General features: G+C 39.4%; 3 protein-coding genes and 2 pseudogenes across 4 annotated transcripts; 1 reads left to right on the top strand and 4 right to left on the bottom strand.

Annotated features, from left to right (window-relative positions):
* Window positions 1-15,947: 15,947 nt before the first annotated feature.
* On the bottom strand, window positions 15,948-64,255 carry LOC104210122 (protein SRG1-like; annotated as a pseudogene).
* Window positions 64,256-65,149: 894 nt separating this feature from the next.
* LOC104210105 (protein SRG1-like) lies at window positions 65,150-68,391 on the bottom strand (annotated as a pseudogene).
* Window positions 68,392-68,479: 88 nt separating this feature from the next.
* On the bottom strand, window positions 68,480-72,138 carry LOC104210113 (protein SRG1-like). Of its 2 annotated transcripts, XM_070167879.1 has the most exons (6): window positions 71,912-72,138; window positions 71,750-71,822; window positions 70,884-71,160; window positions 70,255-70,502; window positions 69,391-69,715; window positions 68,480-68,890 (listed from the first exon to the last, which is right to left on the bottom strand). In XM_070167879.1, exons 2-6 carry the CDS (start codon window positions 71,770-71,772, stop codon window positions 68,627-68,629), a joined length of 1,137 nt encoding a protein of 378 aa, XP_070023980.1. In that variant the 5' UTR covers window positions 71,773-71,822; window positions 71,912-72,138; the 3' UTR covers window positions 68,480-68,626. The 2 variants fall into 2 exon arrangements, with proteins under 2 accessions (XP_070023980.1, XP_009757227.1); XM_009758925.2 differs by lacking the exon at window positions 71,750-71,822.
* A 140-nt stretch (window positions 72,139-72,278) lies between these two features.
* On the bottom strand, window positions 72,279-78,772 carry LOC104210074 (transcription factor GTE12). The gene is made up of 11 exons (XM_009758881.2): window positions 78,465-78,772; window positions 76,513-77,438; window positions 76,315-76,378; window positions 76,131-76,232; window positions 75,985-76,037; window positions 75,833-75,893; window positions 75,659-75,742; window positions 75,441-75,559; window positions 75,288-75,354; window positions 72,949-73,070; window positions 72,279-72,714 (listed from the first exon to the last, which is right to left on the bottom strand). The coding sequence occupies exons 2-11, from the start codon at window positions 77,422-77,424 to the stop codon at window positions 72,481-72,483; spliced, it is 1,818 nt and encodes a 605-aa protein (XP_009757183.1). The 5' UTR covers window positions 77,425-77,438; window positions 78,465-78,772; the 3' UTR covers window positions 72,279-72,480.
* Window positions 78,773-110,802: 32,030 nt separating this feature from the next.
* On the top strand, window positions 110,803-112,950 carry LOC138884892 (uncharacterized). Its single transcript, XM_070165756.1, has 5 exons — window positions 110,803-111,051; window positions 111,136-111,206; window positions 111,406-111,628; window positions 111,926-112,173; window positions 112,872-112,950. The coding sequence occupies exons 1-5, from the start codon at window positions 110,803-110,805 to the stop codon at window positions 112,948-112,950; spliced, it is 870 nt and encodes a 289-aa protein (XP_070021857.1).
* Window positions 112,951-137,554: the final 24,604 nt, after the last annotated feature.

Below are 137,554 nucleotides of genomic sequence, written 5' to 3'. Positions count from 1 at the left end.
TTTAGATAAAACAAAATTTAAAAAAAATAGCCCGGAACAAAAAAAACCCCGTTAGACCCGACCCATTTAGCTCGGGACCATGTGGGCTTAGGACCACCGTGGGCCGGTTCCACACATTGGGACCGTTTGGCCCGGGACCGCCAAAGCCCGGCCCGCCTAAGCCCTGGCCCATTTGGCACGGCCCGTTTAGGCCCGGGCCCGAACCACAATACAGCCTTAGCCCATTTCTATAGTTGACAAAGAACTAGAAGTCATAGCTTTTTCTGAGTTTATGTACAGGGTTGACTTCAGAGATATTCCAAAAGTTAATTTTTACCGGCACTACTTGATACTATTGAGTCGCTCAACCCTGTCGATTTCTGTTTTGGGTTTTTGTTTCGTTTTGAGAATGGTAACAATATTATATTATATATGTGTAGCACTAAGGCTTGCTTGGCCATCTTTACAATTGACAAAAAACCAAAAGCTATAGCTTTCTCCTAACTCTTACTACAAGGATTCTCTAGATTATATAAATATATGAAATCAGAGATTTTCCAACGATAATTTTCGAATTAATATAATTGACACCCCATTGATGACTCGCTCAATTCTGTCGAGTTGTCGTCTAGGAAACTTGAATATATAAATGTTCAATGTCAACAAACTGCCAAAACCAGACTTATAAAATTCTTTAAGCTATAGATTCCAGTTAGCTTCTTTATCAATTCCCTAGCTAGTACCTAATCCATTTATTTATTAGTGTTTTTAATATTTTTTTTTTTTTTTTTTTTTTTTTGTCTTAGGTAATTACATTGCAGCCAGCACGCTACTCTATTTGATTCTCTACAATAATGACAAATTGAGGTCATGTACGTGATCCAAATTAAGTTTTTTTTTTATCTTATTTTTTTAGTTTTCAAAAAATTCCGAGGAATTATCCACTGCCTCGTTGCCATCTTCACAACTAGGGGCATTTGAAAATTAAAACAGTTAGATATTGAAAGTCGAACATACAGATGTTACGATGATACACTATAATTATGTATTTTAGTTAGTCGCTTATTACATTCTAATGTACTACACTTTAATTGAGTTTGAGCTTTAATCGCTAGTGTTTTGCAATAAATTGTGTATTTTATGCCTTGTAGGAGTGATTCCGAGCTATGTAGATATTATGGAATGAATTCAAGTGATTTGGAGCTTTAAAGTCTGAGTAAAAGCCCAAGGAATTAAGCTGAGATTGTGTTCGGGGATTAACAGATGATAGTTAAGAACGAAACGGAGAATCGAGCGAGCATACGGTGCATTGTCTAGTAAAATACACATAATTTTTCGCTTAGAACTCCTTTTGGCCTCCACAATATATCGTTGGAAAGCTATTTGAAAGGGCTACAACTTTCATGTTTTGCATTTTTCCGAATTCTCACTACTGCGGCGCATGTGGAAATTTTCTGCAGCCTGTCAGAATCAGCTCTCTGAACTTCCCCACAATCACACCGCGTAGCGCGTCGCCCCATGCGGCACGCCTGTGCAAATTTTACAGAGCCAGAGTCCTATTTCGTGCAGGAAAAGGTATTTCGTCTGGGCCCGACCCTATTTGGTATAAATACATGTAAAAACGCTATTTTGAGAAGGGGGACATACTTGTTGCGTTATTATTAAGGGGTATGAATGGAGAATAGAAGAGACACCTCTTGGATTGCACCTCTTCATATCACCCTTTCATTTTTTCTATAAATTTAGAGGCTTTGCCTCATTTTTCAGATAAGAAAATCTGAAAAATTTCTCATCTTTTGCTCATTGTTGCATTTTTTTTCCAAATAAACAAAGTGTCAAGTGTGATGTGCTTCGTTTGTTGAGTTCGCTAAAGTTCTGTAATTTTGATTGCAGTATTACAGAATAGTTTTTTCGTTCTATCCTGGGAGGAAGTAATCCATAACCTTGGGCAACAGTGAGGGGATTAAGTTCGTTAAGGACACATAAGCAACTTGCGGGTTCGGAAATTATTTTATGTTTTGTTTATTAAACTAACATTTTTTTCTTCTCTTATTTTCTGGTTTCGAACACAGATTACCAACAATACTTTTGACACAATTTAGACCTAAGGAGGCTAAGGAGACCGGAGATTCGACCTGGAGGCAAGAACACACTAGGAGTAAGGCGGAGAATTCTTCTACGAGTTTTTTACTTCCTTCTTCCTATTTTCATTATTGGTTATGAATTCTAGTATTGTAGTTTTGCATACTATTATGAATAGCTAGTTTGTTATCTAGGGTTTTGATGGAACCTATTGGATGATGAATTTCTTGTTATGTTAATATAGATTTGCTATAGTATTCTCTCTATTTGTTCAACTATATGCTTATTGCTGTTGGTTGAAGGGCCCTCAATTAACTGTTCCTATTTAGTATATATGTATTACTTGGGAGAGAGTGCATATTTAGGTAGTTGTTGAACAACATCACTCCTAACGTATATGAGGGATCAATACGAAGGGTTTAAAGGTGAGATTAGGGATAACGAAACCTTGGTGCGATCTAAGTGAGCTCTACTTAAGGCTAGCTAGCGTAATTCAGGAGAATATGTTCAGTATATTATTGTAATTACTCGGGAGAGAGTTACGACAGTCAGAGTGCTCATGATCGATAGAGAAAATTTAGGCAAATTTATAGAAAACGTGGCGGAAAGGATTCCGACAATAGTGGAAATCATAACTATAGACCACCTTAATCCTGTCTCCAATCATTATCCTTGTTAATTGATAGTTTTACTACTTTCTAGTATTTTTTAGTTAGTTAGATAAAAATAAATATTATAATCTTTATAATTAGGAAATTATTTGGACTTGTATTTCTTAGCGATATTGAACAACTGTAGTTAAGCCTTAGTTCTCTGTGTGATTCAACTCCGAACTTGTAAACCGAATTATATTTACAACGATCGCTTAATCCTTTTTATAGGGTATAATTGGGCGTGATCATGTTTACAACATGAAATTCAATTTCCTCATACATAGAGTCAGTCACTTAACTAAAGTACTCTAAAAGTAAGAAAAGAAGATTATTCCAAGTCTAAGCAGTCTATCTATTTACATGACACTGTTTCATTTTGGGACATCTCAAAATGTTTGACATTATACCCCTAGTAATTTTTTATACAACAAGTTTACAAGTATTCAGATTTATATACTATTCAATAATTAACATTACTGCAATCTTTTTCAATCAAACTAACTTCTCTCGACTATTGTTTTAATGTTTTCTTCCATCACGCCAATATAATACAACAGTTAAATTGACATTTTAAACCCTCATCAAGTTAAACACCGTCAAATATATATTTTTCTTCTTTATTACAATCATCAAACTGTGGGGTCCAGCCCCATGTTTTAAGGAAGATGTCTTCTTCCTTTTTTTGGTAAATTGTCCAAGTTTTGGAGATATGGCCAACCGACCAAATATCTTTTCACAGACTATTTTGTGCTTGCTTGAGTCATTGCTTACATTAGCGAGCCCATTTTTTCCGTACAAATAGGTGTAGACATGTGATTTTTGACCCTCCCCAAAATTTTACATATTTTAGTATGTAAATATTTAATTTAGGCCTAATATAGTTATTTCAACTCATTTTTACTCTTTTACTTTTATTTTATTACAAGAAAACAAAAATTACAAAAAATAGGTTCGTTAATGTTTTATAATCATTTTTTTAACCTTGAAAAAATACCAAAAAATAGTTTTTTTTAACGGTCAGTCTTATTTTAATAATTATTTTTTACTTAAGTAGGGCTAACTAATATTTTTAATAATATTTTTAGTTAATTAAATTAATTTTAAGCATAACTAGTCATAAAGGCCCAAGTTTCTAGCTCATTCCTTAAGCCCAATACCCAATACCCATTAAGCTAATCCTAGGGACCCTTCTAGACTTTTTTTGGAACAATAAATAAATAAAAAGACTCTAAGGACCTAAGAGCAACTAGAACAAAAATATACATTTAGACCTAAATCTATATAATAGGAGTAATGCCTAATGCTGGAGGGGACCAAAAATTAGAATCCGCCGCTGAACCTAGAGCTAGACCCCTAAAAATCAACCGCAAATCTCTTTCTTTTTTCAGAAAAACGGCAGTTTCATGCCCAAATTCCACTTTTTTCTGATTCTTAAACCATCTTTCCTTTTCCATTTGAAGACACACACATATACAGAAGGAGATTAAACAAAGGAAATGGAAGTTTAGCCATCAAATAGCTAAAAATAGCTTTAAACCCAGCTGACTACAAAATGAAAAACAGTCTTCCCCCTTTGATTTTTGGGTTCATCTCCTATCTCTCAAAATTCAACTCACACATATAAATACTACACTAGTCATAACAAAAGGGGAGGGCACATCGAGTTCTGGTGAAAGTTCGAGGTCGATAGTGCATGCCTTTCCGTCGAGGTCTCTATCGTGATTCCATCTTTGGAACAAATCATCAGTTAAAAAATCAAAAGTGAAAGTCTAATATTAAGGTTGTTTCCTTTCTCTGTTTATCAATTAGTATCTAGGTTCTACTTTGTTCTTGCTTCAAAATATTTTTCTTTGGACATGTCTCCTCTCACTTAAGTTTGCTTAAATTTTGTTTGCATTAATTTTGTGTCAGTTTTTTTTTTTTATCTTTCTTTTATAAAAAAAATGGCACAATTTAGTTTATTGTGTTAATACATTAGAGGGGCGTCTTTAATAAATATTAAGCAGTAGTAATTTGAGGCCAATTTTTGTCAAAATTAGTGATTTGAATTATGAACTTTTCATCTATGTTATTAATTTAAAATCATTTAAGAGATCCACATTGGAATTAGGATGTTAAATAGGTTAACTTTTTACAGGGATCGTGTGTAAATATTTCTGTACAATATTTTATTCCTTAATTGATATTTTATTGCTTTGTTTTTTTTGTAATTCCTTATTTTATGAGTTAAATTTATTTTAATTTATTTGACCAGAGTTGAATATTATCCTTTAGGCATAGAAACTGTAATATTTCTATTATATAGAAATGAGAAGTTGGTCGACCAGGGGTAAAATTGACATTTTACTCTATCATAAAAGTGCTTTAATGTAAATTGACATTTTACTCTATCATAAAAGTGCTTTAATGTAAATTGCTCACTGCAGTATTTTCCATTCCACATTGGTCTAGAATCATTTCTATTCACGGAGGAGTACTTTTCAATTTTCAGTTCTTCAAAATATTTACCTCTTCATTTTCTCATCAATCTCCTATAATTTCAGGTATGATTCTCTCCCAATGTTCTCTCTGTCTACTTTTTTTCTTTGATTTTTTCAGATCTCTGAATAGTTTCCTATTCGAGGCTTCAGGTTCGTCCAAGAAAAAGCCCTAACAGATTCAATTCACCCTTCCCGAACTACACACCATTTTTTATTTGATTTAGGCAATTTTTTAACTAATATATTGATATTCTTTATTATTTTGAGTTATGTGGACAATATATACATATACCGAGGCTTTGAATATTTTGGATCCCCGCTAATTTCAATCATTTTTATTTTTGAGAATTTTTTGCAAATTCAATTTTTCGGATTCCCAGATGCATATCTGTTTATACAGATTTTGCTCATTCTCATCCTAAAGTTTGCCCCTTTTGTTCCTCTCAAATACCGAATTGAATGTTGTTGCTTTGTATAATATTTTCTTGGTTGTTCTACTATGGTGCCATTATTCTGTCTCTAGAGAGAAGGAAAAATTAAAATGTTAGTTTAGCCTGAAAAGGCCTTTTATTGCTTTGATATGGTTTCCCTTTCTATTTTTTGTGGCATGGTTTATTCAATCTTTTAACTTTTCGTTTCTGCCTAAGAAGTTCTCTTATTCAGGAAGAAACTCAAGTAGATCAAAATGCATTTCAAAACACCTATTAATGAAAATTATACTATTTTTTGGAAATGATCCCATAGAGTAACATGTTGATCCTGCATCAAATTCAATAATCAAAGCGTTTCTTTAATTGTTGTTGGTGTTGTTGTTTCAGTAGCAGATAAATTCAGCCACTCCTACCTTTCTCACTTATTTCTTCTTTCATTAAACGGACTTGCACTCATACTTTCAGTTTGCTTTTTCATCAGACAAATTGATGATAATACGAAGGAAGAATAATTCTATGTTTCCACCATCTATTAGTTTCTTCCATTCCTTTTTTTTATTACTATTTCTCTCTGGGAATCATAAAAATGATCAAATAATTGAAAAAATTCATGCTAACAAAAGGTTTAGGCAGCGAGAATTATATAGACTGATGCCAATTGTCAAAAAGTCCTTTTAATGCAACTATGAACAAATAAAGCTGAATTAAAAGACATCGTCTGTGACAATGCAATTATTGCATAGTTGCAATAACACTCCGCATAGATGAGCATAATTAGCCGAAATAGTATGAGTCATTAGAATATCCTAATTCCTGGTTCAATTTGAACTAAAGGAACAAACAGTTAGGAAGTTCTCATGTATCAACCTTCAACATATTTATTATGCAGTTCCTCCTTACTATTGAGTAGAAAATTTGCTTTCAACACTTTTTACATGTCAAAGGATAATTTGTATCTGTGTAGGAGAACATTCACGTCTGATGGCTTTAAGCTAGCAAAGAATAATGTTAACATTCTATCTAATAACATCATCTTTTCATATCAAAATTTTGTTATTTTGGCTTTTGCTTAAATGTCATAATTGTTTTAAAAAAAAACGGATATTCATGAAATTGAACGTTGCACATAGATATCAATAGTAACTTGAAACAAGTTTATATATTGCATGAATTTTGTGCTTATTACTCATCTTTATTTCTTATATTGTAGTTGCGCACTAAAATACCTATCCTGCATTTTGATATTATAAATTCAGGAAAAAAGTTTATCAATATAAAGTGTTAAAAAGCTGCTTATGCATCTGCTAATGGACTGATGCATAAATGTTAACCCAATTAGATGTACCCCTTTAAGGGATTGGGTAATCTAGAATTCTTTACTTTAATCATCTGTCAATGCTATATATTAAATTACTATATGTTGTTGCACAATATACTCTCTAATTGATTTGGTGGCAAAAGCTCCCTTTATTAAAGTTTTGAAATTTTCTTAATTTTTTAAGATGAAATTAGTGGCTAGACCAAAGCAATTTAATATTTAATTCACAATTGATAGAGCTGGAGGGACAACAATAACTAGCACGTAAAATTGTTGTGACTACTCCAATCAATTCTACTGGATAGTTAGGTCACTTCAACCCCAACCCTCTTGTGATGATGATGTAACACATGATGTTGCCGTAGTAAGTAGTACTACCATTGTCTAGCAAGAAATAAACAATGAGATGTTACACATCAATATCATGTTTACAGTGATGTAGAAAATATTACATGAAAGATTGTAAAATTTGAGACATTGTACTAAAGGAATAGGCCACAAGAGGCTAACTTATGAGAACTTTTGCTATGCATTTATAATATAGAAGCTTATATCCTACACTATATATAAGACAATTGACCAGAATGGGTCATAAATTATATGCAATTACTTCATTGAAGAGGATGTTAGGAAGACATGAAAACTGAAGGCACATACTCTGCATATAATTGATTGTTGCTACTTGTATTTTTACATGTACCTGAAATATGTTCTTCTATGGGATATGATATCGAGTAATAGGATATCTGGCATAAGTTTCTTATTTATTTGGGACTTGAATATTGGTGTTCTTCTCACACTTTTATTATATATATACAGTGGCGGAGGCAGGATCTCCAGGGAGGGGGTTCAATTTTTTTTTTTTTTTGTAGTTAGTGGAAATTGAACCTATGACCTTATAAAAATTTTGAACCCCCTTGACCACTTAACTACACTTTTGGATTGTGTTAAGTGAGTTCAAAACTTAATATATAAAGGTAAAAAGCAGATTTTGCCTTATATATACAGTGTAATTTTTCGGCGAAGGGGGTTCGGGTGAACCCCCTTCCGCCCCCCTAAATCCGCCACTATATATATATATATCTTTTCTAGTCTGGGTTTACAAGAACGAAAATTTGGTGCAGCTTGCCACGGTTTGAAGCTCCAACTAGAATTCATGACATTTAACTTCTCAATGTATTGTTGGACCTTTTTTTCTTTCTATGTTTTCGTATTTCTTTATTTTAATTATTATGGACATAAATATGTGAAGTCGTCCACTAATTTCGCAAGTGAAGTATATGTATTGAATTAGTTCAAAGTACCCATGAGCATTATGTAATCCCTCTGAATTTATCTGCTAAGAGGATAAAAAAAATATTTGCAAACAGAACGGATTAGATTGGTTATTGTGGAGTAAAATTGTGAACTACATTGTTTTAACCCATCCCATTATTTTTTTAATAATTCTTTATAGTTATGAAATTTATTAATTTGGTTGTCGTTGGGTACGGGCTGCTCATATCTAGTGAAGAAGCAAAAGAAGAAGGGGCTAGGGGGTTCATTCAGTTAAATTGGGAAGAATTGGGTTTGTTGGTCTTTAGAAATAGTTGGAAATGAGTTTTCCTTCATGTGTTTGATCGTGGGGGGTGACATAAAAAATTAGATCTGGGCCAAATAATAAGCTAGTCCAAATATCGATATTGCTACAAGCTAGCCAGCCTTTCCATGAATTATTAACCTTATTTCCTCCATAATATTATTCATTTCCCATGACCCTCGCAAAGTTGAAGTGCGTAGTTGCTTTAGGCGCTTTATTTTAAAAAACTAATTTTCTAAACTCGGGTGCGCATTTATATGACCCAAATCCAAATCCCAACAATGTTAGATAAAATGTGTTGCGAAACTGCGGGTGCATTTATGTGACGTGGTTTGAAATGCGTTTTATGCGACGTTGAATCTTCCTAAAAATATTAAATAAAAGCGGTTATAAAGTTGAAATTGAACCATAGGCTAAAACATGTATTAAAATCAGATAATAAGTCGATTGTAACAGTTGAGCGACCGTGTTAGAACCACGGAACTCGGGAATGCCTAATACCTTCTCCCGGGTTAACAGAATTCCTTATCCGGATTTCTGTGTTCGCGGACTGTAATACAGAGTCGATCTTTTTCTCGATTCGGGATTTGAACCGGTGACTTGGGACACCATAAAATTAACCCAAGTGGCGACTCTGAATTTAATAAATAAATAATTCCGTTTCGATTGTCACTTTAAGTTAGAAAAAACTCTCTTATATCCTTTTAGGGGTGTAAGAAAAAGGAGGTGTGACAATAGGGATGCATATTTTCAGTTGTAGACACACCAACAAAGAGAGAAAAGATAGATAGAGAGAGAGAGAGAGAGCAAGTATTCCATAGACTATAAGAAAATAGTCTGTGAAGAAAAATAGAGTGTGAGAGATGTTGTAGTGAGGTGAAAAAAGTAAAAGAGTATTTTTTCTTTTGAGGGTGTAGTGGTCTTAGGAGTATTTGTACTCGTTACTACACAATGTAAAATTCTCGCTATAGTGACATCAATTGCTCTTCTTGGCCGTGGTTTTTTCCCTTATTCAGAAGGGTTTCCACATAAAATCTTGGTGTCATTATTGCTGCATTTTTACTCTTGTTGATTTAACCATAACTTAGTGTTTCGCGTTTATCACTAATACCGTGAATATTATTTTTTACGGGGCTTATTACCAATAAGTGGTATCAGAGCTAAGGTTCTGTCTAAATATGCTCTGTGGTTGCAGCACAATCTGAACTTCCACATAAGAAAAGAATTACTTTGGCCTCATAATAAATAGTATTTGTATTTGTGATAAATGATGGAAGCTAACACTAGTAGAATTGTTTCTTTGAATGACACAAATTGTGCCATTTGGAAGGGCAAAATGGAAGATTTGCTCTATGTCAAGAATTTTCATCAACCTGTCTTCACCACTATAAAGCCTGATAATAAATCAGATGAATAGTGGAATTTGTTACACAGGTAGGTTTGCGGCTTTATTAGACAATGAGTTGACGATAATGTTTTGAACCATATTTCTAGGAAAACACATGCTCGGACCCTATGGGAGCACCTTGAAAGTTTGTATGCTCGAAAAACTGGAAACAATAAGATGTTTCTGATAAAGAAGATGTTAGGTTTAAAATACCATGATGGTTCCGCGATGACAGATCATCTGAATAATTTTCAGGGGATTATGAACCAGTTATCTGCTATGGGCATTAAATTTGATGAAGAAATTCAAGGCATGTTTCTACTTGGTTCCCTACCAGATTCTTGGGAAATTCTTAGACTCCATTATCAAATTTTGCTCTGAATGATGTGATCTCTATGGATCTTGTCAAGAGTAGCTTTTTAAATGAAGAGATGAGAAGAAAATCTCAAGGTTCCTCCTCATCAAATGTCTTGGTGACTGACTCTAGGGGGAGAAGAAAGAATCGGGGTTCTTAAAATAGAGAACATAATAGAAGCAAATCCAGAAACAAACTTAAAGATATTGAGTGTTAATTGCGGAAATAAAGGGCACACAAAGAAGTTCTGCTGGATTTTGAAAAAGGAGAATAGAGACAATGAAGAACAGAAAGAAGATGGCAATCGTGTGGCCACCGTCACTACATAAGATCTTGTTATTGTCCTTGATGCGGATCTGATAAATATTGCTTGTGATGAGTCAAGCTGGGTTGTGGACAGTGGTGCCGCATCTCATGTGACATCAAGGAAGAAATTTTTCTCATCCTATACTCAGGGTGACTTTGGAACTCTGAGTATGGGTAATGAGACTGTATCTAGGGTGGCTGGTGTTGGAACGATTTGTTTGGAAACTAGTATTGGAACTAAACTAGTTTTAAACAATGTAAAACATGCACATGATGTTCGTTTGCACTTGATCTCTGTTGGTGTTTTGGATGATGAGGTATATGTCAGTACCAATGGTGCTGGAAAGTGGAAGCTCACTAAGGGTTCCATGATTGTGGCTCGTGGAGAAAAACGTCGTGGTCTATACTGGACTATGACCTCTACCTGTGTTGATATGGTGAATGCCGTTGAGAGCAATAACTCTTCAACGTTATGGCATAAGAGGCTTAGCCACATTAGCGAGAAAGGACTAAATGTTCTGGCCAAGAAGAAATTGTTGTCAAATTTTGAAAGTGCAAAATTAGAAAAATGTGAGCACTGCTTGGCTGGAAAACAAAAAAGAGTTTCTTTCCAGTCTCATCCTCCTTCAAGAAAGACAGAGTTGCTTGAGTTGGTGCATTCAGATTTATGTGGTCCAATGAAGACAAGAACTTTGGGTGGTGCACTTTATTTTGCTACCTTTATTGATGATTGTTCAAGGAAACTTTGGGTCTACATCTTGAAGACTAAAGACCAAGTGTTGGGTGTCTTTAAGCAGTTTCAGGCTTCAGTTGAAAGAGAAACTGGAAAGAAGCTGAAGTGTATTCGTACTGATAACGGTGGTGAATATTGTGGACCATTTGACAAATACTGCAAGCAACGGGTATCAGACACCAGAAGACTCCTCCTAAGATTCCTTGGCTTAATGGTCTAGCAGAAAGGATGAACAGGACCTTGATGGAAAGAGTAAGATGTTTGCTTTCTGAAGCAAAGTTGCCGAATTCCTTTTGTGGTGAGGCTTTGTTGACCACCGCACATGTTATTAATCTATCCCCTGCAGTTGCTTTGCAAAGTGATGTTCCAAACAGAGTTTGGTATGGCAAGGATGTTTCCTATGACCACTTGAAAGTGTTTGGTTGCAAAGCTTTTGCACATGTGCCCAAAGATGAGAGGTCAAAATTAAATGCTAAGACAAGGCAATGCATCTTCATTGGTTATGGCCTTGATGAGTTTGGTTACAAGCTATATGATCCAATTGAGAGGAAGGTCGTAAGAAGCCGTGATGTTATCTTCATGGAGGATCAAACCATTGAAGATATTAACAAAGCGAAGAAGATAAAATATCCAAGTTCTGAAGGTTTAGTTAATCTTGATCAAGTTCCTCATACAAATGCGGATGATATTGGTTGGCCCAATGATGATGGTGATGCCCAGAACCATATTCCAGATCAGCATATTGATGGTGATGGTGATAACAATGCTAATGCTGATGAGGTAAATGCTCATACTCACGAAGCTGTGGACGAGTTAGATATTCCACTCAGGAGGTCTTCTAGACCTCGTACTCCTTCCTCCCGTTATTCACCCAATGAGTATGTATTACTCACTGATGGAGGAGAACCTGAATATTATGCGAAGGCCATAGAATATGAGCACAAGGATCAATCGATTGAAGCCATGCAAGATGAGATTAAATCTCTGCATGAGAACCATACTTATGAGTTGGTGAAATTACCTAAGGGCATGAGAGCTTTGAAGAACACGTAGGTGTTCAAAGTTAAAGCTGAAGAACATAGTTTGAAGCCCAGATACAAAGCTAGATTTGTTGTCAAGGGATTTGGTCAAAGGAAATGTATTGACTTTGACGAAATATTTTCTCATGTTGTGAAAATATCCTCCATTCGGATAGTTCTTGATTTGACTGCCAGTCTTGATTTGGAGATTAAGCAGATGGATGTGAAGACTGCTTTTCTTCACGGTGACTTAAATGAGGAGATTTATATAGAACAACCTGAAGGCTTCAAGGCAAAAGGTAAAGAAAATCTTGTATGCAAACTTAAGAAGAGTCTATATGGATTGAAGCAAGCTCCCAAACAATGGTACAAGAAGTTTGAGTTTGTTATGGGGGAGCAAGGCTACAAGAAGACTTATTCAGATTACTGTGTATTTGTACAAAGATTTTCTGATGATGATTTTATCATCCTCTTGCTATATGTGGATGATATGTTGATTGTAGGCAGGAATGCTTCTAAGATTGACGAGTTGAAGAAACAGTTGAATAAGTCTTTTGCAATGAAAGACTTGGGTTATGCTAAGCAGATTTTGGGCATGAAAATTACTCGTTCGAGAAACGAAAGAAAGTTTTACTTGTCACAGGAGAAGTACATAGAACTTGTACTGGAGCGCTTCAATATGAAAAGTGCTAAATTGGTTCGCACGCCCCTTCCTAGTCATCTAAAGTTGAGCAAGAAGATGTGTCCAACAACAACGGAGGAAAAAGAAAGAATGACTAAGATTCCTTATTCTTCTGCCGTCGGAAGTTTGATGTATGCAATGGTATGCACTCGACCAGATATTGCTCATGCAGTCGGTGTTGTTAGCAGATTTCTCAAAAATCCAGGAAAAGAGCATTGGGAAGCTGTAAAGTGGATACTCAGGTATCTAAGAGGAAGCTCACATGATTACTTATGTTTTGGAGGATCAAATCCAATTTTGAAGGGTTATACAGATTCTGATATGGCAGGTGACCTTGATAACAAAAAATCCACTACTGGATATTTGTTTACTTTTTCAGGTGGAGCTATATCATGGCAGTCGAAGTTGCAAAAGTGTGCCGCACTATCTACAACTGAAGCGGAGTATATTGCGACTACTGAAGCTGGCAAAGAGATGATATGGCTCAAGAGATTTCTTCAAGAACTTGGATTGCGACAGATGGAGTATGTTGTCTATTGCGACAATCAGAGTGCAATAGACCTGAGCAAAAACTCCATGTACCATGCGAGAACAAAACACATCAACGTCTTATATCATTGGATTCGTGAGCAGGTGGAGAACGAATCTTTACAGTTCAAAAAGATTCACACAACTGAAAATCCTGCGGATATCTAACCAAGATAGTACCGAGGGACAAGTTCGAGCTTTGCAAAGAGCTTGTCGGCATGCGCTCAAACTAGAATCTCTGGTGTTACCTCCTTCAAGCAAATGGGACTGGAGGGGGAGATTTGTGGGGTCCAGCCCCATGTTTTAAGGAAGATGTCTTCTTCCTTTTTTGGTAAATTGTCAAAGTTTTGGAGATATGGCCAACCGACCAAATATCTTTCCATATACTATTTTGTGCTTGCTTGAGTCACTACTTACATCAGCGAGCCCATTTTTTCCCTAAAAATGGGATGCATATTTTCAGTTGTAGACACACCAACAAAGAGATAAAAGAGAGAGAGCAATGTATTCCATAGACTATAAGAAAATAGTCTGTGAAGAAAAATAGAGTGTGAGAGATATTGTAGTGAGGTGAAAAAAGCAAAAGAGTATTTTTTTTCTTTTGAGGGTGTAGTGGTCTTAGGAGTATTTGTACTCGTTACTACACAGTGTAAAATTCTCGCTATAGTGATATCAGTTGCTCTTCTTGACCGCGATTTTTTTCCTTATTTAGAAGGATTTCCACGTAAAATCTTGGTGTCATTATTGCTGCATTTTTACTCTTGTTGATTTAACCATAACTTAGTGTTTCGCGTTTATCACTAATACCGTAAATATTATTTTTTACGGGGCTTATTCCCAACACAAACAGTGGAACTCCAAATTACAATAGCAAGAGTAACTTGTAAGAATATCCCACACGATATAGGTAAGGTAATAACCAACTAGAGCATCAAATGCTACCTTGGATTCGTAATTTCTTTATTCTCTCGTCCCTACCTTTCTGAAATCAAGTTATGATTTTCCTTCAAGTTTTCGTTCAAAAAAGTCCTTAATATATTTTTTCACAGGAACTCTTCGGAAAATTGCAGGCTTATTTGGTCTAACAAGGCTGTGTGCAGGTCCCAAGTTGGAGTTATATGATGTCTCAACAGATAGCGCCTCACTTCGTTTGAATTTACAATTGCTCTGTGCTCAATGCTCCTATAAACACCATTGCTCACTATCTGCCGAGTCAAATAACACATTTACAAAAAATTATAACTTGCGCCGCAAAACTGTAATTGTCATTACGGTACCATCCTTTGAAAAATCAGTTACTCAAGAAGGAAATTCTGATTTACCTCCATCATGTCGCCAATATTCACAATCAACGCATTTGGAAGGGGTATTAATTATTATTATGGGCATCCAGATTCAGTCTTTTCGGACTTGGAGACCTTCAGTTTCATTCCATGCTTTTTTTCTTCATCAATATCCTAATTCCAATGCCATTTATTCATATATTTTTTTTGGTCGAAATGGAGGTCACATACGTGATCCAAAGTGAAAAAAGAAGAACAATTTATAGTTTTCAAATATTTCCGAGGAATTGTCCGCAGCCACGTGCTATCTTCACAATTAGGGCTTTCGCATTTCACACATGTGTATATAAGTATATTATATACATATAATATATTTTATATACTTTTTGGCTAGCGAATGTAATTAGTTTTAACTGACCGGCCAATTTTATATTTTGGCAAAAAAATACATAGACGGAAAATGATAAAAGGAATAGGATAGGAAGAAAACTATAAATTCAAGGTGGAAATGTCTAATAGGATATAAGGTGGAGATGTCTAATAGGATGCAAGGTGGAGTTAAATAGAAAAAACAGTAAATGAAACAATAGGTTTATAAAATAATAAGTAAAGGCGTAACAAGAAAGAGAGATAATATAACGATTTCACCATACTATATCGATTGTCACATAAAATTGATTTTTTCATTATTACCTAACAATGGATTTACAAATACAGTACAATAAAAAATAAATACAATTAAAACAACCATTATTTTTTAAAATACTAGTTCGACAATATAGAAATATACAATACAATACAATACAGTATAATCAGAGGCGGAACTGGGATTTTAACCTTATGTTCTGGATTTAGTATACAACTTTAAAGTGTTAGTTAATGGGTTCTAAATTTAATATCTCTACATATTTGATGAATTTTAAACACCAAATACATTGTTTGAGCAAAAGCTACTTGATTCAGCAGAACCCGTAATTCAGCTTGTGCTTCCGCCCCTAAGTATAATATAGTTTAATACAATACAATACAATACAAGGGGTAACAACCATCAAAACAAGCTGGAAGTGTAATTTATTAAAAAGTTCATGTGCTATTGATAAGCTAATAAACCAAGTAGAATATCAAATGCGACCTAGGATTCGTCATCCTTCGTCTCTAACCTCATGCAATCAATGAACAATTTTCCATCAAGTTTTCGTGCAAAAAATTCCTGCAAAAATTTATCCACACGAACACTTCGGAATTTTGTAGGATTATGTGGTCCAATGAGGCTGTGTGCAGGACCTAACTTAGAGTCGAGGTTAAAGATATTGAATGTTGCAAGAGTTAGTCTCTCTTTGTTTGAGTTTACAACTGCTCTGTGCTCAATGCTCCTATAAACACCATTGCTCACTATCTGCCAAATCAATTTACACATTTACCTTAATTAAACACTTTCAAGAAAATTTAGAAGTTTGAATATCTCAAGTAAGACTTAACGTATAACAAGGAAGCCCTTATTTACCTCCATCAAAGCATTTGAGAGGGGTTTTATAGGAACCCAAATACCGTCTTTTCGAACTTGGAGACCTTCAGTATCATTAAGCTGGAGAAGGATGGTGAGGGCATCAGAATCAGAATGAGGACTTAAGTCAATGGTTTTGTCTGGCTCGGGGCAAGGAGGATAATAATCCATCTGTGAACAGATCTTTCATTTCCTTTTCATCCATCTTTAAAGCCTTTGCCAATTGATATAGGATACTTATTGTTAGGCTCTTGATTTCTTGGCAGTGTGCTTTCATGGTGTCCCTAAAGTATCCAGTCATATCATACAAACATTAAATGAGGAACAGAGAGATCAAGGAACAAGTTAATTAGAACCTACATCTAAGCTTAAGGTACATATATATAGTTGAGAACTAATACAATCAGATATATATTTAGATTCAGATATCTATCTTAATATTAATACAACATCTTAATTTAGATGTGTATTCAGATTCAAACGTCTTAGCCATAACAAAAACAAATGGGGTCTTACTATATAGCGGCTAGCTGTTTATAAAATTTTATTTCCAAAAGATCTTAAATGGTTAGTGCAGAAGCAAAATACAACTGGCAAAATAGTATGTATACCTTGTGTAATTCTTTCATGTTGTATTTTTCTTTTGGTTTCGTAATCTCTTGTAACTCTCTTTTGTTTTATAACTTAGAATTTTGTGCGACTTATTAGAGAGAGAGAGAAAGAGAGAGAAGTACCTACGTGAGAGAGGGAGCTTTGGGAATAAGTGAGGTTTTCTCAAATGGGTTGGGAGAGTGGTCATGTAAAACATATCTGCCCAGTCTAACTTTTGCTCTTCAGAAAAAACAAAGTTTTGTCCATATCCTTCAACATCCCTTTCTACTTGCTCAAACTTCTTCTTCTCTTCCAATGGTAGATTGAAAAATGCTCGGATTTCTGACTTCACTTCCTCCACCAATGATGGACTCACCCCATGATTCACCAACTGAAACAATTATTAAAAAGATTGTTAAATTTTATTGTAAAATAAATATATTCTTTGGGTGGTGGTTGTTGATGACTAATAAGTCATCACTAACAAGGGTGGACATGCAGTTGAAGTTACGAATTTGGCAGAATTTAATAGATTTAGCTCAAATCTTTTATTTATATAAATAAATCTACTTAATATGTATAAATAATTTATCCTGATAACCAAACAAGATTATGATGTTGGTTTCTGGTATCTTCTTACTTGCTGTATTTGTAAATAATAATTTTGGAGAAAAGAACATTAGCGTATAAACGTAAATATAAATGAAACAGTAATTAATTCGAGCCCATTAAATTCACAGTGTTTCCTTAAGGAATTTAATCCCCTCCTAGTACCCAAGGTTATGGATTATTTCCTCCCAGGATAGAACGAAATACAAACTGGTGTAGCGGTACTTCAAACCCCAGTGTTTCAGCGAACACAAAGTTCGGCAGCAAATCACACTTACGGTTGCTTTGTTTGTAGTTTAAAACAATGCACAACAAAGGAGGAGAACTCAAAGTCGAATGGAAATTCTGAGAGGAAGGAATGCAATTTATAGACGATGTTGAGTTCTTACTGAAGAGGATATCAACGATAGCCAAACTCTCAAATTCGTTTCTGCCAGTGCCTTCTCCTAACAGCTCTTATTCCGTTTTTCAGTTTTGTGTTTGTGTTCTGTGTCTTTGCTCTTGTGAGCACGTGATTTTTTCCCTATATGTATTACTCTCATAAGTTCAAACAAAATAATTTTTTTTATTGTTTGCAATTTTGTGGAATTTTGTGGCATTTTCTGTCAATTGTTTGCATTTATTTGTGCATGTTTACTTTATTTAATTAATGAAAAATACCAAAAAAATAAATATGTTGGATTTGCATTAAAGATTTAATTCTACATTTTAGGATTAATCAACAAATTAGTTGTTTTATAAAAAAGGGAAAATCGTAAAAATAGTTTATTTTTGCATTTTTAATTTTAATTGTTGAACTTTGGTAGTTTTCCTTTTATTTGGTTTTTAATTAATTGTGTTAATTGTTAATTAGAGTTAATTAATTTAATGTGATAGCATAATGTGATTAGGAATTAATTTAGGTTTACTTTTCTTAGTTTTAAATTAAAAGAAATTAGAAAAAAATGAAAAAAGAGAAACAAAGAGTGTAAAGACAGATTTGGGCCGAATTTAAGTAGATTACCCAGGCCCAAGTCATTCTCCCCCATGTCCATCCAAATTGGCCCAGACCCGCTCCCAATTACCCGGTCCACCCCCTTACAATCCAAACGACCCCGTTTTGTGTTGAGCAGATCTCAACCGTTAACTTTCCTTGATCCAACGGTCGCGAAGTGGGGGGGGGGTCGATAGTATTTATATGTCCGAACCTCTAACCCCCCATCCCAATCGTCTCTCTCACACCCCCCTCTCTTCAAAGACTAGAACCCTAATCCGCCGCCACCATTCCCCCACCGCCTTAGGGTATTGGCGCCTTCTCCAATCCCTCCCAAAATTACACCCTATAACCACCTCACTCCCCTCATCTCAAATCCCCATTCAGTTTCTTTCAAATAGCTCCAAAACCTTCTGAATCTTAAATCTAGGGTTCGAGTTCTAGAGGTCAAAGTCAGGGTCATCCATGCAAGGTCATCCCTCTAGTTCCCCCAAGTGTTCCAAACCTGGTTCGTCTCAGAATGATGTTCTTCGTGTGTTCTTGACAAAGAACAGACGATTTATACCATTTCGAGACTAAATCAGAATTGCCCGGTGTTTTCAAGTTTAAATCGGTAAGTTTGTTCTTTTTTTCTTCGCTTTTTGTTTGTCTTTCTGCCCCGCCTTTGCTTTTTCTTCTTGCTCTAGCATGCTTTGAGTGAAATCAATGTCGAGTTTAGTTTCCCCTTTAGGGATAGTTTGTTCCGTGTGTGTTTGCGTATTTGTTCCCATTTCTCCAGTTCTTCTTTTCAATCTTAGCCAATGTCCTTTGTTTTCTTCTTGATTTTAAGTTAATTTTTTTTCCTGATAAATAGTTTAGGATTAGATTGTTAATAAATTGGTAAATTAGTGTTACTTTCAATTTGGTATTTTAGCTTAAGGAAAAAATCATCATTTGTTAGTTTAGTTCTGAGTTTGAAATCACACAAATTTTTCCTTTGTTTGCTTATCTTTACTTTGATTGGGTTTTGAAAGTTTAGAGGCCCAAAGAAGAAGGGTTAGCCCAATTGGCAGGCCAGGGTTTGGGTCCTGGGTCAACTTGACCCGGGTTGGTTTTAGGGGTAAATAACAGGGTTGTTAAGGGTAATTTAGGAAATTGGGGTAAGGAATCTTTTGTAACTGCTTGGGAAGCTTCTAGGAAGCAGGGTTGGGGGCTATTTTGAAATTCTAATAATTAAGATAGGGGTATCTGAGCTAGAATGAGAATTGAAAAAGATTTTAGGTGCAAAATTGAACCATTAGGGCTGCCCAAAATGCCTGGCCTATAAAGGCACTCTACCTTGATATTCAAGGCAGACCTGAAAGGATTAGAGAAGGAAAATTCTGCAAAACTGAAACAACTGAAAACTTTGGGAAACACGCTGATTTCTCTGCATTCCTTTATGGGAAATTGTTCAAAATTCTGAGTGATTTGAAATTCTGACCCTCTTCATTAGTTTAAATCTTTTGAAAACTCTAATTCTGTACTTGGGTTAAAGATGGTTTGATTTTGGGGTTTCGAAAGTGGGGTTTGAGCTGGTTTTATGTGTAGTAATATCTAGTTTGCTGGTTCAATTCAAATTCCTTGGTTTTGGCCGATTTCAAACACTGTTTCGTTGTTGTCCTGCTGTTTATTGCCTACTAATTTCTGCACTTCTCTTGTTTTCCCTTTCATTTCCAGGTATTTTTCAGCACTATGGATGTCACTTGAGTGTAATTTGAAGTGTGGATCTGGAAAAGTTGATGAAATTTGAGGCTATTTGTTATTGAGCTTCATTTCTCCTGCTTTCAATCATATGCATAACATGTAACACTTAGTTTTTTTCTAGAAAGATTTTGATTAGTATATCTATCAATGAATAGAATATAATTGAAATATGGAATATGTTAGTTTTTAAGTGTTGTTCTTTTATGTTTTTTCATCAAACTATGTAGTCAATATTGGACTTCTTTGCCTTGTTTGCTCATCTCTATCCTTGCCTCTTGAATCTGGTTTGTACTAGTGGATGAATTATAAGTTTAGCTTCTTTGGTTTACACGAGCTAGAATCGAAATATTTCCAGTCAAGTTGTAGGTGTTGAATCTGTGCTAGTTCAGCTAAAATCAGTGGTTCGTTTGGTGTAGATTTCTGATTTTTAGCTTTGCCCAGTAAAGACTGAAATATGACCTCCTGTTAGTAGTATAGAGTAGTAGATGTCTTTCGTTTTCTGTCACCTTAAGGTTATGCACGTTGTTGGTTAAAGTTGTGATGGTATTAGATGCTGGATAACAAGAATGAGTTGATGCTTAGATTGTGTCTCTTGCATAAAAGTAAAGTGATGATAGATGTATTCTGGTGTTTGTTTAAAGGACAATCATTAATTGTTTTGATTTTCTTAAAGCAATATGATTGGTAAATTCGAATTCGAATGCATTGGCCTTGTGCATTGTGGGGAACTCGATACTGAGTCTTTCACTCAGAAATATTGAGGTTCTGAATTTGGGCTCATTCCTGGGTCCAAGCTTGACAACCTCCTTCGAATGAGACTTAGGTTACTTCCTTCTCGTAGGGCCAATTATTCTAGCCCAAGGCTCCTTTGCGTTATTTCTTAATCATCATGCCATTTGCTCGTCCTTTCTCACATTGGTCTGTTAGTTAAAGTTGGTCCATATTTTTAGTCCAAAAGTAGTGGTAATTTTTGCCCTTAGTCAATTAGATTTCACCAATTAAATCATGAGGTGCGCCATGCCAAACAAAATCTTGAAATGCATGGCATCTCGCTTAATTGATATTTTAATCCTTAGAAATTGAGGCGTGCCATTTAGTTGAATTCTTCATGGCCCTCGCACATTTTAAAGTGCATAGTTGCTTTAGGCGTGCTATTTGAATAATTTACCTTCCTAAACTCGAGTGCATATTTATGTGACCCAAATCCAAATCTCAACAATGTTAGATAAAATGTGTTGCGGACTGCGGGTGCATTTATGTGACGTGGTTCACAACGCATTTTATGTGATGTTGAATCTTCCTAAAAATATTAAATAAAAGCAGTTTCAAAGTTAAAATTGTACCCTAGGCTAAAACATGTATTAAAATCAGATAATAGGTCAATTATAACAGTTGAGTGACCGTGCTAGAACCACGGAATCCGGGAATGCCTAACACCTTCTCCCGGGTTGAATGAATTCCTTACCCGGATTTCTGTGTTCGCGGACTGTAATATTGTGTCAATCCTTTTCCTCGATTCGAGATTTGAACCGGTGACTTGGGACACCATAAATTATCCCAAGTGGCGACTCTGAATTTTAAATAAAGTAATCCAGTTTCGATTGTCACTTAAATTGGAAAAATTCCCTTATACACTCTTTTTCGGGGGGTGTAGTGAAAAAGGAGGTGTGACAGCTCCGGCGACTCTGCTGGGGATCGAACTCAGAATCTCTGGTTCAGGGTTCAAGAATTCGAGCTTAGATGAATTATGGTATTTGGCTTTATTTATTATCTGATTTTATTACATGTTGGATCTAATGTGCTAAATGTTGCTTTTTACCGCTTTGATATTATCTGAACTGTATATATAAACTGCTAAGAAACCCCTCTATTCTCTCTCCCGAGGAGTGCACACTGGTCGTGACTTCTTTCTGTTAGTGTCATGTCCCAAATAGAATGAGGTTCGGACAAGTTGCAAAGCCAAATGATCTTTTGGTTACTGGTACGCAGCCCCCCTCCCCTGGTTCGAGTTGTCCGCTCGGGTAAGCCTGGTCTAGAACAATACACCCAGGTTTTAAACCTAGAATAACTCAGCCTCATGCTGGATCCCTAGTAGGAACGCTTATCTGCGTCATGTGCATTTGACTTTGGAGACTCAACACAGGGGTTGGGTCTGTCTAAGACAGGTGTACCCGAAATGAAAAGACCATCATGATGCATCCTACTTGCTGCTTGTGCATTCATTTGCTTCGGGTTGCATGTTGACCGGCTTATAGGGAAAAGGTTGAGAGAAGGAAAGTCAATGTGAGGGCTAAGAGAGATAATTGCTTGTTTTTGAAAAACCGATGTGCCAAAATATACTGAAACTCTTTCGGAATTTTGAAAAAAAAACTTTTGTTTTTTTTTTTGAAAAAAAAAAAAGAAAAAGGTTGGTTTTCGTTTTAAATTGCCCGAACTACGCCAGTTTGATTCCCACCGGATGTGGGATATGTAGGCAACCCCCATCGGGTCCAACTTCCTTTTTACAAAAATAGCCCAAAAGGCATCAAAATTTTCTTACTTTGTTGGAAATAAGTAAGGTGAAGTCATTCTTGTCGAAAATAGCCGAATGTCCCCAAAAGGATGCCAAAAGGCTATTTTTGCAAGAACATCCACCTTTGGCCTCTTTTTTGACATTTTGGCCGGTTAGCAAGCACAACCTTAAAATCTTCTCCCCGAAAGTGCTGAAAGGCCGTATTTGCAAATCCGGGTTTTATTTTGAAATGAAAATTTGAAAAGAAAAGAGAGAAAAATAGTGTTAACTTTGTTTTTGAGTCAAATGAGTCTTGATTTTGCTTAATCACCCTAATAAATATGCAGAATGAGCACGAGTCAAAGTTTGCCAGTAACAATCATGAACAAGATCCCTTTGGAGTTGCATATGTGGTGGGAGGATCTTGGTAAATCAGAGCAAGATAAGGTCAATCTACATTTGGGAGGCCTCGCCGGGTTGTTGAAGATAAGGCCTAGAGGAGACATCATAAAGGCGTTGGTTACGTTTTGGGACCCAACTCATAACATCTTGCATTTCTCGGATTTTGAACTCACACCCACCTTGGAAGAGATTGCATGTTATATGGGAAGTACTGAAGGTCTGAGGCATAAGTATCTGATCGCTCCAAGTGCCGTTAACTCTCACAAATTCATGGATTTGTTAAAAATAAGCAAGGGAGTCCTGTACTCCGAGTTGGAGGTTGGTTTTTCCACTCTACGTTTTATATACCAGAGGTACGGACATATAAGAGGGTTCAAAAACCCAGAAAGTGGGGTTTGTAGCAAAGGGAACCGAGCGAAATGGGATGAGCATAGACGTTTCGCTTTTATGGTAGCTTTCTTAGGCCTCGTGGTGTTTCCCCGAAAAGATAGGAATATCGATCTGCGGGTGGCTGAAGTCGTCAAAGTCTTGATTACCAACGCCAAGAGCACCCTTGCCCCTATGATAGTATCTGAGATATACCGAGCTCTCACATCTTATAAACCTGGGGCAGATTTCTTCGAGGGATGCAATTTGCTACTACAAATATGGATGATCGAACACCTGTGTCACCGCCCTTAGTATATGAGTTATAGGTCCGCAGAGAAAAGTTGCATTGAAGAGTTCGACACAAGGATTTCAGGATTCAAGTTACCAGAGGGGTTTGGAGATTGGGTATCCCGCCTTCGCTCCATCACTGCGGGGCAAATAGAATGGACACTGGGTTGGCTTCCTGTTGAAGAAATTGTGTATATGCCCGCCATCGGTCCTTACTTCCTCCTAATGGGTCTTCGAGGCATTCAACCTTATGCTCCATACTGGGTGATGAGACAGTTGGGAAGGTGTCAGGTGATGCACCCAGATGAAGATCTTAGTATTTATGCGGTCGAGGTTAGCTCTGACGGCCAATTTCATGAAGAAACAGTTCGTTCTATTTGGAACGAGTGCCAATATTTGACAGCTAATACTTGAGTGCGTGACCTATCTAGAGGCGAGGTCTCACCCGCCTATCTTTCCTGGTATAGAAAGAAGAACGCCACAAGGGTTGAACCTGAAAGACCAGCCAAAAAGCCTCACATTCAGGAATTCGTTGAGGCGTCGCAAGAACAGTGGGCTTGGTTGGCCAAGGAGAATGAGTACAGGGCCACCATAGGAAAACTGGAAAATCAAGTCAGGGATCTCCAAATCGAGAATGGTTTGCAAGCCGCGGCAGATGAAGGTGAAAAGAAAAACTAGCCAAAGAAAATGAGGCCCTTCGAGCCCAGATTCGAGAAATGAAAACAACAACTGAAAATTCCGCCAGAAGTGCAAAGGATGAGAAACTTATAAAAAACCTTAGGCAGAAGGTGGATGAGTATGGTTTTGATTTGAACAAAGCAGAGGGTGAACTAGTCAGGGCTTGAACAAAATTGGCTAAGAATGCGGAAGAACGACCGCGCTTGGTTAAACAGTTAAAAGAGAAATATGACAATGAGATTGTGGGGTTGAAGAAAAGGGTTACCATCTTTGAGAACAAAATGATCAAACAAGCAAAAGACTTTAAGGCAGAAAGGGAACACTGTTACACAGCGATGGCACAGTTAGAAAGAGATTTGCAACAACTTCAAGAACAGAATCATGTAGCCGAACAAACTTTGGAAGCCAGGGCCCAGCAGATTGGGCGTTTGTTGCAAGAAAAGGGTGTCATAAGAGATAGAATCAGAAGGATCGCCGACTACATCGCGATGAAATGTAGTAGTTGTGAGGATATGACTAGATCCATGTTCTTCGCCACCGCGATGACCTTTGTTCGCCAGATAATGGAAGATCTCTACCACCTCCAAGGGGATTTAGCGCGTAGGCCCGTGGCGAGACCGAATGATGTCCCGCGGGCCCGAGGAGCAGTTGAAACGTTGATGTATTCGTGATTTTCATTGAAGTCTGTTAGTCTGTTTTCGAGTCTGTATTTTTATTTTTCTGTTTGAGTCTGTATTTTCAGCTTTTCATCAAAGTCTGTTAGTGTCTTTTTGAGTCTGTTAGATTTTTGAGTCGTTGTAATCAAAGCATTTGCTTTTTATGAAAATTTGGAAAATCCCAAAATATTTTATTTTTACATTTATTTCTCAGAACTACGCTTGGTCTGATTCATGCGGGGTCATGATACATAGGCAATCTCTGTAGGATTCGACCATAACCAAAAGAAAGAAAAAAAGAGTGATAAAAAAGATGAGGAGAAGAAAAAGAGAGGAAAAATAAGAGCGAAAAGAAAAGGAAGAGAGAAAATAAGAAACCGTGAGAAGGAAACAATGACAAAACAAGAGAGGGAAATGAGAGAATAAAACAAAGGGAAATCAAGCAAAGGAAGGCAAGAATGAAAAAGAGAAGAAAAAAAATCAAAAAGAAAAGAAAAAAAGAGAGAGAAAAGAGAAGTTGCAAATGGAAATAAGGAAAAGCAGGGATGACGCAAGCAACTAATCAAATGCATAATAGAAACGGTTAACTGCTTAGGTGCATTCACTCCTCAAATGTGTGGTTGCCTATCTGTTAAAACCCTAATTCTATGGCACGTGATTTTTGCCTCGCATGAATTACTCCAACAGAATCTCCAAAATTAGGAATTTTCTTTTATTATTTTGTTTTTAGGAATTAATTGCTCAATTTTCGTGTTTGTTTATATTTTGTGTGCATAATTAATTTTATTTAAATCATGAAAAATAGCAAAAATTATCACGCACTGCATTTAGGATTTAATTTTATATTTTTCAGATTAATTAGTAAATTAGTTTGTTTTATAAGATATGAAAATCACAAAAATAGTTCATTTTGCATTTTAACTCTTTAATTTTGAATTTTACAGTTTTTCTTTAAATTTAGAATTTAATTAATTATTGTAAATATTATGATGAGTGATTAATCTAATTGGGTAGGTTAATTTGGTTTTAAAAATTAATTTAGGTTTTATTTTAATTTGAAAAGAAAAAGGATTTGAAATTGAAAAAGAAAAATAAAATAATTTGAATAAGAAGTCTTTTTGGGCCATTTTTATTTAAAATTTCCCAGGCCCAAACGATTATGCCTCATTACCTGTCCAGAACCGGCCCAAACCCGCGTCTCAACCCGATCTGGTCACCCCTTCATCCGAAACGACTTCGTTTATTACCCTTTGATCACAGCTGTTGGATCTCCTTAATCCAACGGTCCGGAACTGGGGAGTCAATAATATATATATGTCCAAACGTTACCCAACCCCCAGGCTTCGTCTCCCCCAACCCCTTCTCTTAGAGACCAGACCTGAACCCTAGTAGCCGCCCTTGAAATCCCACCGCTACTGGTGGCGGTGCCACCACCAACCACCCTGAAATTAACACCTCATGATCTCCTCCACCTCCACATCCCAAATCCCCAAACAACTCCTTTCAAATCCTTCTAGAACTCCTTGAATTTCAGATCAAAGATCGAAACCCTAGCGCTGCCCTTGTTCTCTCCGGTGGCGGCGCCACCTCTGTTCAACCCCAAACTAACATCGGATAACCTCCGGGGCTCCCTCACTCCAAATCCCCATGTGTTTTTCTTCGAATCACTCTATCTTTCGTCGAATCTTGAATCGAAGTTTGAAGTTTTAAAAGCCCAAAATCAGAATTTCTTGAATCTGTGGCATGCATGACCTTAGGCTCCCGAATTTTCGAGTTTTCAAGGGTTAATTTGACATAAAGCAGTGTTGGTCATTTGTTCTTAGCAAAGAACAAGTGATTAACACTGGTTGTGTTAAATCGAGATATCCAGTATTGGTTTCAAGTTTAGTTGGTAAGTTTTCGTTATTTTTCTGTCCACTTTTGTTATTTCACCTCTTATTCCTCTTCTTTTCTTCTACTTTTCTTTAAATAGACTAAAAATTAGTCAAGGTTTGAACCTAGATTTTCCCTTCTCGATTGATTCATGCTCGTATTTGTTCCATTTGCTTTCTCAGTTTTCCTTTCAAATTTTTGAATGCTGTTTTCTGATTTTTGTTTAGATTATTCACTCGCCATGATTATGTGTTATTTATGACATTTAAGTTTTCTGATTTTTCTAGTCGTATAATTAGTTTAATCAGATGTTTTTATTTCTAACTCATTGTTTAGTTTAAAAGGAAATCAGTCATTTAGTTTAGATTTTGGTTTTGAAATCATTTAATTGGTTTCTTCTGCTTCTCATGAATTACCAAATGGATTTCTGATTGGTTTTGGGCCTTGGGGTCATTTCTGACCCATTTTAAAGAAAGCCCGTTCGTCGTGGTTTGAGTCTTGGGTTAGACTTGACCCATGTGGTATGTTGAAGTAATTGGAAGGAGTTTAAAGGGTAGTTTAGGATTTTAGTTAAGGGGAATCTTGTTGAAACTGCCTGAGAAGCTTCCTAGAAGCTGCATGATATACTTACTTGACCAACAAGTCAGTAAATGAAGGACTAAGCAGCAAAAAGGAAAATTAAAAAAGGACTAAAATGAAAAAATTGAACCCTTAAGGTTGCCCTAGTAACTTGCCTATAAAGGCATAGTTACTTGGGGTTCCATGGAGATTTTTTTTAGATTGGGAAGAGAGGAAAAATTTCAGAAAACAAAGACGGCTAGAATTTCAGTAAATAACTACTGTTTCATTGCAATCTTTCCGTGATTTTCCAAGCATTCCATTTCTGAAAAGATTTGCTGGTTGATCTGGTGTTAAAAATGGAGTGAAATTGTTTGTTTAAAGTTTGGTTTTCGAAGTTGCTTTGGTTTTGGTTTGAGTGAGGCTGTTTCTATTGCTTCCATACTCCTTTCGGTTTAAGCTGATTCTGCTATACTGCTGCTGCCTGTTGATATCTCATTCTTTTGTGGCTTTGTTTGTTAAACATCAGGTACACACTCTTGAAACTCACAATGTGATGTTCAAATTGGAGACTTGGAAATGGAAAATGGAATTCTTGATGTTTGAATATTAGACTGTTAGTTTCTAGTTAGTTTTATTTCTGTTTCTCTGTATTTTGCTCTTCTTTAGTGATATATGTTCAGTTGAGGGTTTTGATCTGATTCTGTTGAAATAATAATGGTTCTGAACATGCTAGACACCATGTTAGAGTGTGTAAAGTGATTCAGTATTTAGATCATACTTTTCATTATGTAAATTAAGTGACAAGAGATTGTGTCAAATGCTATTTTGCTGGGTTAGTATTCCTTTTCTTCATGAAGTAGTTCTGGACACGAGCTTTTAGTAATATTTGAAGCATTTTGTGTGTGTGGGTCACAGGGTAGTGATGATATCTGGTAATATCTGTTGTTTGTCAACTGTTGTCGTTTTGCACTAGCCTGGGTTCGATATTGAGACTGAGGTTCTCATGCTTTATTATTCAGATGTGTTGATATCTTTAAGCTTTGAAGATGTGAATTCTTTTGCTGGGAAAAGTTGTTTGTCGTTAGTGCTTGGGCCCCTTTTTTAGGCCCAATTATTCTTACATCTGTCCATCAAACATTCCCTGCATAAACATGCTTGGCTAGTAGGTGTTGGGACTGGCGATATAATTTCAATTAGGCAAGTTGTGGTAATTAGTTAAGGTTTGGGAATAATTGTTAGTTTAATCTTACTTTGCTTTAATCTAAATTAATTAACGATGGCGGGTGATTTGAACAACAAATGTTTAGTAGCAAGAATGGTTTATTTGTGATATTCAGTTACTAATTGTGTGATTTCTTAAAAAGCTCAAATTGTAAATTGGGAAGCAAATGACTGCCGTTCTGCTGTGAGGGGATTCGAAATGGAATCGGTTTATTTCTCCAAATTTGGGCTTCCAATGAGCCCAATGTGATTCTGGCATATGAAAATATTAAATCAGAGTGGCCTTGCACGCTGCAGGCTGTTGGGCTTCATGCTCAATCCAGACGTCCCCTCAATCTTCAGTCCTTCCTTCTTGTTTAAACAACATTCTTGGTTAGTTTAAGTGATAGTAAAAGCCTAGTTCCATTAATGTTAAGATAATCAAACTTCTCTGACTAAGGGAGGTGAGCCATATTAGATAACACAAATAGCTTTTGGCCCTCCGAAATTTAGTTTGAATTCTCTTTTAAAAATCGAAATGGAGGTGCGCCGCACCAAATAAAATCTCAAATGCGTGGCCCTCATTTAACTATTTCTTTAAAATCCTTAGAATTCGAGGCGTGCCATTTAGCAAATTTCTATGGCCCTCGCAAAGTTAAAAATGCATAGTTGCTTTAGGCGCGTTATTTTAATAACATTACCGTCCTAAACTCGGGTGTGCATTTCATGTGACCCAAATCCAAATCTCAACAATGTTGAATAAGTTGTTTTTCGGATTGCGGGTGCATTTCATGTGGCGTGATCCAAAGACATGTTTTAAATGATGTTAAATCTTCTTTAAAATAATTAAAAGCAGTTAATAATTTCTAAAAATTGTACCATAGGTTAAAACATGTACTAAAATCAGATAATAAGCCAATTATGATAGTTTAAGCGACCGTGCTAGAACCACAGAATCCGGGGGTGCCTAACACCTTCCCTCGGATTAACAGAATTCCTTATTCAGAATTTCTGGTTTGCAGACTTCAAAAGGAAAGTCGAAATCTTCCTCGATTTGGGATTTAAAATAAACCGGTGACTTGGGACACTAGAAAATAAACCATCCCAAGTGGCGACTCTGAACAAAAATGAATAATTAATCTCATTTCGAATAATGTCACTTAAATTGAAAAAACTCCCTTGTACTACCTTCGGGTAGTGTAAAAGGAGGTGTGACGGCTCTGGTGACTCCCTGGGGATCGAACCCAGAATCTCTGGTTCAGTGTTCAAGAATTCAAGCTTAGAATAGCTGTTATGATTGGCTTTATCTATTATCTGATTTTCCTACATGTTTGAGCCTAACGTGCTAATTGCTTTTACCGCTTTAATATTTTGTGAACTGTATATAAACTGCTACGAAACCATTTCTTCTCTCTGAGTCTTCTAAATCATGGAGAAGGGTGCACTTCGTGTGGCTTCTCTTCTTTCTAGAGTCTTTTCCCATTTTAGAATGAGGTTCGGATAAGTTGCTAAGCCGGTGAAGCTTCTGTATTCCCGGTACGCTGCCCCCCTCAGCTCGAGTTGTCCGCTCGGGTAAGCCAGGTCTAGAACAATAAACCCAAGTTCTAAACCTAGTATAACAAAGCCTCATACCGGATCCCTAGTAGGAACGTTTGTTTGCATCACGTGCATTTGACCTTGGAGACTCAATACAGGGGTTGGGTCTGTCTAGGACAGGTGTACCCGAAATGAAAAGACCATCCTGATGCATCTTACTTGCTACTTGTGCATTTATTTACTTCGGATTTGCATGTTGACCGTCTTATGAATAATAGGAGAAAAGTTAGGAAAAAGAAACTCAATTACTTGTTTTGAGAAATCAGTGTCCAAAAAATACTAAAACTCTGCCACAATTTTGAAAAAAAAAGAGAAAAAGAAAAGAAAGTTTTATCTTTAGAATTAGTTGGTTTATTTTCGTCCGATCTCCCCGAACTACGCCAGTTTGATTTTTACCGGATGTGGGATATGTAGGCAACCCTCACCGGGTCCAATTTCCCTTTTTGCAAAAATAGCCCAAAAACAACAAAATTTTATTTTTTGTCACAATAAGCAGGGTGATGCTGTTCTTGCTTAAAATAAGTCGAATGTCCTCAAAAAAGGGCGCCGGAAGGCTGTTTTTGCAAGAATAGCCCCTTTTATTCATTTTTGTACGGTTAGCAGGTACAACCTTAAAATCTTCTTCTCCGAAGTGTTGAAAGGCCGTATCTGCAAAATTGGGTTTCATTTTCAAAGTAAAATTTTTTAAAAAAAATGGTATCACTTTTGGGTCAAAATGAGTTACTAAAACACCTTAATAAATGTGCAGGATGAGCGCAAATGAAATTGAACCCTTCACAGTCCTTAAAGAGATCCCCTTACAGTTCCACATGTGGTGGAATGATCTAGGAAAGGGCAGTAGAGAAAGAGTGGTAAGAGTTCTGGGAGACCTCGTCGGACTATTGAACACCAAGCCAAGGTTGGACATAATTGAAGCTTTAATACCTTTTTGGGACCCAACTTGCAATGTGTTCCGCTTCTCTGACTTTGAGCTCACACCTACATTGGAGGAAGTTGCAGGTTATGCGGGCCTTAATGGAAACTTTAGAAGTCGATATCCATTGGCACCAAGACCGGTATCCCCCCACAGATTTTTGGATTTGCTGAGTATTAGTCGGGATATTCGGGATGGAAACTTATCTGAAGGGTATTGCACGCTCCAGTTCTTGTATCATCGATATGGTAACCCCCGGGGTTTTGAAGAGCTGAACACTGGTCTAACCCATGCTGGAAATAAAGACAAATGGGAGGCAAGGCGGGGTTTAGCTTTTATGGTAGCCTTCTTGGGTGTTGTAGTTTGTCCGCGAAAAGATGGTAATATAGAGATAGGTCTCGTGGGAATGATCGATGTTGCAATCAAGAAATCCAAAAGAACTGTGGTTCCTCTAATCTTATCTGAAATCTACCGAGCCTTAACTATCTGTCGGGAAGGAGGAAAGTTCTTCCAAGGTTGCAATCTGTTACTACAATTATGGATGCAAGAACATCTCTGTCACCGGGTTGGGTATATGAATTACGGTTTGACCGGTCTAAGCTGCATTGAAGAATTTGAAAGCCCAGTGGAAGGTATTGAATTCCCCGAGGGTACTGAAGCTTGGATTGCACATTTGAGATCCTTGACTGAAGTTAAAATTAAGTGGGTATTCGGATGGCTTCCTGCCACCGAAGTAGTGTACATGTCAGCTGAAGTGTGTTATCTCCTCTTGATGGGCATCCGGAGCATCCAGCCTTATGATCTACGCAGGGTTTTGTGCCAATTAGGAAGATTTCAAACCGTCCCCAATGATGAAGATTTGAGTAAACATGTCATTGAATTGGGCCCAAAAGCCGCATTTCCAGAAGGGAAAATTCGCCAAGTGTGGAATGAATGTAGATTTCTTGAACTTAAGACCATGGTGTGAAATCTAGCTAGAGGTGAAGTGAACCCTAAGTACATTGTCTGGTTCAGCAAAAGATTCCAGATTCCTTAAAGGCCCGCAAAAGACCCCATATCCAACAGTTCACCAATAGGGCACAGGTGCAATGGGACTGGTTGACCAAAGAAAACGAGTACAGGGCCAAAATAAGCCAGTTGGAAAGGCGAGTCATGGAGCTTCAGTTTGAAAATGGTGTTCAAGCCGCCACAGACGAGGGAGAAAAAAATTTGACTCAGGAAAATGAGGCCCTCAAAGCTCAGATCCGGAAGATGAAAATAGCTGCTAGAAACTCGGAAAGAAGTCGGGCTGATGAAAGACTTATAAGCGGTCTGAAAAAGAAAGTCCTTGAGTGTCAAGAAGACTTGGAAAAGTCTGAATCCAGTCTAGCGAAAATCTGGGCACAATGGACAAAGAAGGGAGAAGAGCGGGCACGGGTTGTGCAACAAATGAAGAGGAACTATGAAGGGACCATCACTAGCCTAAGAAGAAAGGTAACCACTCTCAAGAATGAGGCAGCCAAACAGGCTAAAGATTTCAAAGCTAATAGGGAATACTGTTATGATTTGATGGCTCAAATGGAGGAAGGAATGCAACAGTTGCAAGATCAACACCTTCATGACTCTCAAGTGTTAGAAGCCCAGAATCAGCAGATAGGGTGGTTGCTTCAGGAAAAAGGCAGAATTAGAGAAAGGATAAGAACCATCGCTGAATACATTACCATGAAATGCCAAGCGTGCGAGGACATGACTCGTACCACCTTTTTCGCTGCAGTGATGACTTTTGTCCGCCAAGTTATGAGTGATTTGGAGCGACTGCAAGGGGATCTCGCATTTAGGCCCGCGGCGAGACCGAATGATGTCTCGCAAGCACCAGGAGCATTAATGTATTCTTGATTTTACTGGAGTCTGTATCTTTCTTTTCTGTTGAAGTCTGTTAGTTTATTTTCGATTCTGTATTTTTCTTTTTGTCAGAGTCTGTTAAGTCAGTTCATGAGTTTGTATTGTCATCATGTTTTTGGAGTCTGTTGTTTTCCTTTTTGAGTCTTTTAGCTTTAAATCATTGTAATCCAAAATATTTCCTTTTTATGAAGAATTGAAAATTCAAAAATATTCTATTATTTTTTTTTTACATTTTTATCGCCCCTTGAACTACGTAATGATCTGATTCATGTGGCGTCGTGATACGTAGGCAATCCTCATCGGATTCGGTCATGATTTTGTTAATAACTCCAATGAGATAGGGTGCGAAAAGAAAAATCCGAAAGAAAAACCCAAAAAAAAGAAAAGAGGAAAAAGCAAAGGAAAAGAGAAAAGAAAGCGAGGAAAGAGATGAAAAGAGAGAGAGTGGAATTGGAAAGAAAAAAATAAAAAATAAAATATAATAAGTAAAGTTGGGATGAAGCATGCAACCGTTGCAAAATATGTTATATAGGTGCATCACACCCCAACATGTGATTACCTATCTGTTATTTGTTTCAAACTAACCGTTTGCTGCTGTTATTTTGAGTCCAGATTTTTATAGAACGGTGGTTGGTTTTTGTGGTAACCTGGATTCACACCCATACTTTACTAGGTCAAAGGGGAGCATCGGAATGTCTTCTAAAATGACTCTTCCAACAATTCCCATCACGGATGATAGCCCAATCTCGGCCATCCCGACCTTAGAATCGGCAGTTGCCGAAGAAAACAGAATCCTGCGTCTTCGGGTTATGGAGATGTGGTACGCTTGGGCAAATGGAAGAGAACTGCCAAGCACCATCCCGGGATTCCCCGAACTCTTTCCTAGAGCAAGCGGTACCTCCACTATACAGATCAGTCACTCAAATACCCCACTAGGACACCCAACTATTTCAGCTCATTTTGTGGGAACACCTTTTGAGGTTCGCCCCTAGGTATCAATGTCCGGTGCAGCTTCGAATATCTTCACTGCTTCCCCATGCTCGGCCACGGCACAACCTACACTACCTAGGCCAGTTTTGACCCCTCAGCTTTCACCTTCCAAACACCCACCTTCCAAATGGAACCTCCTCCGTTTCCCACTTATATTTACTCTCAGCCGCCCCAATTTGAGTTCACTCCAGTGCAAGAAAAGACCGCAAAAACTCCTGAGCAAGAAGAGATTGTGAGGAAGATGAGAAGTATGGAACAGAGTCTCAAAAGCATACAAGGCTGAGTGGACAGAAAAGTGTATCCTATGCCGACTTGTGCATGTTTCCCCATGTGCACCTACCATTGGGATTCAAAACCCCAAAATTTGAGAAGTACGACGGGCACAGTGATCCTATTGCTCATCTCAAGAAATATTGCAATCAATTGCGAGGGGCCGGTGGAAAGGAAGAACTGCTCATGAAAGTCTGGTTGGCATCGCTTCTAGGTGGTATATGGACCAGGATATATCCCGCTGGCACATCTGGGATGATCTTGCTAGAGACTTCGTCAGGCAGTTCCAGTACAACATTGATATCGCTCCAGATAGGAACTCGTTTAACGAACTTGAAAAAGAAATCCTCGGTAAGCTTCCGGGAGTACGCAGTTAAATGGCGATAGCAGGCATCTAGGGTAAAACCTCCGATGGATGAGGTCGAAATGGTCACAATTTTCTTACAAGCTTAGGAAGCTGACTACTTCCAAAATATGATGTCCGCCATGGGTAAACCGTTCGCTGAAGCCATCAAGATTGGCGAAATGGTTGAAAACGGGTCGAATTCTAAGCCAATCCGCTATCAGAGCTACTTCCCAATCCATTCATGTGGGTCCGTAGGAATAGCAAAAGGCAATAAAAAGGAAGAAACATCCATGGCAGCGTCAGGTACAAGAAAACACCGTACTCCCTGATCCCTTCTCCCAGAAAGGACCCCGCAACACTATTACCCCCACCAAGACATGGCCTATGCTCCTCATCCATACACGGTCATGAATGCTCAACATTATGTTCGTCTACATCAACAAGCCAACCATAACCAAGCTCCATTTCCTAGAAACCAGCCTCCTAACCAAAACCACTACAACCCCCGTCCTCCACAAAATAATTTTCCCCCTTGTGAACCACCTAGAAGGCCAAATTTCACACCAATCGGCGAATCCTACTCCAGTATGTTTCCAAAGCTTGTACAAATGGGTCTGCTACAGCCGGTTCCTCAAACCAGGCAAAACCCAGCATCACCCGCTTACAGAGTCGGTACCCGATGTGCCTATCACTCAGGGGCAGAAGGGCATGACACATATGACTGTTGGACTCTGAAGAGAGTCGTAGAAAACTAGATAGAACAAAGAAAGATAGTGCTAAGGGATGAAGATATTCCCAATGTGACTAACAACCTGCTGCCGGCCCACAACAACGGGCCGGTTTTCGGAGTGATTTGTGAGGACAAGGAATTTGACCCGGCATTGAAGGCCATCATTGCCATTGATGATGTAGAAAATAAACCAAAAGCTGCCCCGAAGCAAGACAAAGGGGAGAAAAAGAACAAAACCACCCCTCCAAAATCAGAGAAGAAAGTTGAAGTGGGGATTGGGGCAACACCTCCCAAAGATGGTGTTCTCTATGTCCCTCGGGGTCGCAAAGAAAAACAGATGACTTTGAGTGCTTCTAGGAGATTCGAGCTGAACAAGGCAGCCCAAATGTATGTGCCCAGGGGAGCCTATGTGATGCGGGGGCCAATTAATCCACCAAGGCTAAGTGAGCCCATGGTTATTGGACGCGCACCACAGAGGCCCATGACAAATCCTACCGCTGTGCCCTGGAACTACAACAAAACGGTGGTGACCTATGAGGGCAAAGTAATATCAGGAGAAGTTCAAGAAAATAACCCCGTTGAAAAGTATTCTAACTTGGAAAAGGTGAACAATGGCACTCGAAAGCGCTTTCCATCTAAGAAGCCCGTGAGTGCCGAAGAAGCGGAGATTTTCTTTCAAAAGATGAAAATGGCGGATTATGAGGTGATCGACCAGCTTCAAAAATTTCCCGAACAAGTCTCCTTGTTGGCTTTGCTAATGAACTCCACCGAACATCAGAAGGTATTGGTCAAGACCCTTAACGAAGCATATGTTCCTATTGAGACTTCTGTAGAGCAGTTGGAGAGGATGGCAGAAAGGTTTTTCGCAATTAACCAGATTTCCTTCAGCAAAAATGACTTGCCCCCAGAAGGGGCCGCGCATAACAAAGCCCTACACCTGACACTCAAATGCGAAGGGTACTATGTGAAAAGGGTTATGTTGGACGGAGGCTCTGGGGTAGATATCTGCCCACTCTCAACTCTACAGCGCATGGAAATTAGGACCGAAAGAATTCGACCCAACAATGTCTGTGTATGGGCTTTTGATGGTATAAAAAGGGACACAATTGGAGAGATCGATCTGAGTCTGACCATTGGCCCAGTAGATTTTGAAGTAACCTTCCAGGTTTTGGACATGGACACATCCTACAATTTTCTCTTGGGAAGGTCATGGATTCATGCAGCGGGGGTTATACCCTCTACCCTCCATCAGATGGTAAAATTTAAGCATGAAGATCAAGATATTGTGGTCCACGAGGAAGACGAGCAATCAATTTATCGGGACCCATCAGTCCCATGTCTTGAAGCGAGAGAGGGGAGTGAGCACACAATTTATCAGGCCTTTGAAATTGTGGTTGCAGACCAGTACGAAGAGGGAAACCCTTGCCCTCAACCCTTTCTTTCTAATGCATCCATCATGGTGGCCAAAGAAATGATCAGACATGGCTTCGAACCGGGGAAGGGGCTCAAGAAATAATTGCAAGGAATAACTGAACCTATCACCCTAACCGCCAGTGAAAAATTCTTTGGGATAGGCTTCTGACCCACTCCAGCTGATGTAAAATGGGCAAATGATAGAAAAAATGATGGGTGGGTCTTGCCTCAGCCGGTGCCGCATTTGTACAGAACATTTGTCAAGCCAAAATACCATGAGGAAGAAGAATATGAGGTCTTCACGGCCGCAGAGATTGAAGAGATCTGTGGGGCGATGAGGAAGATACTGTATGAAGCCCACATGGTTCAACCAGGGGAAGGCTCAAGCACCGTTGAGGTGCTGTATATGGGACCTAACGCTAAGCTACAGAATTGGAAGGCTACGTCATTCCCGATCAGGCGGGAGTCCCGGTAGACCTGTCCTGCCACCTTTTCTGCATCACAAGTTATTTCAGGGTGTAACTCGGATGTTTCCTTTAGCTTCTTGTCTTTTAATTTTCCAATGTAAACCTTGTTATCTTCAAATTCCAAGAAATGAAATCAATATTTCATCGTTCATCTTTCTTTATTCTTTCTGATTTTGTCATTTTTCTCTTTTCTTTCAGTTCTAATAATGCGGCTTTAAATAACATGACATGATTGCGGACTTCATGCCCAGATCCAAACATGCTATCTAATTGCGAAATAATGAACCAAGAGCCAGAATACGATGAAGAGGAGGCTTTTAGGGAAATAAATCGAGAATTGGAACAATTTGAGAATAAACCTAAGCTGAACTTAAATGATACTGAACCGGTTAATTTGGGTAGTTCTGAAGAAATCAGGGAAACCAAGATAAGCATTTTCACAGATGGAAAAACTCGAGAAGCATTAATCCAACTCCTATTTGAGTTCAAAGATGTGTTTGCTTGGTCATATGACGACATGCCAGGGCTGAGTGTTGATTTGGTGGTTCACAAATTGCCAACATACCCCGATTGTTCCCCAGTCCAGCAAAAGCAAAGGAAGTTCAAAACTGATATCAGTGATAAGATCAAAGAAGAGGTCACAAAGCAGTTGAAAGCGGGGGTGATCCGAGTGGTCCGGTACACCACATGGTTAACTAATGTAGTCCCAGTGCCAAAGAAAGACGGGAAGAGCCGAGAATGTGTGGATTATAGAGATTTAAACAAGGCAAGTCCCAAAGATAACTTCCCTTTGCCGAACATCCACATCCTTGTTGATAACTGCGCCAAGCATGAGATACAGTCCTTTGTGGATTGTTACGCAAGATATCACCAAGTGTTGATGGATGAAGAAGATGCAGAGAAGACAGCTTTTACTACATCTTGGGGTACATACTATTACAGGGTCATGCCATTTGGTCTCAAGAATGCCGGGGCAACCTATATGAGGGTCATGACAACCATTTTTCACGATATGATGCACCAAGAGATAGAGGTGTATATGGACGATGTAATCATCAAATCCAAAACCCAGGACGACCACGTTCGGGACTTGAGAAAATTTTTTGAGCGGCTGCACAAATATGATTTGAAGTTGAACCCAGCCAAATGTGCATTCGGGGTACCATCCGGAAAACTCTTGGGATTCATCGTCAGTCGGAGGGGCATCGAGTTAGACCCAACAAAGATAAAGTCTATTCGAGATTTGCCTCCTCCGAAAATCAAGAAGGATGTTATGAGTCTGTTGGGTAGATTGAACTACATCAGCCGATTCGTTGCCCAGCTGACATCCACATATGAACCCATATTAAAATTGCTGAAGAAAGACGCAACAGTGAAGTGGACAAATGAATGTCAAGGAGTTTTTGATAAAATCAAGGAATATCTGTCGAATCCGCCAGTCTTGGTCCCACCTGAGCCAGAGAGGCCCTTGTTCTTGTACCTGACAATCTTGGAAAATTCTTTCGGCTGTGTCCTAGGGAAACACGATGTGACCGGAAAGAGAGAGCAGGCTATTTACTATCTGAGCAAGAAATTCACCAGTTATGAAGCCAAATAAACTTTGTTGGAAAGGACCTGCTGCGCTTTGACTTGGGTCTCTCAGAAGCTAAGGCATTATTTTCAAGCCTACACCACTTAGCTCATAACCAGGTTGGATCCTTTAAAATACATATTTTAGAAGCCGATGCCCACTGGGAGGCTAGCAAAGTGGCAGATCCTGCTTACAGAATTCGACATAGTATATGTCACTCGCACGACAATGAAAGCCCAGGCGTTAGCAGATCATTTGGCTGAAAATACGGTCGATGATGAATACCAACCTTTGAATACTTACTTCCCAGATGAAGAGGTAAACTCAGTTGAGGCAATATCTGAAGACATCAATGCTTGGAAAATGTTCTTCGATGGAGCGGTAAACACAAAAGGTGTTGGAATTGGGGCAATCTTGATTTCACCCACTGATCAGCATTACCCGCCACAGCTAGGCTTCGGTTTTTCTGCACAAACAACACTACCGAATACGAAGCTTGCATTATGGGTATGAACATGGCAATCGACCAAGATGTCGAAGAACTGTTAATCATGGGAGACTCAGATTTGATTATCCGACAAGCTCAGGGAGAATGGGAAACCCGAGACGTCAAGCTTATTCCTTACAGGCAACATGTGGAAGAACTTGGCAAACGATTCAAGTCAATAGACTTCAGGTACATTCCTCGCTGCCACAATGAACTAGCTGACGCACTTGCCACTTTAGCCTCAATGCTACCATACCCAGGCAATGCCCATATTGATCTCTTGGAAATCCAAATCCGAGAAAAGCATGGTTATTGTAATACAGTCGAAATAGCACCAAATACCCAACCAAGGTATCATGACATCAAACGGTTTTTGAAAACACAAGAATACCCCGAACAAGCCAGTGGAGACCAGAAGAGAACTATTAGGCGGCACGCGAGTGGTTTCTTTTTAAGTGGTGATGTCTTGTACAAGAGAACTCCGGACCTTAACTTGTTAAGATGTGTTGACGCAGAAGAGGCTGGAAGAATCATGCATGAGGCACACGTGGGAGTATGCGGACCCCACATGAATGGGTATGTTTTAGCAAAGAAAATCCTTCGAGCGGGCTATTACTGGATAACCATGGAAAAGGACTGTTTCAGCTTTGTCCGAAAGTGTCATCAGTGTCAAGTGCACGGTGATTTGATTCATGCACCACCCACAGAATTGCATCCCATGCCAGCACCTTGGCCATTTGTTCCTTGGGGTATGGACGTCATTGGGCCAATCGAGCCGAAAGCCTCAAATAGGCACAAATTCATACTAGTTTCCATTGACTACTTCACGAAATGGGTTGAAGCCATCACTCTTAAATTCGTCACTAAGAAAGTTGTGGTAGATTTCGTGCACTCCAATCTTATCTGCCATTTTGGCATTCTTGCAACTCTTACCACCAATAATGATGTCAACTTGAATAGTCATTTGATGGGAGAGATATGTGAACAATTCAAGATAACGCACCGGAACTCTACTCCTTATCGGCCCAAAGCCAATGGTCGTCGAAGCAGCAAACAAAAACATCAAAAAGACTTTGAGAAAGATGATTCAAAGTTCCAGGCAGTGGCATGAAAAAGTTACCGTTTGCATGGTTGGGATATCGCACTACTGTGCGCACATCAATTGGAGCCACCCCGTATCTTTTAGTTTATGGCACTGAAGCCGTAATACCCATGGAGGTTGAAATCCCCTCTCTCCGGATCATCGTTGAAGCTGAAATTGAAGATAGTGAGTGGGTTAAAACCCGGCTGGAACAGTTAACCTTGATCGATGAAAAGCGAATGGTCACAGTCTGCCACGGGCAATTGTACCAATAAAGAATGGCCCGTGCCTACAACAAGAAAGTGCGGCCTAGAAATTTCGAAGGAGGGCAACTTGTTTTAAGGCACATCCTTCCCCATCACCAGGAAGCGAAAGGAAAATTTGCTCCTAATTGGAAAGGCCCATACATCATCAGAAATATATTGCCAAAAGGGGCATTTTATCTGGGCGATATCGAAGGGAATGATCCCGAAGCAGCTATAAATGCGGATGCAGTCAAAAGGTATTATGTTTAGCTTTTCTGCAGTGACAACTTTGTCCGATTGAGATGACGAGGGCTTTCATTATCGCTACCCAAACACTCCCCACCCTTTGCAAACCCATTTGAGCCGGTTACTCTTCTTTGATTACCCTCTTGGGAACCGTAAAGTGTTAAAAAAAAGGGCAAGCAAAAAGCAAAAGCAAAAGCAAAAACAACAAAACAAATGTTTCCCTGAAATACGTTTGACTTGATTCCGAAAGGATACGTAGGCAGCCTCTCCCTGGGGTTCATTCACACCAAAACAAAGATCCAATTTTCCCCAAAAGTGAAACTGGGGCAGATGTTATAATAGTTTGGCAATGAGCCTACCTGAACGGTTCCAAAGTTGTAATTTCATCCAGATTCTTTTTACCCAAACCTTGTTCAAGTCCTTATGATCAATCAACAAAGGCGTCGGAATTAGAAAACATAACTATTTGGATCCAATGCAATCAAACGAGAGAAATAAAATGAGAGAGTCTTATTGATGAAAACCACACGGGCACCATGAGGCGATGGTAAGCAGAGAAATGAAAAATGAGAGAGTCTTGTTAGTGAAAACTTGTAAAGAGCACTATAAAGCGACGATAAGAAGAGAAATGAGAGAGGTCGATTGGCAAAAACCCGCAAAGGGCGCCGTTGATCAAAAAGAAGAAATCCCTCACCACCATTGGTATTGAAAGAGTCCTGGAAAGGTTTCTCTGTTTAAAAACATGGGTCGCAATGGGTATGTGAGAAGTTGGATAGTTGTGCGGATCGGACATCCAGTCCAAGAAGCATGTCATGTCTATTGAAGTCTGCATGCACCCCAGATAAGTCCATCCTTCCTCCCCGAAATGGACACTTCTCTCTAAATTCATTTTCTTGCCTTTTGCTTACTTTTCCTTGAATCCCTTTCGGTCTAACTCTGTTTCCGAAACTAATACAAAGAAAAGGTGGCAAGATTGGCTTTACAGGGTCCTGCTTAACAGAAGCTAAAGAAAAGTACCCAGCCTCAACGGGTGCATCAAGTTGATCCCGACTGGCCATGATAGCTGATGCTTTGAAATCAAATTTATTGAAAAGGAAAAGAAAGCCAAAGGCAAAAGCCCAAAGGCGGAATAAAGTGAAAGGGTCGAATCCCCATGTGGGTAAGCCATCATGAAATCTTAAACGCTGAGTCCCTCAGTTTGAAAGATAGATCAATCTTCAGAAAACCACTAAGCAGCAGAGGTTCTCAACAAAGGTTCGGGCCGAGATCGAGTGATTGAGACAATCAAGGCCACAAAACCAACCACCGTTTCAAACTAATAATTGTTCTTTGTTTAAATTTGAAACATGTGCAACCCAAGGAAACCGTGCAAAAGCAGGTGCAGCCAAAAGAAAAGCTGCACAAAAGCTAGAAATAGCTTCGCAGAAACAATCAATCCAAAAGGGAAGTTTTCCTCCAAAAATTTTTCCTGCATTTTATTGAAATAAAAGAAATGAAAGGGAAAATGAAAAAAAAAGAGAGAAGGAAAGAAGAAAATCTAAACAAAATGATAGTTTAGAATCCCTAATCTCAACCTTTTACGACTTTTGCCAACATTAGGGCTCCAATCCCTGAGTTGAGCTTTTTTAGACATAGGGCCTCTATTCCCTAGTCGCCTTTTGCCAACATTAGGGCTCGAATCCCTAAGTTGAGTTTTTTAGACATAGGGCCTCCATTCCCTAGTTGCCTTTTGCCAATATTAGGGCTCCAATCCCCGAGTTGAGCCTGTTTAGACATAGGGCCTCCATTCCCTAGTCGCCTTTTGCCAACATTAGGGCTCCAATCCCTGAGTTGAGCTTTTTAGACATAGGGCCTCCATTCCCTAGTTGTCGTTTGCCAACATTAGGGCTCCAATCCCTGAGTTGAGCTTTTTAGACACAGGGCCTCCATTCCCTAGTCGCCTTTTTGGCAACGTTAGGGCTCCAATCCCTGAGTTGAGCTTTTTCGACATAGGACATCCATTCCCTAGTCGCCTTTTTGCAAACATTAGGGCTCCAATCCCTGAGTTGAGCCTTTTAGACAAAGGGCCTCCATTCCCTAGTCGCCTTTTGCCAACATTAGGGCTCCAATCCCTGAGTTGAGCCTTTTAGACATAGGACCTCTATTCCTTAGTCGCCTTTTGCCAACATTAGCGCTCAAATCCCTGAGTTGAGCCTGTTTAGACATAGGGGCTCCATTCCCCAGTCGCCTTTCGCCAACATTAGGGCTCCAATCCCTGAGTTGAGCTTTTTAGACATAGGGCCTCCATTCCTTAGTCGCTTTTTTGCCAACATTAGGGCTCCAATCCCTAAGTTGAGCCTTTTAGACATAGGGCCTCCATTCCCTAGTCGCCTTTTGCCAACATTAGGGCTCCAATCCCTGAGTTGAGCCTTTTAGACATATGGCCTACATTCCCTAGTCGCCTTTTGCCAACATTAGGGCTCCAATCCCTGAGTTGAGCCTGTTTAGACATAGGGCCTCCATTCCTTAGTCGCCTTTTGCCAACATTAGGGCTCCAATCCCTGAGTTAAGCCTATTTAGACATAGAGCCTCCATTCCCCAGTCGCCTTTTGCCAACATTAGGGCTTCAATCCCTGAGTTGAGCTTTTTAGACACAGGGCCTCCATTCCCTAGTCGCCTTTTGCCAACATTAGGTCTCCAATCCCTGAGTTGAGCTTTTTAGACACAGGGCCTTTTCGCCAACATTAGGTCTCCAATCCCTGAGTTGAGCTTTTTAGACATAGGGCCTCCATTCCGTAGTCGCCTTTTTGCCAACATTAGGGCTCCAATCCCTGAGTTGAGCCTTTTAGACATAGGGCCTTCATTCCCTAGTCGCCTTTTGCCAACATTAGGGCTCCAATCTCTGAGTTGAGCCTTTTTAGACATAGGGCCTCCATTCCCTAGTCGCCTTTTGCCAACATTAGGGCTCCAATCCCCGAGTTGAGCCTTTTTAGACATAGGGCCGCCATTCCCTAGTCGCCTTTTGCCAACATTAGGGCTCCAATATCTGAGTTGAGCCTCAATCTCTGAGTTGAGCATTTTTAGACATAGGGCCTCCCTTCCCTAGTCGCCTTTTGCCAACATTGGGGCTCCAATCCCTGAGTTTAGCCTTTTTAGACATAGGGCCTCCATTCCCTAGTCGTCTTTTGCCAACATTAGGGCTCCAATCCCTGAGTTGAGCCTTTTAGACATAGGGCCTCCATTCCCTAGTCGCCTTTTCGCCAACATTTGAGCCCTAATCCCTGAGTTGGCATTTTAGATATAGGGCTCCATCCCCTGAATAGTTTAGATTTTGTTGCAAATAACTCATGAAATTTTCCTAGTGAAAACTGGGGCAGAAATATTTCGTTCGTTTGTTTGTTTTTGGCGTCTGAGCAGGTTGTACCTCGAGACACAGGGTTCGAGATGACCGAAAGAATGAGTCTCAATTCAGCATAAAGAAAGAAGAAAAAGAACAAAAAAGGGGTGAATTCAAAAGGCTGAAGCGGAGGAAGATGCGGACTGCTCAAGAAATAATTGAAGTCACAAGATTTGCCTGTCCCACCTTGATCCAATGCTGAAGAAAGAATCAGCACCTACAACTTGCGAGCATCAAGATTCAGATCGGGGTCCACAGCAAAATTAGCTAAGACTCAAGATCAAGTTTTAAGAGATTTATAGATAGGAATTTTGTAACTCGTAGCTGATAGGCCTAACTAGATTAGCTTTAGATTCCTTTTCGGTGTAATAAGGAGGTCATCAAGCAGTAGCAGCAGCAGCAACAGTGAAATCACAGCTTCCTGGTAGGCCCAGCTACCGAAATTTCCAAAACTACACTCACTTGATTCCTTTATAGCTAAGGATATGTAGGCAACCTTGAAGCAAGGTTCGGACAGACTCTTTCCAAAAAATGCTTCTCATGGAGGGCAAACGGGCAAAAATCCCTCACAATTGCTCATTTTATATTTGCCCGAAAACACTTCGTGTCTCCGAGCAAAGAGGGGCAGCTGTGAGCACGTGATTTTTGCCTCGCATGAATTACTCCTACAGAATCTCCAAAATTAGGAATTTTCTTTTATTATTTGGTTTTTAGGAATTAATTGCTCAATTTTCGTGTTTGTTTACATTTTGTGTGCATAATTAATTTTATTTAAATCATGAAAAATAGCAAAAAATATCACGCACTGCATTTAGGATTTAATTTTATATTTTTTAGATTAATTAGTAAATTAGTTTGTTTTATAAGATATGAAAATCACAAAAATAGTTCATTTTGCATTTTAACTCTTTAATTTTGAATTTTAATTGTGTAGGTTAATTTGGTTTTAAAAATTAATTTAGGTATTATTTTAATTTGAAAAGAAAAAGGATTTGAAATTGAAAAAGAAAAAGAAAAGAATTTGAATAAGAAGTCTATTTGGGCCATTTTTATTTAAAATTTCCCAGGCCCAAACGATTATGCCTCATTACCCGTCCAGAACCGGCCCAAACCCGCGTCTCAACCCGGTCCGGTCACCCTTCATTCGAAACGACGTCGTTTGATTACCCTTTGATCACGGCCGTTGGATCTCCTTAATCCAACGGTCCAGAACTGAGGAGTCAATAATATATATATATATATATATATGTCCAAACGTTACCCAACCCCCAGGCTTCGTCTCCCCCAACCCTTTCTCTCAGAGACCAGACCTGAACCCTAGTAGCCGACCTTGAAGTCCCACCGCTACTGGTGGCGGCGCCACCACCAACCACCCTGAAATTAACACCCCACGATCTCCTCCACCTCCACATCCCAAATCCCCAAACAACTCCTCTCAAATCCTTCTAGAACTCCTCAAATTTTAGATCAAAGATCGAAACCCTAGCGTCGTCCTTGTTCTCTCCGGTGGCGGCGCCACCTCTGTTCAACCCCAAACTAACACCGGAGAACCTCCGGGGCTCCCTCACTCTAAATCCCCATGTGTTTTTCTTCGAATAACCCTATCTTTCGTCAAATCTTGAATCGAAGTTTGAAGTTTTAAAAGCCCAAAATCAGAATTTCTTGAATCTGTGGCATGCATGACCTTAGGCTCCCGAATTTTCGAGTTTTCAAGGGTTAATTTGACATAAAGCAGTGTTGGTCATTTGTTCTTGGCAAAGAACAAGTGATTAACACTGGTTGTGTTAAATCGAGATATCCAGTGTTGGTTTCAAGTTTAGTTGGCAAGTTTTCTTTATTTTTCTGTCCACTTTTGTTATTTCACCTCTTATTCCTCTTCTTTTCTTTTACTTTTCTTTAAATAGACTGGAAATTAGTCAAGGTTTGAACCTAGATTTTCCCTTCTCGATTGGTTCATGCTCGTATTTGTTCCGTTTGCTTTCTCAATTTTTTCTTTCAAATTTTTGAATGTTGTTTTCTGATTTTTGTTTAGATTATTCACTCGCCATGCTTATTTGTTATTTATGACATTTAAGTTTTCTGATTTTTCTAGTCGTATAATTAGTTTAATCAGATGTTGTTATTTCTAACTCATTGTTTAGTTTAAAAGGAAATCAGTCATTTAGTTTAGATTTTTGTTTTGAAATCATTTATGGTTTCTTCTGCTTCTCATGAATTACCAAATGGATTTCTGATTGGTTTTGGGCCTTGGGGTCATTTATGACCCATTTTAAAGAAAGCCCGTTCGTCGTGGTTTGAGTCTTGGGTCAGACTTGACCCATGTGGTATGCTGAAGTAATTGGAAGGAGTTTAAAGGGTAGTTTAGGATTTTAGTTAAGGGGAATCTTGTTGAAACTACCTGAGAAGCTTCCCAAAAGTTGCATGATATACTTACTTGACCAACAAGTCAGTAAATGAAGGACTAAGCAGCAAAAAGGAAAATTAGAAAAGGACTAAAATGAAAAAACTGAACCCTTAAGGCTGCCCTAGTAACTTGCCTATAAAGGCATAGTTACTTGGGGTCCCATGGAGATTTTTTTAGATTGGGAAGAGAGGAAAAATTTCAGAAAACAAAGATGGATAGAATTTCAGTAAATAACTACTATTTCACTGCAATCTTTCCGTGATTTTCCAAGCATTCCATTTCTGAAAAGATTTGCTGGTTGATCTTGTGTTAAAAATGGAGTGAAATTGTTTGTTTAAAGTTTGGTTTTCGAAGTTTCTTTGGTTTTGGTTCGAGTGAGGTTGTTTCTATTGCTTCCATACTCCTTTTGGTTTAAGCTGATTCTGCTAATTCTGCTATACTGCTGCTGCCTGTTGATATCTCATTCTTTTGTGGCTTTGTTTGTTCAACATCAGGTACACACTCCTGAAACTCACAATGTGATGTTCAAATTGGAGACTTGGAAATGGAAAATGGAATTCTTGATGTTTGAATATTAGACTGTTAGTTTCTAGTTAGTTTTATTTCTGTTTCTCTGTATTTTGCTCTTCTTTAGTGATATGTGTTCAGTTGAGGGTTTTGATCTGATTCTGTTGAAGTAAGAATGGTTCTGAACATGCTAGACACCATGTTAGAGTGTGTAAAGTGATTCAGTACTTAGACCATACTTTTCATTATGTAAATTAAGTGACAAGAGATTGTGTCAAATGCTATTTTGCTTGGTTAGTATTCCTTTTCTTCATGAAATAGTTCTGGACACGAGCTTTTAGTAATATTTGAAGCATTTTGTGTGTGTGGGTCACAGGGTAGTGATGATATCTAGTAATATCTGTTGTTTGTCAACTGTTGTCATTTTGCACTAGCCCGGGTTCGATATTGAGACTGAGGTTCTCATGCTTTATTATTCAGATGTGTTGATATCTTTAAGCTTTGAAGATGTGAATTCTTTTACTGGGAAAAGTTGTTTGTCGTTAGTGCTTGGGCCCCTTTTTTAGGCCCAATTATTCTTACATTTGTCCATCAAACATTCCCTGCATAAACATGCTTGGCTAGTAGGTGCTAGGACTAGCGATATAATTTCAATTAGGCAAGTTGTGGTAATTAGTTAAGGTTTGGGAATAATTGTTAGTTTAATCTTACTTTGCTTTAATCTAAATTAATTAACGATGGCGGGTGATTTGAACAACAAATGTATAGTAGCAAGAATGGTTTATTTGTGATATTCAGTTACTAATTGTGTGATTTCTTAAAAAGCTCAAATTGTAAATTGGGAAGCAAATGATTATCGTTCTGCTGTGAGGGGATTCAATGGAATCAGTTTATTTCTCCAAATTTGGGCTTTCAATGAGCCCAATGTGATTCTGGCGTATGAAAATATTAAATCAGAGTGGCCTTGCACGCTGCAGGCTGTTGGGCTTCATGCTCAATCCAGACGTCCCCTCAATCTTCAGTCATTCCTTCTTATTTAAACAACATTCTTAGTTAGTTTAAGTGATAGTAAAAGCCTAGTTCCATTAATGTTAAGATAATCAAACTTCTCCGACTAAGGGAGGTGAGCCATATTAGATAACACAAATAGCTTTTGGCCCTCCGAAATTTAGTTTGAATTCTCTTTTAAAAATCGAAATGGAGGTGCGCCATGCCAAATAAAATCTCAAATGCATGGCCCTCATTTAACTATTTCTTTAAAATCCTTAGAATTTGAGGCGTGCCATTTAGCAAATTTATGGCCCTCGCAAAGTTAAAAATGCGTAGTTGCTTTAGGCGCGTTATTTTAATAACATTACCTTCCTAAACTCGGGTGTGTATTTCATGTGACCCAAATCCAAATCTCAACAACGTTGAGTAAGATGTGTTTCGGATTGCGGGTACATTTCATGTGGCGTGATCCAAAGGCATGTTTTAAACGATATTAAATCTTCTTTAAAATAATTAAAAGTGGTTAATAATTTCTAAAAATTGTACCATAGGTTAAAACATGTACTAAAATCAGATAATAGGCCAATTATGATAGTTTAAGCGACCGTTCTAGAACCACGGAATCCAGGGGTGCCTAACACCTTCCCTCGGATTAACAGAATTCCTTATTCAGAATTTCTGGTTCGCAGACTTCAAAAGGAAAGTCGAAATCTTCCTCGATTTGGGATTTAAAATAAACCGGTGACTTGGGACACCAGAAAATAAACCATCCCAAGTGTTGACTTTGAACAAAAATGAATAATTAATCCCATTTCGAATAATGTCACTTAAATTGGAAAAACTCCCTTGTACTACCTTCGAGTAGTGTAAAAAGGAGGTGTGACAATCGCTAACAAGTTTGTTATTGATGAAATTCAGTTCAGGTAGGTGGTTAGTTTGATTGGCATTCTGGCAACTCACTCCTACAACACCCGGTCCAAAAACAATCTGAACATGGCCAACCAGGAACTTGAAGCAAGTATTGTCGATCCGTCAAAAGAGGTGGAAGAATCGGACGTTAATCTGAAAGATGAGTTATATAAGCTGAAGCAGCAAATGGCTGAAATGTACCAAGCATGACCAAAATGGCACCCACCGCCAGTTTACCCCGCCAACCCAGCTTTTATCCCGCCATTGGCTCAGACCCAAGAACCTCCCACTATGAACTCATCTCCGGCCTTTCCCCTCTACCAACAATGCCATGGTACCACTTCCCACACATCACAAGCTCCACCACCTAAACTAGTCTCGTACCCTCCTCCACCAGTCACTCCTGTTTTTGTGACACCCCCACCTGCTGCATTATACCGATCCTCCAGTGAGCCTCTTTTCCAGACTCACGACAACCAGTATTACCCCCCGGAGGCCACTTTCAAGGTTCCCGAATCCTATTCCTACACTCCTTATTTTGACCTCCCTGCGGAAACCGAAAAACCATCTAAAAATCCCGAACAGGAGGAGATGTTCAGGAAAGTTAAAAACCTAGAACAGTCATTCAGAGACATGTGGGGGTTGGGAGGTCAAGTAAGTGTGGCTTACAAAGATCTATGTCTATTTCCAGATGTGCAATTGCCAACAGGTTTTAAGATGCCCAAGTTTGATTTGTATGATGGGCACGGTGATGCAGTGGCGCATTTGAGAGGTTTTTGTAGCAAAATGAGGGGAGCTGGCGGGAAAGATGAGTTGCTAATGGCATATTTCAGTCAAAGTCTGAGTGGTTCGGCGCTGGAGTGGTACACTCGGTAGGATCACAGAAGATGGTACACATGGGATGATCTAGCCCAAGTATTTGCTTGCCACTTCCAGTACAATCTCGAGATTATTCCGGATCGTCTGTCTTTGACAAAACTTGAGAAAAAGCACAATGAGAGTTTCAGGGAATATGGTTTTAGGTGGAGAGAACAGGCAACAAGGGTTGACCCTTCAATGAAAGAAAGTGAAATGGTGGATTATTTTCTACGGGCCTTAGAACCTATGTATTACGGTCATCTGGTATCAGCTATAGGTAAGTCCTTCAATGAAGTGGTAAAGATGGGCAGTATGGTAGAAGAAGGGCTCAAGACAAACAAAATCATGAGTTATTCGGCTATTAAGGCAACCACCCAGGCCATTCAAAGTGGAACTGGGGGAGTAATTGGAAAGAAGATGAAAGAGGATGTAGCAACGATTGATTCAGGAGCTTGGTTTGGACCCAGGGGCCCATCACATTACTATAAACAGCCTCGACCCCACCACCAAACCTACCCTCATACCCTATATAGCCCACCACAACAATACTACCCATCACTAGACCCCCATTTTTCTATCCACCATGCCCAAACATATAGCCAACCTTCGGCCCACGCACAATGGCGTGCACCAGTCCCACAAAATACGTACCTAGTTCCACAAAATACCTATCCACCCCCAAGAGCCTACCGAAACCCTCCTGAATCAGGTTTTCGGCCTAACCAAGCATTTAAGAACGAGAGGTTGCAAAAGAAGAAAACATTCATTCCATTGGGAGAATCCTATACCAGTTTGTTCCACAGGTTGTTGGGTATGCTAAGTTCGATCGAGCCAAAACTGCCAAATCCTCCCTCGATGAACCTTGATCACTCTGTGAGTTGCAAATACTGTTCAGGTGCTTCGGGGCACGACACAGAGAAGTGCTTGCAATTTAAAACAGCTATTCAACAGCTCATTGATACTAATCGGATTGAGGTCCAAGCTCTGGAGGCACCCAATATCAACCAGAATCTGTTGCCGGCCCATCCTGAGACAAATATGATCGAGATAGTGCATAGGGGAGGGGAGCCCAAGAAGCCTTCACAGACCGTCATGATGATTCGGTCCAGTGAAGTTAGGTCAGTTGAAAAGTTGACAAGTGAGAAATCAGATATCAGGTTGAGCGGGGCAAACAACGAGCCATCTGCGGTGGTCAAGAAGGGGACCCCAAGTGATGTAGCAGTAAAACAAGAAAGAACAAAAGTGGTTGTGCCAGGAGTGGCGAACAAGCCTGTTGTAATTGTGGAGGGTGCTCGCACAGATCCTGTAATTATCAAACCTATCATACCAATAGTCAACAGCAAGGCTGTCCCATGGAATTATGAACGAGTAATAGTGACTTACAAGGGGAAAGAGGTTAAAGAAGAAGTTTGTGAGACCCATGGTTTGACTCGATCGGGGAGATGCTTTGCCCCCGAAGAGTTGAGAAAGGCTAAGATTTCCAAAGATAACCCAGTGTTGGTGAAGAAAGCTGTGACCGAGGAAGAAGCAGAGGAATTTTTAAGAAAGATGAAAGTGCAGGACTATTCCATTGTAGAGCAGTTGAGGAAGACACCTGCTCAGATTTCACTATTGTCATTATTGATTCATTCAGACAAGCATCGTCGGGCTTTGATGAAGATCCTGAATGAGGCCCACGTTCCTGACAAAATCTCAGTAAAACACTTGGAAAAGATAGATAACAAGATATTTGAGGTAACAGAGTCGCTTTTTCTGATGATGAGTTGCCCGTGGAGGGTACTGAGCACAATAGAGCCCTCTATCTTATGGTGAAATGCGAAGATTCCGTGGTTACTCGGGTACTAGTCGACAATGGTTCTAGTGCGAACATTTGCCCTCTCTCCACTCTGAACAAGTTGAAGGTGGATGATGAAAGAATTCACAAGAACAGTATCCGCGTTACGGGGATTCGACGGTGGAGGGAAAGATTCAGTCGGGTACATAGTGCTTGAGCTTACAATAGGGCCAGTTGAATTTACCATGAAATTCCAAGTGCGCGATGTGGCTGTTTCTTACAATCTGCTATTGGGTCGACCCTGGATTCATGCTGCCAAAGCAGTCCCGTCTACTCTGTATCAAATGGTCAAGTTTGAATGGGATAGACAGGAAATTGTTGTGCACTACGAAGATAATTTGTGTGTTCCCAGTGACGCCATTGTTCCGTTCATAGAATTTGAAGACGACAAGGGGCCATGGGTTTATCAGGTTTTTGACACGGTATCGGTAAAGAAAATTCCAGAAGAGAAGTGTGTTCCAACTCTGAGGGTAGCTGCTGCATCAGTCATGGTAGCCGTTGAAATGTTAAAAATGGTTTTATACCGGGAAAGGGTTTGGGTGCATCTCTGCAAGGTATCGTACAGTCGGTGTCTCTCCCCAAAAACTTGGATACATTTGGTTTAGGGTTTAAGCCCACAGTCGCGGACGTGAAAAGAGCTAGAAAGTTGAAACAGAGGGTCTGGGTCCTCCCAAAGCCCATCCCACGGCTCTCCAGATCATTTGTCAGGCCTGGTGCCAAGAAACGCCCAGTAACAACAGTTTCCAGGTCTGTGGTTGTGATAAGGAGTTGCTCGAAAGGTTTGAGAAGTTATTCGACGAGGTAAACATGGTGGAACCTGGAGAGGGTTCTAGCAAGGCGGATGTGAAATTTGTTGGGCCCAGTGCAAAGATTAACAATTGGGAAGCTACTCATCTCCCCACCAGGAAGGAGTTTTGGTAGTTTGATTTGATTTTCTTTCAGTTTATCTGGATTATTCCAGGGTTGTAATTCAGATTCTATGTTCCGTCCATTTGGATGTATAAACCTTGTTATCTTTAATTTCAATGAAATGCAATTTCCCTTCTTCCTTCCTGATAGTTTTATTTTTGTTTTTCTTTTCTTCCTTGTACAGTTCTTTTTATGCCTGTTTTAATGACATGACATACATGAGGAATCTCCGGCCCAGTCTTAAAAACCAATCTAATTCTGAAATAGTAATTCAAGAAATAGAGTGTGATGCCGAATCAGAATATGATGAGGATGAGGCCTTTGAAGAGATTAATAAAGAATTAAGCCATTTTGAAGAAAAACCCAAGTCTAACCTTAGTGATATAGAAGCAATCAACTTAGGAGACCCAGATAATATCAGAGAAACTAAGATAAGTATCCATCTTGAACCTCAACTCAGGGAGGAGATAATTAAAGCACTGTTTGAGTACAAAGATATTTTTGCATGGTCGTATGACGACATGCCGGGTCTAAGCACTGACTTGGTGGTTCACAAATTGCCCACTAACCCGGCATTCCCTCCTATCAAGCAGAAGCTGAGGAAATTTAAGACTGATATGAGTATGAAATCAAAGAAGAGGTCACCAAGCAGTTTGATGCAAAAGTCATTCGGGTCACTCGGTATCCCACTTGATTAGCCAATGTAGTACTTGTGCCAAAGAAGGATGGCAAGACTAAGGTGTGTGTTGATTATCGTGATCTCAACAAGGTGAGCCCCAAGGACAACTTTTCACTGTCAAATATCCAAATTCTGATTGACAATTGCGCCAAACATGAGATTGGGTCCTTTGTGGATTGCTATGCGGGCTATCATCAGATCCTAATGGATGAGGAAGATGCAGAGAAGACGGCATTCGTCACGCCATGGGGAACGTACTGCTACAGGGTCATGCCTTTCGGTTTGAAAAATGTTGGGGCAACTTACATGAGGCCAATGACAACCATATGCCATGACATGATACACAAGGAGATCAAGGTTTATGTGGATGATGTGATCATAAAGTCTAGAAAGTAGTCTGACCATGTCAAGGATTTGAGAAATTTCTTCCAAAGGCTTTGCAGGTACAATCTTAAGCTCAATCCTGCAAAATGCGCATTCGGTGTTCCATCTGGAAATTTGTTGGGATTCATAGTCAGCCGTCGAGGTATTAAATTGGACCCGTCAAATATCAAAGCTATCCAAGAGTTGCCACCCCCAAGGAACAAGACTGGGGTGATGAGTCTATTAGGGAGGTTGAATTACATCAGCAGGTTTATTGCTCAGCTTACGACAACTTGTGAGCCTAACTTCAAACTGTTGAAGAAAGATGTTGCGGTCAAGTGGACAGATGAGTGTGAAGAAGCATTTGATAAGATAAAGGGGTATTTGTCGAACCCACCTGTGTTGGTGCCACCAGAACCGGGGAGACCTTTGATTCTGTATTTGACAGTTTTGGATAATTCATTCGGTTGCGTGTTGGGTCAGCATGATATCACCGGCAGGAAAGAGCAGGCCATCTATTATCTCAGCAAGAAGTTCACATCTTACGAGGTTAAGTACACTCACCTGGAAAGGACATATTGCGCCCTAACTTGGGTGGCACAGAAGTTGAAGCATTATTTGTCATCTTACACTACTTACCTCATCTCTCGTTTGGATCCATTAAAGTATATCTTTCAGAAGCCTATGCCCACGGGGAGGCTCGCAAAGTGGCAGATTTTGCTTACAGAGTTTGACATCATCTATGTAACCCGGACTGCAATGAAAGCCCAGGCATTGGCCGACCATTTGGCTGAGAACCCAGTAGATGAGGAATATGAACCCTTGAAGACTTATTTCCCTGATGAAGAGGTAATGCACCTTGATGAGTTGGAACAAGTTGGAGAGCCAAGTTGGAAACTTTTTTTGATGGAGCTGCTAACATGAAAGGCATTGGGATAGGAGCTGTATTTGATTTCTGAAACAGGACATTAGTACCCTGTTACGGCTCAGCTTCGTTTCTACTGTACTAACAACATGGCTGAATATGAGGCATGCATTTTGGGCTTGAGGTTAGCTGCAGATATGGTTATCCAGGAAGTTCTGGTCTTGGGGGACTCGTACCTTCTAGTACACCATATTCAAGGGGAATGGGAAACACGAGATTTGAAACTCATACCATACCGGCAATGTTTGCATGATCTTTGTCAACGGTTTTGATCAGTGGAGTTCAGGCATATTCCAAGGATCCATAACAAAGTTGCTAATGCTTTAGCTACCTTGGCATCAATGTTACATCATCCAGATAAGGCTTATGTTAACCCGTTGCATATTCAGGTCCATGATCAGCATGCTTACTGTAATGTGGTAGAAGAAGAACTTGATGGAGAGCCTTGGTTTCATGATATCAAGGAATATATCAGGATGGGGGTGTATCCGGTACAAGCCACAGGCGATCAAAAGAGAACAATTTGGCGTTTGGCAAACAAATTTTTCTTCAGCGGAGGGGTTTTGTACAAAAGGACTCCGGATCTTGAATTTTTGAGATGCATAGATGCTAGACAGGCCACAACTATCATGACCGAAGTACATTCTGGAGTCTGTGGACCACACATGTATGGGTACGTGCTAGCAAAGAAGATTCTCGGAGCAGGTTATTATTGGCTCACTATGGAGCAAGATTGTATCAGTTTTGTGCGCAAATGTCATCAGTGCCAAGTGCATGGAGATTTGATTCATTCTCCACCATCTGAATTGCACACAATGTCTACATCATGGCCTTTTGTTGCGTAGGGCATGGATGTCATTGAACCAATCGAGCCAGCAGCGTCCAATGGGCACAGGTTTATTCTGGTGGCCATTGATTATTTCACCAAGTGGGTTGAAGCTAAAACTTTCAAGTCCGTGACCAAGAAAGCAGTGGTTGATTTTGTGCACTCGAATATCATTTGCCGGTTCGGGATCCCGAAGGTAATCATCACAGATAATGGTGCTAATCTCAACAGTCATTTGATGAAAGAGGTATGTCAATAGTTTAAGATCACGCATCGCAATTCCACCCCATATTGCCCCAAGGCAAATGGAGCAGTCAAGGCAGCCAACAAGAATATAAAGAAGATACTTCAGAAAATGGTGGAGGGTTCTAGACAGTGGCATGAAAAGCTGCCTTTTGCATTGCTGGGTTATCGCACTACTGTTCGTACTTCAGTAGGGGCAACTCCTTATTTGTTGGTATATGGAACTGAGGCAGTGATACCCATGGAAGTTGAAATCCCGTCCCTTCGGATTGTCGTTGAGGCCGTAATTGATGACGATGAGTGGGTCAAAACTCGCTTGGAACAGTTGAGTTTAATTGATGAGAAGAGATTAGCAGCAGTTTGTCATGGTCAGTTGTATCAACAGAGAATGACAAGAGCATATAACAAGAAGGTGCGTCCATAGAAGTTTGAAGTGGGTCAGTTAGTATTGAAACGTATCCTTCCTCATCAGGTTGAAGCGAAAGGCAAGTTCGCCCCAAATTGGCAGGGGCCGTTCATCGTAGCTAGAGTGTTGTCCAATGGTGCTTTGTATTTAACAGACATAGAAGGCAAGTGTGTAGAAATGGCCATCAATTCCGATGCGGTCAAGAGATATTATGTATGATTTCTTTGTTTAAATTGTATTTGTTTGTACTTGGCATATTTTGAAGATTGGAATGACGAAGGCATTTCGTTCTGCTATCTAAACACTTTATCCTTTGTTCCCCCCTTTGAGCCTTGTTTATTTATTTTCATACCCCTCTTTTGGAATCAATAGCAAAGATCAGAAACACAAGCGTGAAAGACAAATAAAGGAAAAGAGAGAAAAGAAAAAATGAAAAGAGAAAGAAAAAGAAAAAGAAAAAGAAAAAGAAAAAAAAAGAGAAAAACAAGAAGAAAAGAATATAACAAAACAACAAAGAAGAGAAAAAGAAAGTAAAAATAGAAAGAAAAGAAAGAGAAAATCACAACAGCAAAGCAGTTTCTATGACATGAACTACGTTCGGCCTGATTCCTTTTAAAGGATACGTAGGCAGCCTCACGGTTCGGTCCCATCAAAACAAAATCCAAAAGTCCCCAAGCAAAGAAACTGGGGCAGAAGTTGTGGTTGTTGCAAGAAATCGGATTCCAAAAGTTATAATTTTGAACCCATTTGAATTTTTTTGAGCCTTTGATACCCATTTTTCTAACCTTATCCAAAAGCCCACATTATGGTCCAAAGAAAGACCTTCCGATCAGTCTTCGAGAAATGCCAAGTCAAGCAAGGAGAGGTGATTCATATCAGGGGCAACACTCTGGTCCAAGTAAGAAAATGAAAAATGAGAGAGTCTTATTGGTGAAAACCCTCAAGGGCACCATAAGGCGACGAGAGCTGAGAAAAATCAAAAATGAGAGAGTCTTATTGGTGAAAACTCTCACGGGCACCGTAAGGCGAAAGTGAGTTGAGAGATGAACAAATGAGAGAGGCTTGTCAGTGAGAACCCTTCAGGGCACCGCGGGCTGAACAAGGTCAAGGTTTTGGCGAAGAAGTCAGGTTATGGAAACTCCGGGGCAACAAAGTACGGCAACTGAAAGTTGATTGGTTGGACAAATTGGGCTGATTAATCCGAAATGCATGTCATGATCATTGGTGTCAGCTGCTCCACTCATATAAGTCTCTTTTCTTTTTCCCCTTCAGATAGTCTTCCAGTTTTGGATTTTTCTTATCCTTGACTCTGAAAGTCATTGCGTTTCATTTCTTCGGGGTTTATTTCTCTAAGATGTTCCCAATGTCAGTTCTGTTTAAGCAAATAAGAAGGAATTTCAAAGCTTACTCCCAACTTCCAAAGTTGCACAAGGCATAGGGCAGCCAAGGCATTGCTAGAGATAGTATGATGTGAAATGGGGAATAAAAGGTCAGAGGAAGTTCCATCATTGAAATGGTTTGGTAATTTCGTGGGGAATGCAGAGGTTCAAACAGATGGGGCAGAGATGTAACACAACGGTTTGGGTATAGAAAACCCGAGTCATCCAATGTCATGGGGTTTGAAAGTCAGTCGGGAAGTCAAGCGGTTCTTGGTCAGTTCAAGAGAATTCAGTCAAAACAAAGCACTACAGCGAGGAGGTCATTTTCAGCAAAAATGCCACAAACTAATCACCACAATTTAAACTAATAAGATTTTTCTTTTATTAAAACAGGGGTAGGAAATTTTGATTGTTTCGGAGAAACCTACCGTAAGGAAAGGCAAGCATCAGACAGGTTTGACTGAAAATTTTCAGGACCCTCCTGGAAAATGGGACCTAGTTTAAAATTCAAAACAATCATGAGTAGCATAATCTAACATAAATGTACCACAAAGGAATATAAGTTAGTTTCAAAGTTTGCAAATTTGAGATAGGATTTAATTAAGAATTGTCAGGACCCTCCTGAATAATGGGACCTAGCTTTAAAATTTCCATTGGATAACAAAATTTAGCGTAGTTTTGGTGTAGGGTAATATAATTTAGCCGTAAATAGTCATTCTTAAGATAAAACTTGACTTTTTGATTTGCAGGACCTTCCTGGATAATGGGATGTAGTTATAAGACCTTCTTAGATAACAAGATTTAGCGGAAGTCATACCTTTAGAAAACATAATTCAGCTAGGAGTTTTCAGGACCCTCCTGGATAATGGGATGTAGCTTTAATACTTTCTTATCTTCAGAAGATATAACTTAGATTTAAAATTATCGTTTAATTAAGAGTTGTCAGGATCCTCCTGGATAATGGGGTATAGTCTAAAGATCGGCTTAGATAACAAGATGTAGCGAAAGTAATACCTTTAGGAGATATAATTTAGATTTAAAATTGTCGGGTAACTAGGAGCTGTCAGGACCCTCCTAGATAACGGGACCTAGCTTTCAAATTCTTAGTAATATTTGGTAACATGATTCAGTTTAACACTCACATATGTGCCCAGCTACCAAACTAGGGCAGAAAATTTTCTTTATTTTGTCTATTTTTGTTGAAATCAGGCTCCCACCTGGAGAGCACGGGAATACAATTCAAGTTCAGCAGTCAGGCGCCCACCTGGAGAGCACGGGAATACAATTCAAGTTCAGTAATCAGGCGCACACCTGGAGAGCACGGGAATACAATTCAAGTTCAGCAATCAGGCGCCCTCCTGGAGAGCACGGGAATACAGTTCAAGTTCATCAGTTAGGCGCCCACCTGGAAAGCACGGGAATACAGTTCAAAGTTCAGCAGTCAGACGTCCACCTGAAGAAAGGGAAAACATCTCAGATTATAATTCCAGTCGACAACAAAGGAATTTCACCGGGAGAATACAAGTCAACATGGCAACAAGAGCTGCAAGATCACATTTAAAGATATAGATAGGATCGCTTGTAACTCATAGATCATAGTTTAGTCTAGCTTCTTTTATTTTGGCATGGTGTAATAAGGGGTTCAGTAGGCAGTAGCAGCAACAGCAAAATCACAGCTCATGGTAGTCCCAGTTACCAAAACTTCCCGAACTACACTGACCTGATTTCTTTATAGTCAAGGATATGTAGGCAACCTCGGAAGTAGGGTGCGGTCAAATCTTTCAAATATTCTTCCCACGGATTATTCAAACGGGAAAAAATCGCTCGTATCCGCTCACTTTATCTTTGCACGAAAACTCTTCGTGTTTCCGAGCAAAGAGGGGCAGCTGTGAGCACGCGATTTTTTCCCTATATGAATTACTCCCATAAGTTCAAAACAAAATAATTTTTTCCATTATTTGCAATTTTGTGAATTTTTGTGGCATTTTCTGTCAATTGTTTGCATTTATTTGTGCATGTTTACTTTATTTAATTAATAAAAAATACAAAAAAAAATATGTTGCATTTGCATTAAGGATTTAATTCTACATTTTTAAGATTAATCAACAAATTAGATGTTTTATAAAAATGGGAAAAATCATAAAAATAGTTTATTTTTGCATTTTTCATTTTAATTGTTGAACTTTGGTAGTTTTCCTTTTATTTGATTTTTAATTAATTGTGTTAATTGATAAGTAGAGTTAATTAATTTAATGTGATAGCATAATGTGATTAGGAATTAATTTAGGTTTACTTTTCTTAGTTTTAAATTAAAAGAAGTTAGAAAAAATTGAAAAAAAAGAGAAACAAAGAGTGTAAAGACAGATTTGGGCCGAATTTAAGTAGACTACCCAGGCCCAAGTCATTCTCCCCCATGCCCGTCCAGATTAGCCCAGGCCCGCTCCCAATTACCCGGTCCACCCCCTTACAATCCAAACGACCCCGTTTTGTGTTGAGTAGATCTCAACCGTTAACTTTCCTTGATCCAACGGTCGTGAAGTGGGGGGGATGGAGGGTCGATAGTATTTATATTTCCGAACCTCTAACCCCCCCCCCTCCCAATCGTCTCTCTCACACCCCCTCTCTCTTCAGAGACTAGAACCTTAATCCGCCGCCACCATTCCCCCACCACCTTAGGGTGGCGGCGCCTCCTCCAATCCCTCCCAAAATTACACCCTATAACCACCTCACTCCCCTCATATCAAATCCTCATTCAGTTTCTTTCAAAGACCTCCAAAACCTTCCGAATCTTAAATCTAGGGTTCGAGTTCTAGAGGTCAAAGTCAGGGTCATCCATGCAAGGTCATCCCTCCAGTTCCCCCGAGTGTTCCAAGCCTGGTTCGTCTCAGAATGATGTTCTTCGTGTGTTCTTAACAAAGAACAGACGATTTATACTATTTCGAGACTAAATCAGAATTGCCCGGTGTTTTCAAGTTTAAATCGGTAAGTCTGTTCTTTCTTTCTTCGTTTTTTGTTTGTCTTTCTGCCTCGCCTTTGCTTTTTCTTCTTGCTCTAGCATGCTTTGAGTGAAATCAATGTCGAGTTTAGTTTCCCCTTTAGGGACAGTTTGTTCTGTGTGTGTTTGCGTATTTATTCCCATTTCTCCAATTCTTCTTTTCAATCTTAGCTAATGTCCTTTGTTTTCTTCTTGATTTTATGTTAATTTTTTTCTGATAAATAGTTCAGGATTAGATTGTTAATAAACTGGTAAATTAGTGTTACTTTCAATTTGGTATTTTAGCTTAAGGAAAAAATCATCATTTGTTAGTTCAGTTCTGAGTTTGAAATCACACAAATATTTCCTTTGTTTGCTTATCTTTAATTTGATTGGGTTCTGAAAGTTCAAAGGCCCAAAGAAGAAAGGTTGGCCCAATTGGCAGGCCAGGGTTTGGGTCCTAGGTCAACTTGACCCGAGTTGGTTTTAGGGATAAATAACAGGGCTGTTAAGGGTAATTTAGGAAATTGGGGCAAGGAATCTTTTGTAACTGCCTGGAAAGCTTCTAGGAAGTAGGGTTGGGGGCTGTTTTGAAATTCTAATAATTAAGATAGGGGTATCTGAGCTAGAATGAGAATTGGAAAAGGTTTTAGGTGCAAAATTAAACCATTAGGGCTGCCCAAAATGCCTGGCCTATAAAGGCACTCTACCTTGATATTCAAGGTAGACCTGAAAGGATTAGAGAAGGAAAATTCTGCAAAACTGAAACAACTGAAAACTTTGGGAACACGCTGATTTCTCTGCATTCCTTATGGGAAATTGTTCACAATTCTGAGTGATTTGAAATTCTGACCGTCTTCATTAGTTTGAATCTTTTGAAAACTCTAATTCTGCACTTGGGTTGAATATGGTTTGATTTTGGGGTTTCGAAAGTGGGGTTTGAGCTGGTTTTGTGTGGAGTAATATCTAGTTTGCCGTTTCAATTCGAATTCATAGGTTTTGGCCGATTTCAAACATTGTTTCGTTGTTGTCCTGCTGTTTATTGCCTACTGATTTCTGCACTTCTCTTGTTTCCCCTTTCATTTCCAGGTATTTTTCAGCACTATGGATGTCACTTGAGTATAATTTGAAGTGTGGATCTGGAAAAGCTAATGAAATTTGAGGCTATTGTTATTGAGCTTCATTTCTCCTACTTTCAATCATATGCATAGCATGTAACACTTAGTTTTTTTCTAGAAAGATTCTGATTAGTATATCTATCAATGAATAGGATGTAATTGAAATATGGAATATGTTAGTTTATTAAGTGTTGTTCTCTTATGTTTTTTCATCAAACTATGTAGTCAATATTGGACTTCTTTGCCTTGTTTGCTCATCTCTATCCTTGCCTCTTGAATCTGGTTTGTACTAGTGGATGAATTATGAGTTTAGCTTCTTTGGTTTACACGAGCTAGAATTGAAATATTTCCAGTCAAGTTGTAGGTGTTGAATATGTGCTAGTTCAGCTAAAATCAGTGGTTCGTTTGGTGTAGATTTCTGATTTTTAGCTTTGCCCAGTAAAGGCTGAAATATGACCTCCTGTTAGTAGTATAGAGTAGTAGATGTCTTTCGTTTTCTGTCACCTTGAGGTTATGCACGCTGTTGGTTAAAGTTATGATGGTATTAGATGTTGGATAACAAGAATGAGTTGAGGCTTAGATTGTGTCTCTTGCATAAAAGGAAAGTGATGATAGATGTATTCTGGTGTTTGTTTAAAGGACAATCATTAATTGTTTTGGTTTTCTTAAAGCAATATGATTGGTAAATTCGAATTCGAATGCATTGGCCTTGTGCGTTGTGGGGGACTCGATACTGAGTCTTTCACTCAGAAACAGCGAGGTTCTGAATTTGGGCTCATTCCTGGGCCCAAGCTTGACAACCTCCTTCGAATGAGACTTGGGTTACTTCCTTCTTGTAGGGCCAGTTATTCGAGTCCAAGGCTCCTTTGCATTATTTCCTAATCATCATGCCATCTCCTCGTCCTCTCTCACGTTGGTCTGTTAGTTAAAGTTGGTCCACATTTTTAGTCCAAAAGTAGTGGTAATTCTTGCCCTTAGTCAATTAGATTTCACCAATTAAATCATGAGGTGCGCCATGCCAAACAAAATCTTGAAATGCATGGCATCTTGTGTAATTGATATTTTAATCCTTAGAAATTGAGGCGTGCTATTTTGTTGAATTCTCCATGGCCCTCGCACATTTGAAAGTGCGTAGTTGCTTTAGGCATGCTATTTTAATAATTTACCTTCCTAAACTCGGGTGCGCATTTATATGACCCAAATCCAAATCTTAACAATGTTAGATAACATGTGTTGCGAACTACAGGTGCATTTATGTGACGTGGTTCACAACGCGTTTTATGTGACATTGAATCTTCCTAAAAATATTAAATAAAAGTAGTTTCAAAGTTAAAATTATACCCTAGGCTAAAACATGTATTAAAATCAGATAATATGCCAGTTATAACAGTTGAGCGACCGTGTTAGAACCACGGAATCCGGGAATGCCTAACACCTTCTCCCGGGTTAACAGAATTCCTTACCCGAATTTCTGTGCTCGCGGACTGTAATACAGAGTCAATCCTTTTCCTCGATTTGGGATTTGAACCGGTGACTTGGGACACCATAAATTATCCCAAGTGGAGACTCTGAATTTTAAATAAAGTAATCACGTTTCAATTATCACTTAAATTGGAAAAACTCCCTTATACACTCCTTTTCGAGGGGTGTAGTGAAAAAGGAGGTGTGACAGCTCTAACAGCTACTGCACATATTTATAGTGCAGTTAGCTATTAGGAGAATGATCATCCACCACTCATGGTGGAGCAATCACTAGGCTGTTATGGAGGAAGCACTTGACATGGTGGAAGGAGCACTTGCTCATGGAGCACTAGGCTGCCAATGGACAATGGAATTTGCACTTGGCCGACCTGGTGGGACACTTGAATTCTATCCACGGATTGGAAAACATCCGTTACAAACAAGGATAATATTACGTTAATATTTACTATTAACAAATAAATTTGGTCCAAAAAATTAATCAATCAATCATTTGGCCGAAGCCGTAGCCGTAGCCGAGCGAGCGACGACGACGACGGCGCAAGGTTTGCCTTCTTCTTAACTCTTTAAAAGCTACAAGAAGAGCAATTGTATATATACCCACCAAAAGTCTTTTCCTCTTCCAATATGGGACAATGTTTCAAGAGAGGGAAACTTAAAATTTTACTCAAAAATTTCATTTTTCCTCCATTTTTCATCACCCTCTTTTTAAGACTTTTCCATCTTAAAATCCTCAACATATGAGTCCAGAACCCAAAAATTTAAAATCCTGAATCCGCACTTCTGATCACTAACCATTTAGACCATTTCTTAAAATCTTAAAATGAGAAAGCATTTGATCATTGAAATATATGTACCCGGAAAAATCCCCAGTCTATGCAAGCAAAATGAAGCCTCTGAATGGCCAGCAGTTTTTCCATGTCAATGACTGGAACTTGAGGCAAAATGGATGATGTCATAGGCATTTCGATATCATCACGAATATACCGCAGCGGAACGGCTATTTGTTGCTTTACCAGCTCTTGAACGCTAGGAACTTTCAATGTGCTACCTATCTTTCTCGAGCTTGCTTCTCCCATCGATTAATGAGTTATTTTCTAAGAGAAGTTGTTTAGATAGCAAACGTATAGAGATCGATCTGAAATTGTAAGTGTGCTCGTAAAATATATACACATGTTCATACTCCATTGACTCGCTCAACCCTGTTGAGTTCCTTCTTTTTTAAGAATGGTAACAATATTATATATGTGTACTGTGTAGTATGTACGAAGGATTGTTCTAGGCCATCTTTACAGTTGACCAAAAAAACAAAAGTCAGAGCTTTTTCCTAGCTCCTACTACAGAAATTATTTAAATTTTTGCCGGCGTTAATAGACAATGACAAATTGAGGTAGTGATGCACGTGACCCAAAGAAAGAAAACAATTTTTTGTAGTTTTCAAAAAAATCCGTGGAATAATCCAGTTGCCATCTTCACAACTAGGGCATTTGAATATTTCACACGTTACTTGCCAACTTTCAAAAACCATTTGCAGCATAATACCACTCCAATATCCAAACCATGAAGCAGCACTACAAATAAATCTACCAGTGCAACACTTAATTCTCCGGCAGAATTGTCTTAGATTTTTTTTAATCTGTATCCAATTCCTTGTTTGAGAATTAAAACAGTTAGAAATTGAAAATCCAAACATGACAGATATCGCTCATGACAAGGAATGCAATTTCATCATCATACATAGAGATAGAGTCAGTCACTTAAATAACTACTCTAAAAGTAAACGAAAAGATTATTCCAAATCTAAGCACTCTTTATATTTATATTACTCTGTTTCCATTTGGGCAAATCCCCAAATGTTTGACATTATACCACGTGCAATATTTTATAACAACTTTCAAATTTATATACTATTCAAAATTTAATACTGCAATCTTTCACAATCAAACTGACTTTTCGACTTTGTTTTAATATTTCTTCCATTACGCCAATATAATACAAGAGTCAAATTAATTTTTCTACTCTATTACAATCATCAAACAGAGAAACTCCAAATTACAATAGCAAGAGTAACTTGTAAAAATATTTCACGGGATATAGATAAACTAATAACCAACTAAAGTACCAAATGCTACCTCGGATTCGTCATCCCTCGTCTCTACCTTCATGAAATCACCATATGATTTTCCTTCAAGTTTTCGCGCAAAAAAGTCCTTAATATATCTTTCCACCGGAACTCTTCGGAAAACTTCTGGATTATTTGGTCCAATAAGACTGTGTGCAGGCCCTAATTCAGATTCAAGGTTAGCGGTATAGAATGTTGCAACAGATAGCCTCACTTCGTTTGAATTTACAACTGCTCTGTGCTCAACGCTCCTATAAACACCATTGCTCACTATCTGCCAGGTCAAATAACACATTTACACAAATATAACTTGCTATCACTACATTACCATCCTTTGAGAAATCAGTTACTCAACAAAGAAATTCTTATTTACCTCCATCATGTCGCCAATATTCACCATCAACGCATTTGGGAGTGGTTTTATAGGCACCCAGATACCATCTTTCTGGACTTGGAGACCTTCAGTTTCATTTAGCTGGAAAAGGATGGTGAGGGCACCAGCATCAGAGTGAGGGCTGAAGCCAATGGTCTTGTCTGGCTCGGGACAAGGAGGATAATAATTCACCCGTATTGACTGCATTCCATCACTGAATAGATCTCTCATTTCCTTTTCATCCATCCTTAAAGCCTTTGCCAGTTGACAAAGGATGATTATTGCTAGGGTCTTGATTTCTTTGCAGTATGCTTCCAAGATGTCCCTGCATTTCCAGAGTAGCATACTCATAATCATGCAAATTTTACCACATCCGAATCAAATTTATGATCTGAAATACAGCACCGCAATGTTAACACATCATTCCATGTGAAAGAAAAATCAGTTTTAAGATTATAAACGGAGTGTGTTAGAATAATCTTATATCTAACCATAAGTATATTAGAGTTAAGTTATATGCGCTGACATACAAATATAACACATTCAGGTTACTTTAAAGTTTTACGATAATTACAAGTAAATCTCTATGATGAACATTGATCCATAACTTGGTAATTTTATGGCCATCAATGTATTGTCCATATCAAGCGATGTTCCAAATACTATACAAAGGGGTCTTGGTCCCTCCTTCAATACAACAATGTATAAAGTAGCTAATCATATCATATAAACATTTAGAGAGTAGTAGATTGAAGATCAATGCACACGTACTCAGAATACTTCTGCGAAAGAGTAAATAATAATAAGTTCGGTTATTCTCAAGCAACCTTAAGGCACAAGAATATTATGGCTCAAGTTACAGATTCGTCCTTCTCATTTTGTGTTGGTAAATTATTAACTTACAGATCTTACTACCTATTTTCTTACAGGTCCCAGGAGGATAAAAGAAAGGCACCTTACTCCTGGTTCAAGAATGGTCCAACCATTGAGGGATCAAACTTGGAACATTTTCCCTTTATTATTTTAAGACCTCAGTAGAGAGATAGAGAGGAGAGATCCGGCACCTGAGCTTTAAAGGCAACTTTAGAAACAAGTTCCGGATATGCGGGGGAAGAGTGGTTATGCCAAACATATCGCTCCAATCAAGCTTTTGCTCCTCTGATACAACATTTAGCTGCCCAAACCCCTCATAGCTGTCTTCCTGTTGCCATAGCTTCTTTTTTTCTGCCATTGGAAGTTTGAACAATTCTGAGACCTCTCTCTTGAAGTCCTCCAGTATTGAAGGTGTCAGTCCGTGGTTTATAACCTAACTTCAACAAATAAATGCTAGGAAATTTTACAACCCTTACACAGTTAAAGCTTAGATCTAACAGAAACAAAATCAAAATGAGAAGGAAGGGAACATGGAGTCTTATGCATTTTAGACTCCGTTACTGCGATATTATGCTTAATCCTTGAGAAGTTGAATAGAAGTCCCTTTGGGGAAAAGGGAAAAGTTGAAGATAAGTGTTACGCTCCAAGTTTTATCATGTCTTGGATGTTTAACTCGAGCAAAATAGATGAAAATTATGTTAAGAATCTTAATAGAAAAGTGGAAAAGGACTGAATGCAACTAAGAAAATTAGATTGATGTCAAGAAAGTGTACTTAATATTTGTCATAAAATTAAAAATATTTTAGACTTGTCTGTCCTGTAATTAATGAAAAAGCAATAATTTCAAAACTAATACAATATGATAAAATATTGTAGTAAAATCTAGATTTTAATAGCTTAATGAATTAGAATTCTTGAAACTAGTTAGAGTTGCATATTACTAGTGGTGAATATATTAAAAGGCTTTAAATTTATAAAAATACCACATAGTTGAGACAGAAAAGGTAATATCAGTTTCACTGATTGACAAAGGAAAGTATTTTTACTCAGGTTTTAGGAACTAAGAGAAATTCCAAATCAGTATTTTACAAACCACATAAGCTTCAATTTATGGATACAACAGGCCGCGAAAAGCTAAGAATAATTGAGTAAGTGTCAAACCTGGAGGAAACCCCATTCTTGACAAGCTGAGTGAAGCTTTTGAAGCTCAGAATCCATGGAATCCCCTGAAATCAACTTTTTTAAGATCGATAATAGGGACAGCAGGAACCACTGCTCCGTCAGATATGACCAGAGATTCTTGTTCTGGGCAAACATACCTGGCTGGAATCTTGGTTAGGTGCTCTTTGGCAAGCTCTTGAACACTTGGCACTAACAGAGACTTCCCCAAGTTCACTACGGCCAGTGGTGACTCCATTGGCTCACACAATCCTGTTGAGCTCTTGGAAACTTGAATGTATTAATGTGTCAATGAAAACAAACAGCCAAAACCAAATATGTAGAATCCTTTTAGCTATAGATTCCATTTAGCTTTGGGTTTATCAATTTCTTCCAAAGCCATTTATTTATTAAGTAATTATGAATATAATATATGTCTTTGGTATCATCATCAACTACCAGTTTTACATAGCCATCGGTGTACCGCATCTCTTTGATTCTCTAAAACAATGAGAATTGGAAGTCACGTACGTGATCCAAAGTAAGAAGACAATTTCTATAGTTTTCAAATTTCCTCCGAGGAATTCTTCAGTTCTTAGTTGCCATCTTCACAATTAGGTTCGAATTTCACACGTACCTGCAAATATCAAAACCATTGGCAGCATACCACTCTGAACATTGAAACAATGCTAAAACCTCTGCCTCCATATTTGTTTTCCGGCAAAAAGAACTACAATGCAAGACTGAATGCTCCGACAGTATTATCTTAGATTTATGTCAATATATAAGTCAAACTAGTCGTATATAATGAAACAGAGATTATAATATTTTTTTTCTTCTTTATTACTGTTATCAAACAGTGGAACTCCATATTACAATAGCAAAAGTAACTTGTAAGAATATTTCACTGGATATAGATAAGCTAATAACCAACTAAAGTATCAACTGCCACCTAGGATTCACCATCCCTTGCCTCTTCCTTCATGAAATCAATGTACGATTTTCCATCAAGTTTTCGTGCAAAAAAATCCTTGAAATATTTTTCCACGGGAACTCTTCGGAAAATTGCTGGACTACTTGGTCCAATGAGGCTGTGTGCAGGTCCCAATTCCGAGTCAAGGTTGGAGCTATAGAATGTTGCAACAGATAGCCTCTCTTTGTTTGAGTTTACAACTGCTCTGTGCTCAATGCTCCTATAAACACCATTGCTCACTATCTGCCAAGTAAAATTGCACATGCATAGAATTATAAAATGATACTTTCACTAATATCCTTTTTGAAATGGGCTCTTTATTTCCAAAGATAAGATTATAAGGTTCTACATCCATGTAAAGGGATTAGTAATATTTATTTATTGTTAATCGACATGTCTTGAGCTGATTCCAATTTGTATAGCTTCCAATATGTTCTAAACAAGAAAGTTTTTGACTTAATCAAATAAAATGAAGATGTTAAGACTGCCCTACTTCACCTCCCTCAAAGCATCTTCTTCTCTTTGCAAAGAACGGTTAAATACTTTAAATCATGTGTAATTTTATTAACTCGCAAAACCAATGGTCTGAATTAAGTCCTTTCAAGATTTTAAAAGAGTTAATATATAAAGCATGATAACACGGTGAATAAACCAGAAGTTAACCTATAGATTGCACACTAAAATTGCAACTTTCACTATGTTACCAACCTTTGAGAAATTGTTACTCAACAAGAATGTTTTACCTCCATAATATCGCCAATATTCACAATTAAAGCATTTGGGAGTGGTTTTATAGGCACCCAAATGCCATCTTTTCGAACTTGGAGGCCTTCAGTTTCATTTAGCTGGAAAAGGATTGTGAGGGCATCAGCATCAGAATGAGGGCTGAAGCCAATAGTTCTGTCTGGCTCAGGGCAAGGAGGATAATAATTCATCCTTATTGACTGCACACCATCACTGAATAGCTCTCTCATTTCCTTTTCATCCATCCTTAAAGCCTTTGCCAATTGACATAGGATGATCATTCCTAGGCTCTTGATTTCATTGCAGTATGCTTCCATGATATCCCTGCATTTTGAAATTATCAATCATGATCACCTTGAAACTATACAACCATCAAATCACATTTATCATCTAAAAGTAGTAACACAATGTTTGCATTCCACTTGACAGAAAGATGAGTACTAAGATTATCCACAGATTGTGTTAGAATCATCTCTTATATCTAACCATTAGTATATAAACAGAATATGCATAAAAGTAAATAAGAACAGAATAGGATAGGACACAACCATTCGGCAAAAATAACTTCTAAGTAATGAAAGCTTCTAATCTTAATACACCACTTTTCAGATGGTGTGTTTTCTGAAAGTGTTGACAAATGGGACTCTTTATATGTTTTTCTAATACAAATGTGTTTATTTCTTTGCATCTTCCTTTCAAAGATGTAACTCCAGTAAACATATGCTTTAGTATACATCAGATATAGGTGAAATAAGACATGGATGTGTTACGCTGTAACGTGGTTTACGGGTATTGCAGTGTGCACACGACTTCGGGGTAGAGGGGACCACGGCATAAGAGAGAGATAGCGAGGAGAGAGGCACCTGAGGTTTGAGGGCAAGTTTTGGAATAACTCCATTTGCCGGATATGAGGGGGAAGAGTAGTTATGTAAAACATATCACTCCAATCAAGTTTCTGCTCCTCTGATACAACAAAGAGCTGCCCAAATCCTTCATGGTTGCCTTCCTGTTGCCATAGCTTCTTCTTTTCTTCCATTGTGAGACTGAACAGTTCGATAACCTCTCTCTTGAAGTTCTCCAGTATTGAAGGTGTCACTCCATGGTTTACAACCTACATTTTCAAGAGAAGTGGTAAAAATGTTAATATTGATCAACCAATAAATGAGAAGGAAGAAAACATGGAATCTTATGCATCTCAGATTCTATTACTGTGATATTACGCTTCATTCCTGAGAAAATGAATACAAGTCCCTTCTGAAAAAGAAAAGAAAAAGGAGAAGTTGACTCTAATGGAGATCCAACTGAAGTATAACCAAGCGTAATCCTATATCACAGTCAAGAGTAAAGAGATAAATTTAGACCTTTTTCCCAAAGTATTTTGACATGAAGTATTTTGGAACAATACAATAAATTGTGCTAAAAGTTAAATTTTAATATGCTAGGTGAAATTATTATAATTGAATAACTAAACAAGTCATGAAGAAAATTAAACCTGGAGGAAACCCCAGTGTTGGCAAGCCGAGTGAAGTTTTTGAAGCTCAGAATCCATGGAATCACCAGATACCAACTTTTTCAGGTCGATAACGGGGACTGTAGGACCCACCGTTCCATCGGATACGGCCGGAGATTCTTGTTCAGGACGGACATACCTTGCCGGAATATTAGTAAGGTGCTCGTTGGCAAGCTCTTGAACACTTGGAACTAACAGAGATTTCCCAAAGTTCACCACTTCCGGCGGCGACTCATCCATTGCCTCAGTCAACTGGCCTCTTCAATGAAAACAAACAAAACCAATAGATTCCGCTTAGCTTTCTTTCTCTCTTCTTTTTAATCGTTTTGCTTATTCAATTCCTTGAACTGCTCAATGATTTGAATTATATATGTATATATATTGGTCTTTTTTCCCAAGTGGAACCACCAAACCTCCAGCGTGAATCTATAGATAAAGCTTTTACTTATTTTGGAAAGAATAATTAAGGAGGAGTTCCTAGTTGTAATTGAAAAATGAAAGAGGATAGATACTATCCCCATTACATTGCAAAAATAAACTACTCTGTAAATAATTATCAATATAATACGAAACACGATCTTGCCTAGCAAGAGTGTACTAAAGCAAATAATTACTTAATATGAAGCTCTCAAGATTGAATGTCTTGTCAGGTAGCTACCAGTTTTACATCGCAACTCTATTTGATTCTCTAGACCACTTAGAAGTTAGAAATGGAGCTCACGTACGTGATCCAAAGTTTAAAAAAAAAAAAAACAATTTTTATAGTTCTCGAAAATTTCCGGGGAATTGTCCGCAGCCTCGTTGCCATCTTCACACAATTAGGGCATTCGAATTTCACATGTACCTACCTGCCTTTTCCATTCCAAAACATGAAGCAACACTAGAACTTCTGCCTCCACATTTAATTTCCAGCAAACAAGACTACCATGAAAGATTATGAATGCGTGAACAATATAGCATGGAAATCAATATTGAGTAAACTAAGAACAGAGAAGGATCTGATTCTGTACCATGTTAAGATATTGGGTGAGGAGTAATGTTGTTCTGCATTTCGGCTATGACTTTTGCATTAATGTTTGAATGTTCCTAGTTCGTACAGAGAATTATTTTCTTGTTTGCAGCTGAATATTTGATTGATTTAACACTGACGTGAGGGGTGATCAATTAGCAGTGGCTCGGCTTCATCATTTGTGAAATTGGCTGCAGTTGGCAATTTCAGTTTGTTTTGTTACCTATCATACTTATCCAAATATTCCATTAAAGGCTTAACGCAACAGCAAAAGCAGTAAACCATGTTATCCTAGACAATGTTCTTGTCTGATCATATCTCTGGGACGTAGAGATGGATATGCATAACTGGAACCTTGAAATCAAAGATTGAAGCGATTGAGTCCATCTTGCTCTACTTAGTATATCACAAGCTGGAATACTTACACATATATGCAGTTAAATACATTATTGCACTATGAACAAATAAAGGGTGGGATAAAAATTGATGCGCATTTACACAGAGCAGTCTACTATGGACAAGAGGCAAGGAACAAGAAAAGATTGACAAAAATGTGCAGAGGCACCGCCTCTATGCCGATATCTCCCCATCTTCCCAGTCTCCATTCAATATTTCATCTTCATCATCATTGACGTAATCCTCTTTGATGCATAAGCCAAGCCTTTCCAGAGGGTTGTCCCCCAATATGATTGTGAATCCATCTCCATTACCAGTGAGATTCTCAGCTTCTGAGCAGCATTTACATAGTTTTTCGAGGTCTCTTAGTATCTTCAAATTGTCTTCAAATTCAACGGTCCTTTCCATCTGTTCAGGCAGAAAAAAATTTTTTACTTGAGGACTACAATTGGGATAAAGAAAAGGAATTCAGTTATTATAATCTGTACGGGGATATATTTTCTTCATTTGTTATTTCTACTCTCGCTTCTTCCTTACTTTTTTCAATTCTGGAAAGAGGGAGTATTGGCGGTTGGGGAGGGATGTGTAAGAGTGGGTTGGGGGCAGAGGGGAGGAGGGATAGCTTCAAAAGTAACTGTCAACCTTCTGTAGAGCAATCCGGGCTGCTTCCCGTTGTCTCTCCCGCTGCATCTTTAAATCAGCCTCTGCCTTCCTTCGAGAGGCAACTTCCGCAGCTTTAAGTTCTGCCTCAATGCGAGCTTTCTCTGCACACACCCAATGTTCTGTTAGAGAAACAGCACACATGAAATAAAGAAAATCATGTACAGTTAACTTGAGATGTAACCACTTAATACAGATATGTACTGCCTGTCTCTCTCGAAATATCACAGATTTATCCACTGAGTCGACTACCTCAAAAGAGAGATATAATGAAAAAAGGCCATCAACTACTTCAGCCACACAACACCTAGATTCACTCCAAGGTAGGTGTGGGCATAATAAATAACCAAACCGACGAAAATTTTGATTATGTGATTTGATTGTTCCGTTATATTTTTTGGTTTGGTTTCAGGTGGAGAATTTAAAATCTTCAATTATTTGGTTGGGATTCGGATATTTCCAATAAAACCCCTAAAACCGCAGTGTTTTTCTATTTTTCTTTAGCATTTAAATATCTCATGTTCTTAGAAAGTTGGGATTTTGCAACTTCACTTAAGCCTCACAAAAACTTCTTCCAGTGTTGCAATCTTTCTCGGTCATTCTATTTTCTCACTTTTACAACCAAAGGGCACTAATATTTTGATTGGAAGCATGTGACTCACACAAAAGATACTTAATGAATCATCAGATAGTATCTATTTGCTTTATCTGTCACTTTGTATTGAGCATCAAGAATTTTCAGTTGTTTATTATCTCATTTTTTAGAGTGAAATTAACCATCCTGATGCTATTGTTTCTTATTTGCCATAGTGAGAGCTAGGGGTGGCAAAATGGTTAAAAGAAAACAGTTAACCACCCATATTATCCACTAAAAATGGGTTGGATAATGAACTTTTTAAAAATGGGTTAAATATGGATAAGAACCATATTATCCATTTAGAAAATGGATAACCAATGAGTAACCAATGAGTCTAACTTTTATATTTGTAAAGCTTCAAATTGAGGGTTCCTCAAGTTAGTGAGACTAAGAATTCTCTCAAAAGTGATCATATGCAAGAATTCATGGATAATATGGTTACGCCGTTTAACCCATTTTTTATCCGTATTAAATATGGGTCGGATCGGATAATTGATCCGTTTTTTCATTACCTATTTTCGACTCGAACCATATCCGACCCGACCAGCCCGTTTGCCACTCCTAATGAGAGCTTTAGTACAAACATTTTAGTATATAAGATTACTTTTGTATTATGAGTTTGCACGATAAACATTAGTTTAGGTTTCTCTTCCCTCTAGAAAGATTTTTTGGAAAAAAAACCTACATTTGTTGTTTATGAAACTATCTATATCTGCAGAAAACATGCTAAATCTAGATATTAGCTCACTTGGCAAAGGTTGAGAGATTTGAGGCTTAGGTCACAAGTTCGATCCCTTAGCCAAACGAACTAAGCCTAGTATTAAGTGGAGAAGGATACAGAGGCCAGCCCAGCATCTCCGAGTTTTGGAGGCTGTAGTTGGTCCTAAGGGTTGGCTCCAGATTGCTCAGGATAAAAAATAAGATATGCTTAAGATCTAATTTAGTTTGAAATTACTGATATCCATTTAATATACCGATGCAATATGTTGAAAGTTTCCAATACACATTAATTCGCCAAATCTCATAGCTAATAAAGAGGAGAAGGCAACAAAGCTAAAACTCAGAAAAACCAATCCAGGAAAAAACAAACCTAGAAGGAAAAAGCCAATCAGCCTGAGCTTGCTTTGGTTTGAATCGGTTTTTAAATCAAATTCAAACACTACAAGACCAAACAGGAAAAACTTGATACACGCCTTAAAGAACTTGTTTTTGGTTCAGATAGTTTGAAGCTTCTGTCCATTCAGCTACTATAGCCTATTTTAAAACAGGGCACTCCAGAAGATTAATTAACATCACATTAAGAGCTTTCTAGAATCCATGGCAGGACTAGAAATGGTGATAGTGCATAAAGCATCAGCTGGCCATTAAAAAAAAATAATAAAATATCCTTTTGTCTTGTATAATTTTGTTTTGATTCATAAGTAAGCAATCCTCTATTTTATCTGGCATCAATATTGATAACAAGCCAGATAGAGATTGTGATTCCACGTTAGTGTGTCGAAATTACTTTTTGAGATGGAGTGTGTTGAAATTACTTAATAGTTTTTTTATATAGATAAAACTGCTGGAGTTTATTATCCCAATTCCATTTGAGCTACTACCATAAGAAGTCAATCAATCAATCACACAACATAAACTATCTTACCTTCGATTATAAAAAAAATTAAAAAAAAAAACATCTTACCTTCAAGCTTCTGCTTTTCTAGTTGGGCTCTTTCCTGCTGCATACTATGCAGATCAGCCTTATCACCCTGATTCAGCAATAAACATCTGTCTCAAACCAAACTTAAATAGTGTATGTAATGCGTTCTCTCAAAAGGAAAAGGCAAGGAATTACATCAACTGGAAGAGATTTCTGTTTCGCTTTGATAATAGTGTCAGCAAATCGGCTCTTCAGCATTGCAGCCCGTAGTGCTTTAGTCGGGGACAGATCAATGTTCATAAGAGGATCCCAGCCTATTTCCAGAAAACAGTCATCAGCAGATTAGGCTTCAGTTCATTGGCCTTCTTGGGTACCCAAAAACATGATAGAAAGAGTACAAGCAACATACTCACCTTCATCATATGTAGTAGTGGAAGCACAGATTGATCTACTTGGACTGGAACAAGAGTTTTCTTCATAAAGTACTCCTAGACCACCTGCATATTGTCGGCAACAGCATGTCAATACGAAGATTAATATTTTTTTATGCATGCTAGTGAACAAATATAAGAGTGTTTTGCAATCACCATGAGAGTTCAGATCAGCTCTGCATGAAACTGATGCCAATGAGTTTGTCACCTCTCTGTCCTGAAAATGCATACAAGGTGTCAGTTGGAAGGAAAGGAATGGCAAACGCCCTAAATCTATTCAAAGATATTTTAACCATCAAGACACCGACCCTTTTAGGAACACCCGAATGATCTTGTACTAGCTTTCTTTCTGTTGGAAAATCTGAATTGCAAACAGAAGTACAACTTGTTTATTAGCAATTGAAGATTTGAGCTCCAAAGCAGCTGAAGAAAGAAGGGGGCAGAACAAACTTACTCCTGGGACGAGCATGGGTATCAACACCTTGAAGGTGGCAAGCAACAGTGTTTGCTTGTTGCTTGGTATTGGCAGAGCAAATAAAACCTGTGCTACTACTATCTGTGCCCAAAAAGACACATCTCCAATCAGCCCCTGGAAAAGATCCATAAGAGCAGAAATTTTATACCCGGCCTTTTCATACCTTTTTGAAGAGTCTCCTGGGACGACAGATGCCCACCACTTTGTTTTACACTAGCGGGCTCTGCCTGTAAAAAAAAAAGCACCAATTAGATAACATTTTAAGAGTTATAAAAAAAGATAACGGTTTAAAGTTTCCTTTGCAATAAACAGCTATTATACCAGTTGAAGTTCGATCGTGTGACTAAGATAAACTTCTTACCTTTTCTGTAGCTAAATTGGAATAAGCTCTAACCACCCTCTTCAATTCCAATAGTGTGTTATCATCATACTTATCCAGGTCCAGGCTAAGCTTCTCTTCTTTAAGACCCACCAACCCAAACTTTTGGAGAGCATTCTGCATTTTCTTAATTACATTTCCCCTAAGTAAATCAACAAGTTCTTTCTTCAGCTTTTGCTTCTCCTCCAAAGGCATTAGCCTCTTGCTCAGACCATTAGCATGAGGTGCAGATTTCTTAAAGGAAGTCTCCCTTGTATTCTTAAAGTCATTTCCTTTATCACTTGAAACACAATCCTGAATGAATTTTTTGCTCTCAGATTTCCACTTACCTTCCAGCAGCTTCCACCTCTGATTAAAAATATTATCTAATCTCTTAGCCATGAGATGAAAATCATTATTAGGAGGATTATACTTCATCGCATTTGCAAACGTCAACCTCACATCAGCAGCAAATGCATCAACATTGAAGTACACATTGCCATCCAGTTTAGCTTTGACTGTCCCCAAATCCATTGGTCTTGTAATTATAGTGAAGTAGTCGGGAATATTATATTGGACTGGATCCACTGGTACAAGGAAGGGCCACCCACTAGGATGAGCCATCAAGGCTTTCAGAATGTTACCACATTGTTGCTTTACATTCCGATCCATTTTCCGCCTTTTCTCTCTTTCATTGTCCAGCACTAACTCAGGTCCACGTTTATTAGAGTCGGATGGCATAGGTAGTTTCACCTTTATATTCATCTCAGAGCCTCCCCCAGATTCAGCCCGCACCCCCTTGGAAGAAATTTTTATTTTCAGCTTCTTCGTCACCATGCTATCACCAACATTCATGGTGGGCAACTCCAGGAGCTGAAGAGAACTGTTCACTTTCGGAGATTGAGCAGTAACCATTGAACATACAGACCCTGGAAAATATAGAGTAAAGGAAAGGAATTAAAAGGGAAACCAGATGGCAACTTAGACAGAAATTTTTGAGATAAACTTTGATATGAGTACAAAGCAAACTTAAAAAATGCAACACTTGCCCAACAAAAGAGATGATTTAAAAACAAAAATCGCCTTGATATCAAGACTAAGTTTATCACTTGCAAGTAACCAAAATCCCACAAGACAGAACAAAGCAAAGAAATTGTTATATACTCCTAAAACAGGGACTTTAAAAGTTAGCATAAGCTCTTAGTTAATGTACTATACTTCCTTTTTTCATTATTAAGCTCTTCAACATGAAAATTCTTTTTTTTAAGCATGAAATTTAGATGGCAACTAAGTGTATGATCTCATCATCAAACTAAAGAACTGATCAATATTGACGGAAAATTTGATGTATGAATAATTTTTTCCGGAATTATGAAGTATACAGAATAGTTGCCAAATACGAAAAAAACTAAAGGAGATGTTGCCACTTTTTGAGAAATTAAAAAAACTTCAGAGAGTTGAAGCAAAAGATGAATTTAGAAAAAAAAGATAAGTTTTATGTTCCCCATGAATTACATACAGAATTCAAACAAAGCTACAAATTCCAAAAGCAGATGAATACTTTTCCCCCAAAATTAAGCGCATGCATAAAGAAGGAAGTTGAACCAAATAACGAATTCTCAAAAGCATCATGCTTATTTTTCCCCCAAAACAAAGAGAGAAGCACAAGAAAATGATTTCAAAACATAATCCCATAATCTTTCTGCCCCTAAAAATCACACAGAAAGAACCAACGGAGTTGAATCAAACCAAATCAATTCATACAAAAAGACCCATGATTTTATTTACCCTAACTCACACACAGAGAACCAACAAAGTCGAACCTAAACAACCAATTCCCCCAACACACAAAGAACACGATCAATCAAAGAACTATGATATTCAACAAAAAAGAAAAAAGACCCACAATTTATTTAATAAATTCGCACAAAGAAACAAACCTGATACTGAATTACCTGAAATTAAAATCAAAACCCCATTCAAGCCGAGATCAGCTTTCTTCGGAAGGTTAAAAGTTCTTAACAACAGAACTGAAAGAAGAGAAGACGGGCTCTGAGGGCCCTCTCCCCGATGCAGAAGGTGAAAGTTTTGGGGTAGTGGAAGAAACAAAACTGCTATGAGTAGAAGCGTAGGGCTTATAGAGAGAGAGTAAAGAGCGAGCGAGTCTCAGAGGTTTTAGGGTTTTAATCAATTCTTTGTGCCGTCGTTTCCTTGTCTCCCTAGTATGTGCCGCCTTTAATATTATAAAAAGACCCTTTAACCCTTTGAAGGAATTTGGAATATACCTGCTTTTATTTATTGTTTTGCTTGAGCCCCAAGTTTAGGTTTACTAGTGTGTACTTAGTAATTAGTGATGACATAAACTTGGAAATAATTAATTTTATAAGTTTACTCGAGATTAAAAGGATAAAATTTGTGCTAGTTCTTGCGTATAAAAATTAATTCTTATAAAATAATTAATATTTTTGTTAGAATTAAATCTAATGAATTGTATTTTTTATTGTTCATTTTCGTTATAGATAATATATGAGGTCTTCGTTTTTTATGTTTCACTAATCTTAAAGTACGCGCTTTGCGCGTGTAATCATATTAATGAATACAAAGCTTCAAATAATTAGATTAATATTATTCGTCTACTTTAGTTTAACTGGATACAGAATTTAAGAAAATAGAAAAGAGAGACCTTTGAAACTTGTAATCTTGCACATATCATAATATTTGAGTGGCTATAAATATGTATTATTAAAGATAAAATAAAATATTTATGTTTAATTATTTTCAAATTTAAAAGCACTATTAAATTTTTAAATGAACTAAAAAAGAAATAGTATTATTCTTTTTGGAATGAATAGACTATCAAATAATATATTTGATCTCAAAAAAGAAAGAAATCTTGCTATCACAAAAGTTCTCAGATACTAAGAGTTTAGTTAATTGAAAAATACTTTTACTCATGTGATGAATTTAAAAAAGAACTAAATTTAATTTTTTTGCTAATCAATTAATGTAAAGATTTAGTTATTTCTTTTCTACTTTAAAGGTAACTTAATTTAAACACTTGATTATTTTTTCCTCGAAGTTAAATGTAATAACTTATTTTTATTATTCAGATTTTAAATATCATCTCATCACAAATTTTTTATAATTTTAACTAAAATTATAATTTTTTCGACTAAGTATTCTACTCTCAAAGAATAAAAAATTTAACCTGACATTTTCTTTTGAATCTTTATTTTTATTGACTCTTGCCAACATTTTTTTTTCTCTTTTATAATTAAATGTTTTTATCCGTTCTAATTATTCAATGTAGTTTTAAAATAATGTCTTACAAAAATAAATGAATAAAAACTTCCTTTTAAATGGAAAATAAATTGTTCGATATGATTGTGTTAAGTTTTCAATTTATAATTAAAGAGAATAATGAACCGTATGTTCATGTGATTTTATTCCTTCTCATAGTTCCTAACTAATTTCATATATTTGTTGATTTCCTACTAATTCAACTAATTTCTATCTTTTAATAAAAGTTAATTCTAAAGTTATAATACTAAAAAAATTAACGTGGAAGGGTTCAAATAAAGCAAGGATATATGTAAGTTGAAATCTTTAACAAATTTTAATGTAACGACCCGACCGGTCGTTTTGAGCTCTAGCACGTCGTTCAGGAGTTTGAGGCCATGAGCAGCTTCACTTCAGGTATTATGACTTGTGCGCACGGTCAGAATTGAATTCCGGGAAGTTCGGAGTTTATTTGGAAAGAGAATTCTCATTGCGGGAGCCTTAAGTTAAAAGAATGGATTAAGATTGAATTTTTGAGTAAACGACCTCGGATTCGGGATTCGAAGGTTCCAGCAGGTTTGTATGATGATTTCGGACTTGGGCATATGTCCGGATTGAATTTTGGAAGACCTGGGAGCGTTTCAGCGCCTATTGTGGAAGTTAGCATTTTGGAAGAATCTCATAAGTTTGGGTTGAAGTACATTTCAATATTATCAATGGCCACTTGGGATTCCGAGCCTAGGAATAGCTCTGTATGGTGATTTTGGTATTGGGAGCGCGATCGGAAGTGAATTCGAAGGTCCGTAGGTCATTTTGGAGTCATTTGGCTAAAGATAGAAATTTGATGGTTCTTGAGAAGATTGACCGGAAGTGGATTTTTTGATATCGGGGTCGGATTTTGATTAGGAAGTTGGAGTAGGTCCATAATATCAAATATGACTCGTGTACAAAATTTGAGGTCCATCGGACGTGATTTGATAGGTTTCGGCATCAAATGTAGAAGTTTGAAATTCTAAAGTTTATTAATCTTGGATTGGAGTGTGATTCATGGTTTTAGCGTTGTTCGATGTGATTTGAGGCTTCGAGAAAGTCCGTGTTATGTTTTAGACTTGTGCTGGTGTTTGGTTTGGAGCCCCAGGGGCTCGGGTGTGATCAGGGATAACTTCGGAGTGATTTGCTAAGAAATAGGATTGCTGATACTGGTATGATCGCAATTGCAATGCCTTGGTCGCAAATGCGACCTCGCATTTGCGAGTTTCTGTTCGCATTTGAGAGCATGGGCTTCTAGGGGAAAGTTTGCATTTGCGAACGAAGGATCGATTTTGCGAGGCTGTCACCTTCGCATTTGCGAAGAATATTGTCGCAAATGCGACCATGGCAGGGTGGGCTAGGCTTGGCATTTGCGATGCAATTGTCGCAAATGCGACATCGCATTTGCGAGCCGGATGTCGCAAATGCGACATCTGCGACGGAACTCAGGGCTTTTTATCCCGAGACTTAGCCCATTTCTTTCATTTCCCACTTGGCCTTAGGCGATTTTTGAGAGCATTTGAGGAAGGATTCCATCATCATCAAAGAGGTAAGTAATTTCTACACATCATAAGTTAAATACATAGATTATGGATAGATTAACATGTGAAAATTAGGGAAAATCAAGGGTTTTAGATAAAAAAACCTAGAATTTGGTAAAAACAAGATTTAACCACGAAATTGTTAGGGAGTGAAGTAATATATATATATATTCTTTATCCTTAGGTTATGGTTAACAATTTTCTTCAAAAATTTCCGAAATCCGGGCACGTGGGCCCGAGGATGAATTTTAGGAACCTTACATTTAGGGTTGGGAAATTGGTTTAATAATTAGAATATGAACTTTTGAGCATGTATTGACTAGTTCAGTTCTTACCCTATTTGAATAGTTTTGGATCGTTCGGCTCCAAATTGGAGGTTTGAGCGCGTTCTTGAACCGGAATATAGGCTTCGGAGCGAGGTGAGTCTCCTTTCTAACCTTGTAAAAGGGAATTGTCCCTATAGGTGAGTTAATTGGTTATGTGCTCCTATTTGTGGGGGCTACGTACGCACAAGGTGACAAAAGTCCGTGCGTAGCTACTATTATGCTATTGTTCGGGTAGTCTAGGACCCAAAAACATGTTGTACTTGGAAATATTTGTAATCCTATTGATGGTTTGAATTGCTTAAATCACATCGGATTAGTAAGTGAATTTTTAAAAAACTGAGCTTCATTTTCTTGAATTGTAAAATGAGAATTAGATTTTCCTTGGATATTTGTTCTCTGATGAAGTCTTGATTAATTGTTTGAATATGTGATTCTATGTGTACATGCGTCTCATGTATGATTCGCGAGCAGGGTATTTGTTTATTTTGTGTTGACCGTGTCGTATGGATGATTCGCGAGTGGGGTAATAGATGCATCTATGGTTCGCGCCGTTCGACCCTCGGCAGTGCACATTTTACATTTATGTTGGATCGGGTCGTACAACCTCGACATGATATGCGCATGCTTGTATTGTTGCTTGAGATTTATAAATGTTGACATTTGCCTTTCCTGGCCGGAGATAAAGTGATAAAGATAATGAAAAGTATATCTTTGGAAATCCATTATTATTTGGGAAGTTGTTTACCTGCTATCTGGCTTTATGAATTATAATTGTTGTTTTATAAAATTCCCTGATCTTCTCACATTTTTACTATATTATCATTGGACCACTAGTAAGTGTCGAAGTCGACCTCTCGTCTCTACTTCTTCGAGATTAGACGGGATACTCATTGGGTACACGTTGTTTTTGTACTCATACTACACTTGTTGTGCATTTTTATTGCACAGGCACATGTATGTCTAGTGGCCTAGTTGGGCGCAACGGCATGGTTGATACGGAGACTTAGGTGAGCTGCACTTCTCGAGACGACCCGCAGCTAGCAGAGTCTCATTCAGAGTATCGTACTGTATTTTCTTTTCTGTCCAATTTATATTTCAGGCAGTAGTTGTATTACATTATTTCCTAGAAACTGCTCATGTACTTGTAACACCGGGTTCTGAGATGACTATGGGGTAATCTGTATTAACTTCTAGACATTCTTTTATTTATTTAGTAAAGATTATCTTTTACTAGCCAAATTGAAGGAAAATCATAGTTTTCACAATTATTTAAACGAAAATTTAATTAAGTATTTATGGTTGGCTTGCCTGACAGCGGTGTCCGGCGCCATCACGACCCTTAGTGGAATTTGGGTCGTGAGAAGGTCCTAAATTTTAGAACTTTATGCATAATTCAAATAAAGAAAAAATGTATTGATTAAAATTTTAGTTGCTTTTAAACTCAAAAATTTTAGAAAAAATTATCAAATTCGAATTTAAATATATATATTAAAGTAAGAAAGTTACCATATATAATTGACATTATGGTTAAGCCAAGTGGCAAGCTAATAAATATCAATAGTATATGGTAACTTCATTCTATATTTGACTATTTAGTTAAATATATATATTATATGTATATATATATATATATATATATATATATATATATATATATATATATATATATATATAATTTATAGATAGAGCATTGAGGCTATGCACAGGTTGCTATGATGCTCATGAATGGTTATCGCACGGTATTTGATGTGATGGTGGGATGTTTGTCCATGTGTGGAAGCAGTGTATGACTTGATAGGAGGTCTACTCAGTACATGATTCCGAGATTCGGTATTTCATTTATGGCGGAGAAAAGCAATTGGCCTATGAATGTCCAGATTTGGATCGATGGAGTAACGAGACTTGGTGTTTTCAAGTGCGGTGGAAATTTCTATTTGCGACGCGGTGTCGCCATCCTCGATGGAATATGTTAAGGTCGACAATGTTATGATCTTCTGTGATTCGCCTTTGCGGATGGATATTGTGAAATAGTATTGGAGAAGCGACCGCCAGAGATAGCAGTGTGCAGTGGTTCAGGATCGAACTTGTGATTCTAGTGGTGATGGCCCGAGAAAGATGTTCTTCGGGGAGATTTAAAGTCAGCGGCGAACTGCAGATTCAAATGCTGCAAAAATAGGGTTCAAATCAAGGCAACAACTGGGCATCAAGGGAAGAAGAAGGACAAGTGGGAAGTGTCATGAGATGGTTAAATTTCCAAGGAAGCCAGGTGTAAGGAGCAAAAGTCGAATAGTTGCTTAAAGAAGAGGGTTCAACCAAAGGGGGAGAGTAGCAGAGTAGTCTATGGATTCAGTGGCAGGATAATTACATCATTGAGGAAAGTTTAGAGTGATTTAGGAGTTCAAGTGGACGGTGATAGGGTCTACTGATTTAATTTGAAGTATTGGCTATTTTGCGTCGGGAGGTTGGAGATGACGGAAAGGACTTGCTTGATATGAAAAAGGATACAACATGACTTTGGATATGAAGATATTGTCGCACATTTAGTTGATGTCCTCGAGGAGTGCATGGACTTGTGCAGCTGGTGAATGAGCACGGGCTCAGGTGGGTTATTTTCTGTGAGCAGGTCAGTGGTCGCGTGGTTGGTGAAGCTTCTGCGAAGGATTTTATTGGCTATCTGGTAAGGGGTGGAATATGTGGGTGTTGATAGAGACTCAGAGTGTTCATGAAATGCTAATTGAAGGATTTCGAGGAATCTAGAGGTATAATTTCGTAAGGTCATGTCAATAAGAAATAAAGAATCTTGGTGGGTTTCAGAGATGTGTAATAGTGGCTTCAAGCTAAGTGGGAGAGTCCCACCGCCTATGGTCGGGATGCATGGTCGTCTATTTGTAAGGTTTAGGATTACCAGCATATTGGTGAGTTATTTTAGCTAAGGGAAAGAACATAAGTAGTAATTTGAGTGAACAAATTATTAAAGGTGTGTTATAGTTGACCTTATTGGCTCATGTTCGGGCTTTAGGAAGATTCGGGATTTATGCTTCATACAGAGGTGATTTACAAGGGAAGTGATTCAGGCGGGTGCTTCGTGGAGATGGGTGTTCATGTGAATAAAGGTCCTAGTGGATTCAAAGGTTAAAGTGTGGTGCCTAAGGATTTTGAGTCCATAAGTATGGTTAAAAATCGAGCTTTGTAGAAGATTATGATAAGAGGCTCGGAATGTTCTATGATATTTTCAACTTGCAGTGTAGCATTGGGAGGAAAATGAGAAAAAGACTTCAGATTCGTAGAGGAATTATCAGAATGGGTGTATCAGTTGAAGATGCGAATGTGCGTGCAAGGAGGGTGTGAAACGGTTCATGGGTTTGGAGACAATATGGTCTCGTGGAATGGGGTTACTCAAGATAAGTGCGGATTTAGGTTGGTGATGTAAGGAATGAAGCTATTATTATCTCTAAGGCAAACTAAGGATGAATTAGAAGAAGATAGATTGATTAGCCATGGTTGAATTGGCATAATGGTGGCGGTGATCAGGTTCTTCAGCGTGATTAAGTTATGCATGTGATTTATGGCGGTACGTGCGAGGCTTGAAGGCTGTCGTAATTGATTTTATTTGGAAGTATTCAAGTATTATGGCCTTGTTATGTGTAGGCGGATCCCGGAAGGGTCATGGTAGTTTAGACCACTACTTGAGGATTTGAATGTTCTGCGGTTTTGAGAATTCACTCGTGTGTAGTTATGGTTCTCTTGGAATGAGTTAAGTAAAAAGTTTCTATGTGATGAAGTGTTTACCCTAATAGTGGTTCAAGAGTTATGATGAAATTCTTGTACTATCGTATATTGGCTTGTTAGGTGCAGTAAGTAGTATGAAATTTGAAAGTGAGGATCAAGGTTGCGGTTCGGTGTTTGACGAGGTATCACGAGCTCGGATGAGCAAGAAGTGGATTTGGATATTTGGAGTAAGCTGTTATTGTCTTCAGCGTCACCTAAGATCAGCATTTTGTGTCGGAGGCTTTGCATCTTGGTTACGGATTCTTGATACGCTCTACAACAGTAGTGTGACCGGTGGTATAGATGTGCAGACTCGTTATCTAGTGTGGAAGGTCGTGGGAGCGTACCTCACGGGAAGATTGTATAAGTGTGACATGTAGTCACTTGATTGATTAAAGATTTAAACCAAGTATGAAGATCGTGGTAATATCACTAATTTGAGAATTTATGCCTGGAGGGCACTCGACTTATTGGGTTGTGGACCGTGGAGGATTGCCCCGGTTATGATAGTAGTTCTCGTGTGTTATGAGAAAATGGGAGTTATTAAGAACCTTCGAAAGGTTATTAGCCTAGTTCAGTGTGATCAGAATTAGCTTGAGGTTTGTGGGTGGATCTAAATGTGAATATGGACTCTATATCAGGCCAGATGTGTTCATTTCAGCAATGCGCTCATTTGGACAAGTAGTCGGGGTACTATTTCGTCGTCAGCTATTTCATGTAATGATATATTACGTCGTATAAGTTGTGAGACGGCTTGATGAATTTTTTATGTGTTGAGGTTTTGTGTAGAGATGATGTTATATGAGCAGGATGGCTCTCGAGATTCAGATCGTATATCACACCTCAGTTGTGCTTGAGTTTTGTAGCCTATGGCACCATATGTCTCCTCAGAGATGGTATTATGCACTTAGCGTACTTGTGACCGATATTCAGTATTGTGTTGTGATGAGCAATTTAGCTCGATGTATATCTCCTTATGTGAATTCTATGTGTGGATTGGGTGGCACGCCGCCATGGGTATGTTATTTGGATTTGCACGCCGCAACAGTGTGATGTTGAGTACAGTTCCCTATATCTGTTTTTATGTGTTTTGTTTCCTATTTTTCTGAGGGAAACTCATATTAGCTGTGTGCCCGCATCACATGTATGATTCGGGAGCGGGGTGTCTGTTCAATTATGTTGACCGCGTCGTATGTATGATTCGTGAGCGGGGTAATTGGATTTCCTTTTCAGAGTTCGTTTCCTTTATGTATCATGTTCGAATTGATAGCCTATTGGCACATTGGGATAGTATATGAGACTTTTTTATCATATCCGGGGTGGCTTATTGCCTGAGCAGTTCGTACTGGGTGAGACGAGATCGTAGATTTAGGATTATTGCAATCTGATTATATGAAGTATATTAAGGATCGAAGACCATTATTTGGTTCAGAATGAGGTGATTGTTCATGTTAGGAGTATATACCCAATGAATTGTTGATTCGGCAGTTAGTTATGAATTTCTACACATCTCTCCCATCGTGGCAGTATTGTAAGAGTTAGAGCAAGACCTATGTATGTCATGAGGTGCAATGGGAGCATTAGATTCATGGAATTTCGACTAAATTGATCAGAGAATGTTATTGTGGAACTGTGAGTAAAGTGGTGCAAGGTGTGAATTCAGCCAAGGTATGCAGTCATGTTTTGGTGCTGCGTGTAGTTATTGATTCGGTGAGCGTATGTTGGAACAGGCCTGGCAGAGAATTCTAGATGTTGGAATTGGGCTCTAAGGCTTATTTGCCTAAGTGAAAAAGGGTATCTTTAGATTGATCGAGCTAGGGTGCCCAGCTGAGTTGTGGTAGCAAGGGTAGGTGCTCGAGGTGTTAAATAGTGATTTCGGGCAACTCCAGCACAGTTCTTAGCACGTTCAAGGATGAGCGTATGTTTAAGTGGGAGAGAATGTAACGACCCGACCAGTCGTTTTGAGCTCTAGCGCGTCGTTTAGCAGTTTGAGGCCATGGGCAGCTTCACTTCAGGTATTATGACTTGTGCGCACGGTCGGAATTGAATTTCGGGAAATTCGGAGTTTATTTGGAAAGAGAATTCTCATTTCGGGAGCTTTAACGTGACAGAATGGACTAAGATTGAATTTTTGAGTAAACGACCTCGGATTCGGGATTCGAAGGTTCCAGCAGGTTCGTATGACGATTTCGGACTTGGGCGTATGTCCGGATCGGGTTTTGGAAGACCCGGGAGTGTTTCAGCGCCTATTGTGGAAGTTAGCATTTTAGAAGAATCTCATAAGTTTGGGTTGAAGTGAATTTTAGTGTTATCAATGCCCGTTTGGGATTCCGAGTTTGGGAATAGCTCCATATGGTGATTTTGGTATTGGGAGCGCGATCGGAAATGAATTCGGAGGTCCGTAGTTCATTTTGGAGTCATTTGGCTAAAGATAGAAATTTGATGGTTTTTGAGAAGTTTGACCGGAAGTGGACTTTTTGATATCGTAGTCAGATTCCGATTCCGGAATTTGGAGCAGGTCCCTAATGTCAAATATGACTTGTATGCAAAATTTGAGGTCAATCGGACGTGATTTGATATGTTTCGGCATCGAATGTAGAAGTTTGAAATTCTAAAGTTCATTAAGCTTGGATTGGAGTGCGATTCATGGTTTTAGCATTGTTCGATGTGATTAGAGGCTTCGAGCAAGTTCGTGTTATGTTTTTAGACTTGTGCGGGTGTTTTGTTTGGAGCCCCGGGGGCTCGGGTATGATTCAGGATAGCTTCGGAGAGATTTGCTAAGAAATAGGATTGCTGGTACTAGTATGATCGCAATTGCGATGCATTGGTCGCAAATGCGACCTCGTATTTGCGAGTTTCTATTCGCATTTGCGAGCCTGGGCTTCTAGGTGAAAGTTCACACACTTGCAAACGAAGGATCGATTTTGCGAGGCTGTCGCCTTCGCATTTGCGAAGAATATTGTCGCAAATGCGACCAGGGCAGGGTGGGCTAGGCTTCGCATTTGCGATGCAATTGTCGCAAATGCGACATCGCATTTGTGAGTCGGATGTCGCAAATGCGACATCTGCGACTGGAACTCAAGGCTTTTTATCCCAAGACTTAGCCCATTTCCTTCATTCCCACTTGGTCGTAGTCAATTTTTGAGAGCATTTGAGGAAGGATTCCATCATCATCAAAGAGGTAAGTAATTTCTACACATCATAAGTTAAATACATAGATTATGGATAGATTAACATGTGAAAATGAGGGAAAATCAAGCGTTTTAGATGAAAAACCTAGAATTTGGTAAAAACAAGATTTAACCACGAAATTGTTAGGGAATGGAGTAAAATTTATATATTCTTGATCCTTAGGTTATGGTTAACAATTTTCTTCAAAAATTTCCGAAATCCGGGCACGTGGGCCCGAGGATGAATTTTAGGAACCTTGCATTTAGGGTTGGGAAATTGGTTTAATAATTAGAATATGAACTTTTGAGCATGTATTGACTAGTTCAATTCTTACCCTATTTGAATAGTTTTGGATCGTTCGGCTCCAAATTGGAGGTTTGAGCGTGTTCTTGAATCGGAATATAGGCTTCGGAGCGAGGTGAGTCTCCTTTCTAACCTTGTAAAAGGGAATTGTCCCCATAGGTGAGTTAATTGGTTATGTGCTCCTATTTGTGGGGGCTACGTACGCACAAGGTAACAAAAGTCCGTGCGTAGCTACTATTATGCTATTGTCCGGGTAGTCTAGGACCCAAAAACATGTTGTACTAGGAAATATATGTAATCCTATTGGCGGTTTGAATTGCTTAAATCACATCGGATTAGTAAGTGAATTTCTAAAAGTTTGACCTTCATTTTCTTGAATTGTAAAAAGAGAATTGGATTTTCCTTGGATATTTGTACCCTGATGAAGTCTTGATTAACTGTTTGAATATGTGATTCTATGTGTACCTGCGTCGCATGTATGATTCGCGAGCAGGGTGTTTGTTTATTTTATGTTGATCGCGTCGCATGGATGATTCGCGAGCAGGGTAATAGATGCATCTATGGTTCGCGTCGTTCGACCTTCGGTAGTGCACATTTTATATTTATGTTGGATCGGGAAGTACGACCTCGGCATGATATGCGCATGCTTGTATTGTTGCTTGATATTTATAAATGTTGACATTTGCCTTTCCTGGCCAGAGATAAAGTGATAAAGATAATGAAAAGTAAATCTTTGGAAATCCATTATTATTTGGGAAGTTGTTTACCTGCTATCTGGCTTTATGAATTATAATTGTTGTTTTATAAAATTTCCTGATCTCCTCATATTTTTACTGTATTATCATTGGACCACTAGTAAGTGTCGAAGTCGACCTCTTGTCTCTACTTCTTCGAGATTAGACAGGATACTCATTGGGTACACGTTGTTTTTGTACTCATACTACACTTGTTGTGCATTTTTGTTGCACGAGCACATGTATGTCTAGTGGCCTAGTTGGGTTTAGCGGCATGGTTGATACGGAGACTTAGGTGAGCTGCACCTCTCGAGACGACCCGCAGCTAGCAGAGTCTCCTTCAGAGTATTGTACTGTATTTTCTTTTCTGTCCAATTTGTATTCCGGGTAGTAGTTGTATTACATTATTTCCTAGAAATTGCTCATGTACTTGTTACACCAGTCTGGGATGATTATGGGGTATTCTGTATTAACTTCTAGACATTCTTTTATTTATTTTGTAAGGATTATTTTTTACTAGCTAAATTGAAGGAAAATCATAGTTTTCACAATTATTTAAACGAGAATTTAATTAAGTATTTATGGTTGGCTTGCCTGCAGCGATGTCCGGCGCCATCATGACCCTTAGTGGAATTTGGGTCGTAACAAGGTCCTAAATTTTAGAACTTTCTGCATAATTCAAATAAAGAAAAATGTATTGATTAAAATTTTAGTTGCTTTTAAACTCCTAAATTTTAGGAAAAATTATCAAATTTGAATTTAAATCTATACCTATATATATTAAAGCAAGAAAGTTACCATATATAATTGACATTATTGTTAAGCCAAGTGGCAAGCTAATAGATGTCAATAGTATATAGTAACTTTATTCTATATTTGACTATTTTAGTTAAATACAAATATTATATATATAATTTATAGATAGAGCATTGAGGCTATGCATAGGTTGTTATGATGCTCATGAATGGTTATCGCACGGTATTTGATGTGATGGTGGGATGTTTGTCCATGTGTGGAAGCAATGTATGACTTGATAGGAGGTCTACTCAGTGCATGATTCCGAGATTTGGTATTTCATTTCTGGCGGAGAAAAGCAATTGGCCTATGAATGTCCAGATTTGGATCGATGGAGTAACGAGACTTTGTGTTTTCAAGTGTGGTGGAAATTTCTATCTACGAAACGGTGTCGTCATCCTCGATGGAATATGTTAAGGTCGCCAGTGTTATGATCTTCTGTGATTCGCCTTGGTGGATGGATATTGTGAAATAGTATTGGAGAAGCGGCTGCCAGAGATAGCAGTGTGCGATGGTTCAGGATCGAACTGGTGATTCTAGTGGTGATGACCCGAGAAAGATGTTCTTCGGGGAGATTTAAAGTCAGCGTCGAACTGTTGATTCAAATGCTGCAGAAATAGGGTTCAAATCAAGGCAACAACTGGGCATCAAGGGAAGAAGAAGGACAGGTGGGAAGTGTCATGCGATGGTTAAATTTCAAAGGAAGCCAGGTGTAAGGAGAAAAAGTTGAAAAGTTGCTTAAAAAAGAGGGTTCGACCAAAGTGGGAGAGTGGCTGAGTAGTATATGGATTCAGTGGCAGGATAATTACATCCTTGAGGAAAGTTTGGAGTGATTTAGGAGTTCTAGTGGACGGTGATAGGGTCTACTGATTTAATTTGAAGTATTGGCTATTATGCGGTAGGAGGTTGGAGATGACAGAAAGGAGTTGCTTGATATGAAGAAGGATACAACATGACTTTGGATAGGAAGATATTGTCGCACATTTAGTTGATGTCCTCGAGGAGTGCATGGACTTGTGCAGCTGGTGAATGAGCACGGGCTTAGGTGGGTTATTTCCTGTGAGCAGGTCAGTGGTCGCGTGGTTGGCAAAGCTTCTGCAAAGGATTTTACTGGCTATCTGGTAAGGGGTGGAATATGTGGATATTGATATAGACTCAGAGTGTTCATGAAATGCTAATTGAAGGATTTCGAGGAATCTGGCGGTATAATTTCGTAAGGTCATGTCAATAAGAAATAAAGAATCTTGGTGGGTTTCAGAGATGTGTAATAGTGGCTTCAAGCTAAGTGGGAGAGTCCCACCGCCTATGGTCGGGATGCATGGTCGTCTATTTGTAAGGTTTAGGATTACCAGCATATTGGTGAGTTATTTTAGCTAAAGGAAAGAACATAAGTAGTAATTTGAGTGAACAAATTATTAAAGGTGTGTTATAGTTGACCTTATTGGCTCATGTTCGGGCTTTAGGAAGATTCGGGATTTATGCTTCATACAGAGGTGATTTACAAGGGAAGTGATTCAGTCGGGTGCTTCGTGGAGATGGGTATTCATGTGAATAAAGGTCCTAGTGGATTCAAAGGTTAAAGTGTGGTGCCTAAGGATTTTGAGTCCATAAGTATGGTTAAGAATCGAGCTTTGTAGAAGATTATGATAAGAGGCTCGGAATGTTCTATGATATTTTCAACTTGCAGTGTAGCATTGGGAGGAAAATGAGAAAAAGACTTCGGATTTGTAGAGGAATTATCAGAATGGGTATATCAGTTGAAGATGTGAATGTGCGTTCAAGGAGGGTGTGAAATGGTCCATGAGTTTGGAGACAATATGGTCTCGTGGAATGGGGTTACTCAAGATGAGTGCGGATTTAGGTTGGTGATGTAAGGAATGGAGCTATTATTATCTCTAAGGCAAGTTAAGGATGAATTAGAAGAAGATAGATTGATTAGCCATGGTTGAATTGGCATAACGGTGACGGTGATCAGGTTCTTCAGCGTGATTGAGTTATGCATATGATTTGTGGCGGTACGTGCGAGGCTTGACGGCCGCCGTAATTGATTTTATTTGTAAGTATTCAAGTATTATGGCCTTGTTATGTGTAGGCGGATCCCGGAAGGGTCATGGTAGTTTAGACCACTACTTGAGGATCGGAATGTTCTACGGTTATGAGAATTCACTCGCATGTAGCTACGGTTAAACAATTAAACAATAAGAAACATTCTAAGCATGAACAAATAAACCAAAGTAGCAGATGATATCATAAATATGCGGAAGAACAATCCAACTCAGCCCGATACTGGGGTGTCACTAGTCATGAGCATCTATAAATCCTAATACAAGTCAGGTAAGTCTATAACTATTACAATTGTCTGAAAAGAGATGGAAATGACAAAAAGGGAGAAATAAGGGACTGCGGACGCCAATCAGCTACCTCTTGAACTTCGAATGTCCGCCGGGAGCTCTCAACTCGCACTGGCAGGATCAGCAATGCCTGAATCTGCACATGGGGTACAGGGAGTAAAGTGAGTATTCCAACTCAGTAAGTAACAAATGTAAATAAAGACTGAAAGCAAGAAGTCACGTAAGGCACAAAGCATTCTATAAGGAAGCAGTAAAACCATTTAAAAATCAGTGAATCAGTAAAAGATAGGAAAAAATCCTTTATCTCAAATGTAATTTCATGAAAAAAAGCATTATTCAGCAATTACGCAGGTAATTGACAGTCAATTAAGAAAAATAAACACATAAAGGTTCACCTTTCGGGCATAATATCAACAATTTCGCCCCTCGGGCAACATCTCAGAACCATACCAGCCCCTCGGGCAATCACATAGATTAATACCAGCCCCTCAGGCTCAATATCACATCTCAATGGGTACCCATGCTTACTGGGGGTGTACAGACTCCTAGAGGGTCCCCTTACGGCCCAAGCGCAATATTAAGCCTTGTCATGGCATCATCACTAGGCCCTCGGCCTCATATCAATCAAGCCACCTCGTGGCGTACATATCTCAGGCCCTCGGTCTCATAATCAGTATCAAATGATTCCTCATAACATAGGCCCTCGGCCTTACTCAGTCAAAAATCCTCACAAGCCACTCATGCATAAGTAAAACATGATTCTCATCCCAAAAATATCATTTAAAAGATCATGTAAGTGTTAAAATAGAGTAAACATGGCTCAGTACGAAAAACAGTGAAATATAACATGACTGAGTTCAGTACAAAGTCAAAACAGTGAGGAAATACTAGTAAAAATCTCTGAAGGGTTCAAATAGTTAGCACAAGGCCCAAATATGGCATTCAGCCCAAATCATGATGTTAGCAAATAGATTTCAGTCAAATATGCGGTAAAATAGTCATTCGGGACAGACTAAGTCACAATCCCCAACAGTGCACGACCCCACGCTTGTCATCAAGCGTGTGCATCACCTCAATATAGCACTACGATGTGCAATTCGGGGTTTCAAACCCTTAGAACATTATTTACAATCATTACTTACCTCGAACCGGTCAAATCTCTAGCTCGCGACGCCTTTGCCCCTCGAATCGGCCTCCACTCGCGTCGAATCTATCCAAAATCAGAACGAGGACGTCAAATTATGCTAAGGGAACGAAGCTCAAACGAAAATAATCAAATTATACCAAAAATCCTGAAACTACCAAAACCCGACCCCCAAGGCCCACGTCTCGGAATTCTATAATTTTTACATTAATAGATTCCTTATCTCCCCACGAGTTCATACAGATCAAAAGTTCTGAAATCCGACCTTAAATGGTCCTTCAAATCACTAAGCAAAGGTCTAAGTTTCCAAGCCCTAGTTTCCCCAATTTTCACCCTTAATTTCCATGATTTCTAGCTCTAATCCGTGTAATAATAGCATAGGAACGAGTTTTAGGTCCAAATTCCTTACCTCAATGAAGTTCCCTTGAAATCCCTCTTTCAAATCGTCCAAAAAGCTCCAAGGCCGAAGTAAAAAATGGTGAAATAGCTCAAATTTCGCGAATGCCACAATTTATACTTTCTGCCCAGTCATTTTCGCATTTGCGTCACAATACCCGTTTCTGCAGTACCGCATATGCGGCCACATAACCGCTTCTGCGGTTCTTCACTTAATGGACCAAAATCGCACCTGCGCTCAACATTCCGCACCTGCGGCTTCGCATGTGCGTTCCCAAAACCGCATTTGCGGTTCCTGACAACTCCTCAATAATCTGCTTCTGCGGCTCCTCTTCCGCATGTGCAGCGTCGCGCCTGCGGTCCCCAATCCGCAGGTGCGGAAATACCAGAAGCAGCAAGGTTCAGCAGCTGCAACAAGTCTCAAACCTTTCTGTCAACCATCCGAAATCACCCCAGGCCCCTGGGACCTCAACCAAAAGCACCAACATATCCTAAAACCTTATTCAAACTTATTCCAATCTTCAAAACGCCTCAAACAATATCAAATCGACCAAAACACATCGGATTCAAGCCTAACTTCCTAAAATCTTCCGAATTCCGCTTTTGATCAAAAACCCAACCAAACCATGTCCGAATGACCTGAAATTTTGCACACATATCCCAAATGACACAACAGAACTGCTGCAACTCTCAGAATTCCATTCCGACCCCTATAACAAAATCTCGCCTACCAATCGAAAATGGCCAAAATATCAACTTCGCCAATTCAAGACTAAATCTACTCCAAACCTCCAAAACTCATTCCGATCGCGCTCCTAAGTCCCAAATCACCTCCCGAAGCTAACCAAACCATCAAAACTCACATTTGAGTCCTCTAACACCTAAGTGAACGTCCGGTTGACTTTTCCAACTTAAGCTTCCTCAAAAGAGACTAAATGTCCCAAACCTTACCGAAATCATTCCGGATTCGATCCGACCAACCCGATACCACAAAACACGGATAAACAAAGCAAAAAGAAGCAGGAATAGGGGAAAATGAAGCAATAATTCATGAGACGACTGGCCGGGTCGTCACATCCTCCCCAACTTAAACAAATGTTCGTCCTCGAATGAGTCAAGAGACATGCCTGAAGCCTCAAACATGTAAGGATATCTGCTCTGCATCTCTCGCTTGGTCTCACAGGTAGCCTCTTCCATGGGCCGACCTCTCTACTGCACTTTCACTGAAGCTATATTTTTCGACATCAACTTTCGAACCTGACGACCCAAAATAGCTACTGGCTCCACATCATAAGTCAAATCATCATCCAACTGAACCGTGCTAAAATCCAAAACATGAGACGGGTCCCCAATATACTTCCGGAGCATAGAAACATGAAATACCAGATGTACACTCGATAAGCTAGGTGGCAAAGCAAGCTTATAAGCCACCTCCCCAATCTTCTGAAGCACCTCAAAAGGCCCAATGAACTGCGGACCCAATTTCCCTTTTTCCTTCCAAATCTCATAACACCCTTCATGGGTGAAACCTTCAATAAAACCTTTTCACCAACCATGTAGGACATATCTCGAACCTTCCTATCAGCATAGCTCTTTTGCCTTGACTACGCTGTACGAAGCCTCTCCTAAATCACCTTCACCTTTTCTAAAGAATCCTATACCAAGTCTATCCCCAATAGCCTAGCCTCACCTGGCTCGAACCAACCAACTGGAGATCTACACTGCCTCCCATACAAAGCCTCATATGGAGCCATCTTAATACTCGACTGGTAGCTGTTGCTATAAGAAAACTCTATAAGCGGTAGAAACTGATCCCATGACCCTCCGAAATCAATGACACAAGCACGCAACATGTCCTCCAATATCTGAATAGTGTGCTCAGACTGCCCGTCTGTCTGAGGGTGAAAAGTTGTGCTCAACTCAACCTGAGAACCCAAATCTCGCTGCACAGACCTCCAAAACTGCGATGTAAACTGAGTGCCCCTATCTGAGATGATGGAAACTGGGACACCATGCAAACGAACAATCTCCCGGATATAAATCTCTGCCAACCACTCTGAAGAATAGGTAGTACACACAGGAATGAAGTGCGCGAACTTGGTCAGCCGATCCACAATCACCCAGATAGCATCGAACTTTCTCAAAGTCCGTGGAAGTCCAACTACAAAGTCCATAGTGATCCTCTCCCACTTCCACTCTGGAATATCTATCCGCTGAAGCAAGCCACCCGGTCTTTGATGCTCATATTTCACCTGCTGACAGTTGAGATAGCGAGCTACAAATTTCACAATGTCTTTCTTCATTCTCCTCCACCAATAGTGCTGCCTCAAATCTTGATACATCTTTGCGGCACCCAGATGAATGGAATACCGCGAGATATGGGCCTCCTCAAGGATCAACTCCCGAAGCCCATCCACATTGGGCACACAAATCCGACCCTGCATCCTCAACACCCCATCATCACCTATAGTCACATCTCTGGCATCATCGTGCTAAACTCTATCCTTAAGGACAAGCAAATGCGGATCATCATACTGGCGCTCTCTGATGCGATCGTATAAGGAAGATCGAGAAACCACACAAGCCAACACCCGACTGGGCTCCGAAATATCTAACCTCACGAACCGATTGGCCAAGGCCTGAACATCAACTGCAAGAGGTCTCTCCCTGACTGGAATATATGTCAAACTTCCCATACTCATTGCCTTTCGGCTCAAAGCATCGGCCACCATATTGGCCTTTCCCGGATGGTACAATATAGTGATGTCATAATCCTTAAGCAACTCCAACCACCTCCGCTGCCTCAAATTGAGTTCCTTATGTTTCAACAAGTGCTGGAGGCTGCGATGATCAGTAAACACCTCACAAGACACACCATACAAGTAATGCCTCCAAATCTTTAACGCATGAACTATGACAGCTAACTCCAAATCATGAACAAGGTAGTTCTTCTCATGGGGCTTCAACTAACGAGAAGCATAAGCAATAACTCTACCCTCCTACATCAATACACAACCAATACCAACTCTCGAAGCATCACAATACACGGTATATGAACCTGAAGCTGATGGCAAAACTAACACTGGAGCTGTGGTCAAAGCTGTCTTGGGCTTCTGAAAGCTCTCCTCACACTCGTCCGACCATACAAATGAAGCACCCTTCTGAGTCAACTTGGTCAAGAGCGATGCGATAGATAAGAATCCCTGAACAAAACGGTGATAATAACCCGCCAAACCAAGAAAGCTACGAATCTCTGTGGCTGAGGATAGTCTGGGCCAACTCTGTACCACTTCTATCTTCTTCGGATCAACCTGAATACCCTCGCTGGACACCACGTGTCCTAAGAAAGCCACTGAACTGAGCCAAAACTCACACTTGGAAAATTTTGCATAAAGCTTCTCCTCCCTCAATCTTTGCAACACAACTCTCAAATGCTCCGCGTGCTCCTCCTGACTACGCGAATATACCAGAATATCATCAATGAAGACTATGACAAACGAGTCAAGATAAGGCCGAAACACACTGTTCATCAAATGCATGAACGCTACTGGGGCATTGGACAGCCCAAATGAGATCACCAAGAACTCATGATGATCATATCGAGTCCTGAAAGTTGTCTTTAGAATATCCAAGTCCCTGATCGTCAACGGGTGATAACCTGAACAGAGATCAATCTTGGAGAACACTCTTGCTCCCTGAAGCTGGTCGAATAAATCATCAATGCGAGGCAAAGGATACTTGTTCTTAACTGTTACTCTGTTCAATTGTCTATAATCAATGCACATCCTCATAGTTCCATTTTGTTTCTTCACAAATAGAACCGGTGCACCCCAAGGTGACATACTAGGCCGAATGAACCCTTTATCAAGGAGTTCCTGAAGTTGATCCATTAATTCCTTCAACTCCGCTGGTGCCATACGATACGGCAGAATAGAAATGGGCTGAGTGTCCGGCACTAGGTCAATACCAATATCAATATCCCTTTCTAGTGGCATGCCCGAAAGGTCTGAAGGAAAAACATCGAGAAAATCCCTCACAATTGGAATAGAATCAATACTGGGAGTCTCAACACCAACATCCCTCACGAAGGCTAGATACGAAAGACAACCCTTCCCAACCATACGCTGGGCTTTCAAGAATGAGATCATTCGACTAGGAACATAATCAATCACATCTCGCTACTCGATCCGTGGCACGCCTAGTATAGCCAATATGACTATCTTAGCGTGACAGTCCAGAATAGTATGACACAGAGATAGCTAATCCATGCCCAAAATGACATCGAAATCCACCATACACAATAATAAAATATCCACACGGATCTCCAGACCCCCAATAGTCACCACACACGACCGGTACACATGGTCTACAATAACAGTATCACCCACCGGGGTAGATACATGGACAAGTGAAGCAAGAAACTCACGGGGCGTACCCAAATAACGAGCAAAGTATGATGACATATATGAAAAGGTGGAACCGAGATCAAATAATACAGAGGCATCTCTGTGGCAGACTGAAACAATACCTTTAATAACTCAATCTGAAGCAATAATATCGGGTCTACCTGGAAGTGCATAGAAACGGGCCTGACCACCACCTGATCGACCTCCCCCTCTAGGGCGACCCCTAGCTGACTGACTGTTGATACCCAATTTTTCTTTATGTATTTTTGTATACAAAATACTTTCAAAATAGCATGTACATACATATATAAGCATGCCCAAGAGTTTTGGTATGTTTTCCTAATTTTTAAGATTTTAAAATCAATTTATTGTCTATTTTTAGCAGTACAAAATCCAATAATTATTCTCAAAATTATCATCTTGGTGAATAACTTATTTTATTCTCATATTTACACCAAAATATAATTAAGGTAATTTTTGTATATTTTTTTTACAAATCTATTTGGTATTTTAAGCTAAATTGCATTGCAATTATAGCCTATTTCATGATTAGTAGCATTTTATAATTATAAAATTATTTTCAGTATTTTTAAATTAATATTTATATAGTATTTGTTGTCTCAGTGTTTTTAATTTACTTTTAAAATTATTATAACTATTTTTATAAAATAAAAAGAGAAAATAGGCTATTTAACACTTAGCCCATTTCTATTTCAATTACAGCCCTTTCACCTTTCAATTTTGGCCCACAATTTGAGCCAATTCCGCCCCCAAATTAAATCAGCCCAATTCCCAAATTACCTGACCCCTGACTCAATTTACAAACCCACCCGACTCCTCTTTGATCCAGGCCGTTGATCATTTTGATCAACGACCATAAACTCCCCTTTCCTTTTACAGTTCCCAAACCACCCTTAACCTAATTCATTTCCCCTGAGATGCCGCCTTTGAACCCTCTTCGTCTCTCAAACTCTCTCGAACCTCTCCGAAATCCTAATCGTTTCCCACCTTATCTCACCATGTTTCCACCAGAATCCATGGCGTTTCCGGCCATGGACGGTCTGTACTCATCCTTTCTCACCATCAGACCTAAGCTATTCAAGGTTTGAAGCCCGACTTCAATGGCCTTCTTTAGATCCTTCTCAGATCTGTAGATCTATGGTTTCTCCGGCCATTATTCCGGCATGTTCAAGCAATGTGAGTCTTTTCAACTCAGGATCTGACTTTCCTCAATACCTTTCTCATTGCAAGGATTTTCTCTGCAACTCTAAGTTGTCTAAGGTTCTGTCCCTGCCTATTTTCTTAGATCTGTGATATGTTTGGGCTTTATTTGACATTTTAAAGGTTTTTCCCAAACTTTCTTTTTAAAATCGTTCAATTTCGATTTTAGGGTTTCTGAAAAAGTTTCTTCAAATATCTTTCTAATTCTTTCCATTCTTTCTTTATGTGTGTTTATCTATGTTAGGCTCGTATGTTTTCTTTTCTACTACGCATGAGTTTGCTCTCTTGTTTCTTTTCTTTTATGCGAGACTCTTTTATTTTTGCTGTCACTCTTATGCTCTCATGTTAATCCGTGTTGTTAATCCTTATTCTTTGCTATATGTGTTTATGGTTGAGTTCTTTGATTTTGTTCACTTTGCTGAGTTCTGTTTGTGTTCCTGCTAAGCATATTTCATCTACTTTTGTTTAAAGCTCGTATCATCTCTTTCTTCTGAACTTGTTTAAATTCCAAGTTTTCTCGAGCATGTTCTCATGACTTTGAATCAGTGTTCTTTCTATCGTGTGTGTTTGTCTCTCATAAGTCCTGGGAAAAGACTTCTGAGCCTCTCTCAAGTGGCTTGCCTTCTCATCCCCATTGTCTGACTCAATTTGAAACCCTAGGATTTGGGGGTTTCTTTGGCAAGTGGTATTAGGGTTCCACTTTGGGACCCTAGGCTTTCAGGCTCACTATGAGTCTGTAACTGAACTCGAATCCCTTTTGCTTGTAGCTCTAAGACTTTCAATGCTAGACTCTTTTTCTAAGAAACCTGACGATTCCTTTTGCTTGATCTGTGTGCTTTATATATGAAAAATTCCTCTTTCAAAAGTTTTCACCAATTAAGTGATTGATTCGAAAATACCTTTAATAAGGCTGATGAATTGTCACTGATTTTTCTTCGATGGAACCTCTTTTACCTTTTTTGACTTGGTTCATTCGAATTGAACTTGTAATTTTGATTTCATGGCTGTTTGATTGATTCCCTTGCCATATTTGGCACAAACCGTATGTCGTTGATTGTTTTCCTTAAATAACTTCTATGTACTTACCCCTTTTGTGCTACTTTGAAAAGGTTTTAATTAAAACTTCTTTCCTAATTTTGACCCGTTGAAATCAGAATCCCTTAACCAAAGGGAGGTTGATTTCAATGATATTTCCTTGCCTTTATTACTTGCTTTCTGCACTATAAAAGGGACTGCCCTTCTGCACTTTTAAGACACCTTAAACCTTCAGCTCACACGACCTACGCACTACCAGTCCTTAACTCCAATTCAATACTTGCACACTTGCAATATTGCTTGAATTCAATACTCTTTCAACACTTTGCTTTTGCTTGAGATCTTTTGGAATTGCTTGGCTTGCAACTTGGCTTTTTCTTAGACTACTGTTTTTACTTGTTTTTCCCTGAAATTGGTATGTTCTGATTTAACGTTTTTGCCTCACCCCTATGTGTTTATTTATAGTTTTCTGCAATCCTGTTTACTTTACTGCTCATGTTCAATGATTTGTGCTAAGTATGTTCTTTCCCTGCACCTGTTTCTATTGTGAATCCCTACCCCTTATTCCCTTCTATGTGTTTGAGTTAAGGCTCATGGCCTGACAGTATTCAAATTGCTGCTCAAGTCATAACCTGATCCACAATAGATCCTAACTCTTAAGATTTAGCTAACAGGCTGGTCGGGGGTGTGCCAACATTCCCAATTGCTGAGCGTGACCACCAGCCTGCCATGGCTTTCCCCTAATTCCCCTATGCACTTACACTTATTCTTAGTCTCTTAAGTTCTGCCCCCCTCTTATGAGCCTTGCTTTGGGACTTTGAGTTCCTTCTAAACTTGGACATCAGAGGGTTGGCCCTTCCACACCGCACTATGATCTCAATTTTGCAATGTGCTTGGGGTGTAAGTACTGCCCGGGGCCCTTTGAGACTCTTGGGAACTTTCACACATCCCAAACATGAGAAAGGTTTTTGGAAATCTGATCCTGGAAGTTGGTTTATCTCCTATTGTTGGACTTTGAGTCTGAATTAGGTTGTTTGGTTGTAGCTGGAGTTTCTGATGTAATTTTACTTTTTTTTTTTCTGATTCATTCAGGTCTATAATAATTTGTAATAACTATTGGGGTTGGCTAGTGAAAGGGGATGGGGATGAATATATGCAAAGGGTAGAAACCTTGCCTATAAGATTTTTTTTGATTTCTGCATTCTCATCTTAGAACTCATGCCTATAAGATTTTCTGATTTCTGCATTCTCATCTTAGAAACCATGCCTATAAGTTTTTTTTCTGCATTCTTATCTTAGAAACCATGCCTATAATTTTTCTGCATATAGAAATCCTGTCTCTAAGATCTGCATTTCTGCATATAGAAAATTATGATCATAGTTTTTCTGCACTTTTGCATGTCATTAGGCAAACAATCATAGGTTTAATAATAATCAACTTCATTCTAGATATCGTGCCTATAGGACTCTTGCATCTATGTAATCATTTAAAACCAATAACGCTTAGATAACTTGCCTATAGGAGTAATCAATTGAATCAGCTTCGTCTATTTCGTCTATGAGTCTAAAATCAGTCATAAGGTCGTTAAACTGCATATCTTTTGTTTATCGAACTAGTAATCCTCTCTTTAAGATCATTACGCTCCGTTAGATATCATTCCTATAGGTGTCACATAGGCAAACCATTAGGTCATTAATTAACTGTGTTAGTTTTGATAACTACAACTAGACAAGGCTAATTCGAACTCCTCATCTGAGGAATATGTGATAAATCAGCCTGTCCTAACGCTTTTAAATTTAATTCATACTATAACCAATATTTGAAGTCATGCTAAATAATTTTCTCCTTTAAGTGAAGAGGCTTGTTTGAGCCCTTAAACTGCTATTTGTTTCCCCCTGCTTGCTTATGTGTTTTGTTTGTCGCATTAGAATTTTGTCCTTTTAAAAACTCTGGAAAAAAAAACCAACCTCCCTCCCTTTAGGACTAATAGTCCCAAATGCCTCTGGGACTAGTAGGATCGGGACGTGTAATAGCATGTAGTAAGTAACGATACTATTTCGCGTTTAATACCTTAACGGGGTGGGAAAAGGTAGATATGGACATGATGACCGGTGCGCTAATACCACGTGCGACCCCTCTTCTGAGGAGTGATTGCCGGGTATTGCATTGATGTTATCCATATTGTTTGTAAACCTAGGACCCCTTCCCCTTTACTTGTTATCCCTTTTTTAACTATCCAGACTATTTGCTTAAGATTTCTGTTTTCTTTCTTCAACTTTCAATTCACTAGCAACATTATGTGTAAATCCCCTTCTATTTGTGACCTTTATTTGCTTACTTGTTAGTTAAAGTCACAATTGTAACATGGCCGGGAACCACACTAGTGGATCTTGGGGGGTGCCTAACACCTTCCTCTCGAGATAATTTCTAGCTCTTACCCAAACTCTGGTTTTCCAACTCGAACTCTTCTTTAGTGTCCTAATGCACTTTAATCATTAGGTGGCGACTCTTCAATCCAAAAACCCAATTCCTAAGAGGGAACGAGTTGTCCTCCCAAATGTCATGAACCCGATTTCGCCTTTAGAAAAAGGGGGCGCGATAGCATGGCGACTCTGTTGGGGACTTCTTTAGGATCTCATGTTACTTGTGGCTTCACTGCTTCTTTATTACCTTTATTTAATGTTTTTACCTCTTTTATGCTATGAAACTGACTTGGCTATTTGTTTCTTTTCTTTAATGCTTTCTTTTACCGCTTTCCTTCAATGCCGTTGTAATTATGAGCAATTATTGTAATCATTACTTTATGAATGTGCAAATACGTGACAACTTTTTTCATTCTTATAATTGCATATTCAACATCATATTCCACTCGTGTCAAACAAAATCCCATAGCAATGCTTATAATAAGTGGTTGTGCCCTTCCAATATTATCACCCCCTAAATTTGGTAAAGGCGTATTTGGGTAAAACCAGTCGATCAGCGGTGCAGTCGACGGTTCCGTGTCTTTCCCTCTTGAGTTGTTCGCTCAAGGGTACCGATCTAATACCCCATAGAAACCTTACTCTATTCAATTGTGCATGCATCACTGTCAAACCTAGCCGAGTCAGTTATGTTGTCCGCATAATGACTCTTTAAGATAGCCTTGTCCAAAGTCCACTAGGTTCTCTTGGAACCCAAACGGACATTATCGTGTCTGTGCATTTATTTGGAGAACTAAATGCTGCTTATGCCAATTATTGATATTTAAATAGTCGAGTCTGGCGGGGGTAAGGGTCTAACACTTTATTTTGCAGAAAATGAGGCACGAAGTCCCCAGATTTGGCATGATAACCAACATTCACCCAAGGTTGCTAAGTTGGTGGGAAGACCTTCACTTTAGTGATCGACCCTCATCCGCAAATATTTGGGAAATTTGCCTTCTCTTTTGGAGATCCAACCCGACAACAAAATCATAGAGGCTGCAACTCTATTCTGGGATGGCGATAGATCAGTGTTCTGCTTCGGGGACCTTGAAATGACATCTCTACTAGAGGAAATAGGAGGATTAGCTGGTATTCCATGGGAGACTCCGGGTTTACTTATGCCGGAAAATCTCAAGGGTAGTGGCTTTCTCAAAATGATGGGACTAAAGAAGAACACAGACTTGACCTGCTTGAAGGATTCCTACATTCCTTTCGACTATCTGTACGAGAGGTATGGCCATAGCAAGTCCTACCGCACTTACCCAGATGAATTCGCCCTCACATCATTAGGGCATATCCACATAAGAGTCTTCGTCTTTATGTTCTATTTTTTGGGGATGATAGTATTTCCTATGAAGAAGGCTAGGATCCATACCAAACTGGTCATAGTCACCAAGACTTTGATGGAAGGAATTGGAAAGCAGCCTTTTAGCATTGTACCTATGATCATTGCGGAGATATACCGAGCCCTGGAAAACTATCAACGAGGGGCCAAACACTTTGAGGGTTGTGACTTACTTCTCCAACTCTGGCTCATGGAGCACCTCCAAAAAGGTGAATATCGGCAAGAGATCCTACGCAGAGACTGGGATGATCATATCGCCTTCCATTAGCCAAGGCGAATGAACTTTATGCCTAACATGTTTGCCAACCAGAAGATGCTAAAGGGTGGGTAGAGTTGTTCAGAAATCTGAAAGAGGACCAAGTGCAATGGATGTTAGAATGGTTCCCTATTGAAGAGTTCATCGCCCGATCCAGGGACGCTCTATTTCTGATACTGATCGGTTTGAGAGGAACCTACCCTTATGTCCCTCTCCGAGTTATGAGACAGGCTGGTAGGAAGCAGGTTATACCAAGGGTCGACAAGATAAGTCACTTCCGGGCTGACTTCCAAGCTGATGACAGTCCTTATAAGTGCCAAGCTCAACATATGTGGCATTTCAAGATCATCATGGGAAGAGATACTATCGAACCAGACAGATACCATACTAGCTGTACCCCATATTATTCAGGCTGGCTGGAGGATAATCACGATGGTCTAGGCCAACCCGGGTTTATTCGAGGTCACAGAATCATTAATGAAAGGGCTGAAGTACATGTCAAATACAACCAACTACGTAAGAGGATTCGGGAATATGAAAACGAGCACCGTGAGATTCAAGAAGCCCACCAAAAACTAATTGAAGAGTGGAAAGACATGGCTGTCAATGCCAACAAGCAATTAGGATACTTAGAACGAGGTTTAGTGGAGCTAGAAAGGAAGCTCATCCAGAGGATCGAAAACTGCCAGAATGCTGAGGGAAACGAAGGAGGACACCTGGCTAGAGCCTACTTACTCCTGGGACAACGTGAGCTAGTGAAGCTGTTCAATGGAGCTAAAGAGGCCGAGTCTGGGAAGGTCCTTCTGGGACCAAGTAGTTAGGATCTTTTCATTTAAATGTAATAAGGCCAATGGCCATAAGTGACATTTTATTTCTGCTATTTTAGTGTCGTTTTGGGATTCGTCTTATTTTTATCAATAAAATGAGGCATTTAGAATTATAAGTTCTCCAGATCAACTTGTCGCTAGGCCTACCTCGGGCACAACGATGCTCCTAAATTAGGACACAAATTATATTCTCGCACTATGTGTTTAAATATCGCAACTTCTTTTTCTTACACCCCGCACTAACTTGCTACCTTTGTTTTTATTTTTTTATTTTATTCCCCTCCCCAAAGGTTAGTTCGTGCACTCTGGCATCGTCATCATACTCCACAAGATCTAAGGGCCCTTCGCCTCCTCCTCATTCGAGTCCTATCAGAAACAAGATCAAGGGAAAAATGGAAGATTTGAGCAACATCAAAAAGGAGAACTCAGCTGAAAGGGTAGAGGTTCCTTAGGGTATTCAGGTTTGCAAGGAAAGTGCCTCCCAGCTCGAGAAAAAGTTGTTGAAATTTCAGGAAGAACTGGACCAATTTCGGAACTTGGCAAGCTTGTCGTTTTCCCTCACCACCCCAGATGTCAACTTTCCCAACACTCAAAACCCCATGCCTCCACAAAATATCCCGAAACCACAAAACCAACCCGCTCCCCATCACCACTGCAACACATGCCATACTTCAAACAACACCCCACTGCTCATCCCTGAACCATTAAACTCCACAAATGATCATCTCCACAACACCCCCATCTATGTGGAAACCATACCGCACTATACTTAACCTATTTCAAGCACACCTGAGTCTGATGACAAAGACTCTATTATCAAGAATCTGGCTGCGGAACTCAAGAAGCTGACTAGCAGAGTTCAGGGTGTTGAAGGAAGCAAGGGGATCGAGGGATTGAATTACGAAGACCTTTGCATTCAGCCAGATATCGAACTGCCCGAGGGGTACAAACCTCCCAAGTTCAAGATGTTTGATGGCACAGGGGATCCCAGAGTCCATTTGAGGACCTACTGCGACAAGCTGGTCGGAGTAGGGAAGGATGAAAAGATTCGCATAAAGCTCTTTATGAGAAGCCTGAAAGGGGATGCTCTATCTTGGTACATTAGCCAAGACCCGAAGAAGTGGTCGAATTGGGTAAGTATGGCGTCCGATTTCATGGACAGATTTAGATTCAACACGGAGAATGTGCCAAATATGTTCTACATCCAGAACTTAAAGAAGAAACCTACGGAGACATTCCGCGAGTATGCTACTCGTTGGAGATCAGAAGTTGCTAAGGTCAGGCCGGCTTTAGAAAAAGAACAAATGAATAGGTTTTTCGTCTGGGCTCAAGACCCACAATATTATAAGAGATTGATGTTGATTGAAGGCCAGAAATTTTCCGACATCATTAAGCTAGGGGAAAGGATCGAGGAAGGTATTAAAAGTGGTATGTCACAAACTTTGAAGCATTACAGACCACTAACAAGGCTCTACAGTCTGGTAGCACGTCCAAGAAAAGGGATGTGAGTGCCGTGATGGTTGCATAGAGAATAAAGTCCCCAATCAAATACCAAACCTACCCATTACCTCCACTCACATATCAGCCTACCCCAAATTACCAAGCACCCTTGCCCTCTTACCAAGCTCCACCGCCTACTTACCAATCATCTCCACCTTCCACATATCAGCCCACTTCGCCCAGATACTCTTAACCCGCACCTATCTACCAAGCCTACAACACCCAACAAGCCCACTATCAATCACCTCCCCCTCGCCAAAATTTCCTTAAACCCCGACCAAACTTTGACCGCAGACCCCCCAAATAGTATACCGCCATTGCCGAACCTATCGACCAGCTGTATGAAAGGCTCAAAGTTGCTGGTTACGTCACCCCTATCCCTGCCATAAACCCCGAAAACCCCTCCCAATGGGTCAACCTAAACAAAACCTGCACATACCATTCCGGCATGAAGGGGCATACCATTGATGAGTGTCGCTCTCTAAAGGATAAGATCCAAGCTTTAATTGACAACAAGATCATTGTGGCAAAGGATCCTACTCCGAATGTCCGTAACAACCCTCTACCAAACCACAAGGGTGGAGTTGTTCACATGATTGAGATAGAAGACGATTGGGACCCCAAAGGGTTGATTGGACTGATTGCTGAATGTGAAGAGCCAAGGAAACCAATAGTCACCCTTAACCCGATTGTGGTCCAGATGCAACCTTCTTGAGACGCCGAAGTGAACATGTACATACCACTTGAGTTCGAAGCACCTTCTTCTACAAAGACGCCAGGGCCTATTGAGGTCGAGTTTGGGTTCCCAAAGACATCTATGCCATTTGAGGTTGCTGTATTACCTCCCAAAGCAATGGTGCCCATTCCGGTGGCCATGACAGCGTAACACCATTCCACCCAAATACCATACCGTGGGATTACACCGTCGAGGCGAGAAGGAAAGGAAAAACCAAATCTGGAGAAGCAATTACAGCACAGGGTATGATAAGAACTGGCAGGTTTTATACTCCAGAAGATCTAGTTGAGTCCAGCAAGCAGGCCTCTGGATGACCAACCATCACTGAAACTAGGCCTGACGATCTCTGGAGGAATATACAAGCCAAAGAGTATTCGGTCATTGATCAGTTGAACAAAATGCCAGCCTAGATCTCTATCTTGGCTCTACTACAAAGCTCTGACGCACATAAGAATGCCTTATTAAAGGTGCTGAACGAGGCATATGTGCCCAACAACATAACTGGAGGAGAAATGGCAAACATGGTAGGGAAAGTATTGGAGAGTCACAAAATCACTTTCCACGAAGATGAGCTGCCACCTGAAGGGCTAAGACACAACAAGGCATTGCACATCACTGTGCAGTGCGAAGATTATTTCATCACCAGAATCCTGATTGACGGAGGGTCCAGCCTCAATATTTGTGCATTGGTGACTCTCAGAACATTGGGAAAGAGCCTGCATGAGATCAAGGATGGAGCCATCACTATCAAAGCTTTCAAGGGATCCCAAAGATCCACTATCGGGGAAATCAGTTTGTGTCTGCAAATGGGACTGACTTGGTTCGACGTTGATTTTCAAGTAATAGACGTCCCAACATCTTACAACTTGCTATTGGGACGGCCTTGGATCCATGCCGCTGGGGCTGTAACATCAACCCTATATCAAGCAGTGAAATTCGTATGGAATCACTAAGAGGTAATTATTCACGACAACGGTAGCAATCCCATCTACGTCGCTAGACCATCCCAGCAATTAGAGGAAGAAGGAAGATATGCGGAGAAACCTACCATAACATTGAGCGAGTCAATGCCGTGGACAAGGATAAATGGTAGGATAACAAAATTGAAAGTATACTGAATTGGTGTGAATACGAACCTGGCAAGGCCTTGGCAAGAATCTCCAAGGAATCGCAAAACCTATCAAGTTGAAGAAACACGGTACCACTTTCAATTTAGGATATGAATACACTTGGGCGGAGTTCAACCACTGGTCGCCACCATGGCGCAGTCCCTACTACCCACTGGAGCATCCGATACCTCGCTTAGAGTAAACCTTTTGGGTAGTCGATGTCATATATGGGTCAGAAGAAGAGGAAGCACTAGCGGCGATGAGGAATTTGTTTTTGGAAGATGACAATATGGACTGTTGTGTCATTTTCGAGAAGGAGGGGGGGAAGGCCCTTCTATACAAGTTGTGAGCCGAGGAGCACGCCTCAACAATTGGTCCATCAGAACCACCAGGGCCCGGAAAGCTTCAGGGTAGCAAGGCTAAACAAAGCACCATGCATTATCTTTATTTTTCGCTAGTTGACTTTCTTTCCGCATTTTTAATATTGAAATAAGAGCTCCAATGTCCAAAACAATTATGAAATTTATCAAAGCGTTCCAGTTTCTCATAAATCTTACTCTTGTTACTTTTTACCGTTTACTTTATTTACACAACATTACTATTACTTATCTTGATGAACCGACGATTGTGACATGCAACGAGACAACACAACAAACAGATATAGACTTAGAAGAAGATGATATACCAGAAGAGGTTGTTAAAGAGGTTGAGGATTTTGAGAACAGACCTAAGTCTAACCTGGACAAAACTGAGGTTGTCAACCTAGGAGATGCAGAAAATGTTAAAGAAACGCGCATCAGTGTTCATCTGTCACCATCAGAAAAGAAAGAGTACACGGAATTTCTAAAGGAATATGAGGACATATTCGCCTGGTCTTATGATGACATGACTGGTCTCAATACATCTATTGTAGCTCACAAACTGCCAACCGATCCAACATGTCCACCAGTAAAACAGAAGCTCAGGAAGTTCAAACCCGACATGTGTTTGAAAATCAAGGAAGAAGTCACCAAGCAAGTCAAAGCCAAGGTTCTCAGGGTAGTAGAGTATCCATCATGGTTAGCCAATATTGTGCCAGTGCCGAAGAAGGACGGGAAGGTTAGAGTCTGTGTCGACTACCTAGATCTCAACCGGGCCATTCCGAAAGATGACTTCCCCTTGCTAAACATACGCATTCTAATTGACAACTGTGCTAAGCATGAACTACAGTCGTTCGTTGATTGTTTTGCTGGGTATCATCAGATATGGATGGATGAGGAAGACGCGGAGAAAACAACTTTCATTACGCCGTAGGGGATGTATTGTTACAAGATGATGCCGTTTGGGTTAAAGAATGCTAGGGACACCTACATGAGGGCCATGACTATTATTTTCCATGACATGATACACAAAGAGATCGAGGTGTATGTAGACGACGTCATCATCAAATCCAAGAGATCCACTGACCACATAGAAGATCTAAGAAAGTTCTTCAACAGACTAAGAAGGTACAACTTGAAGCTGAATCCCGCCAAGTGTGCATTAGGGGTTTCGGCCAGAAAACTACTTGGGTTCATTATGAGTCGCCGAGGAATAGAACTAGATCCGTCAAAGGTCAAAGCCATCCAAGAATTGCCACCATCGAAGAATAAGAAAGAGGTTATGAGTTTTTTGGGAAGACTCAACTACATCAGACGTTTCATAGCTCAATCCACTATAATTTGTGAGCCAATCTTTAAGATGTTGAAGAAGGACGCTGCTACCAAATGGACTAATGATTGTCAAAAAGCCTTTGGCAGAATCAAGGAATACCTGTCAACGCCGCTAGTTTTGGTCCCGCCCGAGCCGGGTAGACCTCTATTACTCTACATTGCAGTATTGGATAAAACTTTTGGTTGTGTTTTGAGGTAGCATGATGAAACAGGAAGAAAGGAGCAGGCCATCTATTGTCTCAGCAAGAAGTTCACCCCGTACAAAGCCCGGTATTCTCTATTGGAACGCACCTGTTGTGCTCTTACTTGGGTATCTCAGAAGTTGAGGCACTATTTCTGTGCATATACTACTTATCTCATATCAAGAATGGATCCTTTGAAGTACATCTTTCAGAAGCCCATGCCCACTGGCAAGCTAGCCAAGTGGCAAATCGTGCTGAGTGAATTCGACATTGTTTACATGACTCAGAAGGCAATCAAAGGACAAGCACTGGCAGATCATCTTGGAAAATCTCGTGGATGGAGAATACGAGCCTCTAAAGACGTATTTTCCTGATGAAGAGGTATATTTCATAGGGGAAAATATTGCAGAATCATATGATAGTTGGAGAATATTTTTCGACGGAGCAGCAAATTTCAAAGGAGTTGGCATAGGAGCAGTGCTAGTATCAGAAATCGGTCAGCATTATCCGGTATCTGCCAAGCTCAAGTTCTCGTGTACTAACAACATGGCCGAGTATGAAGCCTACATCTTAAGGCTCAAGCTGGCCATTGACATGAACATTCAGGAATTACTAGTGATCGGAGATTCAGACCTGCTTATACATCAGGTCCGAGAAGAATGGGCAACCAAGAACTCCAAGATACTCCCTTATCTGCATCATGTACAGGAGTTGAGGAAGAGGTTCACAAAGACAGAGTTCCAACATGTTCCCAGAGTTCAGAATGATTTTGTTGATGCATTGGCTACGCTATCGTCCATGATACAGCACCCAGACAAGAACTTCATTGATCCTATTCCGGTAAAGATCTATGATCAGCCAACTCACTATGCTCATGTAGAAGAAGAAGCAGACGAAAAACCTTGGTTTCATGATATCAAGGAATATTTGACGAAGGGTGAATATCCAAAACTCGCAAATCCTACTCAGAAGCGCACACTTCAGAGACTATCTAACAACTTCTTTCGTAGTGGAGGAATCCTATATAGGAGGACTCTTGATTTGGGATTACTAAGGTGTGTCGACGCAAAGGAATCATCTAGATTATTGGAGGAAATTTATGCGAGGACCTGCAGACCACATATGAACAGCTTTGTCTTAGCCAAGAAAATACTCCGAGCTGATTATTTTTGGATGACTATGGAAACAGACTGCATCCAATATGTCCGAAAATGCCATCGCTGTCAGATACATGCAGACATGATAAAGGTGCCTCCAAACAAGCTTACTGCAACAAGCTCGCCATGGCCGTTCGCCGCTTGGGGAATGGATGTTATTGGACCTATCGAGCCTGCCGCATCAAACGGGCACATGTTCATTCTAGTAACAATTGATTATTTCACCAAATGGGTTAAAGCAGCATCGTACAAAGCAGTGACTAAGAAAGTGGTAGCAGATTTTGTCCGCGACCGTATTGTTTGTTGGTTCGAAATTCCGGAGTCAATCATCACTGATAATGGTTCCAATCTCAATGGCGACCTAATGAAAGCCATGTGTGAAACCTTCAAGATCAAACACAAGAATTCTACGGCTTACAGACCTCAGATGAACGGAGCTGTAGAAGCCGCCAATAAGAATATCAAAAAGATACTAAGGAAGATGATAGAGAAACATAAGCAGTGTCATAAGAAGTTATCATTTACTTTATTGGGATACCGCACCACAGTTCGCACATCAACCGGGGCAACTCCCTATATGTTGGTTTATGGTACAGAAGCAGTGATTCCTGCCGAGGTAAAAATTCCCTCTTTGAGAATCACAGGAAACAGAACTTGACAATGCAGAATGGGTAAGGAGTCGCTACGAGCAGTTAGCTCTTATAGATGGGAAAACAATGAATGCAGTTTGCCATGGTCAACTTTATCAGAACAGAATGTCCAGAGCCTTCAACAAAAGAGTCAAGCCGAGACAGTTTACACCGGGGCAGCTGGTGTTAAAAAAGATTTTCTTGCATCAAGATGAAGCCAAAGGGAAGTTCTCTCCCAACTAGCAGGGTCCATACATGGTTCACCGGGTTCTAACTGGAGGATCCCTCATACTTGCAGAAATGGACGGTGAAGTTTGGCCGAAGCCGATCAATTCAGATGTAGTAAAGAGATACTATGTGTAACTCTTACGATTTCCTGTATAATGTATTTGAACTACGCCTGACCTAATTCCCGTTTAAGAAGGGATACGTAAGCAGCCCTATGGGTTCGGTCACAATTCAATAAAATTTTCATTTCCCCCGCTATTGGAAACTGCGGCAGAATTTTGAGGGCCCTCAAAATTCTGAAGATGATTTTAGCCATTTATCGCACGCAGCCGCCAGAAGCACCAGCCCAGTAAACTGGGGCAGAATTTTAAGGACCCTCAAAATTCCGGAGCGAGAGAGGTTGCAATGTCTTGAACCGCGTCGCATTCGTCGGTTCATCTAAAGAAAACTATTTTAAATTATGTATTTATGTTACATTTTTTCTAAATCATGCATGTCTGGTATCAAAATTGCTTTGTTTAGCAACGCTACCTCAATGATACACAACACCAAGCAGGACAAGCGAAGCTCATGGGGAAACGAACTAACATTCCCCCCTTTTTACAAAACTCACGATTTTTCTTTGGATGCAGGCACTCAAGTCGTAAAATCATCAGATATATCTATACACTCATACTTCCCGGGAATATAACTCTCAGAATAATCACCTATTTACAGTTGCTATCCGCACATGACATCCACAACAGCCACAATATAGTAATCAGCTATCAGCTATCATCTATCAGCTAAGATATTTCATTACTATTCGCCTTTTATTTTCTGCTTAAGGCTATCTTTCTACCTTTCGAGGTTAAGCTCTGCCTCCATCTGCATTTCTCTACATTGCATAAGGCTACCTTTCTGCCTTCCGAGACTAAGCTCTATCTCCATATGCATTTTCTATATTGTATAAGGCTACCTTTCTGCCTTCCGAGGTTAAGCTCTACCTCCATCTGCATTTCTATGTATTGCATAAGGCTACCTTTCTGTATTCCGAGGTTAAGCTCTACCTCCATCTGCATCTTTTGCATTGCATAAGGCTACCTTTCTGCCTTCCGAGACTAAGCTCTGTCTCCATCTGCATTTTCTGCATTGCATAAGGCTACCTTTCTGCCTTCCGAGGTTAAGCTCTACCTCCATCTGCATCTCCTGCATTGTATAAGGCTACCTTTCTGCCTTCCGAGGTTAAGCTCTACCTCCATCTGCATGGCTGAAATACCACCACCTTATTTCTCTTGCATGGCTGAAATATCGCCACTCTATTTCTCTTGCATGACTGAAATACCGCCATCTTATTTCTCTTGCATGGCTGAAATACCGCCACCCTTTATTTACGTATTGCATCGGCTGAAAGATCGCCACCTTCTACATTTTCACGGGCTGAAAGATCGCCAAATTGTCCAAAGGCGTCATTGTTCGGAGGCACCATTTTCATAGCCCAAGAACGCCATGCCATGGCTTGAAGACCCCATTTTATCTTTTGCATATCATTATTCAAAGGCATCATGGTTCGGAGGCATCATCCTCATAGCCCGAGAACATCATTTCATAGCCTGTGAATCCTTTATCATACACTTCATGGCCCAGGACATCATGGTCCGAGGACGTCATCCTAACCGTCCAAAGACAACATTCACGGTCCAACGGGAACTTGCATCACGTTTAAATTTATGCACAATATATATATGCTGGTATTGTTCATTCGCAGGTACACCGGCTAGCAATGGCCGTCTCAGCAGGAGCGATCCCGCTCCAGTTCCCGCAGTCTATCAGACTTTGACCATCCTTTCTCAACCTGAACATCGCGTCCGCTTTTCAAAAATCTTCATCAGCATACTCCGCCGATGGATCCCGAACTACATATGGCCTGATTCCTATAATACCAGGGATATGTAAGCAGGTCAGAAACTAGAGCTCGGTCAAAACTCTTCAAAATCATTTCATTCAGTCAAAATTGGCCATCATATCTTTACCCAACAACTCTTTCATCCTTCCCGGGTAAAGAGGGGCAACTGTTGATACCCAATTTTTTTCTATGTATATTTGTATACAAAATACTTTCAAAATAGTATGTACATACATATATAAGCATTCCCAAGGGTTTTGGTATTTTTTCCTAATTGTTTAAGATTTTAAAATCAATTTATTGTCTATTTTTAGCAGTACAAAATAAAATAATTATTCCCAAGATTATCATCTTGGTGAATAACTTATTTTATTCTTATATTTACACCAAAATATAATTAAGGTGATTTTTGTATATTTCTTTACAAATCTATTTGGTATTTTTAAGCTAAATTGCATGTAATTGCAATTATAGCCTATTTCACGATTAGTAGCATTTTATAATTATAAAATTATTTTCAGTATTTTTAAATTAATATTTATATAGTATTTGTTGGCTGAGTATTTTTAATTTACTTTTAAAATTATTATTACTATTTTTATAAAATAAAAAGGAAAAATAGGCTATTTAACACTTAGCCCATTTCTATTTCAATTACAGCCCTTTCACCTTTCAATTTTGGCCCCCAATTTAACCCAATTCCACCCCCAAATTAAACCATTCCAATCCCCAAATTACCCGACCCCTGACCCGATTTAAAAACCCACCTGGCTCCCCTTTGATCCAGGTCGTTGATCATTTTGATCAACGGCCAAAAACTCCCTTTTCATTTTTAGTTCCCAAACCACCCTTAACGTAATTCATTTTCCCTGAGACGCCGCCTTTGAACCCTATTCATCTCTCAAACTCTCTCGAACCTCTCCGAAATCCTAATCGTTTCCCACCTTATCTCACCATGTTTCCACCAGAATCCATGGCATCTCCGGCCATGGACGGTCTGTACTCATCCTTTCTCACCATCAGACCTAAGCTATTCAAGGTTTGAAGCCCAACTTCAATGGCCTTCTTCAGATCCTTCTCAAATCTGTAGATCTATGGCTTCTCCGGCCATTATTCTAGCATGTTCAAGCAATATGAGTCTTTTCGACTCAGGATCTGACTTTCCTCAAGACCTTTCTCATTGCTAGGGTTTTCTCTGCAACTCTAAGCTGTCTGAGGTTCTGTACACGCCTATTTTCTTAGATCTGTGATATGTCCGGGCTTTATTTGACATTTTAAATGTTTTTCCCAAACTTCCTTTTTAAAATCGTTCAATTTCGATTTTAGGGTTTCTGAAAAAGTTTTTTCAAATATCTTTCTAATTCTTTCCGTTCTTTCTTTATGTGTGTTTATCTATGTTAGGCTCGTATGTTTTCTTTTCTACTACGCATGAGTTTACTCTCTTGTTTCTTTTCTATTATGCGAGACTCTTCTATTTTTGTTGTCACTCTTATGCTCTCATGTTAATCCGTGTTGTTAATCCTTATTCTTTGCTATATGTGTTTATGGTTGAGTTCTTTGATTTTGTTCACTTTGCTGAGTTCTATTTGTGTTCCTGCTAAGTATATTTCATCTACTTTTGTTTAAAGCTCGTATCATCTCTTTCTTCTGAACTTGTTTAAATTCCAAGTTTTCTCGAGCATATTCTTATGACTTTGAATCAGTGTTCTTTCTATCGTGTGTGTTTGTCTCTCATAAGTCCTTGGAAAAGGCTTCTGAGCCTCTCTCAAGTGGCTTGCCTTCTCATCCCCATTGTCTGTCTCAGTTTGAAACCCTAGAATTTGGGGGTTTCTTTGGCAAGTGGTATTAGGGTTCCACTTTGGGACCCTAGGCTTTCAGGCTCACTATGAGTCTGTAACTGAACTCGAATCCCTTTTGCTTGTGGCTCTAAGACTTTCAATGTTAGACTCTTTTTCTAAGAAACCTGACGATTCCTTATGCTTGATTTGTGTGCTTTATATATGAGAAATTCCTCTTTCAAAAGTTTTCACCAATTAAGTGATTGATTCGGAAATCCCTTTAATAAGGCTGGTGAATTATCACTAATTTTTCTTTGATTGAACCTCTTTTACCTTTCTTGACTTGGTTCATTCGAATTGAACATGTAATTTTGGTTTCATGGCTGTTTGATTGATTCCCTTGCCATATTGGGCACAAACCGTATGCCGTTGATTGTTTTCCTTAAATAACTTCTATGTACTTACCCCTTTTGTGCTACTTTGAAAAGGTTTTAATTAAAACTTCTTTCCTTAACTAATTTTGACCCGTTGAAATCAGAATCCCTTAACCAAAGGGAGGTTGATTTCAATGATGTTTCCTTTCCTTTATTACTTGCTTTCTGCACTATACTGCCCTTCTGCACTTTTAAGACACCTTACACCTTCAGCTCACATGACCTACGCACTACCAGTCCTTAACTCCAATTCAATACTTGCACACTTGCAATATTGCATTGAATTCAATACTCTTTCAACACTCTGCTTTTGTTTGAGATTTTTTGGAATTGCTTGGCTTGCAACTTGGCTTTTTCTCAGACTACTGTTTTACTTGTTTTCCCCTGAAATTGGTATGTTCTGATTTAACGTTTCTGCCTCACCCCTATGTGCTTATATACAATTTTCTGCAATCCTGTTTACTTTACTGCTAATGTTCAATGATTTGTGCTAAGTATGTTCTTTCCCTGCACCTATTTCTATTGTGAATCCCTACCCTATATTCCCTTCTATGTGTTTGAGTTAAGGCCCATGGTCTGGCAGTATTCAAATTACTACTCAGGTCATAACCTAATCCACAATGGATCCTAACTCTTAGGATTTGGCTAACAGGCTGGTCGGGAGTGTGCCAGCATTCCCAATTGCTGAGCATGACCACCAGCCTACCATGGCTTCCCCCTAATTCCCCTATGCACTTACACTTATTCTTAGACTCTTAAGTTCTGCCCCCCTCTTATGAGCCTTGCTTTGGGACCTTGAGTTCCCTATGAACTTGGACATCAGAGGGTTGGCCCTTTCACACTACACTATGATCTCAATTCTTCAATGTGTTTGGGGTGTAAGCACTACCCGAGGCCCTTTGAGACTCTTGGGAACTTTCATACATCCCAAACATGAGAAAGGCTTTTGGAAATCTGATCCTGGAAGTTGGTTTATCTCATATTGTTGGACTTTGAGTCTGAATTAGGCTGTTTGGTTGTAGCTAAAATTTCTAATGTAATTTTACTTTTTTCTGATTCATTCGGGTCTGTAATAATTTGTAATAACTATTGGGGTTGGCTAGTGAAAGGGGATGGGGATGAATGTATGCAAAGGGTAGAAAACTTGCCTATAGGATTTTTATTTTATTTTTGCATTCTTATCATAGAACTCATGCCTATAAGATTTTCTGATTTCTGCATTCTCATCTTAGAACCATGCCTATAAATTTTTTCTGCAGTTCTGCATTCTCATCTTAGAAACCATGTCTATAAGTTTTTTTCTTCTGCACTTCTGCATTCTCATCTTAGAAACCATGCCTATAAGTTTTCTGCATATAGAAATCCTGTCTCTAAGATCTACATTTCTGCATATAGAAAATTATGATCATAGTTTTTCTGCACTTCTGCATGTCATTAGGCAAACAATCGTAGGTTTAATAATAATCAACTTCATTCTAGATATCGTGCCTATAGGACTCTTGCATCTATGTAATCATTTAAAACCAATAACGCTTAGATAACTTGCCTATAGGAGTAATCAATTGAATCAACTTCGTCTATTTCATCTATGAGTCTAAAATCAGTCATAAGGTCATTTAAAATCTGCAGATCTTTTGTTTATCGAACCAGTAATCCTCTCTTTAAAATCAGTACGCTCCATTAGATATCATACCTATAGGTCTCACTTAGGAAAACCATTAGGTCATTAATTAACTGTGTCAGTTTTGATAACTACAACCAGACAAGGCTAATTCAGACTCCTTATCTGAGGAATATGTGATAAATCAGCCTGTCCTAATGCTTTTAAATTTAATTCAGACTATAACCAGTATTTGAAGTCATGCTAAATAATTTGCTCCTTTAAGTGAGGAAGCCTGTTTAAGCCCTTAAACTGCTATTTGTTTCCCCCTACTTGCTTATATATTTTGTTTGTCGCATTAGAATTTTGTCCTTTTAAAAACTCTGGAAAAAAAATCAACCTCCCTCCCTTTAGGACTAGTAGTCCCAAATGCCTCCGGGACTGATAGGATCGGGATGGGTAATAGCATGCAGTAAGTAACAACACTATTCCGCGTTTAATACCTTAACGGGGTAGGAAAGGGTAGATATGGACATGATGACCAGTGCGCTAATACCACATGCGACCCCTCTTTTGAGAAGTGATTGCCGGGTATTGCATTGATGTGATCCATATTGTTTGTAAACCTAGGACCCCTTCCCCTTTACTTGTTATCCCTTTTTTAACTATCCAGACTATTTGCTTAAGATTTCTGTTTTCTTTATCTTTCTTCAAACTTTCAATTCACTAGCAACATTATGTGTAAATCCCCTTCTATTTGAGACCTTTTTTTGCTTACTTGTTAGTTAAAGTCACAATTGTAACATGGCCGGGAACTACACTAGTGGATCTTGGGAGGTGCCTAACACCTTCCCCTCGAGATAATTTCTAGCCCTTATCCGAACTCTGGTTTTCCAATTCGAACTCTTCTTTAGTGTCCTAATGCAGTTTAATCATTAGGTGGCGACTCTTCAACCCAAAAACCCAATTCCCAAGAGGAAACGAGTTGTCCTCCAAAATGTCATGAACCCGATTTCGCCTTAAGAAAAAGGGGGTGCGACACTGACCTCCCTAGCTAGGCGAGTGGTGGTGAAGTAACTGGCGCTGAAGCCGATGACTGACCCCTCTACTGAGATGAACTTGCAAGACGATGAGGGTACGACCTCCACATATGACCTATCTCACCACACTCATAACAACTCCTAGGTGCTGGAGAAGGGGACTGAAGGGAACCCCTCGCACCGGAGTGACTAGTAGATGCACTCGGCATAGAAGAGCCCTGGATTGATGGAGCACAGGTCGAACTCTAAGCTAGAAGGGCACTAAGGGATGACTGGCCCTGATGAGAACTATGAGAGCCATGACCCGACGATGCCCCACGATAACCTGGGTGAGCTGGCTGAGCATGCCTAAATGGACGACCTCTGCCGTGCTGAAACTGACCTCTCGAAGGAGTACCACTGTAACTACCAGATCCTCGAGGCCTCTTGGCCTCCCTCTCCTCTCGCTCCTGGCGACGAACAGACTCAATCTCACGGGCAATATCCACAACCTCCTCGAAAGTAGCACCAATCACCCTCTCCCTGGTCATGAGAAAACGAAGCTAATAAGTGAGGCCATCAACAAACCTCATAATCCTCTCTCTACTTGTCGGGACCATCCAAATAGCATGACTAGCTAACTCGGATACCTCATCTCGTACTGCATCACTATCATCTCTCCCTGATGCAATCACTCAAACTCCCTATGCAGCTCCTCTCTGTAGGACTGCGGCACATACTTCTCTAGAAAGAGAACGGACAACTGCTTCCAGGTAAGGGGTACTGCACCAATAGGCCTATGCCTCTCAAAAGCCTCCTACCAAGTGAAGGCAGCTCCAGAAAACTGACAAGTAGTGAAAAAGACCCCACTAGTCTCCAAAATATCCGTTGTACGAAGCATCCTCTGACACTTATCTAAGAAACCCTAGGCATCCTCGCCCTCTGCACCACTGTAGGTCGGAGGCTGCAGTCTATCAAACCTCTCCAACCTACGTTGCTCATCCTCCGGCATAGCAGGAACTACATAGTCCTGAGCAGTTGCAACCAGCTGGGCTGGATGTGCCCCCGACATCTGAAGTCCCTGCACGACCTGCTCAGGTGTGCGAGCGGCAGGAGTCTAATTGCCTACCCTAGCCTGAGAAGTAGCTGCGGCTATAGTGGCTGAAATCGCTTGAGCTAGGCCAGTGCCAACTGATAAGATCTAAGCCAAGGCCTCTTGAAGACCCGGAATCATAATGGGCACAGCTGTTGCCTGAGTTGGTGCTGCTGGAGCGTCCATAACTAGGACATGATCCTGAACTGGGGCAACTGGTTGCTGCCCAGGCTGCTCTACCCCTACCACGACCACGACCACGTCCTCGGCCTCTGGTGGCCACGGCTGGTGGTACTGGTGGTCGTCTATCCTCGGTAGCGCGTTTCCTCGCCATCTGTGAGAGAATAGAACAACAGAAGTTTAGTACTCAGATCAATAAATTCGCACGACAAGAATTTCAAGAATATGACGTTTTTCCTAAAGGTTCTGCAGCCTCTCGAGGATAAATATAGACGTCTCTGTACAGATCCGCGAGACTCTACTAAACCTGCTCATGACTCGTGAGACCTATGTAACCTAGGCTCTGATACCAACTTGTCACGACCCTAAATCTGGACCCGGTCGTGATGGCACCTCTCGTGAAGACAAGACCAACCAATTAAACCCAATTCCATTTTTAAACAATTAAACAATAAGAAATAGTCTAAGTATGAACAAATAAACCAAAGTAGCAAATTATATCATAAATATGCGAAGAACAAACCAACACAGCCCGATACCGGGGTGTCACTAGTCATGAGCATCTATAAATCCTAATACAAGTCCGGTAAGTCTATAACTATTACAATTGTCTGAAAAGAGATGGAAATGACAAAGAGGGAGAAACAAGGGACCGCGGACGCCAAACAACTACCTCGTGAACTTCAAATGTCCGCCGGGAGCTCTCAACTCACACTGGCAGGATCAGCAATGCCTGAATCTGCACACGTGGTGCAGGGAGTAAGGTGAGTACTCCAACTCAGTAAGTAACAAATGTAAATAAAGACTGAAAGCAAGAAGTCACGTAAGACACAAAGCATTCTATAAGGAAGCAGTAAAACCATTTAAAAATCAGTGAACCAGTGAAAGATAGGAAAAAATCCTTTATCTCAAATGTAATTTCATGAAAAAAGTGTTCTTCAACAATTACGCAGGTAATTGACAGTCAATTAAGAAAAATAAACACATAAAGGTTTGCCCCTCCGGCACAGTATCAACAATTCCGCCCCTCAGAAACATCTTAGAACCATACCAGCCCCTCGGGCAATCACATAGAACAATACCAACCCCTCGGGCTCAATCTCACATCTCAATGGGTACCCGCGCTTACTGGGGTGTACAGACTCCTGTAGGGGACCCTTACGGCCTAAGCGCAATATCAAGCCACCTCGTGGCATCATCATTAAGCCCTCGACCTCATATCAGTCAAGCCACCTCGTGGCGTACATATCTCAGGCCCTCGACCTCATAATCAGTATCAAATGTTTTCTCACAACATAGGTCCTCGGCCTTACTCAGTCAAAAATCCTCACAAGACACTCGGGCAATAGTAAAACATGATTCTCAACCCAAAAATATCATTTAAAAGATCATGTAAGTGTTAAAACAGAGTAAACATGGTTGAGTACGAAAAACAGTGAAATATAACATGACTGAGTTCAATACAAAGTCAAAACAGTGAGGAAATACTAGTAAATCCCCGAAGGGTTCAAATAGTTGGCACAAGGCCCAAATAGGCGAAATGACTTCCTGGCCACTTAAACTTGTCGGGTTTTTTAAAGCCGATACACAAACTTTGGGTTTTCCCATTTGAACACTTGCACTCATTTTTTCCGTAACTAATAAACACATTTGAACAAATTCTTTCGCCGGTTTGATGCTTTGAGGGTAGAGTGGAGGAGAATGAATAAAGACATTGTGGGATTTGTAGCTCGGTGTCTCAATTGTCAGCAGGTGAAATATGAGCATTAGAAACCGGATGGCTTGCTTTAGCGGATAGATATTCCTAAGTGGAAGTGGGAGAGGATCACTATGGACTTTGTTGTTGGACTTCCACGGACTTTGAGAAAGTTCGATGCTATTTGGGTGATTGTGGATCGGCTGCCCAAGTCTGCGCACTTCATTCCTGCGTATACTACCTATTCTTCAGAGCGGTTGATAGAGATCTATATCTAGGAGATTGTCCGTTTGCATGGTGTCCCAATTTCCATCATTCCAGATAGGGGCACTCAGTTTACTTCACAGTTTTGGAGGTCTGTGCAGCGAGAGTTGGGTACTCAGGTTGAGTTGAGCACAGCTTTTCACCCTCAGACGGACGGGCAGTCCGAGCACACTATTTAAATATCGGAGGACATGTTGTGTGCTTGTGTCATTGATTTTGGAGGGTCATGGGATCAGTTTCTACCGTTTGCAGACTTTGCTTATATCAGCAGCTACCGGTCGAGTATTCAAATGGCTCTATATGAGGCTTTGTATGAGAGGCGGTATAGATCTCCAGTTGGTTGGTTCGAGCCCGGTGAGGCGAGGCTATTAGGGACAGACTTGGTACAGGATGCTTTGGAAAAGGTAAAGGTGATTCAGGAGAGGCTTCGTACAGCACAGTCGAGGCAAAAGAGTTATGTTGACAGAAAGGTTCGAGATGTGTCCTACATGGTTAGTGAGAAGGTTCTGTTGAAGGTTTCGCCCATGAATGGTGTTATGAGATTTGGGAAGAAAGGTAAATTGGGTCCTCAGTTCATTGGGCCTTTTGAGGTGCTTCAGAGGATTAGGGAGGTGGCTTATGAGCTTACGTTGCCACCCGTCTTATCGAGTATGCATCCGATATTTCATGTTTCTATGCTCCAGAAGTATATTAGGGATCCGTCTTATGTTTTGGATTTCAGCACAGTTCAGTGATGATGATTTGACTTATGATGTGAAGCTAGTAGCTATTTTGGATTGTTAGGTTCGGAAGTTGAGGTCAAAATATATAGCTTCAGTGAAAGTGCAGTGGAGAGTTCGGCCCATGGAGGAGGCTACCTAGGAGACCGAGCGGGAGATGTAGAGCAGATATCCTCACCTGTTTGAGGCTTCAGGTATGTTTCTTGACTCGTTCGAGGACGAACGTTTATTTAAGTTAGGGAGGATGTGACGACCCGGCCAGTAGTCTCAAGAGTTTCCGCTCCGTTTTCCCCATTTCTGCTTCTTTATGCTTTGTTTATCCGTGTTATGTGGTATCGGGTTGGTCGGATCGAATACTGAATGATTTTGGTAAGGTTTGAGATACTTAGTCTCTTTTGAGGAAGCTTAAGTTGGAAAAGTCAACCGAATGTTGACTTATGTGTTAGAGGGCTCGGATGTGAGTTCTGATGGTTCGAATAGCTTCGGGAGGCTATTTGGGAATTAGGAGCGCGATCGGAATGAGTTTTGGAGGTTCGGAGTTTATTTAGGCTTGAATTGGCGAAGTTGATATTTTGGCGAATTCCGGTTGGTAGGCAAGATTTTGATATAGGGGTCGGAATGGAATTCCGAGAGTTGCAGTAGTTCTATGGTGTCATTTGGGATATGGGTGCAAAATTTCATATCATTCGGAAGTGGTTTGGTTGGGTTTTTGATCAAAAGCGGAATTCGGAAGATTTTAGAAAGTTTGGCTTGAATCTGATGTGTTTTGGTTGATTTGATGTTGTTTGAGGTCTTTTGAAAATTGGTACAAGTTTGTATAAGGTATTAGGATATGTTTATGCTTTTGCTTGAGGTCCCGGGGGCCGCTGGGTGATTTCGGATGGCTGACGGGAAGTTTGAGGAATGTTTGCAGCTGCTGAACTTTTGTATCTTCTGGTATTTCCGCACCTGTGGATTGGGGATCGCAGGTGCGACACCGCACATACCGGAGATCGGCCGCAGAAGCGAAAAAAGGGCTTGAGGGGCAGGAACCGCAGAAGCGGCTAAGAGGACCGCATCTGCGACTTCGCAGATGCAGGTATGGGATCCTAGGTGTGGTAATGAGGCGCTAAGTGATTTCCGCAGAAGCGGAGGAAGAACCACATATGTGGTACCATAGAAGCAGGTATGGGACCGCAGATGCAAAAAGGTCTGGGCAGAAGGTATAAATTGTGGCCTTCGCAAAATTTGAGCTATTTCACCATTTTTTACTTCGGCCTTGGAGCTTTTTGGACGATTTGAAAGAGAGATTTCAAGAGAACTTCATTGAGGTAAGGAATTTGGACGTAAAACTCGTTCCTATGCTATTATTACACGGATTAGAGCTAGAAATCAATGAAATTAAGGGTGAAAATTGGGGAAACTAGGGCTTGGAAAGTTAGACCTTTGCTTGGGGATTTGAAGGACCATTTGAGGTCGGATTTTAGAACTTTCGATATGTATGAACTCGTGAGGAGATAAAGAATCTAGTGATGTAAAAATCATCGAGTTCCGAGACGTGGGTCTGGTGGTCGGGCTTTGGTAATTTTGGAATTTTTGGTATAATTTGATTATTTTCGTTTCGGCTTCGTTCCCTTAGCATATTTTGACACCCTCGTTCTAATTTTGGATAGATTCGATGCGAGTGTAGGCCGATTCTTGGGGCAAAGGCATCGCGAGTTGTAGATTTGACCGGTTCGAGGTGAGTAATGATTGTAAATAATGTTCTGAGGGTTCAAACCCCGAATTTGCACATCGTAGTGCTATATTGAGGTGACACACACACTTGATGACAAGCGTGGGGTCGTTCACTATTGGGTATTGACTTGGTCCGTCTCGAATGACTATTTTACCGCATATTTGACTAAAATCTATTTGTTATCATCATGATTTGGGCTGAATGCCATATTTGGGCCTTGTGCCAACTATTTGACCCTTCGGGGATTTTTACTGGTATTTCCTCGCTGTTTTGACTTTTTACTAAACTCAATCATGTTATATTTCACTTTTTTTCGTACTCAGCCATGTTTACTCTGTTTTAACAACTTAAATGATCTTTTAAATGATATTTTTGGCTGAGAATCATGTTTTACTATTGCCCGAGTGGCTTGTGAAGATTTTTGACTGAGTAAGGCCGAGGGCCTATGTTGTGAGGAAACATTTGATACTGATTATGAGGCCAAGGGCCTGAGATATGTACGCCATGAGGTTGCTTGATTGATATGAGGCCAAGGGCCTAGTGATGATGCCACGAGGTGGTTTGATATTGCGCTTGGGCCGTAAGGGGCCCCTCCAGGAGTCTGTACACCCCTAGTGAGCGCGGGTAACCATTTTGATACGAGATTGAGCCCGAGGGGCTGGTATTGTTCTGAGATGTTTCCCGAGGGGCAGGTACTGTTCTGAGATGTTGCCCGAGGGGCGGATTTATTGATACTGTGCCCGAGGGGCGAACCTTTATGTATCTACTTTTCATAATTAATTGCAAATTTCCTGCTTAATTGTTGAAAAAGGCTTTTCATGAAGTAAATTTTGAGTTAAGGGATTTTACCCATCTTTCACTGATTCACGGATTTTTAAATGGTTTTACTACTTCATTATAGAATGCTTTATGCTTTACGTGATTTCTTGCTTTCAGTCTTTATTTACATTTGTTACTCACTGAGTTGGAGTACTCACTTTACTCCCTGCACCCCATGTGTAGATTCAGGCATTGCGGATCCTGCCAGTACGAGTTGAGAGCTCCCGACAGATATTAGAGTCCACGAGGTAGCTGCTTGACATCCGCAGTCCCGTGTTTCTCCCTCTTTATCATTTCTATCTCTTGTCAGACATTTGTAATAGTTTATAGACTTAGTGGACTTGTAGTAGGATTTATAGATGCTCATGACTAGTGACACCCCGGTTTCGGGCTGTGTTGAGGTTATTTTCCTTAAATTATGTTTTTAACTGCTTAAACCTTGGTTTAATTGATTATGTTTATTACTGTTTCTTAATGTTTATCTGCTTAAAGATTGAACTGGGAGTAGTTGGCTGGCCTTGTCTTCACGAGAGGTGGCATCACGACCGGTCCGGGTTTGGGTCATGAAACAATTCCACCATTGACAGCCATTAAAAAGCTTTGAAGCTTTGAATGCGAATTTGGGTTTTCAAAAAATATTATTTGTTTAGATTAGGTGTTGTTGCAAACAATTGAGATTATTATTTGGAGTTTATATCTTAATTTTGAGGGTGTATTGGTGAAAATTAGACTTGATTTTGGCTGAATTTCAGATTGAAACTCGATGAAGAAGAAGAAGAAGAGAAGACGACATGACATACAATATACTTACAAAATTGTAGTAAAATTGTAGAAAAATTGTATTCTATTTTTTATATATAATGTTTATTTATATTATATATAAATAATATATATATATATATATATATATATATATATATATTAGATATTGTATGAAAGTTGAGCAATATTGTATAAAAATTATATTTAAGTTGTATAATATTATAGTTGTATATAACTGGGTAGAAATAATATATGAAAATTGTAGATAAGTTATAGATAAATTGTAGATAAGTTACATAATATATAATTAGTTGTATATATATATGTGTGGATTGTATATATTTTGTAACTAAAATGTGTTTAGATCGAGTAAATACCAAAACATGAACATTTTTCGTAATAAGGTTTCGAACAGTGTTAGGTACGTAAAAATCCCTGATTGATTCCCTTTTTGAAAGAGAAGATTTTTGGATTAGATTGGAGGATTAGAAAATAAAAAGATTGAAGGGCCCCGTGAGAATTGAATCATACCTATTGTGTGGAAGACTCCTATTATTATTACTGTCACTAAGGCCTCATTTGTTTGCACTTAATGGAGATATGAATCTTAATCATTCAGATCTCAGATATTAAGTGCGTTTATTTTTAAAGTCTGTATCTTAGTTATTCAAACTAATTTGTTTGGTTTTTATTGTTGTTACATATCTATTGTCTCTGAGCCGAGGCTTTCCTGGAAACAGCCTCGCTACTCATCCGGGGTAGGGGGTAAGATCATCGTATACTCTACCCTCCCCCTACCCCACTAGTGGGATTTAATTGAGTTGTTGTTGTTATTGAATTTTAGGACCCGTTTGGCCATAGATTTTGCCAAATTTTTCCCCTTTTTTGGCAAATACATGTTAGTTCATAAATTTTATCCATATTTTGGCAAATTTTCAAATCCCAAAACCAACTCAAGAGTTGATTTTGGCCCGAAATATTACTATTACATTTTTTAAAAAATTTAAAAATTTCCCCTAACTTTTGTATTTTATAAAAAAGCTCACCATTTATTATATTGCAACAATGTTGTTTCGTCTTGTCGGTTATCTGATAGTGTATTATGTAGTTCATTATAAAAATGATAATTTTGTACCAAATTTATTTATGTTCCGGGCTATGGTTTGTGATAATGATAATGAATGTTAATGATGAAGGCACTATTGGATATTTGTGATAATTTTTAGAACTTGTGGTATAAGTCATGTTTCATTTTTTCTCAAAAAAATAAATAAAAGTGAAACATGTTTTGAAAACTGATATCCAAACACATTTTCATCTTCAAATCAAACTTCACCCAAATTAGATTTTTCAAAACAAATTTGGAAATCTATGGCCAAACGTTACAAATATTAATCATTAAGTTTTTTTAGGAATAATACATAATTATCCCATTGAGGTTGTATAACTTTACCAGTTTCACCTTCGAACTTTGCAGGGGTCCTATGAACCCTCTATCATTGCTTGAAGTGAAATAAGTTTCCCCTTTTATGGCTAGTACCAGTTTCAAGAAAATTAGTAGACAACACGCACCAATCACATTTTGCCACGTAATTCCTTTTTTATACTGTTTTCTTTATTGTTTATTCATTTCATTTTTTTCCTTTCCTTTTTTATTTCTTTTGTTTTTCTTTTTCTTTTTTCTTTTCTTCTTCTTCTTTGACACAATGGTGGCTCCGCCATAGCCACTGTCACCATCACCCATGTCCATCGGAAATTAAATTCACCACCGCCAATCAAAATTACTATTATAATTGATGGGTCCTTTCCCACCAGTCTATTTTTCATCTCTGGAATTGGAGAAATTTTAGATCTTTGAGTAAGTGATTGCTTCAAATTATAAATCTTTGAACTTGGTCCCCATTTTTTCCGGCGAAGAGGTCGTCAGAATTTTTGTTAGCACGGTGAATTTTAAAGAATTCGCAGAAAATTCAAGTAATTTAGTACCATCAAACTATTGCACAAACAAAAAATGTTAACAAACACAATAATTATCAATAGCAAGAAACTATATTTAGATTCTAAAAACAACGGCACCCCAATTGAAAACCTGAATAAAACACTAAATGCGACAGAAAGTAATTTCACCGGGAAAAAAATAGATCTTGTTTATATTATGTTTGCATATTAAATAATGGTGAAGAAAATGGAAGAAAACAGGGGAAAATGAAGAAGGAGAAGGCTGAAGGCAGCCACGGTTTTACGCCAAAGAGAAAGAAAAAAGGAAAAAGAAAGGAAGAGAAAAAAATCATAGAAAAAAACTGAAAAATTAATAATTAATGAAAGAAATGCTAATAAAAATAGATTTTACAATTTTTTTACCCCTCACTCTCTTCAAGAGAGTGATTACACTCTCTATGCCACATTAGCTCAGAAGGTTATACTTATTATACTTTTAACAAGCACAAGGAGGTTATAGGACCCCCGCAAAGTATGCGGGTGTATCTGGTAATGTGCTACAACCCCACTGGGGAAATTATATATTATTCCTTTATTTTATGTAACGACCCGACCGGTCGTTTTGAGCTCTAGTGCATCGTTCAACAGTTTGAGTCCACAAGCAGCTTCACTTCAGATATTATGACTTGTACGCATGGTCGGAATTGAATTCCGGGGAATTCAGAGTTGATTTGGAAAGACAATTCTCATTTCAGAAGATTTAAGTTGAAAGAATTGACTAAGATTGGATTTTTGAGTAAACGACCTCGGAATCGGGATTCAAAGGTTCCAACAGGTTTGTATGATGATTTTGGACTTGGGCGTATGTCCGGATCGGGTTTTGAAAGACCCAGGAACGTTTTGGCACCTATTGTGGAAGTTAGCATTTTTGGAAGAATTTTATAAGTTTGGGTTGAAGTGAATTTTGGTGTTATCAATGTCTGTTTGGGATTCCGAGTCTAGAAATAGCTCCGTATGGTGATTCTGGTATTGGGAGCGCGATCGGAAGTGAATTCGGAGGTCCATAGGTCATTTTGGAGTCATTTGGCTAAAGATAGAATTTTTAAGGTTTTTGGGAAGCTTGACCGAGAGTTGACCTTTTGATATTAGGGTCGGATTTCGATTCCGGAAGTTGAAGTAGGTCCGTAATGTCAAATATGACTTGTGTGAAAAATTTGAGGTCAATCGGACGTGATTTGACGAGTTTAAACATCGGAAGTAGAAGTTTGAAATCTTAAAGTTTATTAAGCTAGAATTGGAGTGCGATTCATGGTTTTAGCGTTGTTTGATGTGATTTGAGGCTTCGATCAAGTCCGTGTTATGTTTTCAGACTTGTGCGGGTGTTTGGTTTGAAGCCCCGGGGGCTCGGGTGGGATTCGAGATAGCTTCAGAGTGATTTGATAAGAAATGGGACTGCTGGTACTAGTGTGACCGCATTAGCGGTGTTTTGATCGCAAATGTGACATTGCATTTGCGAGGGGAGGGGGTCGCATTTGCAAACCTGGGGCTGCTGAGTGGGGGATCGCATTTGCGAGGGTGGCCAACGCTTTTGCGATGCTGTCCTCCTCGCATTTGCGAGGATTCTGTCGCAAATGCGACCATGTTAGGGGAGGTTGGGCTTCGCATTTGCGGTGCTTTTGTCGCAAATGCGACATCGCAATTACGAGCCTGGAGTCGCAAATGCGACTTCTGCGTCTGGCGCAGTGGCTTTTATTCCGAGATTTAGCCCATTTCCCACTTGGCCTTAGGCGATTTTTAAGAGCATTTGAGGAAGGATTCCATCATCATCATCAAAGAGGTAAGTAATTTCTACACATCATAAGTTAAATACATAGATTATAGTTAGATTAACATGTGAAAATTAGGGAAAATCAAGGGTTGTAGATGAAAAACCTAGAATTTGGTAAAAACAAGATTTAACAACGAAATTTTATTAGGGAATGGAGTAAAATTCATATATTCTTGATCCTTGGATTATGGGTAACAATTTTCTTCAAAAATTTCGGGAATCCGGGCACGTGGGCCCGGGGATGAATTTTAGGAACCTTGCATTTAGGGTTGGAAAATTGGTTTAAAAATTAGAATATGAACTTTTGAGCATGTATTGACTAGTTCTTACCCTATTTGAATAGTTTTGGATCATTCGGCTTCAAATTGGAGGTTTGAGCGCGTTCTTGAATCAGAATGTAGGCTTCGGAGCGATGTGAGTCTACTTTCTAACATTGTAAGAGGGAATTTTCCCCATAGGTGAAATAATTGGTTATGTGCTCCTAATTGTGGGGGGATACATACACACGGAAATGAGAGTCCGTGCGTAGCTACTATCATGTGAATGTCCGGGTAGTCTAGGATCCAAAAGCATGCTATATTTGAAATATTTGTAACCTTATTGATATATGAGTTGCTTGAATCCTATCGAATTGGTAAATGAATTTCTAAAAGGATTAAACTTTATTTTTATAAAATTGTTAAAAGAGAATTGACTTTTCTTTAGATAATTATTCCATCTTGACTTCTTGATTGATTGTCTGTATGTGTTTAATTTCAGAACGGGCCGAACGCCTCGGTAGATTAAATAGATGCATCTATGGTTCGTGCCATTCGACCCTCTGGCAGTGCATAATTTAAATATTGTTGGGTTGGGCCGTACGTCCTCAGCATGATTTGCACATGCTTGTATTGCTTGCCTTGAGATTTATTGATATTGATATTTGCTCTCCCCAACTTGAGATAATTGGTAACTAATGGATTATGAATCCGGAGACTTTGAATAAAATAGAACTTTTACTTGTTTCATGACTTATTTGAATTTACTGTTGTTCTTAATAAATTCGTGATTCATCGCATTAATAATATTACTATTAGACCACTAGCAAGTATCGAAGTCAACCTCTCATCTCTACTTCTTCGAGATTAGATGTGATACTCACTGGGTACACGTTGTTTTCGTACTCATACTACACTTGTTGTGCATTTTTGTTGCACAGGTTTATGTGGGGATAGTGGCTCAGTGGCATGGTTAGTACGGAGACTTAGGTGAGCTGCATTTTTGAGATGCCCCACAGCCAGCAGAGTCTCCTTCAGAGTATTGTATTGTATTTTCATTTCTGTCCACTTGTATTCCGGACAATCACTGTATTTTATTTCATTCACTGGTAGATGCTCATGCACTTGTGATATCGGGTTCTAGGATGATCACGGGATTTTTCAGTAAATAAATTTTGTAAAGACATCTTCATTTATTCAGTGGAGTTTATTATTTATTATTCATTTGTTTAAAGGAAATGATTTAAAAATAATTAAAATGAGAAATTGCTAATAAATTGTAGTTGGCTTGCCTGACAGTGGTGTCCGGCGCTATCACGACCCTTAGTGGATTTTGGGTCGTGACAACATGGTATCAGAGCATTAGGTTCTCTTAGGTCTCACGAGTCATGAGCAAGTCTAGTAGAGTCTCGCGGATCGGTACGGAGACGTCTGTACTTATCTTCGAGAGGCTATAGGACTGTTAGGAGCACCTCCCTTCTTGATTTCTCATCGTGCGACTTGATTCCTTGAGGCTTGTGCCTTTGTTTCCTTCCTACTCAATCTTATGTGAAGCGCTTATTATAAATCGGGAATTGAGAAAATGTAATGGTACTATAGATGTGGTGCGGGATATTCCCCCTTGCGTATTTGATCGTGCTATAGATGTTCAAGTTGGTTTGATAGAGTAACGAGACTTGGTAATTTCGAGCATGATGGAATTTTTATCTGCGATGTAGTGTCATAATCCTCGATTGTATGTGTTAAGTTTGCTGGTATTATGGTCTTCTTCAATTCACCCTTGTGGTAGGATATTGTGAAATAATATTGGAGAAACGACTGTTGGATATTGCGGGGGTGCGGTGGTTCAGGATTGAATCGGTGTTTCTAATGTCGACAGCTCGAGAAAAATGATCTCCGAAAAATGATCTCCGAAAAGGTTTAAAGTTAGTAGCGATTTGTGGGTTCAAGTGCTACGAAGATAGATTTATTAAGGCAACAACTGAGCAGCAAAGGATGAGGAAGGGCATGTGGGGAGTGTCAGGTGGTGGTTAATATTTCTAGAAGGCCAGGTATAATAAGCAAAGGCCGAGTGGTCGATTAGAGGGGTGAGTTTCGCTAAAGTGGGAGAGTCGTGGAGTTGCATATGGGCTTTGTGTTAGGATGACTACGCACCTTAAGGAGAGTTTGGAACGACTTGGGAATTTTAGTGATTGATGATTGGGGTCTACGGATCTAATTTGAAGTATTGGCTATTATGCGGTAGGAGATTTGATAAAACGGAAAGGAGCTACTTGAAATGAAGAAGGATACAACCTAACTTTGAATTGGAAGGATGTTGTCGCACATTTAATTGATGTCCACGAGGGGTGAATAGACTTGTACAGCTAGAGAGTGAGCTCGGACTCAGGATGGATTATTGATGTCGTAGTGATTGTACCCTGTGCAGCAGCATTGGAAGATGTCGGCACGTAAATTCCACATGTGGGTTATCTCCAGTGAGTAGATCGGCGGTCACATGGTTGGCGAAGCTTCTACGAAAGAATTCTATTGGTTATACAGCAAAGAGATCGGTCGTGCGAATGTGGTTGATGATTTAGAGTATAAAAAAGGGGTTTTACAGAAAGATTCCGAGAATTTTAGCGATTGATTGCACAAGGTTATATCAATAAGAGATAAAGAATCCTGGTGAATTCCAGAGTTGTGTAATAGCGGCTTCAAGCTAAGTGGGAGAGTCCCATCGCCTATGATGGGGTTGCATGGTTAACTACTTGCGACGTTTCTGGTTATTAGCATATTGATAGGTTATTTCAGCTACGAGAAAAGAACATAAGTGGTAATTTGAGCAAAGGAATTGTTAGAGGTGTGCTATGGTTAGCCTTATCGGCTCATGTTCAGACTTGGGGAAGGATTCAGGATTTATGCCTTGTATAGATGTGGGTTTCAAGGGAAGTGATTCTACTGGGTGCTTCGCCGAAAGGGTATTCATGTGCTAGAAGAATCATGAAGTCGATTATATTCGGGGCCAAGTCAGAGCGGGTGCTCTCAACAACGGTCCTAGTGGATTCAAAGGGGCAAAGTATGGTGCCTAATAATTGCGAGCCTATAGGTATGGTTAAGAATCAAACTTTGTAGCAGCTTATGAGAAGAGGCACATAATGTTCTATGATGTTTTGACTTGCAGTGTAGCATTTGAGAGGTATGAAATGGTTCATGGGATTTGAGACAGCAGGGTCTCGTGATTCAAGGTCACTCGGGATGAGTGCGAATGAAGTGTGTTAGGTGTTGAATGGAGTTATTATTATTTCTAAGGCAATCAACAATTAATTTGGAAGAAGATAGATTGGTTAGCCATAGTTGAATTGGCATATTGGTGGTAGTGATCAGTTCCTTCAACGTGATCGAGTTATGCAAGTGATTTGTGACGGCACATGTGAGGCTTGTCGACCGTTGTAATTGATGTTATTCAGAAGTATTCCACTGTTATGGCCTGTCATGTGTAGGCGGATCCCGGAAGGGCTATGGTGGCTTAGACCACTACTTAGAGATTTGCATATTCTACGGTTATGAGAATTCACATGTGCGTTGCTATGGTTCTCCTGAAGTGAGTTAAGTGAAAAGTTTATATGATGAAATGTTAATCTATTAGTGGTTACGGAGTTATGATAAAAATCGTGTTCTATCGTATATTGGCATGTTGAGTGCAATGAGTGGTATGGAATTTGAAGTGAGCATCAAGGTTATAGTTCAGTGTTGACAAGGATGTCAAAAGCTCGGATGAGCAGTAAAGGAGTTTCGATGCTTAAAGTAAGTGGGTATCGTCTTCAGCGTCACCTGAGATCGGTGTTTTGTAAAAAAGGCCTTGCATCCCGGTAATGGATTCTTGAACGCTTTCTCAACATTAGTGCGGCTGATGGTATGGATATGCATACTTGTTGTCTGTTACGGAAGGTTGGGGGAGCGTTCCCCACGGGAAGGTTGTATAAGTGTGGTATGTAGCCACCTAATTGATTGAAGAGTTCAATCAAGTATGAAGATTGTAGTAATATCGTTAAATTGAGAATTGATGCCTGGAGGGCACTCGGTTTATTGGGTTGTGGACTGTGGATGATTACTCCAGTTATAATGGTTGTTCTTGTGTGTTATGAGAAACGGGGGGGGAGGGGGTGATTATGGACCTTTGAAAGGTTATTAGCCTAGTTCAGTGCGATCAGAATCAGCTTGAGGTCTGTGGATGGATTTAAATGTGAATATGGGCTCTAAACCAGGCCATATGTGTTCATTTCAGCAATGCGCTCCTTATGGGAGAGTAGTCGTGGTGTTAATTCGTCGTTAGCTATTTCATGTAATGATGTATTGCGCCGTGTGAGTTGTGAGACGGCTTGGTGAATTTCTTATGTGTTGAGGTTCCGCGTAGAGATGATGTTATATGAGTAGGATGGCTTTTGAGATTCAGATCGTATATCGCACCTCAGTTGTGCTTGAGTTTTGTAGCTTATGGCGCTATATGTCTCTCTAGGGATGGTATTATGCACTTTGCGTGCTTGTGACCGATATTCGGTAGTTTGTTGTGATGAGCAATATAGCTCGATGTATATCTCCTTATGTGAATTCTATGTGTGGATCGGGTGGCACGCCACCATGGGTATGTTATTTGGATTGGGTTGCACGGCGCAACAGTGTGATGTTGAGTACAGTTCCCTATATCTGTTTTTATGTATTTTGTTTCCTATTTTTCTGAGGAAAACTCATATTAGCTGTGTGCCCGCATTGCATGTATGATTCGCGAGCGGGGTATCTGTTCAATTATGTTGACCCTGTCGCATGTATGATTCGCGAGCGGGGTAATTGGATTTCCTTTCCATAGTTTGTTTCCTTTATGTATCATGTTCTAATTGGTAGCCTATTGGCACATTGTGATGGCATATGAGACTTTTTGATCATGTCCGGGGTGGCTTATTACCTGAGCAGTTCGTACGGGGTGAGACGAGATCATTGGACTTAGGATCATTGCAATCTGATTGTATGAAGTATATTAAGGAACAAAGACCATTATCTGGTTCAGAATAAGGTGATGGTTCCGGACAGGAGTATAGACCCAATGAATTTTTGATTCGGCAGTTAGTTATGAATTTCTACACATCTCTTCTGTCGTGGCGGTATTGTAAGAGTTAGAGCAAGACCTATGTATGTCATGAGGCGCAATGGGAGCATCAAATTCATGGAATTTCGACTAAACTGATCAGAGAATGTTATTGTGGTCCTTTGAGTAAAGTGGTGCAAGGTGTGAATTTAGCTAATGTATGCAGTCATGTTTTGGTGCTGCGTGTAGTTATTAATTCGGTGAGCGTATGTTGGAACAGTCCTGGAAGAGAATTTCGGATGTTGGAATTGGGCTCTAAGGCTTAATTGCCTAAGTGAAAAGGGTATCTTCAGATTGATCGAGCTAGGGTGCCCAGCTGAGTTGTGGTAACATGGGTAGGTGCTTGAGGTGTTAAACAATGATTTCAGGCAGCTCCAGCGCAGTTCATAGCACGTTCGAGGACGAACATATGTTTAAGTAGGAGAGAATATAACGATCCGACCGGTCATTTTGAACTCTAGCACGTCGTTCAGCAGTTTGAGGCCATGAGCAACTTCACTTCATATATTATGACTTGTACGTATGGTTAGAATTGAATTCCGGGGAATTCAGAGTTGATTTGGAAAGAGAATTCTCATTTCGGAAGCTTTAAGTCAAAAGAATTGACTAAGATTGGATTTTTGAGTAAACGACCTTGGAATCGAGATTCGAAGGTTCCAGCAGGTTTGTATGATGATTTTGGACTTGGGCGTATGTCCGGATCGGGTTTTGGAAGACCCAGGAACGTTTCAGCACCTATTGTGGAAGTTAGCATTTTTGGAAGAATTTTATAAGTTTAGGTTGAAGTGCATTTCAGTGTTATCAATGCCTGTTTGGGATTCCGAGTTTGGGAATAGCTCCGTATGGTGATTTTGGTATTGGGAGCGCAATCGGAAGTGAATTCGGAGGTCCGTAGGTCATTTTGGAGACATTTGGCTAAAGATAGAATTTTTAAGGTTTTTGGGAAGTTTGACCGAGAGTTGACTTTTTGATATCGGGGTCGGATTTCGATTCCGGAAGTTGGAGTAGGTCCGTAATGCCAAATATGACTTGTGTGCAAAATTTGAGGTCAATCGGATGTGATTTGACGAGTTTAAACATTGGAAATAGAAGTTTGAAATCTTAAAGTTCATTAAGCTTGAATTGGAGTGTGATTCATGGTTTTAGCATTGTTTGATGTGATTTGTGGCTTCGACAAGTCCGTGTTATGTTTTTAGACTTGTGTGGGTGTTTGGTTTGGAGCCCCGGGGGCTCGGGTGAGATTCAGGATAGCTTCAGAGTGATTTGCTAATAAATGGGACTGCTGGTATTGGTATGACTGCATTTGTGGTG

Source organism: Nicotiana sylvestris, chromosome 2 (genome assembly GCF_000393655.2).
Source record: "Nicotiana sylvestris chromosome 2, ASM39365v2, whole genome shotgun sequence".
In the NCBI taxonomy this organism is placed as follows: Eukaryota; Viridiplantae; Streptophyta; class Magnoliopsida; order Solanales; family Solanaceae; genus Nicotiana; species Nicotiana sylvestris.
The sequence above is the reverse complement of the archived record's forward strand: the minus strand, read 5'-3'. Positions and strand labels throughout refer to the sequence as shown.

Coding starts and splice junctions, on each gene's coding strand:
- LOC104210113 (XM_070167879.1), bottom strand. CDS start 71,772: ATGTTTTGGAATGGAAAAGGCAG. Junction 71,161..71,749: donor TTTTGGAATGGAAAAGGCAG/GTAGGTACATGT, acceptor TTTTCATTGAAG/AGGCCAGTTGACTGAGGCAA. Junction 70,503..70,883: donor AACACTGGGGTTTCCTCCAG/GTTTAATTTTCT, acceptor TTGAAAATGTAG/GTTGTAAACCATGGAGTGAC.
- LOC104210074 (XM_009758881.2), bottom strand. CDS start 77,424: ATGGTTACTGCTCAATCTCCGAAAGTGAACAGTTCTCTTCAGCTCCTG. Junction 75,743..75,832: donor AGCTGATCTGAACTCTCATG/GTGATTGCAAAA, acceptor GACAATATGCAG/GTGGTCTAGGAGTACTTTAT. Junction 72,715..72,948: donor CCCGGATTGCTCTACAGAAG/GTTGACAGTTAC, acceptor CTGCCTGAACAG/ATGGAAAGGACCGTTGAATT.
- LOC138884892 (XM_070165756.1), top strand. CDS start 110,803: ATGAGTCGCCGAGGAATAGAACTAGATCCGTCAAAGGTCAAAGCCATC. Junction 111,052..111,135: donor AATACCTGTCAACGCCGCTA/GTTTTGGTCCCG, acceptor GTTTTGAGGTAG/CATGATGAAACAGGAAGAAA. Junction 112,174..112,871: donor CTTGATTTGGGATTACTAAG/GTGTGTCGACGC, acceptor TTTATGGTACAG/AAGCAGTGATTCCTGCCGAG.